Consider the following 114,815-nt stretch of genomic DNA (forward strand, 5'->3'; position numbering starts at 1 on the left):
GCTGATGGTATCACTTGCATCTATAACAAGGCTGGACAATCAGCAGCCCTCCAGGTGCAAATTCCCAACAGTTTCATCTGCATTGGGGTAGTTCAAGAACCCCTAGAGTTCTATACGTTCACCCCTGTCTATACCATGCTTTGTTGGAATCATCCCCTGGTTTCCATCTGAAAAGCTCCCAGAGCAGCTTCTAAAATAATAAACAGTTTCTGAAAATACACAAGGAAGAAAAAAAAACAAAGAAACAGATGGGGCAGGGAAAAGAAAACAAGGTACTTTAGACAGCAGTTCTGAATGTTTCTTCAGTCCTATTAAGAGCCGCTATGTGGTGTCCTTAGAGAGTCCCAGAGGATACCAACATCCCCTACAACTACTGACCTTGTTCTCAACAGTACAAAGACCCAATACTTTCCTAGAAGGAAAGGTCCTAGCAGCAAGTAGCAATGGTGGTCCTGGAATTGCATAGAGTGTTTACATTCCCACCTGCCTAATTACTGACAGGAGCTTCCTTTGGTTTTTGAAGCTCCTTAAAGATCAGCTTAGGAGAAAGCTGACCAGGAGGTGCTGCAATCCATGTTCCTTCAGACTAGAACTTATACCTAACAGGGACCAAACAATTTGTTTTATTGAATTGAGAAGACTGCCTAACTCCCTAACATTTTGGACAGCCTACAACATTAAAAAGAGACTACAGAAACATTTATATTTGTGTTTACAAATGTAAATACTCCACGCAACATTTTCAACATTCCTTGAAAGCCCCTGCTGTGAGAATAAAAAGTTGATTGAGTTCAAAACAAGTTGCTTTTCAATTTTCTAGTAGGCATTTCAAGCTGGAAAGAGGAGCTGTTCTCAGCTCAAAATGTATCTGCAATGGTGGAAGAATTTTTCTGAAGATTTTGCACAATCCTAGAACCTTAGTTGGGTTGATTTTAAACAGGGTTATCTATTCCCATCGCAGCAGGGCTGAATTGGAGAGAGTTTGTGAACCCCTTGTGTAATTAGAGATTCATTAAGTTCTTTGTTAAAATTAATTTGATAAAAACTATCGCTGGCATCCCCAAACTTTCTGACATTGAATAGATTTGATGTTTGGAAACCCTCAGGTCTCTCCACCTAAATGTATGTTCAATCCATCCACCATTGGGCACTTAGGACCTCCAGTCCCAGCAATCTGCTGTTGATATTTCCATCAGGTGGTTCAGCCCGAACGCACTGGCATTTCCATTGTATACTTGCTTATCTTTACAGCATTTTTTTGCCAACAATCTACCAATGTTAATGTGATCGGAGTGTTCCTGCTTGACAAAGGGGCAACATACCCTTCTATTAGAGGCTTTGAGTGCCAGCTCAATATTGCCTGACTTAGTTGACAGCAACAATCCTAAAAGTTTTCATGAAATGTATTTCTCCCAGCTCTACCTGAGACAGGTAAAACCTGGAGTCTTCATGAACATCACTTGGACTTCTAGCCCAGAACCACCAGGTCCAAGCTGCTAGTTAGTAATAAAGAATTTCTTTGCTGCTGTCTATTGATGGTTCAGATGTTTACTACTCAGGTCTGGTAGCTCATACTATAAGTCAGTAGTTTGTTGGACTTAATTTAGCAGGTTTGTATAGCATATTACTATGATTTCTCCCAAGGATTTATGACTTAGGATAGGGTGATGTCAGGGCCGGATTTTCCTATAGGCTAACTAGGCTTCAGCCTAGGGCCTCAAGATCCAGAGGGGCCTACACAGTGGTGGGATTCTGGGGGTTCTAGGGGGTTCGGCCGAACCCTTTGTTAAATTGCTGGCTCGCCCGCCCCTCGCCTCCCACCCGCGCGGCGCCAGCCTACTGTAGCCAGGGGTAGGCAATTGTGGCTCTTTTACAACCTGTGGACTTCAACTTCCAGAATTCCTGTTGCAGTTTGGCTGTCTCAGGAATTCTGGGAGTTGAAGTCCACAGGTTGTAAAAGAGCCACAATTGCCCACCCCTTCCCTAGCCTGAGTTCCGCTGCCTGGGATCCACGTGGGCTGCCGGATGCAAGAGAGCAGGATGGAGAAAGCAGCTTCCACGCCTTCACTCACCCTCACTCTGCTCTGTTGGATCGCCGGCCGTTCGCTTACCCCGCCCACTCCCCATCTATTGCTGCCTCCGATGGCTAGAGGGAAAAAAAAACTGCAAATTCTTGCCGCGGGGCTTCAAAGGGCCGCCCTAGAGCCAGTGGTGCAGCCGAACCGTTTGTTAAATTGCTGGCTTGCCCCGCCCCTCCGCACCACTATTTATTGCCAATAAATAGTGGTGGGCAAGGGGCGGGGGAGCCAGCAATTTAACAAAGGGTTCGGTGTTTTTTTTTTTTGTAATTTTATTGGCCCACGGAGCTTCAGCAGAGGCTAATTGGGCTCCCGGCTCTCAGCTGATTTGTCTCAGCTGTTTTGCTCAGGGCTCGTCTGCTTCCGTGCAAAGTGTTGATTTTTTCCCCCCTAGCTAGGCTGAGAAACAAAACTGAAACTGCTTTGCTGTTGCTGCAAGGTTGGAAAATTAGGCAGGCAGAATTCTTTTCTTTTTCCTCACCAAAAAAGGTAAGTGCAAACAATGGGAAATTTAGGGAAAAAGAGAAGAGTTCAGGATTTTAAAACACAAAAGAAAAAAAGCTCTATTTAACTAGGGAATTGTAATAATTGAGATACTATTAATTGTATATTTCTGAAAGCAGAAATGGTTAAGTTGTGGTTTGGAGGAATATATGGGGGAAATTATTTGGTTTATTATTATTGGTAAATATAATTAATGGATTTGTAAGAAATTGGATTGCATGGAAATAATTGGAATATTCATGTTCATATTGATTAATATACAAAAAAGGTAGTTATATAACTAATTGATTTATATTAAAATGTTGAATTTATATTAAACAACTAATATTACATAATTAACCAATGTGAGGATGGATATAAAAATAAATGACAATGGGAAGGGGTATAATATAGAATAGAAGGGAAAAATTGAATTTGATTAAGATTAGAGATGAGGATGAGGGTAATATTGGTTTTTTACAAAAATAGATGAGGAATAAATATGTCAAAAAGGAAATATAGAAATTGTAAATTTAATTGAAATGACTAAACACTGTTTAAATTTGTGAACCGGCCAAATACTCTGTTCAAAGAAAATACATTGTATGTTTGTATGTGTGTTTCTAATTATTGTTATTTATTCATATTTGTTCTCTTTTATTCTTTAAAGTTTAACAATTCATTCTTTATCTTAATATCTTTATATTTGTTTGGGGTTGGCTTTCTTCCCTTTCATCTTTTTTATTGTACAGCAATCTTTCTCCTCAAACCTACCACCTCTCTTTTCTTTCCTTCTTACTTTCTCTTCCTCCCCCTCTTCTTCTCCTCCCTACTTCCTCTTCCTTTCTCCTTCTCCTCATCTCTTCCTCCCTCTCTCTCCTACTCTAATTTCCCTTCCCTTCCTTCATCCCTCTCTATTGCTGTATCCTTTTATGCATATGGACTACTCAGAGGGCTGAAAAAGTTATTTCTTACTGGTCCTCGCACGTTTGACCAGTCCTCGAACTTATGACTGTCCTCACATTTTACATTTTTGCCCTATCTTGTCACCATGGTAAAGAGAAGCAGTTGTGAAATGAGTGACATGGTTGTTAAGAAAGCTGCACGGGCATAAATGTGAGGATGGTCATAAGTGTGAGGACCGGTCAAAAGTGCGAGGCCCAGTCAGAAATGACTTTTTTCAGCCCTCTGAAAAAAGTCTATGCACATAGCCATGCCCACCCGGTCACATGACGAGCTACCCACGCCTACACAGTCACGTGACCAGCTAGCCACGCCCACCCAGTCACATGATTGCCAAGCCACACCCCCAACTAAGCCACGCCCACAGAACCTGTTGTTAAAAAATTGAATCCCACCACTGGTGAAAGGGCCTCATAAGTGGAATAGCCTAGGGCCTCTTTCAATCTAAATCCGGCCCTGGGTGATGTATAAACCTTATCCCCTGGCCCTTCTATAAACAGTTATCAATCGAATTATTTCATTCATGTTTTAATTCTCAGGTCTAGTTCCTTGAATATTTCAGAAGCTGCCTTTAGATATGCAGTAAGGTTCTACTAGAAGTGTTTCTGATCTCTTTTAAAAATTAAATACTGCTTTTACCTCACTGTGCTTGATAGTCTAAACATGTCTTCCCTTTTTTTTCCTCCTTGGAAATTAATAGGTCTTACATAATTAAGTGCTGCTTTTATGCCAAGACTGAACCTTATGCAAGACTCTGGCATTCTACTGATAAGGATTTGGCACTTAGTGGAAAAGTTATAGCCGGGGCTGCTCTCAAAGAGTGACTAAGCCAGCATCATAGTAAGCTATCATCCTAGAGGAGATAAAGGGAAAGAGAATCACATAGAATAGGGACCAGGGAAATGCTATTTGGAAACAATGCCAGGGGAAGGACCACAGTTCTAATGGGAGCATCTGCATCGTGTGTGAAACATCTAAAATTCAGTTCTTGGGCATCTTCAGTAAAAAAAATCAGGGAGCAGATAATGTAAAAGAATTTTTTCTTCCTTCTCCTGAGATCTAGGACCAGGCAGTAGGGGAACAGCTGGATTGAGTATTTCTTCATGTTCCCTTTGTTAGATCACTCAGGCTGCTAAATATTCTTAGGCTATTTATATTTATTTAGTGGGCGAATCAATAATACAGTTTGTTTGTTATCAGCTTAGTGTTTTGTACAAAAGTCAATCACTGTGATTTGTAAGCCATGCTATATGGCTTAGTGTGTGGGGTATGCTCAGGAAAGGGTATAATCTAGTTTATAATGAAACCGATCAAGTAAAAGCTTTGGATAATAGAAAGTGCTACCCTTGAAATAATAATAATAAACCATGTAAGCCCTGGAAAGGAGGAATACAAGCTGAAAGAGGCAAAATCCCAAGGTTTAGAAGGCAGCAGGTACATCTTTTTTTGGCCACTTCCTTGCAGCAGCCGAACACAGCTGACAGCCAAGATTTTATCAGTGTCGGAGCCAACCTTGTAATAATTGCCTAATCTACCTGTCCCATCTCATTCATGACGGTAAGAAACTGGCATGAAATAGGACTAAATGGTTGCTCTCGTTTTGTTATGAAACCTGATGCTTGAGTATTTACCTTACCGATCAGTCGGTTTAGGGCTGCACGGGATCACTGAATCCCGTGATTTGTGGCGGGCATCACATCATTTCAATGGGTGATTTGACTTGTACGGTGGTGGCATTTCATAGCAGGACTGGTTCGGTTGGGCGACTTCTTTATGTGCTCATGTGACTCTAGTTTCAACTTAACAATCAAACTTAATAGGGGTTTGCAAACCACCCTGTTGATCTGAATGGGGATTATAACGACTCTGAATTTGATGGAAGATAATTTATTTCCTGCGTTAAGGAAGTGAACATAACGTGCTGGGGCAAGTCCATTTTGTAACTGCTCCTGTTTCTGATTTTTACAATCCCTGAGAGATTGTAAATTGACTACTAAGTTAAATTCATTAGCAAATAACCATTGGTAACAATGATGCTTCAGTATAACTGCATCTTAACCTATCTTTCAGTTGAGGAAGTCACAGTATACCGAATCACACCATGCATTATATGTTGTGCAGTCTAAGCCTTAGATGTCAACACTGGAGCTGCATTGAATTCCCATTATTTTAGATTTGTTTAATCGCATGGCACACTTCGGTGGGCATAAATTTTAGGGGCACATTTTTTTTTTATTTGATTTATATGCCGCCCTTCTCTGGAGACTCAGGGCGGCTTACAATGCGTTAAGCAGTTCTAAGTTCACTTATTATTTATCTTTTGCATTTCCTCCACTAATACTCCAATCTCCAGCGATTCCTTCTTTAAATAGTGTTTCCACTGAATCAGCTTTCTAAGGAGTGACACATTGATCTCTTACCTTATGACAAGAGTGTCAAACTCAATTTCATTGAGGGCCGCATCAGGGTTGTGTTTGACCTCAGGCAGGGGGGTGGGGGGGTGGGGGGGTGGGAGGCATGGCCAGCTTGACATCACTCATGGGATGCCTGTGGTGGCCTGTGGTGGCCCAAATGCTCTGTGGTGCAGAGATGCCTGTGGTGGCCCAAGTACTCTGCCAGCGAAAATAGGCTTGTGAGCTCCGTTTTTAGCTGCGATGGCTTCCTGCAACCCTCTGCCAGTGAAAATGGAGGTTGGAAGGGCCGTATGCGATCCTCCTGAGCTCCATTTTCACTGGTAGAGGCACCATGGGCCAGTCCTTTGCTGTTTCCAGGACGGCCCTGTGGACCAGATCTAAGCACCTTGTGGGCCAACCTTGAGTTTGACACCCCTGCCTTATGAGCTTGCTGAATTTCCCTGGATAAACTCCAGCAAATCAACTCTGCAAACTGTAGATTCTTCGATCAGATAAGGAAGAAAGCCTCCAGCTGAATCAGTGGCTTAGCACCATTAGTCCAGAAAAAAATTGAGCCACATGCTCCTTTATTTATTAGGCTGTATTATTATTAGCTAAGGAAAATAGAAACATTTTTTAAACATGTGATTGCAAAGATAATGTAGGTCAGTTGACACCAGCACCTTAACTGACTGGCCGAAAGTCACCCAGTGGGCTTCATGCCTACGGCAAAACTGGAACTCACAGTTTCAAGCCTGATGCTTTCACCACTACACAAAACTGGCTCTTTACCGCAGCATGCAATAGCAAAACCATAGCTGCTTTCTGTTTAGAGCAAACCACAGTTCTATTATTTTTAATTATTTTTGTGCCTTGCGTCAGTGTGGATTTTTGGCGACTGCCTGGACAGGTTTTCTGTAATTTTTCTGGGCAAGATTTCCAATGTTTGGATCAAGATCATCCAACTGGCTTTGTGCCCAAGGTGAGACTAGAACTCACGGTCTCGAGGTTTCTAACCCGATCCTTGAACCACTACACTAAACTGGTTCTCGTATATTATGATTCCTTGCACAGTCAGCCAGATATTTAGCCTGGATAATTGTTACTGTACAGCTTGTTGAGCGTATTAGTTCATGCATGGTCTATGCTATGCTTTAACCATAGATATTTGAATAAACCATGTTTTCCAGGGTTCTAAGGTGTAAACCACAACGAGGGAGCTTTACCACATGCTATCCCACAGCAAAGCAAACAGCATTGAGATTGGGAAGGGTAAAAAAAAAAAAAAAAGGGTCTACTGCCATCCTGTGGCCCGGTGTTGCTCAGTGCCCTCCATATAATCAGCCCATCCTGTCTTGCAGGTTGCTCTAAGGGTACAACACACACCATGTTTGGAAGAAAAGGACAATACAAGTACAAACAGTAGGACAATAGCAAAGAACAGGACGGGGAAACGGAAGAGCCAGGGTAGTGTGTGTATATACACTGCTTCCAATGTCGAACAGGACCGAGGAGGAGACCCAAGTCCAAGTCTCCCTTAGTCACAGAAGCCCCTCCCCCCAACCTCCCTCACCTCAGTAACCTCGCAAGGTGAAGGTTGTGGGTGTAAAACGACCCGTAGGGTAAAAACGGAGCTCCTGAGAGGAAAAAATCAGGGTTAAAAGCAGGACCCCAAAACAGAGAAACGAGAAGATCTGGGTAGAATCGCGCGTGGTTTTCTAGCCCACTCTGGCTGCGATAGGCTCAAAGAAACGAGGCCGGTCTGATTTCTGAGCGTCCATGGACTTCTCCAGGGCGGGCGGGCCGGCGGCTTAGTGACTTCTAGCAGCGCCTCGTCTTCCCACCGGCCGCTTTGAGGGGAGCCCCTAAGCCGGCGGCCGCTTTGAGCTCGGGACTCGCTCTACCAGAAGCGTCGCTGCCTGCCCGTTTGCAGGTTCCGAGGGGGTGGAGTGGGGTGGGGGAAGTTGCTCCCGGGCTTTTCCAGCTGAATGCTTCTGGGCTCAGGGCCAAGGGCTCTCCTGGCGGCAGCCTTGGCGGCGCTTTTTCCTACTTTTCCTCCCGTCCCGCGGCTCCAGAAGAGGGAAGGTGCGAAAGGAAGGGGACGTGCGGGCGCGCTCCCTTTCCCTCTCGCTGTTTGGTGCGTGTGTGTGTGTGAGTGAGTGAGTGAAGAGAGAGAGCGAGAGCAGGAAGCCAAGAACGAGAAGATCCTGGTGGCTCCCGGGCGTGCCGGCGAAAGATTTTTCCAAAAGGAACAGGCACCGACCGGGTCGCAACTTCAATCCAAAAGAGATCGCGCTCGTGCGCTTTGTTACGACTCCCCCCCCCCCCCACGCCCCATGATCCCATTTCGTTGCTATCCTAACAGCGTCGCGTGTGACTCCCGAAGGCTGCGGGCTCCGCTGCGCCCAAAATTCTCAATGAGGACCAGGCACCGGACATGAAGGTAAGCGTGGGTCGCCTTCTTGGGGTGGGGGTGGGGGTGGGGGTGGGGAAGGAGAGATTCCTGCTTTCGGCGGTTCTCCACGGCCGGATTTAGGAAGGTGGGCGCGGAGCTCCGGCACAGAAGGAGCTGGGGTTAAACCTGCTGTAAGAGAAAGAGGTGATAAAAGAACTTTGTAGCCACCCCGATCGTCCAACGCTTCAAAAGTTGGTAGAAGAAAATACCGGATAGGAATTAAAAGGAAAAGGAGTGTTCTCAAAGCAACCGTGGTCGGGTCAGGTCAGATTTTCAGGTCAGATCTCTCATTTATTTATCACAAGATGGATTTCAGACACACCATTCTTCTCTTGAGTTCTTTTCCTCCCCCAATGAATGCTGTGGCAGAATCATACAAGTTAAAAGTTTTGACTGCTCTAAAGTGCAATAGAATACCATATATTTGTGTGTGTGCGTGCGCGCGCATGCGCTTGTATGTATGTATATATGAATATATATGTACATATGTATATGTATATATGTGTGTGTATGTATGTACTGTATATGTATATATGTGTGTGTGTGCATATGTATATGTACTGGTATATATGTATATACTAGTACATAAACATATATATAAAGTGTTTTTCTATCGAGACACCTGGTCTACCCCAGCATGTGGGAAGGAGCATACTGCCTCCCTTTCGTCTTTCAGCTCCAATCCAGGAGCCTTCAAGGAGTCTCATTCACAACAAACACAACATTTTATTCCAGCAAAATATAAATTATATATATATATATATATATATATATATATATATATATATATATATATATATATATACACATACACACACACACCTGTGTGGGCATGTGTGTGTACGTGTGTATGTATGTATATATGTGTGCATATGTATATGTATATATAGCTGTATATATATGTGTGTGTGTGTGTATGTATATATGTAATCCTTGACTTACAACAATACATTTAGTGACCGTTCAAAGTTACAACAGCATTGGAAAAAGGGACTTATGACCATTTTTCACACTTATGACCATTGCAGCATCCCCATGGTCATGTGATTTACATTTGGATGCTTGACAACTGGTTCATGTTTTATGACGGTTGCAGTGTCCCTGGATCATTGTGACCTTCTGACCAGCAGAATCAATGGGGAAGCCAGATTCACTTAACAGCCATGTTACTAATTTAACAGCTGCAGCGATTCACTTAACAAATGTAGCCAGAAAAATCGTAAAATGGGGCAAAACTCACTTAACAAATTTCTCACTTAGCAACATAAATTCCAGGCTCAGTTGTGGTCGTATGCCGAGGACTACCTGTATACGTGTGATAATAACACTGCTCTTTCAAGAAGAATATCCAAGGCAGACAGGATGGGAAAAAGGAATTGTTCCTGTGTTCTTTCTTAGCTATTTTTTCATGTTCCCAAAGGTGGCTTGGACTGGGCACGGAAGGTGGAATGTCGAACTTCCACCCGGTGAGGTTGCAGACTTGTCCCAGTTCTCCACGGGACTCGTGGATCCGATCCCTGAAAGAAACCTCCTCTACGAGCTTTGGAAAAAAATGCACTTGTTCCGCAGCTGCAGCTATCGGATCCAGCTGGAGGGGCAGATGAACAATGCCCCAAGGATCCAGGGCATCCGATGGGTAAGTAAGAATGCTTGCTCGCTGCAGACAATCGGGTCGGTCCTATTTTACATGAGCTATTGGCCAATTTGTCTAGGCTCTGAGGCTAGCACGCTTGGCCCCGGAGAGGAGACCACTTGGAGACTCAAGGATTGTAGTTCAAAGAAAAGTGTGAGGGATATGTCCATGTAGGAGCGTTCTCCTCCCCGTAGGCAGGAATATTAGTGCGGCTGAGACAAATCATTCATTTAATATTATGCCTGTGAGTCAGAGTGACAGCAGAGTGCTGACATGAGCAGGGCGAAGGGAACAGCGTGCTTTTGCTTTCAAGCAGGATGTGAAATCTCTTTACATCACCAGAATCTGAGTGTGCATTTTATTTTAGCATGGGCCTAACAAATAGTCCTTGTGTTTCCTGAGAAAGTTTACATCTTGTCCCTTAGATCTCTTCTGTTGTCAGAAGGGGTCTGTGGTTGATTCCCCTCCCCCCTATTTTCTTTAATATTGCTGTTCTTAACAGAAATGTGTTGGTGATTCTGTTTGTTTCTTTTTGTTTTCTAAGAATGATGCTATTGAATGGCTAAAGTTGTCCCATGCATGGTCTTGTTTATCCTTTATGGTGGAAATTTGCCTGCTCCCGAAGAGTTCAGGGTTACTTGAGTCGATCCTCAGATCATCAGACAGTGTACAGGTAGTCCTCGACTTACGACCACAATTGAGCCCAAAGTTTCTGTCGCTAAGTGAGACATTTGGCAAGGGCCCCGTTTTACGACTTTTCTTGCCGCACTTGTTAAGTGAATCACTGCAGTTGTTATGTTGGTAATGTGGTTGTTAAGTGAATCTGGCTTCCCCATTGACTTTGCTTCCCAAAAGGTTGCAAAAGAGGATCACATGATCCCAGGATACTGTAACCTTCATCAATATGAATCAGTTGCCAAGCATCAGAACTTCGATCATGTGACCACGGGAGTGCTGCAATGATTGCGTGAAAAAATGGTCATAAGTAACTTTCTTCAGTGCTGTTGTAACTTTGAACAGTCATTAAATGAACTGTTGTAAATCGAGAACTACCTATATTGGAAGAAAGAGAATAGTACCGTAAATGCAAAAAGCAAGAACCAATTTAGCAGAATATCCAATTCTAGCCATTGCAGATTGATTTATGGCAGAATTATCTACTCTTAAGGCAGTGGTGAAATTCAGATTTTTTTACTACCGATTCTGTGGGCGTGGCTTGGTGGGTGTGGCACGGCTTGGTGAACATGACTTGGTGGGCATGGCAGGGGAAGGCTACTGCAAAATCCCCATTCCCACCCCACTCCTGGGGAAAGAATATTCCCATCCCACTCTGGGGCCAGCCAGAGGTATTTGCTGGTTCTTTTTAAAGATACAAGTGATTGCTTATTTCATCTTGCAAATATGTACTTTTTACCTATGGGTAAGATACCTTTACATTGCAATTTGCATACAGCATGTGTTAATACATGAATGGCTATGATATTACACTATGGTGAGAACAATTAGCATTTATCTATCTTATATGGTTGTTGTGGGGATTCTCCATGAGCTTGACAGGATAATTTTACAGAATGCATGTTAATAACATTTCAGTGTACTAATCCCCCCAAAACAACAGAATGAGTATGCAAAGACCCTTCCCAAAAAGGATGGCTACAATCCCCATGATCCCCACCCAGCATATAATATTCAAATTCCTGCTCAACTATGAAATTCATTAATCCGGTTCTCGCATATTAAGCCATGCTGTATTTCAGCACGTTTAGTTGAATGCATTTTTTTTTTCATTTGACAGTTAGAGCAGCTTGTGGAAGGCCACATTCCCAAAGCTACTAGTGGGACAAAAAATAAAATTGATTTAATTTACTTTGAAATAAAACCCAACATGGTTAATATAGCTACTTTCCAATTGTGTATTTAATTATCTTTCTCAATATTGCATTAAACATTTAAAGATCAACAACAACTTTTAAAGATCTCTGGGGGTTAAGCTCAAAATTTTCAGGGGTGGGGGGAATATGGAGTGTTGCAGCCCTTAAGACAGGGGTGAAATTCAGCAGGTTCTGATAGGTTCTGGAGAACCGGTAGGGAAATTTTGAGTAGTTCGGAGAATAAGTGCCACTTCGATTTTAGGGCTGTTTCAGCTCTTTCCAAACCTTTCTGATTAAGCCATGATTTTCTTACATAAGCTTCAGAGCTTAACTGGTGATGGGATAATTATATTTCCAGTATAATAATGAGTTGGATCCAGTTGCTTATCCCTTTCACAAGATCAAGAGGTAATTAGGGTGGCTTCTTTCCGCAGTTTTCATGTTACCGTATCTGGCCAGTGAGTAAATACTCTTTTATTTAAATCAACAGTTTGAACTAGGAGTACTCTTTCCTTCCCATTCTTTCTTTATTCAGATGACTGGAAGTATGTGGGAGGATATATATATATATTTACAAATATTCTACTCCAAGATCTGTGGCTTTAGAAGATGTTCAGAGATATGTGTATGACTTGGGGAAGGAACAACATTCTCTGAAGTATCTGTTCACCCTTTTTCTCCCTCCCTCCCCCTCTCTGCACACACACATACCCATCACAGTTGAAGTGGGAAATAATGGATGGGAACATTTTTTGCAGCTTTTTTAAATTTCAAAAAGCTTTATGTTGCATTTTGAAGTTTTCTTGGGGTGGTTTAAATCTTTCATTGAAATCTCCAGGTAAAATTTAAAAGTCACTTTTAGTATATCAAAATGCTCGACGAATAAAAATAATTTTGCTTGGCCATCAGATAAGGAATAAAATAATAGGAGGGGTATTTTTCTAGGATGGACAATCCAGAATTGGGAAAAAAGATCATCTCCTAGTTGGTCATCATCCTGGTCACCTTCAATCTGGGAGGGCACTCTGGCCAAAGTTTCTGAAGAAATATATATAGGACAGGTGTTCCTTCAGAGACTGTGGTTCCTAGCCATGAAGGGCATTATCTAGTAGCTTAGTACTTTGAATTGGGAATGAAAACAAATAGGGATCCCAGTGATGCTGATAATATAATAGTGACTGAATAAATTCAAAATGCTTGGTTCTGATCAGCGTTCTGCAGGAGAAATCTGGCACCTTCCCCAACTCCTGATCACAATGGAAAATATATTTTCCTCATTGGAGACACCTCAGATGATTAGCATCTATGCGCACTTAACACAACGTTTGTTAAGTTTTTTTGCTCCATTTGTGGTTAGGACTACTCTCAGCAATCTTTGATGAACGAGAGGATTCTCACGGTCTGGCTTGCTAGTCTAAGCTCTTGCTTTTGATCTTGTCTGTAGAAATCTATTGGCACTGGCTTCATGATATTCATGGCTGTTACTGGGTTCCCTTTGGTGATTTCAACCAGATGTGGGGGAGATAATCTGGGCCTTGGTTGTCAGAATGAGCTGGAAAGTTTGCAAATGGAATGTGTAAAATGGTATCGCTTATAAGATCCCTAGATTCAGCTTTTGAATTTCCCAACTTCGATCACTAGCTTTATGCTCCATCCTTTGTCAGTGGCTGTACTTTCTTTCAGCTCCCAGGCAGGTGGCAGCAATTAGAGTCAGTCTCACTAACTGAGGTCACACCTTGGGGGGAGCCATTGTGTGGTTTGGTTGGGGTTCACCTGTTGCCTGCATGAAACCAGCCACTGTGGCTCAGTTAGTAACACCCTGATGAAAAATCATGACGTAGCAAATGTATAAATAACATCCCCCTTTATTTTATTGTTTCTTTCTTATCACCACAAAGTTCTTTTTATTACAGATCTTTTCAGGGAAAGTCACCTTAAAACAATGGTGAAATTCTTTTTTTTTTTACTACCAGTTTTGTGGGCGTGGCTTGGTGGGTGTGGTATGGGTTGGTGGGCATGGCTTGGTGGGTGTGGCAGGGGAAGGATACTGCAAAATCTCCATTCCCACCCCACTCCAGGGGAAGGATACTGCAAAATCTCCATTCCCACCCCACTCATGCTCTCGTTATCTCGCGTTTGGATTACTGAAATGCCCTCTACATGGGGCTGCCCTTGTGGTGCACCCGGAGGCTCCAGCTAGTCCAGAATGCGGCCGCATGGGTTGTTACGGGAGCTTCCCACTAGTCCCGTGTTACACCACTCCAGCGCGAGCTGCACTGGTTACCGGTAGTCCTTCGGATCTGCTTCAAGGTGCTGGTACTTACTTATAAAGCCCCTCATGGCATGGGCCCGGGATACTTGCAGGATCACCTCCTACCGGCCTCCCACCACCCAGTGCGTTCACATAGGACTGCCTCCTCCGGGTGTCTTCCGCCAGACAATGTTGGCTGATGGCGCCCAGGATGAGGGCATTCTCTGTGGGCGCACCGACGCTCTAGAATGGGTTACCCACTAAGCTCCGGACGGCCCCCGACCTCTGCTCTTTCCGTGGTGACCTGAAGACATGGCTTTTCCAACAAATTGTCTGATCTGCTGGGAGTCTTAGTTTTAACTTCTTGGGGATTTTAATTGGATTATTTTAGTATTAATTTTATTGTTCCATTGTTTTATCTTTGTGAGCCGTCCCGAGTCCTTCGGGAGAAGGGCGGCATATAAGTATGAATAAACTAAACTAAACTAAACTCTGGGGCCAGCCAGAGGTGATATTTGCCGGTTCTCCGAACTACTCAAAATTTCTGCTACCAGTTCTCCAGAACCTGATGAATTTCACCCCTGCCTTAAAACCTTATAGTGAGGGAAGGAAAAAAAGGGAAGAGCTACCAGTTTGGGGAATGGGACCTCTCCTATTTGAGAATGGCTCGGGGAAGGGATGCATCCTTCCCACTCCTGAAAAAAATATGGTGTAATCCAATATTTGAGGACCCAGTTTGTGGGGGCAATAAGCTGACTTTGTATAAATATACAAAAGTATGAAGGCTATTGCTTAACGCATTGTAAGCCGCCCTGAGTCTCCAGAGAAGGGCGGCATATAAATCAAATTAAATAAAAAAAATATTTCTCAACTTCAGCAACTTTAGGATTTATGGATTTCCACTCCTAGAATCTCAAACTGACTTGAGATTCAATTTAAAGTTGCAAAAGTTGAGAAACGCTGATCTGACCAACTGTTTAGCATTGTGATTAAGTTTAAAGTAGCAGTTTGAGTTCCTTGGTCACCGACAAGTAACCAATAAACAAACCGAAAAAAGCCTGTTCCTTTGCTTCTAAGCAGGATGTGCAAGCACCCACGCCTGCCTGAAAGCTATTTTTTTCCGAAAATAATAGCTTTCTTTTAGAATCCAAGGAGTAAAAAGATAGCCTCGGCTTATTTAGGAGTGCAAAAAAAAAAAAAAAAAAAGCACTTGGTACAAGCTTAGAAAAAGTGGTTTTCTTTCTAATTATTTCCTAAGGTCAGGAAGTGCTCTGGGATTTGAACCTTAGTCTGAACAGGGAGAAAAGAAAAATATTTTGCAGGAGTTAAATGTGATTCAAATTAGGACCAATAGACATAAGCCAGCAAAGAGATCCTTGGGCCTTTGAGTTAGAGGATTTTGTTCAACAGAGAGTCTTCATTTCCCTGACTAAAGAGCTGCACACTCCCTACCACCCCCATTTCAAGGAAGGCAGCTTCCCCAGGGAACTTCTGGCTTTTTTCTTTGGTCTAAGGAAGGGCGATACCAAGGCATAGCCAAACATAGCTAGGAAGAAAAGGACAGGCTCCTGGTTTGGCTTCCTGCCTAATTTGACCGGATTTCTGGCGACAGACGGACTCCCTGGTCTCTTGCAGCCACCAGCCGGAAAAAGCAGGGTGGGGTGGAAGGGGGAGAAAGGGGAGGTGACAGCTCTCTTCGGAAGTGGCTTGGCCTCTGTGAGTTTGAGAGGTTGCCTGGAGCAGTGGCTGTTCCATTGATCACATGTGCAGTGAACTCTGAGAGCAAGGCAGGTGGTCAAGTAGATTCCTCATGAAAAAAAAAATCCTCTGGTGCAGTCAATTTCAAACGGTTTCAGGGATTTATCTGTTCCCCACTTCAAAACCAGAAATGGTAGGAAGGTATAATCACTGTGAAATCAAATCCAGGCACTGCAGAAAGAAGATAAGTTTGACCTACCCGTGGAAGAGTATAATCTTAATTATTCTCTGCTACAGAGTAGTGTTGTAGTGGTAGAGCTGCAGTGGTCTATGTATGCACCCAATTATTGTGCTTGCAGAATTCATGAGTCAGAACCCATCAAGTAGAGACTTTTAAAACTACCATGATGAAGAAAAGCCGTGGCTTGGCATGATCAGTATATGTGCCAGTGGAATCAATGCAACAGAGGATAGAACTGTAGTTGGAAGATTAGGCTGATCGGAGGCTGTGGGGTAGTCTTTGTTTGATGAAGCAGTTCCAAGAACTTCTCCTTAAAAATTTAGCATGATAACATTTAACATTGTGACTTTGGAAGACGGTGAGACAATGTAGAGAGAAGGCTCCACTCACATCTTGTCTGGACACATCCACAGAGGCAAACATTTTAGCAGGCCCTGCAAGATGCTGGGCAGGAGCGCACTTGAAGAGCTGAAGATAGGATGGGCTCGCTCTTTGTTACTTGTCAGTGTTAATCACTATCCTGCTTCTCATCTAACTTGCTTGTAGATCATCATTAGCTGCCTTGGGGCTCCAAATAGTGAATGGTTTGGAATTCCGGGTGTTGCTGTACCAGTGCACCATGGGAGCAGTCCAGTGGGGAAGGTTGATTTACTGTAATGAAGACAAACTTTCTTTTTTTAAAAAAAAAAAATACCCACGTCATTATACGTTCTTATAAATCTTCTCTATGACACATTTCTTATCCTCTCCTCTGAATGATCTCTTAGAATTAAAGAGATGCCCTGCTCTTGGAGAAGAGGCATCTCCGATACCAGTTTCTCAAGAAGAGAACCAAATGAACAACCAATCATACGATCAACTGACCACCCTGGCACACAAGGCATTTATAAGCTAAGGAGAACAGGACAGGAAAATCCTGCTGATGATGTTACCTAGTCTGGTAACGAAAGGTTCAGAAACTAAATTGAAATAAGCTTGGAGAGCAAAACCACTGCCAAAATCTAAAAACTGAGCTACAAGTATTTTCTATTTTACCTATGTCACCAGTTTCTCAAGGTCAAGATTCATGATTTGGGCATTACATCAAAGTGTAAAGAGAGGAAATGGCCCAGCTATTGTGAAACTCCAGGTGGTTATTAGGACAGCATAGGGACCCAGATTCAAAGGGCAAAATGTGGTTTGGAGCATGCAGGGAAACAGTGTCGGCCCTTATCAGGAAGACTTTAAATAGCTGCTTCATTTCCTGAGCTTGTATGGCTGCCTCATACACAATCCCAAGAAAAGCACTCCCAAATCCCATTTTATCCTTGAATCCGGATCTCTGCACTCCTCCAGGTCAGTTGAGCTACCTTTCCTTCGTTGCAACAAATGAGGATGCTGGAAATAGAAGGCTTGTTGTGCTCCTCAACAAAAGGTAGGTTATAAATATAACAAATAATATCCTCCCCATATAGAAATATCTAAATATGGTACCTGCAGGAAACTTAGTATGACAGAGAAAATGCTAGACTAGGATCTATGTAAACTGCAGTCTAATTTTTTTATACGCGGGGAGCTGTTCTTTATGAAAGAGCCCATTGGGTTCCTGCTGACAGTGTGAGGGAGGGTGGGCAGGGCCCTACTCTGTTTCTTATTTTGAGAGGATTTATTTTTGGATGGCAGAGGGGAATAAAAGTGTTGTTTTTCTCAGGACTGCTGTGAAAGCAGAGAAGGCATGAGCTGAGTGACAAGTAACACTTGGAATAGGAAAACCTTATTATTCCGTCTCTTGAGAATTCCAAATGCTTTCTTTCTGATGGGTAGGACAAAAACAGGTAGCAGTGAGGTATGGAACCATGGAGATGATTCCATAGTAAGCTGGCAGGGGAGAGTCAAGAAATTTATTTGAGCCACATTCAAGCAAACCAACGGCAAATCAATTATTCTCTGCCCATATTTTATCTGCAGATTCTTACCTGAATCAGAATATCCTGGACTTTACTAGGGAAAGATGGGCAGGACAAAACACCTGTCCTGCAATCACATCAGATGATTCTGTAGCTGTATTTGCAGGTGTGATTCCACATATTCACCCTGGATTCCCCGTGGTGAGTGAGACGGGCATCTTGTGTAGTAATCTGGGATTCTGCACAGAGTGGAGCCTGAAGAAACAGCTGAGCTGCTCTATAGATCAAGATTACCAACTGTGAATTTGGTTTTTTGGCTCCTGGGGGCAGCCTAATAGGTCATTCTCCAGGAAATAATCAACACTTCTTTGTGGATATAATGCTACCGGCCTTGAAACTGGTGAGTGGTATGTTTTGTTGAAGAAGCCTTCCTTAGATTTGACCTTCTTTTGTCCGGTACCCAACTTTTCCTTTTGAGGAAAGGTTATTAAGAAGTTGCTGGGGAACCATGGAAGATTTTGGAGGAAATAAGTGCAGTATCTGAATCCTTTTCAGTTAGGCTTCTGGTCCAATCATGGGAAAGATTCTCCACTGCTTGCTTTGGTCAATGACTTTGTCAGGGCTTAGATGGGGGGCACCGGGCGGGGGGGAGAGTGTTAGAACTATAAGTGGCATTCAATACTGTATTATTGATCATGGCGTATTCTGGACTCTGTATATGGGTTGGGAGTGACAGTACAATTTTATTCTGCTCCTATCTGAGTTGGCAATCATAGTCAGTGGTGATAGAGGAGAAGGACCCAAGCCCTTGGATCTTTCTTTATAAACTTCTGCAAGACTTGGTACTCTCCTTTATGTTACTTTACATTTTTATGAAACATTTTACAGAAACCACCTGTCATTTAGGGCAGGGCTCTCCAACCTTGGCAACTGTAAGCCTGGCGGACTTCAACTCCGAGAATTCCCCAGCCAGCAAATCTGGCTGGGGAATTCTGGGAGTTGAAGTCCGCCAGGCTTACAGTTGCCAAGGTTGGAGAACCCCGATTTAGGGAGTACTTTTAGAGCAGGGATGTCAAACCCGCGTCGTATCGGGACTTTCCCCCCTTCACTAAACCAGGTGGGGGCGTGGCCAGTGTGTGATACATCCAGCCTGTGGGCTGCGAGTTTGACAGCCCTGTTTTAGAGAATTCACCAATATACCAATAACACTCAGCTTCTGCTGCCTCAGGCTTTATATATGTCAAAGATGCCATGGAAATTTTTGAAGATACCTGGATCTGGATGAAATGAAGCAAAATCCTGCCAAGCCACAATTGTTATTTGCCTGCACAGGGATGGTGTGTTTTTAAAATGCTCCATCCAAAGTCCCTAACAACAGAGTACTTCTATGATATTGCTTTTGAGAGTTACTCTGGACAGGATCACAATCTCTGATTTAGGTTCTCAATTTCCAATGAAGCAGCAGGTAGGAATTCTGGCTAGGGGGCTTGGCCTAGCTTCTGATGGTACCCCAGTTACAATCCCACCAGGACCAGGATGCCCTGGTGATGGGAACTTACTTTTTGATAATCTCACAGCTGAACTGCTGTAATGTGCTATGTACAGAGTTGCCTTTGGAGACAATATACTAGCTGCAATTGGTACAAAACATAACAGCTAGATCAGGGGTGTCAAACTCAAGGCCCACGGGCCGCATCCAGCCTGCACGGTGCTTAGATCTGGCCCACGGGGCCTCCCTGGAAACAGCAAAGGACCGGCCCATGGTGCCTCTGCCAGCAAAAACAGAACTTGTGAGGGCCGCATGCAGCCCTCCTGAGTTCTGTTTTAGCTCGCAGAGGGTTGCAGGAGGCCATCGCAGCCAAAAATGGAGCTTGGGAGCCCATTTTCACTGGCAGAGCACTCGGGCCCCCACAGGCATCCCTGACATGAGTGACATCTAGCTGGCCACGCCCCCCCGACCATGCCCTCTGCCCCCTCCCCCTCGTGGTCAAATACAACCCTGATGTGACCCTCAATGAAATCAAGTTTGACACCCCTGAGCTAGATTGTCGACTGGACAATCCCCTCAGTATAGAATGACAGTCTTTTTTATGTTGCTGCATTGGTTAGCAATAAAGTTTTGGACCCAATTCAAAGGTTGGTTGCTACCTTTAAAATCCCACATAGCATCACACCAGGATATATAGTAATGCCTTGGTAGAATCTCTTTTTGAATCTCTCTGTCCTATCTGAACATTTAGAGAAGGCATGTTTCCCACCTTACATAGTGTGTAAAGAGTAAATGACAGCTATGTACTACGAGTAAATGACATAGTTGTCCCATATTGTTGCCCTCTTTTCACCAGAGATCTTTGTGGCATTAACCCCCCTTGCATTTTGCAAGGAAGATGGTCTAATTTCATTGGGCCTTTACTCTGAGCTGGTTGTGGGCACCACGGTAGGATATCATAAGAAATTGATTGTATATACTGTAATTGTATTGATTATATTCCTAATGCAATGTTTAATCTTCTCTGGTAGTTGATGCCCAGAGTGCATCAGGGTTGGAATGAATTAGCAATCTTATTAAACCATCAATCCACAGAGAATCTCTCTAGGATAATGGCAAGATGTAGAAGAGATAGTTGGGGAAGGGCTGAAGGACCCCTGTTCGAGGGAGCCAGAGGGACCTCCCCACCACAAGAGCTTCAGGCAGTCACAGTGTAGATAGAAATACAAAGTACTTATACAATGTCTTTTGACTGGCACTGTAGAGAACCTTATGCCTGAAAGCATGCTGATAGTAAGAAAAATGGGGATGTGGAGAACTGAGCATATTTGCGTTATATTGCATAGGATTTTCACTATTTTCTTGGTAGCATTTAATATACGGCAGCTTTTAATTGGAATTGTATGTATATTGTCTTCCTATTTTAATATAATTTTTATTGAAGATTTTTACATAGTAAAAGATAAACATAAAAACATATTTAAACAAAAGTTAGAAAAAAGAAAAAAAAGATGAAAGGTATGGGAAAAAATAGAAAAGTACCTGTATATTTTAGAAACCAAAAGTAACTTTTATTTAATTTTTATTCTTTCTGATTTAAGAAAAAAAATAATAAAATATTTTCATGGGCCTTAGGCCCAGGCCTAATGGATAAGTCCATTCTGAGCCCCAAAGTAAACAAGAATACTAGACGTTAAGTAGAAAAATGTTTACAGATAATACATGTATAAATCAAAAGCAGAAACAAACTCAGTTAAACTCCTCAATTATTCATGTGGTTTTGGTCTCGGTTGGCATTTTCATCCTGTATATATTTGATGTGTCCTGAGCCCTAATGGTACAGTGCTTAGAATGTGATATTGCAGGCTAACGCTGCTCACTGCCAGGAGTTCGATATTATGGGGCTCAAGTTTGACTTGGCTTCCAACCTTCTGAGGTCAGTAAAATGAAGACCCAGATTGTTAGGTAAAAAGGTAAAGGTAAAGATTCCCCTCACACATATGTGCTAGTTGTTCCCGACTCTAGGGGGTGGTGCTCATCTCTGTTTCAAAGCCGAAGAGCCAGCGCTGCCCGAAGACGTCTCTGTGATCATGTGGTCGGCATGACTAAACACCAAAGGTGCATGGAATGGTGCTGTTCCCTTCCCACCAAAGGTGGTCCCTATTTTTCTACTTGCATTTTTTACGTGCTTTCAAACTGCTAGGTTGGCAGAAGCTGGGGCAAGTAACGGGAGCTCACCCCGTTTCGCAGCACTAGGGATTTGAACCGCTGAACTGTCGGCAATATGCAAATAATGCTTCTTCATTGTAAACCACCCAGAGAGTGCTATAAATAACTATGGGGAGATATGTAAGCCTAAATGCTTTTGCTATGGCTCCTCTTGTAATGTGAACTGAAGGAGTTATCCCGATGACAGCTGTACCTTTAACAGCAACCTCGTTCTTTGTAGTGCTGTTTTTTTTAAATAGTGCAACCCCAATAGTGCTATATAAGTGATACCGTTTGCTGAAAATTATGTCTCTGGCTTCCATGAGCCTCTGGCTCTTTTTCTGAATATTGGCTGAACTGTGACCCTTTTCCAGCATCTGAGCAGTTCACTTGAAAGGGGGAGCAGATGTGGAAGTTCAGCATAGTGACTTCCCGGATAGGGAGAATCTAGGAGGAAAAATGGAAGCAACAGGAACAAATCATCCATGTATACTGAGAATTCTGGTACAGGTAGTCCTTGACTTACCGCCATAATTGAGCCCAAAATTACTGTTGCCAAATGAGCCATTTGTTAAATAATTTTCCCCAATTTTACGACCTTTCTTGACACAGTTGTTAAGTGAGTCAATGCAGTTGTTAAATTAGTAACACGGTTGTTAAGTGCATCTGGCCTCCCTTTGCTTGTCAGAAGCTTGCCAAAGGTGATCCCATGACCCCAGGATACTGCAATTGTCATAAATGTGAGTCAGTTGCCAAGCATCTGATTTTTTACCATGGGGATGCTGCAATGGTTATAAGTGTGGACAATGGTCATAAGTCACTTTTTTCAATGCTGTTGTAACTTTGATTGATCACTAAATGAACTGTTGTATGTCGAGCACTACCTGTATAACAATATTCAGAAGATATGGTTTCTCCCTGCATTTATAGTATGTCATCTCTTTAGCCCAACTGAGTTAATGTTGTCTCCTTGGACTCCTAGTTTTGTTAGCTGAAACCTTTTAACTAGAGATGCTAATGATTGAATGATTGTCTTTCTGTTGAGTTATAGATTCTCTTTTCAGGGCAAGGTGTGGAGCCAGCCAGGAGGTAAACAGAGAAAGCAGGGAAGTTCTTAGAGGTGAGGTATTATCTGCTGTTGGCAGAACAAATGCCAAGAGGCAAGGACAGCTTGATTCTTGTGTATTTCTGACTTGGTAGCAAGCCAGATTTGGCTACAAGTCTCTGCATAGCGATTCTTACTAATCTGCTTGGCAACAGCCAGTGTATCTCTCTACCTCTTGAGAACAGAGCTGAATCAGTTAATGTTTGGAGTTCAGTTTCCAGCCTCTTCTGCCACAAAACAGGTCAGACTGGTCCCTTTCAAGCCAAGTCCCACCAACCATCCTGGACATCTTTCACCTGTTATCCAAATGAAATGCTCCTTTCGCAACGTGGCAGCAAAAATATAACTCCAGCTTCCAAAGTTTCAGATCCTGCAACTTTTTTAAAAGAAAAAAAAAAAAAAGCCAACATTTGGAGCTGCGATGGGTCAGTCAGAATTTGTTCACTTGCCCGATATTAAGGTAAGGAGAGAAAACGGGGCAGGATCCCTATGCATATTTATTTTTTCATTCGACGTTTATATATGGAACACGTTAAGTTTGATTTCTTCAGGACTAAGTTAGGCTCAACAGCAGTGTTCTCTTTCTGATCGGCTGCTAGAACTTTATTTGAAAGTATCCCATCATCAGGAGGAACTGTTTGACAGATCTCTTCAGTAGCTATTCATTATCCATGTTTATTTGAGCAGTATCTTTTCCTTATTCTCCTTTTTTGTTTGATTGTGGCTCTTCTGGAGTAGGGGAGCCAAGTATCCTTAAGTAATGTCACATCAGACTCCTCGCTCTGCCCAGAAGATTGCAACGATTAAGATGATTCTTCCTAGTGTGATTAAAATCAAACCTCTCCAGTTAAGTGACAGGGGGATTTTTCAAGAATTGAAATGTTGCTTAGCAGTGTACTGTGGTGATTAAGGTGTTGGATGACATTTAGGGAGACTTGGCTTCAGATCTCCTTTCTGTTATGAAATTGTTTAGGTGACCTTGTGCCAGTAATTCTCAATGACATAGCTAGATTGTGGTTCTGTAGCTAAGTTTGGGAGAAGGAAACACGAATTTCCATTTCCAGGAAGAAAAAAAAGTAGGAGATGAAACTACGTAAAATAAGTATATAAGTAGGAAACAAAATAAGAGGGAAGCATTTCTAGATTTAATTTGGCTTCTATAGTCACGGTGTAGGTATGTATATAGATACACACACATATGCACATACACAAAGTGTACCAAAAGTCAATTCCAATATGTTTTATGTATTATTTCTTTTTCTTTTAGAGAAAATGTCTCTTAGTACTGTATTTAGGAATGTTCAAAGGTTACGTCTCAAACAAGTAAGGACTTGTTTCGAAAAAACATCATTTAATGTAATTTTTTATAACAAATTATTTATGGCTCCTGGCTTTTGTTATACCCTTTGTGGATGTGTGTACATCTGCATCTGTGTGTGTGCATGCACCTTTGAGTCAGTTTTTGATTTCTGCCTGGACAAGTCATTGCAGTTTTCATGGCAAGGCTATTTGGAAGTACTTGCCACTGCCTGCCTATTGCCTGCTTTCTAGGGTTGAGACGACTAGCCCATCCAAAGCTGATTTTGTGCCTAAAGTGGGACTAGAAGTCATAGTCTCCTGATTTCTAGCCTGGTGTATGTATTTGGGAATAAAAAAAATCCTTAGTCCACCCCCAACCCCGTGGTGATTGACTGACAGTGGACTCCGCCTTCCCTGAGTGTGACACAGATATAGTTTGAATAAGAGAATGGCTATCTCACGATGAGGGACAGTTCTGTAGAACGGCAATAAGATTTCTGTGGGTTTGGTTTATTTTCCAAATGTGATTGGGTGAAGTGGTTTAATTAACATAGCAGAATTCAATCCTTTTTCTTCTGTTTATTTCTATTTTTCATTTTGAATTGTGAATGCCAATTCTTAAGTACCCCTTTAATCAAAGAGCAGCTAGTTTATATTATAAGTAAACCTAGCTAGATTAGATATCTATATAGTCAATACATTATTGATTCTAAGGATCAGCAGCTGAAAAGGTAAATTTGATGGATTTGGAGGGATTGCTAATCTAAGCCCAGAAAGAGTGTGCTTTTTTGTGATAATAGATTTTGATGTCCAATTTAATGGATCAATAAGAAGTTGTGGTTAAACAGTATCCAGCACATTGTGTTTCTTTTTTCTTTTTTAAAAATTTTATTATATTACATTACAGTACAATGCAAGTAAAATCGGTTAGACAGTGATATTTTCTATACAGATTAGATTCATTCTTTTTGTTATAGTGCCTCCTAATTTATCTTTGTGTTTCATGACTTGGTCATTAAAAATGATATCATTTTGTAATGGCTACAGACAGGTGGAGAGTGACATCAAAATGGAACAAAAACGGTGCCACTAAGAAACAGTAGGGAATCAATGACATGTTTTAAGGGAGTCCAACAATTTACATTAGTAAAAGAATACCCTTTTTTAAAAAAAGAGGACAAAACATACAGAAAATCCAATCCAATATGCTCAGGAATTCCCAAAGATTGAGAGCAGACTGAGAAAGAAGAAGATTGTAGGGAGAGGGAGATTGTATCTTTTTGCTTGAATACTAATTTATAGTCAAATTAACTGTGCTGAGCAAGATGTGTTTAACTGTGATTCATGCAGTGATTTAGAAATCTCAGTGAAAAGGTTCATTCGGTAAACTAAGCCAAAAGTAAATGGATCTCATTATGGTATATTATCTAGGAGAAATGTAATGCTGGTTGGTTGGAATCTCAACCATACAATAACAGCGGCTAGAGTTGTATTTGCACAAAACTGGAAAGTAGATAAAATCCCGTTGGAAGGAGAAAGTATAAAGAAAATTTTAGAATGTGCAGAAATGAATAGATTAACAATGAGAATAAAAGATAAAGAGGAGTCGATGTATTTCAAGACATGGGATAAATTTTATGATTGGTTAGAAAAGAAATATGAATAAGGATATAGAAATAAAATAGAGAATAGATGGGAGAAAACAATTAGAAAAATAAATACCTAGATGATGTCAAGTAAAAGGAGAAAGGGGAGGGGGGGTAAAAGAGAAAAAAGTGAGATACTATAAAAATGTACGCAAATGATGAAATAAAAATAATAATTCAATAAGAAATTGAAATGAGAATAAAGATAATTAGAAAATCGGGGCTGCTCGAATACCACTTTAGATTGAACTGAAAAGGGAAACAACAGGAGAGAGGGGAAGGAGTAGAGAGAGAGGAAGGGAGAATAGAGGAGAGGAGAGAAAAGGAGAAAGAAGAAAGGGAAAAGGAGAGGAAGAAAATGGAGGGGAAAGAGAAGTAGAGGAGAAGGTTAGAAGGGGGGAAGAAGCAAGGAGTGGGGGAAGAGAAGGGGAAGTAGGAAAGAGAAGGAGAGAAAGAACGAAGGAAATAGGAGAAGAGAGAGGAAGGAAGAGAAGGGGAGGAAAAGTAAAGGGTAAAAGAGCAGCCCCGAAAAAGTAAAAATTAAAAATGAAAGTTAAAAGAAAAGATGAATGAAAAATGATGGAAATGACTGTACATGTAAATGTGTTTATGAGAAGTAAAAATAAAAAAAAAATATTAAAATAAAAAAAAGCAAGAATAAGCCAGGCACCCAGTCCAACTTCTAGCAAATCCCCCCTTATTTGTGATAGAAGGAGAATTAGACAGGAGCTGGCTTCTACTGCAGCCCAGATATTTCTCCCTGTGTTTTAAACTCGGCATGCCCATTATACATTTACCTGTCCATAAAGGAGATAATTTACTGGAAATTTAGGACCTTCTGGACCTCAACTGGCACCTGAACTCGCTGGTGTCAAATGGAAAGTCGCTTACATTTTCAATGTTATCTTTGAGTACAGAAGGTGGCACCTGGCCCTTGGTACTTGGTACGAATGCCAGCCAGTCACACCTTCTCAGCTGATGTAATTGCATTGAGAGATTGCAGACCAGGCAACTTTTCTTTCTAAACTAAGGCTTGCAGCAATGATGGGAATGGTTTATCCTTTTCTTTAAACCTAATCCACAGAGTAGATGATAGGATTTAGCCCTCATTTCTATAAGTGGGATTTTCTGCACTCAACCTAGGTCAGAAATCTATCTATATATAAAAGCGAAAATCACTCATGCATTACTCGTGGAATCTCCAGAACCGTAAAGCCTACAAGCTTGAAATTTGCCATGAATGTCCCTCTTGGCTTCTAGGTGCTCACTAAGAAAGGATTTTTCGAAATGACCATCAGAGCATTAGTATTTCCTATATTATTATAACATGCTCTGATGCTAATTAGTTAGACGTTCTACTCCCCCTCTCAACTTGAAAATAACTCTGGAGAGAATGGGATAGCATAGGACAGGCTTCTGTGGGACAAGCCTCATGGAGAGAAGGGGCTAGAAAGCCTGAGGGAGAGAAGGGGATAGGATAGGAGACGTTTCTGTGGGGCAAGGCTGAGGGAGAGAAGGGGAGAGGATAGTGGAGGATTCAAGCTGTAAGTGTCGATTTATCAAGCCCAATCACATAGTTTCATAGCGAAGCACAGGGATCCAGCTAGTAAAAAAGAAAAAGGAATCGGTAGTTTACATGATTAATACAATATTTGATCCATGATTCTAGTTCTTGAGCGATTTCAAAAGAATGAGATCCTTCTCCCTCTTTCCCCCCCACCTCTCTGCTCCCCAGTCTTATGTTACTTAAAAGCATGCTTGCTCTTATGGCATAGTGGAGGGGAGAGATCCCTGGCTACAGGAAGGGGTAAAATGGTGTCCATTTTTTTCTGTCCTTTGCTTTCCTTGCAACTTTCCTAAAGGCTGTAGCACTTGATTATTCAAAGAAATCAGAAGGAGCCAGCTAGCATGTTCTGACTAGCAAATGTTATTAAAAGGCATAAGCTTTGGTGAGCTGCTGCCAGGGTGGATTTGATTTAAATCGAGTTGATTTAAATCACAATTTAAATCATGATTTAAATCACTAGTAAAAAGGCTTGATTTAAATCAATTTGATTTAAATCATAATTTTTAAAGAGCAACTGTCATCTCTGCTACTCCTTTGACCCACTGTTGACTCACCGATAGTCCCAGTGTTGCAGAATATACAGCCTCATGCTACATAACTAAGCTCCATTTCATGCTGAATAAACTAAATTATTTATGTATCTTAAATAGAAAACTATCTTACGATAGATTTTTACCCCAAAAGTTTTTTATTAAAATAAATTCGATAAAAATCAAAAAAATCCGATTTAAATAAAAAAAACCCGATTTAAATTAAAAAAATCTGATTTTTTTTTATTTTTTTAAAAAAATCATTGATTTTTATCCACCCTGGCTGCTGCTCACTTCATCAGTTGCACCTGGTGGAATTGTGGCTCATGAGAACGTCCATCTCTAATACTGTAACATTACCAAACTCCTCATTTTTTCAGCACCATAAACAAACTTGGCTGTTCTCCTCCAATATCTGATCAGTTAAAGGTAAACGAAAAGGCAACAGTGACCAACTTAGTGGGGTTTTTTTTTTTTCCCCTGCATGATTTCTGGGCATAAACATGTCCCATTTTAGCTTATTGGCAAAGGGAAGGAAGACATGAAGAGGCCTGTGCAGAACTGGGGCATGTCAGTTTGGCCTCAGTCAGCAGACGGTTTGCCTGTGAGTTGCCGCTTCTGCTTGGAGCTCAGCCCAGGCTGGAGGCACTGTTGCTCACTCCAGCAGCTGGCCAGCCCTTGTGATGTTTGTCGTGTAAACAGGTTAAGAGGCGGGTGCTGTTTGTGCTCCCCAGCGAGGGAAATGAGCAGCCCTGTCGAGCTGGCAGGACACCTTGGGAGGGAAGGGAGAAAGTGTTCTCCTGGGAGGACATTTCTTCGAATCCGTAAAAAAAACACATTAGTGGTGGCCCTATCGCTTCCTGAAATCTCCACGATCGAGAAAGAAAGGGACAAAGGGGGCCTTTACGTCAAGCCTGGACTGGTACTCTCAGAGCTGAGATCATTTTCGATCTTTGGCTCAGATTGAGAAGCAAGATATAAAAATAAGATAATTTTCCATCACCCTTGAGGAGATAGTAGATGCAAATGGGCTGAATGTGCTTCCTAAATCTGCCTTGGAGTGGCTTGCAGGCTGCTGGCCCATCTTCTGCCCTGTTGCCTTTGCTTGACTCTCTCTCTGTCTTTATCATTAACACAATAATAGAATTGGAAGAGACCTGGAGGTCTTCTAGTCTAACCCCCTGCAACAAAGAGAAAGCCAAATCTTTCTTGCTTCAAGGAGGATTTGGAAAGACAGGCTAGAGTCACTTAATAGTGAGACAGGCAGCATATAAATTTAATAAATAAACAAATGAGGAGCCTGAGTGGCGTAGGAGGCTAATGCCTCCTAAGGCAGCATTTAACATCCAGCTGCCTGCAATTACTACAAGTTCGAATCTCCCCAGGCTCAAGGTCGACTCAGCCTTCCATCCTTTCTAAGGTGGGTAAATTGAGGACCCAGTTTGTGGGGGCAATAAGCTGACTTTGTATAAATATACAAAAGTATGAAGGCTATTGCTTAACGCATTGTAAGCCGCCCTGAGTCTCCGGAGAAGGGCGGCATATAAATCAAATTAAAAAAAAAAATCAATCAAAGTATATTCCTGTCAGCCTTTATAATTCCTCCTCTGTGCTGATTAAATCTTGCTCTTTCAGCCTTCTTTCACTGACGTATGTTACATAACAGTGGTATGGCATCATTTCTTACAGCATAAGAAGAAGGTCTTTCTTAAGCTAGGTTCAGCCTGTGGTTTCCCAAACTCTTTGTTTTTTCTTGCCAATGTTTAGGAAGTGGCTTGCCATGAATTTCTTGCAGGATTTAAAAAAATACTTTTGAAGTTAGCATCCTGCTGATCTTCCCTCCAAATTTACTACAGTATAAGCCAGATGAAACCCCTAATTCTGAAATTAGTCAAAATTGGCCTCATGCTGCCGCCTGCATGATTTTCACCACCATGTTAAAAAAACCCTCAGATGGTATGTCTTGAGTGGATAATAACACAGGAAAGTTCACACATTTTTCCTGAAGTTTATATGAATCAGGTAATTTAGGTGGTTATTATCCAGGAGAAGAGAGAGTTGTCTAAACCTGTGTATGTGGCGTGCCCCCAGGTTTTTTTTTAAAACTTAGTTAAATAGACTTAACAGATTATTTATAAGCATCTTTATTTATTTCATCTATGCGTATTTGCATATTAATTAAATAATGGTTCTGAAGAACGTGCTTATGGATTACATGTGTACACATGACAGCAAGCATCACTTTGAGAAGAATATTTCTATGTGAGTGAAATGGGACAAAGTGGCTTAAAATCCTCCGTAAAAAATGTTGTTTTAAAAGAACTCTAAAACAGGGCAGCGTAAGCAGTAATGAGCAAGTGAACAGGGCGAGCATTACAGGGGTGAAATTCACTTACCTTTCCCTACCGGCTCGGCTCACACACACCTCTTCTACGCATGCGCAGAACCTTCTGCGCATGCGCAGAGGGTAAAAAACAGGTTGTGATGATGTCCGGGCGAGTGGGCGGAGTCTCTCGCTGCCGGTGTTACCGGATTGTGCGATCCGGATAGATCCGGCTGAATTTCATCTAATTGCAAATAACATTGTTTACAAAATGTTTTGTGACAGCATTTTATCAATGGAATTGATCAGGAGGAAGAGACAAGGAAGAAAGAAAAAGCTGTAAATTCTGAGAGCTTGAATGGTCAGCTCCAGGTATGAAAAAGTCATAATAACTGCTGGTTCCAAGGGCTGGATCTTAAGAACTGCGGCTGCTTAATATGAGTGATTGAACAACTCCTCTCTGCTTGTAGTACAGGTAGTCCTCGACTTACGACCACAACCGAGCCCAAAATTTCTTTCGCTAAGTGAAACATTTGTTAAGTGAGTTTGCCCCATTTGATCATCTTTCTTGCCATAGTTGTTAAGTGAATCACTGTAGTTGTTAAATTAGTCAAACCGTTGTTAAGTAAATCTGGCTTCCCCATTGACTTTGCTTCTAAGAAGGTCGCAAAAGGGGATCACGTGACATCGGGACACTGCAATGGTCATAAATATGAGTCAATTGCCAAGCATCTGAATTTTGATCACATGATCATGGGGATGCTACAATGGTCGTAAGTCTGAAAACTGGTCATAAATCAGGTTCGCCTGATTCGCCAATTGCGTCCCTTTCTAGACCGGGACTCATTACGCACAGTCACTCAAGCCCTCGTCATTTCCCGACTTGACTACTGCAATGCTCTCTACATGGGGCTCCCCTTGAAGTGCACCCGGAAGCTCCAACTGGTCCAAAATGCGGCCGCGCGAGTAATTATGGGAGCAACATGGCGCTCACATGTAACACCTTTTCTACGCGAGCTGCACTGGCTTCCGGTGGCCTTCCGAGTGCACTTCAAGGTGTTGGTTCTTACCTTTAAAGTGCTCCATGGCTTAGGACCTGAGAACTTACGAGACCACCTGCTGTAACCGATAACCTCCCACCAACCAATACGCTCTCACAGAGTAGGTCTACTCATAGTACCATCATTAAAACAATGTCGTCTAGTAGTTCCAAGGGAGAGAGCCTTCTCTGTGGGGGCACCTACTCTTTGGAACAAAAAACCCCCTGGAATACGAATAATCCCAGATCTTTGCACTTTCCGATGTGCCCTGAAGACCTTTCTGTTTCAACAAGCAGGGCTAGCATAAACATCTAAATTCTATGCCAAGGTCTTAGCAGATACACCAAGTTGACTCAATTTATTATTTACTGTTTATAAAAAAAATAAAAAAATAAAATTATATGTATATGAAATCTTAATCTGTTCACCGCCCTGAGTCCTTCGGGAGAAGGGCGGTATAGAAATTCAATAAACAAACAAACAAACAAACAAACAAATAAATAAATAAATAAAGTGCCATTGCAACTTTGAATGGTCACTAAACGAACTGTTGTAAGTCGAGGACTGCCTGTATGGAATATAAGATAGCAAATTTCCAGTGAACAAATGATCATTGAGAATGAATAAGAGTTTGTTGGTAGTGTCCCTAACAACCTTTTCCTCTTAATGAGTAGCATGTTTTTGGCGCATTGAGAGTCTGAGAAGGGAGAACATGAAGAAATAAAAATGTTCTGTTAATGGTGTTGAAGAAACAAAAGTGAAGATGAGCAGACAGAAATCTATAGTCCTGACTGAAAATGTTTATGATTAAGAAAAAGTCAGAGAATCGAAACTTGAGTGTGGCCACCCTTCAGCAGATCAGGGCATATGCAGTTTTATCACATCAAAAAGAAAAAAAGAAAAAAGAAGAAAAGAAGTGGTACAAAACAGCTGACAAAGAAAGTAAACAAAGGGACATATTCAGTGGATGAGCAACTAAAAGCAAGAAGCAATTAGAAGAAATTTTGCACCAAAGGAATCGAGAGACAGCTTTGAAATGCTCACCAAAGAAATAGGCTCTGAGCATTTATGGAGGGGAAAAAAAGGAGCGACAATGCTCAATAGGAGACAGAGAACAATTGTGTCAGCTGATGGCCAATGGCCAAGAGGAGCCCAAACAAACATATATTACCTCATGAATTGTGTTGTTTTTCAAGATTAGAGATTGTGGTTTTGAAAATTACTTTTTTCCCCCTGCTGATCCACTTAGGGACAAATAACACTGCAAAGTACAGCTACAGCTACAGCTGTATCATTATGCACTCTGAAGATATAGTAAGGAAGCTCAAAGAAGATGAAATCAGGTAAAGGATATTGTATGTAGAGAGTAATTTAAGGAATGTAGGTGACTTGGAATAAGGGTAATGAGAAATAAAATAAGGGAGATATTGATACAAATATGGGGAGAGATGAGACAGAAGCACTATAGGAAAATTCTGAGATGGCTTTCCACCATGGAGGCTATAATATATCCAAATATACTAGAAATGGGTAAAACGGTCAGATACAATGAATTATTAGATGGGGGAGGGAACCTTAAAACAAGAGAAGAATTGATGGAAGAAGGTATTTCTATAGATTGGTGGCCATATAACCAAATTAAATCTAGATATAAAAAAGATAAGGAGGAATTTGGCATTGAAACGAGCATAAATGGATTTGACAAGATATGGATGGGTACGGACGACAAAATTCTAGCTAAATTGTATAATTATTTATTGGAGTACGATATGGCAGAGGAAGTAGTTAAAGAACCGATGTTAGCATGGGCCAAAAACATAGGACAGAATATAAATCTGAACGAATGGGATTCAATATGGAATAATAATCTTAAAATGACAAAGGCGACGGCTTACAAGGAAAACCAATACAAGCTGTTTTATAGATGGCATATGGCCCCAGCTAGGATAGCGAAGATCTACCCCAATTCGAGCCCTAAATGTTGGAAATGTGACCATCAGCAGGGTACTTTTTACCATTGCTGGTGGACATGTAATCAGGCACAAAAATTCTGGAGGATGATATGGATATGGATTAGAGAAATAATAAAAGAAAATTTTGATTTCGACCCAAAAGCCTTTCTCCTGGGAATTTTGAAAACTGAATATGCAAAAAAGAAAAAGTATTTAATTATACATATTCTGACAGCCGCTAGAATTTCCTTTGCCCAGTATTGGAAAGAAAAACAAATACCACCTCAAGAACATGTTATTGGAAAAATATTGGAGTGCGCCGAAATGAACAAACTGACTTTAGAAATTAATGACAGAGAAGATTCGGAATTTTATAGCGTGTGGGACATGTGGTACGAATGGATGGGGAAAAGAAATAAAGAAGGAAATAAAGGTTAAATATTAACTAATTAACAAAATCTATATGAATAGTATTATATTTAGCCTTAGAGAGTTGAGTACTATTATCTTGAAGTGCTTTGAAATTAAATCTAGCTTTAAGAAACAATATCAAATGAAAGACAAGTAATAATGCATGTAGATGTATATATGTATATAATTGCACCAATGAACCGAAAATGTACCGATTGTATCACTATATGTTATAATAAAAATCAAATTAAAAAAAAAAAAGGAATAAGGGTAATGAAAGAGATGTGGTAAAAATAAACATGTACAGAAGAAAGAAATAGTTTGGCCTTTGAAAGGCTAGAAGTGTGAATCCCTTTGTTTGATTATTTTTCTTTGTCAGCTCTTTTGTAGTATTACCTTTCTCTGATCTGATCAATCATCATATATTTTAATCTGCTGAAGGGTGGACACACATGATTCCTTATTTAATGACCACTTGTTTAACAATTATTTAAACTTACAATGGCACTGATTGATTGGTAGTTATAACTAGACCTTGTACTGACAGCTGGCACAGTGTCCTTTCAATCATGTGACTATGACCCGGGTACATGGTGTCCAGCTTATAGTTATGATATTGCAGCATCCCACGGTCAGGTGATCCCAATTTGAAGCTTTCCTGCTGGTTTTACACAAGCAAAGTCTGCAGGAAACCTGGCAGAAAATTGGAAGTAATGGTCATATGAGGTCCTTGCTCAACGACTCCATGTAGTTCTCACTTAATGATGGCAACCAGGACTGTTGGAACTGCCATCACTAAGCAGTGTGGTCATGTGATTTTTCAATTTATGATGGCATTGCTTGACAATGGAGTTTCCAGTCCCAATTTCTGTTGTTAAGTAAAGACTACAAATAGATAATGTTGGATCTGATGGAGTTCAGTGGAGAGAGAGAGGGGAGAACTGAATCTGATTAGGTTTTTAAAGCATGATGGCTGGTAGTTGAAATTAAGTTGAATTCTAGGAATTGAAGTCCACCAGTCTTAAAGTTGTCAAGGTTGGACACCCCCCTTTCCCCCCGGCTTAAAGAAAAATAAGATATATTGCTGTGCCAAGGTGGAGAGGACGAAACTCTGGATTTCAGAAAGAGCAACAGTGGAGACCGGTGGCTTTTTGTGAGGTGGCTGTGAGGGGCTGAAGAGAGAATGTGCCACTTTATTCTTAGTGATGGGTCCTGGAAATAAGATGCAACCAGGGATTCAACAGGCTCCCAACCTTTTAGCCTTTGAAAGCCGTTGAGACCTGACTTTTTTTTTTACTGAGGCACTGGGATAGGATTGTGTAGGTAGATATAGGTAGTCCTTGACATGTGATCACAATTGGGGCCAGAATTTCCATTCTTAAGTAAGACGAGTTACGGCCAATTTTATGATTTTTTTGCTGGTGGTTAAGCAAATCACTGAAGTTTTTAAGTAAATCATCTGGTTGAATGTGATTATTGGATGCCTAATTAGAATGTACTCTTCGGGTAACAGAGTTTAGTTTTGCTAATGACATCAGACTTCTTGGGACCAGCATGGTATGTCAAGGTGCTTTCTGCTCCAAAGTACCACAATAGCACACCTGCTACTTTGCTTTCCCTACAATGTTTAATAATAGCTTGCTGAAGAAGATGCCGTGTATAAGATGCCTTGTAGCATGATGTGTGAACTCAGCTGCTGCCTGCTGTCTTCAGCGTCAAATCATACAATGCCTTCCTATCGGGGTGGGTTCTACTTACCTTTATTATCAGTTCACATCGTGCCTGCGCGCGCTCTTCTGCGCATGCACAGATCACCTATGATGACATCCGGGTCAGTGGGCAGAGCCTCCTGGCGGTTTTACTACCAGTTCTTGCAAACCGGTCCGAACCGAGGGCAACCCACCACTGCTTCCTATGCATTTTTATTTTGAAATAAGTTACTACACACTGTGTTCAATGGGTTTTTATTCCACGGTTAACCGTGTTTGCCTTATCTCGGATTTCACTTTTGTGTTTTGCCAGATGTTAATCCGAACTTCCACTGTCCTTCCTCTTTCTTGGTTTCTTCTTCTGAGTTGAATATAAACTGGCCGTCTGTGCCAGAAAAATGCTAATCTTTCATGTCCATGTTGCAAGCTGATTAGTATCTAAAGCAGCTACTGAAAAGAATGTGAGGAATACAGTTGTGTTTATTGAAATGTTTTCGTGGGCTCTTGTTATAGCACTCAGCATTCCGGAGCATTCCAGCCAAGCCACTCTGCAGTTTGCTGAAGTGTCAAAGGGAGTAACTCTTGTTGTTTGCTGCCTGCTTGTTATGTCATTTAATTTCTTCTGTTTACGCACAGCTGGCTCAAGAGGGGGCTGAGAGGGGAAAAAAAATCAAAATGCCATTCCTTCCCATTCTGCTGTCCATAAAAAAACACTGCTTGAACTTTCACATCTTTGTAGTAATGATATTTTTCAGCAACGGCAGACTGTACATCCTTGGTATCCACAGGGAAACAGGGATATTGGTATTTTCTTTGTGGTTTTATTTTCTACACACAGATGTAACACCATAACCTCCAGCAAATATACATTATATGATCCTCAATGATCATATAACAATGTTCTTTCCTTCACTCCCTTATCTCCCTGATAAGCATTTGTTGGTGACATCCTGATACCGTCACATTTCCATTACTGTATGTCAGGGTTGGAGAATCTGTATCCTTCCAGATGTTTTCAGAATTGGTCATGCTAGTGGGAGCTGTTGAAATTTGTCATTTGGCAACATATGCTGGGTCATCAAGTCACCATCCCTGGGTTATTGGCAAAGCATGTGAGTTCAAGAAGGGACTACAAAAACACTCCCACAGTTTTTCCAATTTATATAATCAGAAATGAATGTGGTCTGATTTGCCTACCAACATGCCATTTGAAAAGGCTGTTGTAGCAATTGAGTGTCCACCCAGCCATTTATCTCTTACGTTGTGGGTTTTCAAGGAGTACTGTGTGTGAATAACCACAAAGCCTCTACAAGTGCTGGTTAAGCAGGGATGTGCATTTGAGTTTTCTTTGGGATGAAATGGGAGTTCAAATTATCTCTTCAAATGTTTATTTACTTTTTAAAGTTGCTTTTAGTTATAGCTTCTATGCCTGACCTATGACTGTAATATAATACCATTCCTCATCAAATGTTAATTGGACTTTCTCTCAAAATGACTGTAGTCCTCCATAAGCAAAATAATATATGCTCAGCAGCTGCAGAAAGGTCTGAACTGGGGCTCTTCTTCCTTTGCAAGTCACAGAATTGGAAATCAGTGTGAGTCACAATTAGTAGAAGAGGGTGTGGAAGGAAGGGAACAAGAAAAACTGATAAAAATGTTCTGATTTTTTTTTTTTTGAGGGTGGGGGAGTTTACATGTTTAAAAAAATCTATTATATCAAAGCAGCCTATATCAATATTTCCATCTATCTTGGCTAAGGTGATGTTACCCTCTTAGTAATCAACTGTAGTTCTCATGATGCTCACAACCCTGTATTTCATTTATTTTTCAATTGTGGAAAAACATGGAAGAGCAAAATCCTTCCTCTTTTGTTCACTTCATATACATGGCTAGATTAAGCCTATTTCCTATGAGAAAATTGTTTGCATTTATTCATGGTTGTTTTTAATGCGAAGAATCTACACTCCCTTGACTGGGATTATCTGATCTTTTTTAAAACATGACCGCTTGCCTCTTTTCGAACAAATTTTTGTTTTACATTCCCTTCGATTCCATCTGCTTGTAAAGTCAGGCTTGTACATGTATCTAGGTACAGCTATCTATGTATCAAGATAGGTTGATAAATGTTCATTTTCAGCTGCTTTGGCGTGAAAGACACCTGCTTGCTGTGAAAAAGCAGCAAGAATGATATTTCTACAGTAAATGCCAGTGGAATATTCCTTTCTTCCTTTTTTAAAAAAAATGCCATATTTGGTTACAGTATCATTTTATTCACATCAAAGCAGTCAAAGAAGGTGAAAGCTTGCCTTCAAGAAGTTATGGGAGATGTAATAACGAACCGCAGCAAGAATGGTATTTGCACAAAATTGGAAAGCAGAAAAAATCCCTACAAAGGGAGAGGTAATTAAGAAAATATTGGAATGTGCAGAAATGAATAGATTGACATTGGCAATTAAAGGGAAAGAAGAGTCGGAGTATTACAATATATGGGGAAATTTTATCAATGGATAGAAAGCGAGTATAGACAATAAATAATGTAAAAGTAAGAATTTTGGGAAGAATATGTTGTAGTACGTTAAAATTAAATGAAAGAGGAAAGATAAATGTACGCATTAAGAAAACGATGATAAATGTTGAAAATGATCTAGGAGCCTGAGTGGCGCAGCAGACTAATGCTACTGTTAAAAGGTAGTATTTAGCTTCCAGCTGCCTGCAATTACTGCAAATTCAATTCTCACCAGGCTCAAGGTTGACTCAGCCTTCCATCCTTTCTAAGGTAGGTAAAATGAGGACCCGGTTTGTGGGGGCAATAAGCTGACTTTGTATAAAAAAAATATACAAAAGTATGAAGACTATTGCTTAACACCTTGTAAGCTGCCCTGAGTCTCCGGAGAAGGGTGGCATATAAATAAATAAATAAATAAAAAATGATGACACAAAAATGTTGTACCCAGATGATACATGGGTTGATTAATGATGTACAGGAATGATAAAAGAGATGTAATTATAAAGCAAAAAGAATTTGAAATGAAGATGTAGGTAAATAGAACACCGGGGCTGCTCAAATACCATTTTAGATTGAATTGAAAATGGAAACAATAAGGGAGTAGAAAAGGAGAGAGGAGTAGAGAGAGGGAAGGAGGGAGGTAGGGAGGAAAGGAGAGTGAGAGATAGAAGAGAGGGAAAAGGAGAGGAAGAAAAGGGAGGGGAAAGAAGAGTAGGAGAGAGGGTTAGACAGGGAGGAAGAAGAGAGGAGTAGGGGAAAGGAGAGAGGAAGTAGAAAAGAGAAGGAGAGGAGGAATGAGGAAAGTAGAAAGAGATATAAGAAGGAAGAGAAGGGAAGAGGAAGAGGAAAGGTTGTGGTAAAATAAAGGAGAGGAAATGGTAAAAGAGCAGTCCCGAATAACTAACAAATGAAAGTAAATGGATAAGATGAATGATTAATGATGAATAAGAGACTGTACATTTAAATACGTTTATGAAAAATAAAAATAAAAAACTTTTTACACAAAAGAAGTTATGGAGCTTCATCACTGGAAGCTTTCAAGAAGAGACTGGACTGCCATTTGTCCAAAATGGTGTAGGTTCTCCTGCTTGGGTGGAGGATTGGACTAGATGATTTACAAGATCCCTTCCAACTCTGTTAATCTGTTAAAGATTTGTTAAAGTCGAAATATTTTTTTTTAAACCGTTTATGATTCCTGTTTTGTTATTCATTTAAACTGCATATTATTGTAGAAAATAATTGAATTTTCTGGAGCTCCAGAACTAACTGTTTGAAAGTGCTGTAAGATTTTTTTAAAACTGGTGTGTGCTTGTGTTTGTGCACACATGCTGCCATAGGTAGGTAGCTATAATGAAAAATGAATCAGATTCTAAAATAAGACTTGGAACTATACTAACATATACCAGTATAACATAATATAAAAATAAATCTCACACCGGGTCCCTTGGTCATTTCCTTTGAGTGGAGGATACTACAATATTTGTATTGCCCTGGCCTTAACAAATGTAAGAGATAGTTCCTTCCTCACTTTGTAAAATGTCTATGGAAATGTCCTTGATTTTTGTTTGGTTTTTGTTTCCAGACTCCTCTTCCAGAGAGTGAATCAACTCTGGTGCCTGGCCACAACCTAAAGCAGGTAATAAACACGATATGTGCGCAAACAAAAAAGTATCAGCTATAATGTAACAAAGCTCACTCATTCCTTGAGTTCTAGCACCACCATCTCTAAATAGGTTTCCTCTACAAAAGTTGTCCATTCCAGGCAGTCTTGGTAGTTGTAATGCCAACATCTCCAGAAGATTCCAAGTTTTGGAAGATGGACCTCTGTGGTTCATTGTAACACTACACATAGTAAAGCAGCTCAGCCAGCAATGAATTTACTAATGGAAGTCCTTCATTCAGATCTGTATTCTGCTTTGAATTTGCTAATTATCTGTTTGACACATTCTTTCTGCAGTCTGGGCGAGCTGTTCTAATTATTATGATAAGTTGGTGCTTGTAGAATAATGTGATCACATGAAAATACTACCTACTTTATTCATACTATAAGAGCTGGAGACATCTCATGTTCCTTACTGATTCTATTGACCACAAGAATGTAACATTTATATTTAGGAATCCTGGTTGTTAATTCTTGATTGATGTTTTTGTTGTGAACATACAAGATTATGCAAATTCAGGTTGCACATTTTTTGGATTCAAATTCAGAACAGGCATTTCAAAACATGGGAACACCCACATACCATCTGTTTGCATCTCCTGAAAAGCTGCTTAAATTTTACAAATTTAATTTTTTTAAAAAAAAATCAAAGCTCAAATGTATTTGTTTACAACTCTGATTTTAAGTAGCTTTTCAGGAGATGCAAACACATGCATTTGAGGTGAGATCATTTTAAAAAACACAGTTTTATAGGAATTATCTCTTTATGGCAGTCTAGTTTTTAAAATATTTTATCACCCACATGCTCCTAGGCACTTTTAAATGCACCTGTAAGACACAAGGGATCAGACTACAGGTAGTTCTTGACTTAGGACCACAGTTGTGACTGACATTTCTGTCGTATGTTCTTGTAGTCATAAGTTGATTCATACCAAATTTTACAACCATTTTTATGGCAATTATTAAGCAAATCACTGCAGTCGTTAAGTCAATCACATGATCATTAACCAAATCCAGCTTTCCCAATGGGTGTTTTTATGCCACTTTTTCCCAGAAATTGGCAACTAGTCATAAATACAAGCTAGCAGTAGCCAAGCACCCAAATTGTGATCACTGACTGTGGGAGTGTTGCAATGATTGTTAAGTGCCTTGATAGTACAGTGGTTTGGTGCACCCTGTCATTAACACAGCTGCCTGCAATTTCTGCTGGTTCGAATCTCTCCAAGGCTCAAGGTTGACTCAGCCTTCCATCCTTTCTAAGGTAGGTTAAATGAGGACCCAGTTTGTGGGGGCAATAAGCTGACTTTGTATAAATATACAAAAGAATGAAGGCTATTGCTTAACGCATTGTAAGCCGCCCTGAGTCTCCGGAGAAGGGCGGCATATAAATCAAATTTAAAAAAAAAAAGTGTGAGTGTAGGCCATAAGTCACTTTTTCCAAGGCTGTCATAACTTTGAACCGTAATTAAACAAATGGTTGCAAGCCAAGGACCGCCTACCAATGGCTACGAAGCATGATGGTTATGGAACATCCATGTGAATCGGAGGCAGGGTGAATTGTAATACCCTTTATTGGGTGATATGAATGGGAAGATGATATGTAGATAGGCAATCTCCATTCTGGGAGTACAGTTCTAGAGCTTAGGGTTGCTTTTCTCATTTTTTTTAAAAAAAGAAATCATTTTTATTTGTATAAAAAATGCTGTTCTATATATTTGCAAAGTGTTTATCAACATAGTGCAAGTGTTTCTGCTAATGCTTTGGTTAGAGATGACTTCTTAAAGCATGGCTAGCAGCTCTGTCCTCTTGCCCAAATTAGTATTCACTGACATTTGAATAGCCGGAAGATGAGATCAAGTACAGTAGCCCCTCTTACATTTTATTTTGCAGGCTTCCTCCAACAAAATTCGGAGAGCAGGAAGGCTCCTCTGCGCACACTTGATAGTCATGTATCCAGATATAATCCGCGACCATAAGCATCACCTCAGGCTTCACAGGTATGTATACATGTGGGCGGGCCCCTGGAGCAAGAAATTAAAAGCAACTGGCACTTCTGTTCCCCCCCCCCCCTCTCATGGGCTAGGTTGAAAATGAGGTACAGGTAAATGACATTACTGTTTTCGCTAAAGATTTTATGAGTGCCCTCACGAGCAAAATATCCAGGGATATGTTACATGAGAACAATGAGGCTTCTGAGTGTAGATTTGCACAAGTCTGGAACTCTTTCCTTGACAGTATTCAGTTTCCATTGAATTAACTGTTCTAGAAGAAAAACCTTGCAGAATCTTGTACAATAATTGTTTGTTTCAGCAATCATTAAGTAGCCACATGACTGACTGACTGACTGACTATATCTATCTATCTATCTATCTATCTATCTATCTATCTATCTATCTATCTATCTTTCATATTTCCTAACTGCCCATCTTCCTAAGAGAGGGTCTCTGGCCGGTGTATGACTTATGAGGGCATTTATTTGCATTCATTTTTACCTGTACCTATAAATTGGCTTTATTATATGGATAATGAAACAAACACAATGTTAAAAAATTGTGATACTTATGTAGTTATTTACCAAGCACATCTAAATTATATGACAGTAACCAAAATATTTTTACAAGGCATGTCACAAGGCACCCCTATTGTTTGAAAATTGAAAGTTGAAAAATGTGACATGCCCTAAAATTGTATATGCATGTATCCAAAACCATATGAAAGTGGTTTTATACTACATGTTCTCATATAAATGTCAGTTAATGAACCCGGAGTGATTTGAATTCCATTGATTAGAGTTCCCTGATTACAGATGAAACAAAATTAGAATTTTAGGTTTTCAAGATATCTAATGTTGTTTAATCCATGATTAAAGAATGGATTTTATTAAGGAATACAAGACTATTGACATTGGAGGGTCATGATTTACAACTGGGTTGGCATGCCTTTTGATGGTACGGGAAACAAAGGATACATGGATATTTCCAAAGGCATTATGTAAGAAATGGTTTGCTATCAGTGTGGGAGAGAGTGAAAGAAAAACATTATTTGAATATTCCAATGTGGCTTTCTACAATAGAAGCGGTGACATACCCAAATATTGTGAACATGGGGAATATTGTTATAAAGACATTTTGACAGATCGGGGAGAACTGAAACAAAAACAAGAACTAGAGAGTCAAGGGATTGAGATAGATTGGTATACAAGACTGCAAATACAATCAAGATATGAAGCAGATTGTAGGCAATATGGCTTTAACTTGGAGAAATCAGAACTGGATGAAATATTGACAGGAACAGATGAGAAAATGATTAAGAAATTATATAATTATTTATTGCATATTAGACTAGAAGATGAAGAAGTAAAAGAAACAATGATAGCATGGGCAAAGAATTTTGGATACACCATAGAATTGGACAAATGGCAACAACTTTGGGAAAGAAATTATAAATTAACAATGGCAACAGCCTATAAAGAAAACCTGTATAAGATGTTTTATAGATGGCATATGCCACCAGAAAGATTAGCTAAGACGTTTAAAGATAAATCAGCTAAGTGTTGGAAATGTCATCAGTTGCTGGGATCATACTATCATATGTGGTGGTTGTGTAAAGAAGCAAAACAATATTGGGTGAAAATACAAACATGGTTAGAGGGAATATTGCAGCAACATATAGAGTTAAAACCAGAGATATTCTTATTGGGAATTTTACCAGAGAATTATAGCAAAGAAGATACATATTTGATTATTCATATAATAACAGCGGCTAGAATTGTATTTGCACAAAACTGGAAAGCAGATAAAATTCTGTTGGAAGGAGATATTATAAAGAAAATTTTAGAATGTGCAGAAATGAATAGATTAACATTGAGAATAAAAGATAAAGAGGAGTCGATGTATTTCAAGACATGGGATAAATTTTATGATTGGTTAGAAAAGAAATATGAATAAGGACATAGAGATAAAATAGATAGCGAATAGATGGGAGAAAACAATTAGAAAAATAGATACCCAGATGATGCCAAGTAAAAGGAGAAAGGGGGGGGGTAAAAGGGAAAAAAGTGAGATATTATAAAATGTATGCAAATGATGAAATAAAAATAAATAATAATTGAATAAGAAATTGAAATGAGTATAAAGATAATTAGAAAATTGGGGCTGTTCAAATACCACTTTAGATTGAACTGAAAAGGGAAACAACAGGAGAGAGGCGAAGAAGTAGAGAGAGAGGAAGGGAAAAGAGAGGAGAAAGAAGAAAGGGAAAAGGAGAAGAAGAAAAGGGAGGGGAAAGAGGAGTAGAGAAGAAGGTTAGAAGGGGGGAAGAAGCGAGGAGTGGGGGAAGAGAAGGGGAAGTAGGAAAGAGAAGGAGAGGAAGAATGAAGGAAGTAGGAGGAGAAACGGGAAGAGAAGGGGAGGAGAAGAAGAAAGGTTGCAGTAAAGGTAAAGGGTAGAAGAGCAGCCCCGAAAAAGTAAAAATGAAAAATGAAAGTTAAAAGAAAAGATGAATGAAAAATGATGGAAATGACTTTACATGTAAATGTGTTTATGAAAAATAAAAATAAAAAACTTTTTAAAAAAAGATACCTAACTTTGGACTTTTTGGGAGTGTGGAGTAGGGTGCTGCCTGCAGAATTCTGGGAGTTGAAGTCCATTCATCTTAAAGGTCTCAAGGTTGAGAAATCCTGAAATAATGTGACACTCTTATGTTTTTATACTTCCATTCCTGGTAAAGCCAAATCTTTCTAATTTAAGATGTTGATTCCATAGTGGATACTTCTCGGAAAACTATTGCTTGATGCAAGCAGTCTTCAATTGCTTCCCAGCAAGTTACCTCTGATCTGGGAGTCACGAACTACAACTTTTGCCAATTTATGGGAGCAAATTTCTCAGTTGAATGATGTCTGGAATTCTTCTAAGGGACCTAACCAGGAAGCTTCAGTAACATACCTGTTTTCTGTCCTGTCCCAACAATGGATGGAAGGCAGTGATGAAATACAAACTTTTTTACTACCGGTTCTGTGGGCATGGCTTGGTGGACATGGTGTGGCTTGTTGGGCGTGGCAGAGGAAGGATACTGCAAAATCTCCATTCCCACCCCACTCGGGGGCCAGCCAGAGATGGTATTTGCCGGTTCTCCAAACTACTCAAAATTTCCGCTATCGGTTCTCCAGAACCTGTCAGAACCTGCTGGATTTCACCCCTGATGGAAGGGGACAGTAGCATCAATAACAAACCATGATGATCTCTTTTAAAGTGGAGGGGCATGAAGCTGTGCACAAACACAAGTATAATCATTGTTTTACTCAACTCCCATGCTCAGAGAGGAGGGATTTCTTTAATAAGGTGATCCCTGCATTTTCCGAACATTTATTTGGTGGTCCGTGATTGCAGAAAATGTGAGGAACATTAACCTGAAGCTTTATCAGTGAACAATCCTACCTGGAAATTGAAGCATGCCCTCTTAGTTACCTTGATCTCAAAAACCACTTGGAAATCACTGTCGTTTTGTGTTTCTTTCAGGCAGTGTTGTTCTGGGAAGGAACTGGTAGACGCACTTCTTAGTGCAGGGCTTTCGGTGCAGACCCGCAGCCAGGCCCTTGGTCTTTGTCAAGTGTTGATGGATGAAGGAGTACTGGCTCATGGTAAGTGTCACTTTCTGTGTGAGGAAAAAAGCATGGCAGTTTGCAAAATACTCCTATCTGCATTGCTTTTAGCTAAACTCCTATTCTTTGACTCTCTCATTGATTATTTTTTTAAAAAACAACAATCTAATGATATTTATTGGAAATGTAATATTCTCACCCTTCATGCCCAGGGTTTATTTTTAATCACTATTTGAGATCTTTTGAGAATGTTGGTTTATGCTCCTAGTCTCAATACGATTCCTAGTGGGGAATTCTACATTTATTTATTACAGGTAGCCCTTGACTTACGGCTACAATTGAGCCACAGTTTTCTGTTGCTAAGCGAGGCAGGTTGTTGAGTAAATTTTGCCCCATTTTACGACCTTTCTTGCCACAGTTGTTAAGTGAATCACTGCAGTTGTTAATGTTAGTCACAAGGTTGTTAAATGAATCTGGCTTCCCCATTGACTTTGGTTGTCAGAAGGTCACGAAAGGGGATCACGTGACTCCGGGACACTGCAACCGTCATAAATACGAGTCAGTTGCCAAGTGTCTGAATTTTGATCACGTGACCCTGGGAATGCTGCAATGGTGATAAGCATGAAAAACAGGTCATGTCATTTTTTTCAGTGCCGTTGTAACTTTTGAGTGATCACTAAATGAGCTGTTGTAAGTCGAGGACTACCTTATTGTATTTTAAATTAATAAGAAAAAAAATAAAATAATAGTGATAGTGATATCTACATTGTCAAAGAGAAAAAAACACACATAAAAAGTGCTATAACAAACAAGTGGAAAAAATATACAGCCAAAAGTAATATAAGTCTTTTATAACCATCAACAGTTAAAATTTTATATTTTTATTTCACCAACACTGGCATAGTAATATGATGTTAAGAAATAAAAGAATGTTGTCTGCAAATAAAGCCAATTTGTGCTCAAGTGTTATGTACTACTCTGTATATCTCTCTGTGTTAACAGCCCACATCAAGGGTTCCCACGCAGATATTAAAAAGCGTGGGTGAAAGTGGACATTTTTGTCTGGTTTGCCCTGAATAGTAGAAAAGTAGGAGAAAGCATGCCATTAACTTTTAGGTATAAGGAATTCATATAATGTCTTAATCCATTTTAAATCTTCTCCCCTTTTTAAATGTAAATTTTAATTTGTTTTTAAATTATGGGGTATTTTAAATTGGTCTCAACCAAATTATTTAATTCGTTTTCATTCTATTTTAAACTTTTGTATTTACGTGTTTTATTTTGTGGCTGTTCACTGCCCTGAGTCCTTCGGGAGGAGGGCGGTATAGAAATATAAATAAATAAATAAATAAATAAATAAATAAATAAATAAATAAATAAATAAATAAATAAATGATTTCCAAAGGAAATCTAAATCTATCTAGCGCAGCAAACTTATTCTTTTTATGTTTTCTTTCTTTCCTCCTTTGAGAAACTGGTCTATTTTGTTTCTGCTCTTTGTTTTCTTTGTTAGCGAGATGTTAGCAAAATTTTTGTAAAGCAAACAAATAACAAAGTATCCCTGAACATGATCCAAAGAGACACGGATGTACTCATTTTGCTGAAGCTAAACAGATGTAATCCATCAGTTCCTGGGGTGGAAGGCCAGTAGGACAATCCTGGGTCTGGATTTTTGAATTTTGTGGAAGGAAGGCAAGGTGCGAAATGGAATCCAATCTGTAAATGAAAGGAAATGGGGTCTCCAGCAGTGTTTTTCAACCATGGGAACTTAAAAATGTGTGGGCTTCAACTCCCAGAATTCCACAGCCAGCATGCTCTTAATGTTTCCAAGGTTGAAAAACACTTCCTCAGAATCTTGACTTTTGTGAGAAATTATGTGATTGGTTGGTTGCTTGATTGGTTGGTCTGGTAGTGGGATCACAAAGCCAGTTACCTATCTTACTGTGACATCAATCTCTTCCCTACTAAGACTAAGTAAGAGATACATGCTGGCCATCAATCCAGCACTCAGTTTTTTTCTCATCTGCCTCAAGGGAGCTTGCTTTGATCATCTCTTGAGGTAGGCTCTGATTTCTCTACAGTATAGCATTGAAGAGCATTTGAACAGGTATTACTCAGCCCAGTCTTAAATGTTCTTTTGCTCACTGAGCCTTTAACACCCCCCCCCCCGGAGTTAAATTTATAAATGGGGCAGTACTGCCCAAATCTCCAGATCAAACGTGTATTCCTACCTTTGGTTTCCTGGAATCCATAATTTGATTCCCGTTCTCTATCATGACTGTGAATTCCAGAGATAAAACAAAGCTATAAGGCAAAGGGTTGTGCAGTAATTTGCATTTAAAAGAGAAAAGGTACTATGGAATGTATTTGCACCGCTTGGCAATCTATTGAAGAAGCTGTGGTGGTCTCATTCATGAACCCACAACAATGTGCTCTCCCTCATGGAAAAAATATCCATAGAAAGCGCTCTCTCTCTCCCTCCCTCTCTCCCTCTCCCTCTCTCTCTCTCTCTCCCTCCCTTTCCCTCCCCCCACTCTCTCATAAAAATTAATACAAACCAAGCTCAAAAAAAAAAAGGGAAAGTAAAGAAAAAGAAAACAAAGCAAGACAAGAAAGAAAAAAAAAGAAAAAAATATGTAAGGACTTGACTTCCAATCTTATTCACAAGTATAAACAAGTTTGGAAGCTCTTCACTCTGTATAAGTTTGCAAACAGATATATCTTCTTCCCATAAGCCATTACTTATCTATAAGTAAATCCATAAGACATCAACTTTTCAGCTCTGATGTCAGCCAAAAGTCTGTAAAGGGCTGCCAGAACTTTACAAAAAATCTTTTTTTAAAATCTTGATCAAAATCAATTTCATATTGTTTCCTTTTGTTTCTGAAAATCATAATCTTTAGTGCTTTCAAATATTGTTGTGGGATTTTATCTCTTCAATTCTTTTTTGTCCCTTTGCATTGGCTTCTTTGAGGCTTTAAAAAGCCTCTTTTGTAAATCCAATAAAAAGACATTATTCAGGTTTATAAACTTGGTTTATCATTTGCATTTCACTTTTAATTTTTAAAACTTCATTCAGCTTCTTTTGCTATCCAGTAAAGAGTCCTTATTTGGGTCATTCTCTTGTCATTTGTATGTCCACTTTAAACACGTTCTTTATCTTGTTATCTGCATTTTTATCCAATATTTCAGACTCCATTATTTTTATATCAAGCAAGATTTTTTTCACATTCTGTCATTCCTTCATTTATATCCTTTAAAACCTATTGAAGCAGACAACACTACTGATATTGATATTGTGGCTACTAATTTCTGACCCATTCTTCAATCTTCTTTAATATTTCAAATGTTCGTGTTTTATTTTGTAGATCCCAATCTTAATCAAAAACCAAAAGCAGAAAGTTTTTTTTTCCTTTTTGCCTGGAATTTTTAGTCCTGTCTAGCATCCAATTTATTACTTTTTTTATAAAATAATTTTTATTGAGTATTTTACATTTTAAAACCAAACATACAATAGCAAAAGAAATCAAATTTGAATCATAAGATCTCTAAATCTATTATGACTTAACAATAGACAAAATAATTCTGGTTCCCATGAAAATCTCTTTATTTTATATAGCTAGTTCTAAAATTTTATAGTAAAAGTTTTGGTGTTCCAATTTTTTTGGATTCTTAATTTGTTTATGGCTTTCTTGGCTCAAATTCTTATTTAGCTTTTTGCTATTTATTTCATATTCTTTTAAGTTCTTAAACATATGGTTACTTTTTCTTCTGTGGAGAAATGAAGATAAACTCACCAGGTGGCAAGGTATCTACTAGCCTTAAAATAACTAAGTAGGCAATCTCCGTAATTTATTAGAAGCGAGGTTAGTAAACTGAATGTCTTTTAAATGGCTCTGTTGTGGTTGTGAGCTTCATTATTGATCCCTTTGTTTCCTGGCACTCAGACCCATGTTAGACCACTGTCTTGTAATTTCATGAGCAGTTGTCCAGAGCACATGTGGGTGATCTCCCATCCTCTCCTTATCTGAAGAGATTTGGAAAAACTGGTCTAGTCATTCAATCTGTTTTGTGTTAATCTTCTCTAGTCTCCTGGAGACATATTTAGCTCGCCATGCCTCCACTGAAAGTCCCTCCCACAGCCTTCCTTTCATTGTAGTGCTGTAACAAAGCTGGTAGTGTTCCTGCTCTCTCAGAAAGCAACCCAGGTTATTTTTAAATCAGAAATTGGTTTTTTCGTAGCCTGGGGTAGCCTGGGAAAAAACAGTTCTATTTATAGAGATCTCACTGTGTATGATAACTCTGGTTTTTTTTTTTTTTCTTGATTGATTTGGAAAGAGTTCATTTGCATTGCCAGAAAACTCAACAGAAAGGTTTTAATTTGGCCCTATTTGTAGCTTTTTCTATTTCATGCCATGTACAGTCCAGAAATATTGGGACATTGACACAATTCTAACATCTTTGGCTCTATACACCACCACAATGGAGTTGGAATGAAACAAGCACAATGTGCTTTAACTGCAGACTGTCAGCTTTAATTTGAGGGTATGTACATCCAACTCAGGTGAACAGTGTAGGACTTAACAGCAGTTTGCATATGTGCCTCCCACTTGTTAAGGGACCAAAGGTAATGGGACAGAATAATAATCATAAATCAAGTTCACCTGAGTTGGATGTACATACCCTCAAATTAAAGCTGACATTGTGTTTGTTTCATTCCAACTCCATTGTGGTGGTGTATAGAGCCAAAGATGTTAGAATTGTGTCGATGTCCCAATATTTCTGGACCTGACTGTATTTGTTATCTGTGTACTGGACCCACCTTCTGGATCCAAGTCTTGGATCCTGTCTTTTCTGGAGGAGGTATTCCACCTGCTTTGAGGGAAACAATAGTTTGCACCTTCCTAAGAGGCCATCCTTGGATCCAATCATTTTGACAACTTTTGTGAATGCTGCAACCTTCCCTTTTCACGAAAGTCTGGCAGGCCCAGGGTTAAGTGGATTATCTGGAGTCTTCAGTTAGGGTTCAGACTGGGTTATGGTACTGAGATGGCATTGGTCACACTGGCTGATAACTTCTGGAAGCCCAGGATGGGAGTGGTAAATCTCTCCTGGCCCTCCTTTTAATTATCTTGATAGCTTTGATACCATTGACTGTGGTTCCAGTCAGTATTGGTCATGGTGGTGGAGAGGTCTAACCCTAGGCCCTCCCATATTTGTGGTCTCAGAGTTCAAGTTTCTCACTGCTCCTTTTTAATATTGCTAGATGTGGTTATTCAATGGCATAGAGACTTATACTTAGAATGATTTTATTGTCACTTTGAATGTACACTAACTGCATACATTAAAATGAAATTTCATTGCATGTAGCTCTCAAAGGGTCACCACCTCCAATATACACTACATAAACATGACTAAATAAATAAATAAATAAATACAAAATTATGCATATACCCATATGTATTATATGACACAGACAATGCAGTATGCTGGTGATACTCGGATATAGACTTACATTCCATCTGTACAGATGTTGTTTCAGTGCTTGGAGGCTTGGAGGCTGTGACGATATTGGTGGTATGGTGTGGTATGGGGGGAGAATTCAACCCTAGCAAGATGGAATGGCTTTTCACTCTCTTTGATCTGGTGAGGTCTCATTTCTGACTCTCAGTGAAGTAGACTTCCCTACACACAGCTGGTTCACAATTTGTGGGTTCCCCTGGACTTGCAGCTATTGCTTGAGAAGTAGGTGGGGGACCTTTGGACAAATTCATCTTGTGTATCATTTATGCCCTTTCCTGGAATGGGGGCCTCTGCTCCCTATCATACATGCCTTGGTTACTACGGCATATTCTATTGATAAACTGGAAGAGCTTGGACTAGCTACAGCCTATGACATGAAGGTCTGTGGTCTGTGAGATGAAGCCAATGCCCTGTCCTCAGAAATGGATAAATGGAGTTGTTCATGCTAGAATAAGGAGGCTGTGTGGCTGAGTTTTAATACTTTTCCTGGGCACTTTTGTCTACATATACTCCAAATGATTTTTTTTCTTTTGTAGATCCAGATCACTTTCATTACCTTTAGTAAGAGGTAAATGAGATGGTGATTTGGTGGAATATCTTCCTTGCAATCTTAGTGGTGGAATGAAACCATTTCTTGACTTGATCCTCCTTATTTCTTCCTTTATGCCCTGGAATCACCTTCCTTTGTCCATGCAGTACGACAGGAGAGCTACTTTCAGGATCGAGATGCTCAGTTCTTCCGATTTGTGGCCTTGGAACCAAGTGCTGAAGACAGGGATGGAGATGAATTACTGGAGGCGTTGGCATTGCTGACCCAGCTGGGCCCAACTGCATTGCTCACCACCATCCTACGCAAACCGTAAGCATTGATTGCAGGTAGCAGTCAAGAAAAAAAAAAAAAGAGAAAATTTCAAGAAGTTAGTGCATGGATCATAGTTCTATAAAATGGAGTACGATGATTATTGGATTCAGTGTATTTAATTCATACAGAATTAAAGAAGTTTCTATAGCCGTAATGGCGAACCTATGGTGCGTGTGCTGGAAGTGGCACGCAGAGCCATCTCTCTGGGCACGTGAGTCTCTGCCCGTTGCTCTTCTGGGTTCCGGTGCGCCGGCAAGGTGATACGTACGTGGGAGCGCCAGAAACAGGAAGAGTAGCTGCCTGATGCGCATATGCGCTCTGGGAAGATGATCCTCTGGTTTCCAGCATGCGCGTGCATACTGGCCACCTGGTCTTCACATGCGCATGCATGCCAGAAACCAGAAGACCAGGTGGCCGGGGCACATGCGTGCACCAGAAACTAGAAGATCATCTTCCCAGCGTGCACATGTGCACCAAGCGGCTGCTCTTCCGCTTTCCTGTGATGCGCACCAGGTGGCTGTTCTTCCAGTTTCCGGCATGCACGCATGCGCAAACTTCCATTTTGGCACTCAGTGCCGAAGAGGTTCGCCAACACTGTTCTATAGATTCTATTCAAGGGAAAAAAATGACTAAGGACACTGAGGATTGAACTGCAGTCCCTTTGCAGGTGAAGCAAAGACTTTGCCATGGTGATCCCTTATAAAAGTGTGTGATTGTGTATGTATTTTTTGTACATCCATTTAAATCAGCAAAAAACGTCAGAAGAAGCAACAGTTTCATGGAACTGTGCCAGAAACTTAAGAACCTGCTGGACCACAAGAAGATCTGATTTTCTATTCCTTCAAAAGAGTCTTAACAGACAAACTTTCTGTGCCTTAGTACAATGTAGAGTATAAGAATCAGGTCTTGCTTTCTTAAAAAGGAATGTATGGTCCTTGACTATTTCAGAGTTAAGCTTTGCAAGATCTGGGTAATGGACCTAATATTTGTGTTGGAAGCCAGGAATGACTGAGAAAGCTAAAAGGAACTTCCTGTCAAGAAGGAAGCATGCTTATTTTGAATAGATCTTTGTCCTTCCTGAGGAGAGAGAAGGACTATACACAGCTGTGAATGTAATCTAATGGGCTTAAGATGTTTTTGTATGCATAGATCTGAGATCAGCAATGTTGATGTCAACTGATGGGGGAATGTGTGTTTCATTTTGGTCTTTCTCCTCCAGTCCTAACCAACGCACAGATGAGGAACTTGCACTGATCTTTGAGGAGTTACTGCATGTCAAAGCAGTAGCCCATCTCTCCAGTTCGGTGAGTAGCTAACAGATTCTGTCTCATTGGCCTAACTTTAATTTGTTATGAATACGCTGTGAATAACGAATAGGAAGGAATTGGTTCGTTTTTGTCATCCTATCCAACATATAGTTGAAAATGGAAAGGATTCCTTGTTTGCTGGTTCTCTGTTGATTGGATGCCCGTTTGATTTCTCTTTATAGCCCAGCCATCACATCAGTGTATTGCAGTGCCCACACTTTTCCCCCCAGAATGCCATGAAATGGGCCAAGTCTGCAGCCTTCTAGTTTTTAATTTATTTTTTATTATTAAATTGTTTAAATCCCACCTTTCTTACAGATAGTCCTTGATTTATGACTGGTCACTTACCAACCATTAGAAGTTACAAGGCCTTGAAAATGTTATTTCTGGCCCATCCTCAAACTTATGACTGCTGTACCACCCTGCAGTCAGGCGATCACATTTTTGGCACTTGGCAACTGGCTCACATTTGTGACCATAAGACCATGTGGTTTGCTTCACAACTGTAAGCAAGATCCTGAAGATCATAAAAGTATCCATAAACCATAATAATGTAAACCATAATGTCGAGTCCAGTCATGTAGTGACTTGACTTACAACTGCAACAATCTATGACCAAAATTCTGGATTCAATTGAGGTCAAGGACTACATATCCTTCTATAAGTAATTCAAAGAGGCAAACATACATAATGCTGCTTCCTCCTCCTATTTTCTCCACAACAACAATCTTATGAGGTAAATAGGAAAACAAAATGGCAGCTATTCTCCTACTTCTATTGCAATGTAAGTAATAAACATGAATATGTCTAAAGTCTGTAGAGATTCTCAGTCATCCAGGTCATGGTTGTCCCAAAGGTGCTTTTTCAGGAGGCAACTGGACTTTCTTGTTTTTTCTTTGAAGATGTTTCGCTTCTCATCCAAGAAGCTTCTTCAGCTGTGACTGGATGGTGGGGAATGGAAGGATTTATATTCCTTGCACACAGTTGGTCATTTGCATATTGTTTCAGGGTTGTGAATATGTCTAGTTATAAATGAAGTTTTTAGTAGCAAAGCAAATAGGGTAACATATTTTCTGGTACTCTTTCCCCGAATGTACTTTTTTACATGAATTTCCCAGACAGTCTAATACCTATATATCCATGTAATCAACTCTCAGTCACTCCAAATGCATCCAATCCAGCAGTTAGAGCTGGATTCACTTCTACTCTACTTAATGCTCCCTTTAAACCAGTGGTTCTCAACCTTCCTAATGCTGCGACCCTTTAATACAGTTCCTCATGTTGTGGTGACCCCCAACCATAAAATTATTCCTAAAACTATTGAAAATATGTATTTTCCGATGGTCTTAGGTGACCCCTGTGAAAGGGTCGTTCGACCCCCAAAGGGGTCCCAACCCACAGGTTGAGAACCACTGCCTTAAACGATTGGTTTGTTATACATAAAGCATACACACTAGGATAGGGGAGGGTGGGCAGGGTTTCTGTTCAGCTTTGCTCTCCTACAGGTTTTTGCTCTCCTGTCCTGAATGTCTACTGATTAGTCTTATGGAAAAAATGAAATCATGTTAAGTACTGGCACCATGGCATTTTCTTATTTGCTTGTTTGCCATTACCCTATTCAGGTTGCCAAAGTACATTGTGTAATTTACACATTGACTTAAGAAAACAAACCCTTGGTTGATTGCATTGAGATTTCTCAGGTGACGTGCTTCATATTGTAGATGTCTGTGGAGGACAAGACAGGAAGGAACTATGGTATAATGCAGAAGTGCAGCAGTCCATAGCGCCAAACAAACAGGATGTAACTGGCACAACTGAAATATTGCAAAGCTACAGAAAATCTAGTACCAGGCACTTACAATAATCAGTGCTTTGTTGGCACGAATCCCTTTTCTGCTTTCCTTTCCTAAGGGATCTATGGATGCCAACAGTATTTTCCAGCCAAATGTTATATTTCTTACACCAGGAACCAACAATTACTTTCATATTTTTCCTTTCCAGTGAGCTTTGGGGAATTTTGTGTTGTGAATTAATTCAACTTCTCTACCTGATAAGTCTTCATTTGTACCTCTGCCAATGCCCAACATCCCATCTAAAGTTGATTCTTGATATAGATATGAGTTACAGCCCATTTATACACCTATCCTTCCTTCCTTCCTTCCTTCCTTCCTTCCTTCCTTCCTTCCTTCCTTCCTTCCCTCTTTCCCTCTTTCCTTCCTCCTTTCCTCCTTCCCTCCCTTTCCTTCCTCCCTTCCTCCCTCCCTCCCTTCCTCCGTCCCTCTCTTCCCTCCCTCCCTCCCTCCCTCCCTCCCTCCCTCCCTCCCTCCCTCCCTCCCTCCCTCCCTCCCTTCCCCTGAAGAAGATTTTAAAACATAAAAACAGGCATCTATTTTATAAACCTTCAGTTTGTTTGTCTCAGTATGGATTGAGTTTAGAAATGTAAGGATTTACCTTAAATGCTGTCTTATGCCACATGCTGATTTCGGTTACCAACTATTGCTTTCTGAAACATGCGATAGCTCAGTGAAACGTGCTATAGGGCCTACTCACTGGCTGTTTCTCCATTGCAGGTGAGGAGAGAGTTGGCCGCTGTACTGCTTTTTGAGTCCCACGCCAAGGCTGGAACTGTGTGTGAGTTGCACGTTTTTCTTGCCATACTCTTTCTGTCTCTGACAGTGGCCCTCCTGTATCCCATACTGCTACTTTATGCAGCAAATTTAACTGTAGCTGGCTAGGCTGGCAGGTGTAGTAACCATTGTGAGTTGGCATCTTTGAAATGATATGCATCTTTATGCATGCCACTTGCAGTATCACAACAACTTATGCCAACCATTGTAAAAAGGAACAACGATGGCATTCAACAATCCTTTCATTCTGTAAAATCAGGGAGGAAAGCTGTCAGTGTTGCTGTTCATTTTTCTCTCTTTTAAGTCTGTGTATTCCTTTTTAAAAGGCTCCCAGTTAGCTCTTTTGTTCTTAACTCCAGCTCAAGAAATCCTTTTCTTCTTCTGTTCATTTATTTCTAAAAATGTTCATTTTTAACTGCACTACATTTGCCTCTGCCGTAATTTTCCATGTAATTAACATATAGTCCTTTTTCCCCCCCCTCCTCCATAGTGTTCAGCCAAGGGGACAAGGGCACGTCCTGGTACATCATTTGGAAGGGATCAGTCAATGTTGTTACGCATGATAAGGTATGAACTTTTAATCTCTTTAGGCATCAAAAGGCTTGGTTTCAGAATAAGTCCCAAGAATTCTACAGGCGTTCAGATACCAGAAGAGCGTGAACTCTTATTTCTTTCAATGTTTCTAGCCCTTGGATTTATGCTTTAGAGTTGCTTGTATTTGCAACCAATTGATGAATAGCTTTATCTCAAACTTTTACATGGTTACAAATTCTTCCTTTGACATGATCTAACCCTTCCCTTGTTAAATAACAACTCACCTTTCAATAATCCAGGCATTTTCCAGCTGCCTGGGCTCCAACTCCCCAAATTCTCAACAATATTCAGGTTGACTGGGGAAAGTCTGGAGTCAAAATTTACCTTTCTGTAAGGTTCCCATATATACAAGGCTAATTTAAACATCTGTAATTTTCCTAGACATCACCTCACCTACTCCCTAATTCACAAATCCACGAAAGAATATAAAGTGCAATAAAATCCTGTGTGCCAAATTTCCCCACCCTCCCTGGATAATTTTAGTGCTAAAATTTGTCCACATGAATGAATTTGCCCATTGCAAATCAGCTTCCCATCCCCTTATGTTTGCATACAAACATATGTTTCTATATATATATAGAGAGAGAAAGAATAGGGTACAAAGGTAAGGTGGGAAAATGGCTTGGCTTTTTGTCTGCTGTGCTCACTTCCTATGTATGTTTATATTACTTATCATAAAATGGTGTCCTGGAGTACAGTAGCCATATAATAGAAAATAAATATATCTAAGAGGTTAAAATAGGGTGGAACGCCGTGTTGCTGAATAAAAACAGGTTTACCATATCATTTAAGATATTCAGGGGGGGGTGCCTTTGCAAGGCAAAATTAATATAATTGTGTGTGCTTAACCTTCTGTCCTTAAAACAGTTGCCCTTTCTTCCTAGGCTGTGTTTAATCTGGTTTCCTCCTGGTTAAGTTAGAAATAAGATACAAAAGGACAATTTTGTGTTTAGTAGTCAAATGACCTCAGTAGGGCAACTCATATTTGCCAAGGTGGTATCTAGACTTTGTGGCTGAAATAATTGGTTCATTCACTCGTTCTGCAGGGCTTAGTGTGCACCCTACATGAAGGTGATGACTTTGGCCAGCTGGCACTTGTGAACGATGCCCCCCGTGCTGCCACCATCATCCTTCGTGAAGACAGTTGCCACTTCTTGCGAGTGGACAAAAGGGATTTCAACCGGATTCTCAAGGTAGGCATGGAAATCCATCATGCTGGACACTGAAACTGTTGTGTTTGGGGAACAAATTTGCAACATTAAGTGTACTTTGTTTGGTGGGAGGAAGCTTATCTCTTGTACAAGGAAGTTGAGAGCACTGAAGGATGGAGAGGCAGGTATATAAATAAAGTTCATAGTCTACTCCAAATTTAAGCCATGAAGTGCTTAGATATTCTTCTGTCTTCCATTATTTTGGTTTCCTCTTGGTTCCTCGTGGTTGTATCTTTTCCAGAGCCAAATTACCCTTCTCTTTGCTTCAACTTTTCTGCCCTTAATCTATTTTATGTGAATTTATTTATTCCTAGTGGCAATATATGGCTTTCAAAATGATGGTGAATGCAAATTCTCATGTTTGATGACCTCGACGACTGTCTGCATCATTGCCTCTCTTTGTATTGGTCTAACGCAAATTGTACACAACCTCTATTATGCCACTGCTTCTGTTACCTCTGATATATATTAATCAGAATTAGTTGGAATATTCGAACAATGATGCAGAGTCCCAAATGGAGGGGGGATAGGTATTGTAGATTCCCCCCCCCCTATAAATTCCAACACTTGCCAGTCTTGATCACACTGATTAACCAGTCTGCTTATGGTACTTGACTGCATATTGCAGACTTCTTTCAAAGAAAAATGCTAGAGTGATTAAAAATATGTTTCTCTGCTTTGATATTTTAAATTAATCTATTTAGATTTTATGCCTTATGCCAACATTGTGACAAAATCACAGGAGCCTGGTAGTTGGGCAGCCCAAGACTTGCATATGGATGTCAAATCTAGTAAAGAATTCAGAAATGGATTTTCCCCCCTTTTCTTTTCTTGGCTAGTGTGCAATCATGTAAGTAGCATATAATAATTTGTTTTCTTCCTAGGATGTCGAAGCTAACACCCTACGGCTGAAGGAACATGGGAAAGTGGTACTTGTTTTAGAGAAGAATTCACAAGGCAGTAATTCCAGTCACCTTGCTGGGACTCTGGGGAGCAGTAGGTACAGCAATCTGCCCCCTTCATTTCCCTGCTCCTTCCTCTGATGTACCTGCCTCTTCGTTTACCCCCTCCCTTTTCCCTTTGATAGAACAGGGAATCTTCCCTTGCAGGCAGTCTCATATGTTTGATAGGGAAGTCACTAATTCCTCATGAATGTAATGCTGAAATCTCTTTGCTTCAGTAAAGTTTATCGTACAAGTTGCCTCGTTGTAAACTGCATGCTGATTTTGTTTGTGCACTACTTTAGATATATACAAGTGTAGAATCTATACAGGTAGTTCTCGACTTATGACCGCAATCGAGCCCAACATTTTTGTTGCTAAGCGAGACAGTTGTTAAGTGAGTTTTGCCCCATGTTATGTCCTTTCATGCCACAGTTGTTAAGTGAATCACTGCAGTTCTTAGGTTAAGTGAATCTGGCTTCCCCATTGACTTTGCACAAAATGTGATTGCATGATCCTGTAATACTATAACCATTGTAGAATACAATACAATACAATACAATACAATACAATACAATACAGTACAGTACAGTACAGTACAGTACAGTACAGTACAGTACAGTGAAATGGAATGGAATGGAATGGAATGGAATGGAATAGAATAGAATAGAATAGAATAGAATAGAATAGAATAGAATAGAATAGAATAGGAAATAATAGAAATAGAAATAGAAATAGAAATAGAAAGGACCTTGGAGGTCTTCTAGTCCAGCCCCCTGCTCAAGCAGGAGAACCTATACCATCCCTGACAAGTGACTATCTAGACCCGTGATGGCGAACCTATGGCACGCATGCCACAGGTGGCACGCGGAGCCATATCAGTGAGCACACGAGTGTTGTCCTATCTCAGCGCCGGCCAGCTGATATTCGGGCCTTCTGCGCCCACTGGAAGTCGGGAAACAGGCTATTTCCGGCCTCCGGAGGGTCTCCAGGGGGCTGGGGAAGGCTGTTTTCGCCCTCCCCAGCTCCTAGAAAGGCTCTGGAGCCTGGGGAGGGCGAAAAACAGGCCTTCCAGTCCCACCGGAAGTCAGCAAATGGGCCATTTCCAGCCTCCGGGGGGATGGGGAAGGCTGTTTTTGCCCTCTCCAGGCTCCAAGAAAGCATCTGGAGCCTGGGAAGGGCGAAAAACGGGCCTACTGGGCCCACTGTGCCATCGCATGCCAAAAGCGGGGGGAGCGCAGGGGTGTCGCGCACGCATGCATGGGGGGCAGGGCGCACTGAATTATGGGTGTGGGCACGACCCCCCTGCGCTCCCCCCGCTTTTGGCACACGACGGCAAAAAGGTTAGCCATCACTGATCTAGACTCTTCTTAAAAACCTCTAGTGACAGAGCGTCCATGATTTCTGGAGGCAAGCTGTTCCACTGGTTAATTGTCCTCACCGTTAGGAAGTTTCTCCTTAATTCCAGGTTGCTTCTCTCTCTGATTAGTTTCCTACCATTATTTCTTGTCCTGCCCTCTGGTGCTTTGGAGAATAATTTGATCCCCTCTTCTTTGTGGCAGCCCCTCAAATACTGGAATACTGCTATCATGTCCCCCCCTAATTCTTCTTTTCTTTAGACTAGCCAGATTAGGCCTTTGTTCATCTTACTTGCTCTTCTCTGAACTTTTTCCAAAGTCTCAACATCTTTTTTGCAGTATGGTGACCAAAATTGGTTGCAGTATTCCAGGTGTGGTCTTACTAGGGTTTTGTAAAGTGGCACTAATACTTCACGGGATCTTGATTCTATGCTTCTGTTTATACAACCCAGGATTGTATTTTGTATGCAGTTTTTTTGGCTGCTGCTGCACATTGCTGGCTCATATTCCAATGATCATCCACTAGGACTCTAAGGTCCCTCTCACAGTTACTGTTTTCGTAAATATGAACTAGCTGCCAAGCATCTGAATTTTGATCCTGTGACCATGGGATGCTGCAACAGTTGTAAGTGTGAAAATGGTCACAAATCAAATTTTTTGGGTGGCGTTATAACTTCGAACGATCACAAAACGAATAGTTGTAAGTCAAGGACTACCTGTACTTATTTATTTATTACATTTGTTTGCTGCCCATCTCAACACAAGGCGACTTACTGCTTACTTACTGCTTAAAGGCTGGAGTAGATAATTACTGTAATTATATGGGGCTAATATGAGGAAAACCATGATGGCTGCAAATGCAACCAACCTGTGGGGTCCTTAAATGTGTCCAAGAAGGGCTTCCAAAGTTGATGAGTTGTAGCTGTTTGGTAGATGTTAGGTAGGTCTCTTGAGATTGGTTTCCATGATATAATTGCTACTTTGGATCCCAATGTCTTGTTCTTTCCTTCAGATATTCAGTGATGGCTGGAACCCCTGAAAAAATACTTGATTACCTATTGGAAACCATGCGTTCAGATTCTACCCTTTCTGATCCTGTTGGTGAGTATAAAATAGTTTGCATAAAGGAAAAATCTCCAGAACAATTGTTCTATAAGCCAATATAGTGTGAAGTTGAGGATTGCAAGATGCTCATTTGTCCAGAGCAGAACTGAAAATTGTATCCTGGAGATGATTTCATATTAAATTTTCTAAGATGTGTACAACGCATAGTTGCACAAAATCATAAAGCCCCTTCAAATATTGCTATGAATGGTCACTTTCGCTGTATTTCAAAAGGAAGATTCCTGGGGACGATTACCCGTTTATATTACATGTAGTCCTTGATGTATGACCATAATGGAGCCTGGCGATTACAATTGTGACAGTAGTGAAGTGCATCGTCTTTATGACTGATTCAATTTTACGACTTTTTTTATGACAGTCATTAAACAAATCTGGTAGCTGTTAAGCAAACCCACTGTTCGCTATGGGACGTTTTTTCCCAAAACTGGAAGTTATTGCTGGGGTTTGGGCCAAAATATAAATTGTGATCATGTCACCATGGGGTGCTGCAAAGGATCGTAAATGTGGACCAATTGCCAAGTGCCCAAAATGCATTCATGTGACCACAGAGGTGGGGAAGCTGGGATTGTCAGAACTTTGGAACCAGGTTGTAAGTATCTTTTTTTTGGGGTGGGAGGGGGGAGGTCTGTTGTAATTTTGGATAGTCGCTAATTGAACGGTCACACATCAAGGACTTCCTGTACCTGATTTTAATTAATTTTGTGCAATCGATTCACCATTTTGAGTTATTTTAACGAAGACAACATGGGCAAAAATAAATATTTGGTATAACTAAATAATTAACTTAGATAATTTTAATGGTTGCCCTGGCTCCATCCACTTTTCTTCCTCAACCCATCCATAGTTGGAGGTGATCGCTGTCCTTTCCCTTCTCCAGGATGTCACTCAAAGGCCAAGAACAGCACTCCTGTTATTATTATTATTATTATTATTATTATTATTATTATTATTATTATTATTTATTATTATTATTATTTATTGAATTTGTATACCGAACAACTCCCGAAGGACTCAGGGCGGTGAACAGCCAAAAGATAAAATACATATAATACAAATGTTAAAAAACCATTAAAATACAATTAAATAATTTGGCCCAAAAAACAAAATTTAAAACACCCCAAATTTATAAGACAAATTTAAAATTTAAAAAATTTAAAAACAGTTTAAAAAAGAGGTTAGGCCAGGCCGGCCTGCTGGAATAGAAATGTTTTGAGGGCACAGCGGAAAGCGCGCAGATCCGGGATCCTCCGTATCTCCGGGGGGAGCTCGTTCCAGATGGCGGGTGCCCCCACAGAGAAGGCTCTCCCCCTGGGGGCCGCCAGTCGACACTGTTTGACCGACGGCACCCTAAGAAGCCCCTCTCTATGGGAGCGTACTGGTCGGTGAGAGGCTACTGGTGGCAAAAGGCGGTCTCGTAGATACCCCGGTCCTAGGCCACGGGGTGCTCTAAAGGTAATAACCAAAACCTTGAAGCACACCCAGAAGACCACCGGGAGCCACTGCAACTCGTGCAGGAGGGGGGGTCACATGGGAACGCCATGTCGCTCCCATGTTCTAGTTGGGCCAATTCAAAGACACTGTGCAGCTCTGCTATCTTTTTCTTCATGGCCTTTGTGGAAAGAAGCAAGATAAAAAAGATGTAGGAAAGCAACCATGTTATTCATACTCCCAATAAAAATCTTATCTATTTAGGGAATCATACTTTGCCTGGAAGGACCCCCAGCCCTAATCACATAGATAATCTTTAGACAGGAAGAACATCTTTGGGCTTTATTTTAATAGAGGGGGGCTTGCTACTTGCTTATCTCTTTGGTCAAGTGGTCAGTGGTTGTTCTTGTGTTGGAACATGTGTGAGCGTTATGCAGTGGTGGAATTCAGTTTTTTTACTACCGGTTCCGTGGGTGAGGCTTGGTGCGCGTGGTGTGGCTTGTGGGTGTGGCTTGGTGGGCATGGCAGAGGAAGGATATTCCAATATCTCCATTCCCACCCCACTACAGGGGAAGGATACTGCAAAATCCCCATTCCCTCCCCACTCCAGGGGAAGGATAGTGCAAAATCCCCATTCCCTCCCCACTCCTGGGGACAGCCAGAGGTGGTATTTGCTGGTTCCCCGAATTACTCAAAATTTCCACTACCAGTTCTCCAAAACCTGTCAGAACCTGCTGAATTTCACTCCTGGCGTTATGTCAAGGCAGAGGAGACTGCGAATCTTCTATGCTAGCTGGCAGTAGATTAGAACAATATCTTGCCTAAAAGTCACATTTCACAATGGTTTCTCTCTTCTTTTCAGATACATTTCTGGGAGATTTTCTCCTGACGTACTGTGTGTTCATGCCGACTCCACAGCTGTGCCGAACCTTGCTTCAACAATATCCTTTCTGGTTGCCTCTGCCTTGGATCTTAGAGGGAGAAGCCTAGTCAGCAAAAGTCTTTCTTTGGAATGAGACTGCCCTGGGTTGATTTAGCAAAGAGCGTTATAACTCCCCCATGCATCTTAGATTGTTACAGTGGAATGGAGGGAAGGGATAGCACTTCTGGAGGGCCAGGTTTGGCCCCAAAGTCTGTTAAGATCTTACCTTCGCTAGGACAATGTCCCTCAACTAAATGCCTCCCAGATGTATTAAATTACAACCCCCATTGTTCTCAGTCTGTTGGAGTTCTAGAACCCACACTAGGCATGTTATAAGAAAATAGAGGACTGGGTTTTGATTTCAATTCTCTCCAGCAACATCATGTCAATCCTCTTTCATATATTGTTTCTGAGTCCCCAGCAAGTTTGATATGACAGGAAAATTCTTCATATCCCGTGTATAAATACAGATATGTATAGACTTCCAATATATATTTGTCTTTGAAGTGTCCTTTCTCTAACTTTCAATGCTGTAAGCATCGATGGTTATGAGAATATATAACTCTAGGTCACAGAATTTTGCATTAGGATGGGGAGCGGGGATGGGGACATACAACAACTTTAAGATGGCGTCTCAGTCAAGCTTGTCTATCACCAACCTTCTCCAATGCATCTTCTCCCAGGGGTGCTGAATTGCAACCCTCTGTTTTCCATGTGGAAGCAGTAGATAGAGAAGCCTTGCCTACAGTTTATGGAGGGGCTGGTCAGCTTAGGCTGGGACCCAGCAACTCAAAGGCCCACTGTTGACACCTGCCTCCATCTCACTACTGCCACATTTGGAATATATCCAACAACATTTGATGGTTGGCTATATAATATCCCTCAATGTCTTTAATATCATATCACACTGGACATTGTGGGCAAGTTAACATGCCAGCTCCATATGCTTTTGAAAACCTGCTATTCTCAGATACTACTGCCATGTGAAGAAATCAAGTCTCCCCTCCCCACCAACAAACCTCTTCCACCCTCAGAACCTGAATGGGGTCTATTCAGTGGTGAAATGTAAAATTTGTTACTACCGGTTCTGTAGGCATGGCTTGGTGGTGGTGGTGGGGTAATATGGCTGAGTGAGCGTGACCAACTTTTTTTTTAAAAGAAACTTTCAAAACCATTTTTTCTACAACCTCTTCAGCTGAAGAGGTTGTAAAAAAAATGCTTTTAAAGCCTCTGACGATCCCAGCTGACTTGCCTGATTGGCAGAAGCTTTTTTTTTTTAAAAAGGCTCTGACGATCCTAGCTGACTTGCCTGATCGGCAGAGGCTTTTTTTCCCTTTAAAAACATTTTTAACATTCTTTTAAAAGAAAAAAATACTTTTAAAAATAAAAAAAAAAGCCTCTGATGATTGCGCGGCTCAGCTGGGCAATGGGGGTGGGGCAGAGATTTTTGCTACCGGTTCTCCGAACCACCCGCCTCCATCGCTACCGGATCAGGCGATCCGGTCTGAACCGGGAGCATTTCACCCCTGGGTCTATTGCATCATTCTGGGCCTGCGCCTCCTTGACTTTCATTCACCTTCCATTCGGAACCTTCTGAAGGTTCAGAGCAGGACAAAGCTTCTTATATCCTGGGCAAAAGGCAAAAGATCCTGTGGTTGGTCAGTCGGTGGGTGTCCCTGTACGGACGGCTGCTGCAAGCAGAGGCCTGTGCTGTGGCCTTTTTGCAGGTAAGGAGAGGTTGGTGAGGACCCAAGGCAGAACATTGTCTTTGGGAAGCAACACAGGAGGCAGTAGGGCTGGACATCAATGGTAGTATAGAAAGAGACAGTGGCCCTAAAAATTGAGGGAGATGGGAGGTTCAAATTTGTGAAAAATAAATAAATTGGCACGGCTTGGGAGGCCTGTTTTGCCTGGATACAGTACCTGTGAAATAGGCAATTCCCCACCCCCCCTCTGAGGTTCATATGTGGTGGTGATGGATAATATTATGGTTTGTTGCATAGTCACCAGATGTTTAGACTGGATTTGGCACATTTGTCCACCTACCGAGTCTTTCCCGAGGATTTGGGATAGGCAGATGCAGGATGTTTGATGGTATTAAAGATATTGTCACAGGATGTATGCAGTTCCAAGTAGGGCTGCCTTTGGCAATTGATGGATGGTAATTTTGTCAATGTATATATGTGTGCTATGTGAATGCCTGGGTAGGTATGGGTTCTCCCAGCCAACATCCAGAGCTGCTGGAAGAAGGGCAGCATGTAATGATAACAATTGTGAGATTTTTGAATGCAAATTGATAGAATCTTGACACATAACCCACCAAAAGTTGTTTTTGGATGATGATGATTATGGTTGGTTACAGTCAGCCACATGTTTAGACTGGATCTGGCATTTTTATCTCTCTCTCTCTCTCTCTCTCTCTCTCTCTCTCTCTCTCTCTCTCTCTCTCTCTCTCTCTCTCTCTCTCTCTTTCTATCTTTCTATCTATCTAACTATCTAGTTCTTGCCAAGTAATGTAATGCATTGGCATGGTATATGCATGGATCCAAGCAGTGTGGCATTTGCAATTGACAATTGGAAATTTTATCAGTGTGCAGATTTTCTAAATGCCATCCAAGATTTTTCCATAAGGCACCCAATGTGCTGATAATCACTGAGACCACTACAGCTGGGTTATGCCATCAGTATTCAGAGCTTGATATTGTGTGATCTTCTCCAATTCTTTGTCTTCTATTCCATTATCCCTGGTATTGCCCGCACTTTCTTCTTTTCAAACACAGTTAAATCTGGTGGGTTATGTGTCAAGATTCTATCAATTTGCATTCAGAAATCCCACAATTGTTATTATATGCTGCCCTTCTCCCAGCAGCTCTGGGTGTTGACTGGGAGAACCCACACCTACCCAGGCATTCACGTAGCACACATACATACATGCATGTAAAACCTCAGTTTCCCCAGCAATTTTTGCAGCTGAGATTATTGGAAGGCTGAAGTACCTAATCTCTCTCCTAATTTTACTGCTGTTGCCACCACAACTTTATATTATAAAACGGGTTAATGTGTCCCTCATGTATTTATTTTTACATAAGTCACATTGGTTGTCTAGCATTCTTCTCCCTTATTGTGGACTTAGAAATCTGGCTTGCTCCTCTCCAAGATAGCCTGCTTTGCTGCTTGTGCTAATCGGTCTTGGCCAATATCTTGCAGACCATGTCAGAATATGCTACCCAAGATGCTCGTTTGGGCCCCCTGCTTCGAGAACAAATACAGGATCGCCGGAGAAATCGAGTGTGAGTCTCCTATATCATCTCAAACTGTCTAATTGTTTGTGTGCTGTCAGCAAAAGAGCCTAGTCATAAGTAGGATGATCATGGCAAAAAGCCCAATTTTCTGGGAAGTCTGAACACAGGTATGGGCAGACGTCAAGTTAAACAATTGCAGCCAAATGTTTGCATAACAACGCAGACGTGTTGATATATACTTGGAATTAAAAAACTGTAACAGAGAACTGTAGAACAATTGAATGAGTGGTTTTGTTGGGCTACTTGAATCCTTGCAGTTTTAGTTCCGCTGCTGTGTTTTCTCAAAAACAAAGCCTCTGGAGGTCTGAGTAACCATTGTGATTTTATATGGACTTTTCTCCTCTTTGAATAGGATAGAAAATGGCAGCAGCTGTGCATCCCCAAAGCTACAGGTAATTTCTTGCCTCTAACAAGAGGTTCTTCAATTATTTTCTAATCCTTTATCACAGGGGTGTGAAACTCAATGCCCACGGGCCGCATCCGGCCCGTGGGGCCACATTGGAAACAGCGAAGGACCAGCCTGTGGTGTCTCTGCCGGTGAAAACAGAGCTCGGGAGGGCCGCGCGCAGCCAATCTGAGTTCTGTTTTCGGCTGTGATGGCCTCCTGCAACCCTCTGCCAGTGAAAACAGAGCTGAGGAGGGCTGCACACAGCCCTCCCGAGCTTCCTTTTTACTGGCAGAGTGCTGGGGCCGCAACAGGCCCCTGACTTGAGTGACATCGAGCTGGCCATGCCCACCTGGCCACACCCACCTGACCCCCAAGATCAAACACAACCCTGATGCGACCCTCAATGAAATCGAGTTTGACACCCCTGCTTTATCAGCAATTGCAGGTGGCCTTCCCAAGCTTAATTTTGCTTAATTATTTTCACTGACTTTTTGTTTTGGGTGGAAGTAAAGCAGAACTCAAGAAGGGAAGTAGCTCAGAAGATATTTAGATCTGCTACATGTGGTCATGCTTTCCCTTTCATTTTATGGCAGAAAACCCATCTTTTCGTTGTGGCATAATATTCCTACTATTCAGGGTCATGCTTTCTTCCTCTCCCTTCCATCCTCACACCTTAGCGTACCAGGATAGATTCATCCCACTTTCTTTTTAGAGAAAACGAGACATGCAGAAGCAACTCAACATTTTCTCTCCCAACCCTCTTCCCAAGCTGAATTCTGTAAACTGAATTACATTGCTTAATCCTGGTGTAGGAACGTGTATGCTAAATTTCCAAAAATGTATTTTATCTTGCTAATTAAAATGAGAGAATAAAAAACTTGTTCTTAGCCATTGTAAATCCTGTTTTATGGCCCGTCCCTCTAATTTCTATTACTTTCATCCAACAGAATGTATGAATTTGCTAGCCTATGACTAAAAACGTGCATTTCTAGGAAACCTGAATTTCCTTTATATACCTAGATATAGAAAGATTGGGGGAGAAAAAAAGGCATACGGGTAGCCCTTGACTTATAACAGTTCATTTAGTGACTGTTTGAAGTTACAACGGCACTGAAAAAAGTGACATGATCATTTTTCACACTTAACGATTTGTTTTGTAATATTTTTTTATTCAACATTTTTCACCTTTAAAATCACAATTATACTTTTACAGTTTTCCGTTATCGGAATTTTTCTTAATTTCAACTTATCCTTCGGCTTATTATGTACATGTACATTCTTATTTCTTAAGTACTTATTTATATAATATATACAATATATACATATCTACTACACACTATATATATATATATATATATATATATATATATATATATATATATATATATATATATATATATATATATATATAGGCGACGTTTTGACGAAGTCTCATTCGTCATCTTCAGGCTGGTGTTCTCGGCTTCGTGCTTCCAGGAGCAATGGAAGCACGAAGCCGAGAACACCAGCCTGAAGATGACGAATGAGACTTCGTCGAAACGTCGCCAAGACACTTCCAATTTTACGTGGGAGAAGACCCGAATAACCAAAGACCTACATATATATATATATACATATATACATATACATATACATATACATATACATATACATATACATATACATATACATATACATATACATATACATATATATATATATATATATATATATATATATATATATATATATATATTATCATCTCTTAACATTCACTATATGTTGATTTTAGACTTTTTTTCCAGCCAATTATACCACCTATTCCATGTCTCATACTATACATAGTATACACTTAACGGTTCTTGAAGCATCCCCATGATCAAAATTCAGACGCTTGGCAACTGACTCCTATTTACAACAGTTGCAGTGTCTCAGGATCATGTGATCTCCTTTTGCCACCTTCTGATAAGCAAAGTCAGTGTGGAGGTCGGATTCATTTACCAACCGTGTTAACTAACTTAAGCACTGCAATGATTGACTTAACTGTGGCAAGAAAGGTCATAAAAAAATGGGGCAAAACTCACCTAACAAATGTTTTGCTTAGCAACAGAAATGTTGGGCTCAATTGTGGTCGCAAGTCAAGGACTACCTGTATTTTTGGACACCCACATTTGCATTAAGTATCTTTAAGGGACCGGTGTGTGCGATATGGGGAAAGGGCTCTCCTATTAAATTTTAGTGCGCATTAGCTGTAAGCATCCACTCGTATTTTTTTTTTTTTTTAATTTGATTTATATGCCGCCCTTCTCCGAAGACTCAGGGCGGCTTACAATGTGCTCAGCAATAGCCTTCATCCTTTTGTATATTTATACAAAGTCAGCTTATTGCCCCCACAACTGGGTCCTCATTTCACCTACCTTAGAAAGGATGGAAGGCTGAGTCAACCTTGAGCCTTGGCGAGATTCGAACCCTGCAGTAATTGCAGGCAGTTGGTCTTAAGCAGCTTAATAACAGGGTGCCTTAACCCCCTGTACTACCAAGGCTCTTCGTATTGTGCTATGATTCCCTGCACGGTATAAAATCTTTTCTTTTCTGTCTCTTCTCCTTTTTTCACTCCCAGGTCAGGAACGTTGTGAACTGGTTTGCCATCCAAGAAGAACCTTTTCTGAACAGCAATTATACCATCCGAATCAGGGACAAAGGTCATCATGATTTCCCTGCCTAGGATTCAAACTACTCTGCTCTGACATTGATTTTCCATTGCATAATCAGAACAATTATTACTGCGCCAAGATATGGGAGCTTGGCTCAGTGGTGAAATGTAAAATTTGTTACTACGGGTTCTGTGGGCGTGGCTTGGTGGGGGGGAATGAGACTGGGTGGGCGTGGCCAACTTTTTTTTTTTTGGTATACTTTTAAAACCATTTTTTCTATAACCTCTTTAGTCGAAGAGGTTGTAGAAAAATGCTTTTAAAAGCCTCTGACGATCCCAGCTGAGCCGCACGATCATCAGAGGCTTTTTTTTTTACTTTTAAAAGCATTTTTTCGGCCAAAGAGGTGGTAGAAAAAAATGCTTTTAAAAATAATTTAAAAAAGCCTCTGATGATTGCGTGGCTCAACTGGGCATGGGGGAGCCAGGGATTTTTGCTACCGGTTCTCCGAACCACCCCCCGCCATCGCTACTGGATCAGGCAATCCAGTCCGAACCGGGAGCATTTCACCCCTGGCTTGGCTACATGAGATGATGGCAAGGTTTCGATTAGCTTGATGAGTTAGGTTATGTTCTATATTGAAGGAACATCTTCTGTTGCTAACACTCTTTCCTTTCCATCTTCCTCAATAGTTTCATATGACATATACAGGCCCGACTATTCCTGCCTTACCAGACTGTTACAGGTGAATGCCACAGTTAAGGAAATTGTTGCATCGTTAGCAGACTGTCAGGACTGGAACAAAGATTGGATCCTAGTCAAGGTCAATTCAGCAGGAGGTGAGTCCACTGTAATCTTTTAGGTACTGTTTCCCTGGGAAGATAATGAAGCCATGCTAGCTTCGCAGGAGTTACATGGAGATGTCAGTCATGCAAATAGCAATACCCTTAGCACTTACACTTATATACTGCTTCACAGTGCTTTACAACCCTCTCTAAGCAGTTTACAGAGTCAGCCTATTGCCCCCAACAATCTGAGTCCTCATTTTACCGACCTCAGAAGGATGGAAGGCTGAGTCAATCTTGAGCTGGTCAGGATTGAACTGCTGGCAGTCGGCAGAATTAGCTGCAGTACTGCATTCTTAACCACTGCGCCACCACAGCTCTTTTGTAGATCCTTCATCCCAGTGCTACACATGACCCATCTGGCAAAAACCCCTTACGAGGATGCAAACAAAGATAACCATTTTACAGCTTTTGGCTACTTGAAAGTCCTCTAAATGTGCTCAATCCATGCAGGTCTATCATTGGAAATCAACTTTTTCAAGATTTTATCAATAGCATGAGGCAACTTAAGGAAATTTCCCTATTCTGTTGTCCTCTGCTTACTTTACCTTGAGGCAAAGAGGAGTAGCAATAGCCATAGCAGCAGATGGCTTGGTCAGCAGGAGCTGCTGATGGTTTCCACCATAGTGTTATCAAGTCCTTAAGGGAATGAGCTCCCTCACTCTGGCTCCATAGGCATTATTGGAGTTTTTAAATAATGGGTAGGGGTAGCAGTGGCAATGAGTGTACCACTGGAAGACTTGAAAGACAAGGTTGGGATTATCGTGGAGAAAATGTATATACTGTACCTGGGCAGTCAGAGTTGACAATGACTTAATGGCACATAAATGATACAAATTCAGATAAACAGAGTTGAAAGGAACCTTATAGGTCATCTAGTCCAACCCCTGCCCAAGCAGGAGACCCTACACCATTTCTGACAGATGGCAGTCCAGTCCTTTCTTGAAAGCTTCCAGTGATGAAGCTCCACAATGTCTGAAGGCAAGCTGTTCCATTGGTTAATTGTTCTCACTGTCAGAAAATTTCTCCTTATTTCCAGGTTGAATCTCTCCTTGTTCAGTTTCCATCCATTATTCCTTGTCTGGCCTTCAGGTGCTTTGGAAAATAGTTTGATCCCCTCCCCTCTGTGGCAGCCCCTCAAATATTGGAACAATGCTATCATGTTTCTCTTGGTCCTTCCCTTCATTAACTAGCCATATCCAGTTCCTGCAACCGTTCATCATATATTTTAGCCTCCAGTCCCCTAATTATCTTGGTTGCTCTTCTCTGCACTTTTTCTAGAGTCTCAACATCTTTTTAATAGTGTGGTGACCAAAACTGGATGGTGTGGTCTTACTAAGGCTTTACAGAGTGGTATTACTTGATCTTGATTGTATCCCTCTGTTAATGCAATTTAGGATTGCATTGGCTTTTTTGGCTGCCGCCACACACCGTTGGCTCATATTTAATTGGTTGTCCACTAAGACTCCAAGTTCCCTCTCACAGTTACTGCTATTAAGCTTAAATGAAATTGGGGGTAGCAATTTTGGGAGATGGATACTCCTACTTTATATGCAGTGACAAGTGGCTCCACTATAGCAACGCTGTCCTGGAGCAACTGAGAGTCATATCCAAACTGGTGTTAATCATAGATGTATTAAAGTAGAGTCAAAACCATTGCAGAAAGAATTCCTGCATGTTTAAAGCTAAAGAGTTTGAGGCAGGGAAGAAGAGCATGCAAGATGGTTAGTTTCCATGAAATCATTCTGAAACATCCTTTTCACATTTCTAACAAATTTTTATAATCTGAGGTAAATTATTTCTCTGATTTTTAAAATTGTATCGGGAAGGCAATGCTTGAATACAGATTAATGTCAATGCGGCACTTGCTCAAATTAAAAAATGGCAGGGGTCTCACCTGAAGCACTGGGAGAAGAACAGGGGTGACATTAGTAGAGTGTCTGATTCACTAGGGCACACTTCTAATTTTCAAATAATTTAAATCGTGTATCAGTTTAATCATGCTATGCGCCTGATGGAGTTAAAGGCTTCTGGCTTTTAATAAAATGTGTTAGTCTGAAAAGGTGCTCCCAGAATCCTGTCTTTTTTCTGCCATAGCTTATCTCCTCCTACAATGACCTAAGAGAAGTTTACCTACCACTGTTAACTGTGTGCTTTGTAAGTTGTTTATCCACAACATTCATCTATCACATTGAATGTTGGGTCAGCTGTTGTTTGTATCTCTTCTCTCGTGATTCAGATGGCCTGGCTTCCTTCAGAACCCAAGGAAAAGGCCACATGTAGATTTATCTAGGTCTATCAGATAAGGACAAACTGCCCCTCTTGAAGTTCTCCTCGGTTGTCTGCCATGGGGGCCCAGTCTGGTTTTCCCCTCCATCAGTTCCCTCTCTTCACACTTCCTCCGTTTCCATGTTTGTGCCGGGAAGGGCATTGACTCCCTTCTCCTCCCCAGCACAGTCTGGCTCCTGACAGTCTGCCAAACAGCTGTAAGTCAAGCCACGGAGCAAGATGTCTCAATGAGAAAAGCAGCACATCAAGAAAAGTTTCTCCTCCTTTTCTGTTTAAATGGCATTCTGTTCCCTCAGGAGGGGAAGGAAGGGCAGACCAAATCAAATTATCTCGATGCATAGAGAAGGGGTGATTTAACTCTTTTATCCATGCATCTTGTAGTGGGGATGAGAAGAAAGTTGTATGCGGATCAGAGGTGGTATTCAGTCGGTTCATATCGGTTCAGGTGAACTGGCGGCTCTATGCCATCCTATTTAGGCACGTTTTTGAAGCTGGGCCAATGGTGACATTTGTTACTACTGGTTCTGTAGGCATGGCTTGGGGGATTAATGTGACTGAGTGAGCGTGGCTCAATTTTTTTTTTTTACTTTTAAAATCATTTTTTCTACAACCTCTTTGGCCAAAGAGGTTGCAGAAAAAATGATTTTAAAAGCCTCTGATGATCCCAGCTGAGCCGCGCGATCATCAGAGGCTTTTTTTTTTTACTTTTAAAAGCACTTTTTCGGCCGAAGAGGTTGTAGAAAAAATGCTTTTAAAAATAAAATAAAAAAAAGCCTCTGATGATCGCGTGGCTCAGCTGGGTATGGGGGGGGGGGCAGGGATTTTTGCTACCAGTTCTCCGAACCACCTGCTGCCCTCGCTACCAGACCAGGCGATTCGGTCTGAACTGGGAGCATTTCACCCCTGGGCTGGGCACATGTGTGAAAGGTGCGCGAGCAAAGCGCAAGCATGGAAAGCTGGGCGAATGCGCGGAAGGCACGCATGGGTGGCAAACGGGTGGTAAGAATATTGGAAACCCACCACTGAAGTGGATGTACATTTATATGTGCATGCAGATGTTGATCCCCGGCTGTCATTCATTCTCACATGCAGCCCTTGAAGACCCAGCGAAAGTCCATTGCTTAAGGTTTGTTTTTAAATGCAAAACCAAACACCAGTTAATGGAAGGACTAGCTACTACCTGATTCTGGAGGAGAGAAAGATTTATTATCATGAATGTGAAATTTGCCTCTTTGAAGCAGAAAGTAGAGGTAACAGCAAAGTGTGCTAAATTTACTAGCTAGATAAGAGCTAATAAAGTGAGCTGTAGTTCTCAAGAATGGTTGTGGAAGGAAGGCAAGGAGACTTGACCTACAGTTAATATCGATGCTTTGCCCTATGCTGCCTCCTTGTGGCCGGTTGAGAGAGAATTCTATTTCTCAACCTGCTTTCTAACATTTGATTTTGGCAGATAAAGTTGTATTGCCCATGGAAGCTTTTGGTGTGTTTACATCCCTGGGGTTGAACGAGAGACTTTTTGCTGTCAGTGTTCAAGAGCTTCACAACTTGGTGAGTGTTCCTTGTAAATATACACAAGGGGAAATTTTTCACGTCTTTTCCTAATCCTGTTTACCATTCCTCCCACCCTCTCAGCACAATTATCAAAGATGTGAATCTTGGCATATAGAAAATATCTGGAAGAAACTTTACAACACAGAAAGCAGATTTCCCCCCCAGTATAAATGTTATACTGAATTTGAAGGGATGAAATCCCTGAGTTGCATGAAATTCGTTGTATGGGTATACTGTGTATACATGTACAATGACAATAAAGTTGTTGTTGTTGTTGTTATCATCATCATCATCATCATCATCATCATCATCATCATCATCATCATTAAATTGGAGAAGGTGCAATCTATACCAAAACCAAGGAGGGAGTATCTCAAATCAGAATAACAGAAGAACAAATAATAATAATAATAATCAGAATAACAGAATAAAGGGACTCTGAAGGTCTTCTAGTCCAACCTCCTACTCAGGCAGGAAACTCTATAAGGCCTATGATTGTCCAGTCTCTTCTTAAAAGCTTGCAGTGTTTGAGCATTCTCAACGTCTGGAGGCAAGTTGTTCCACTGATTAATTGTTCTGTCAGGAATTTTTTCCTTAGTTCTAAGTTGCTTCTCTTCTTGATTAGTTTCCATCCATTGCTTCTTCTCCTGCCTTCAGGTGCTTTGGAGAATGGGTTGACTGCCTCTTATTTATGGAAGCCCAGACCTTTATCTGCACCTCTTATCTGCCTCACTTTGAAGCAAGATAGTGATAAACAATATTTCCCAACTGAAGCTGTTTAATGATTGAGGTCTTCGGCATATGGTGTTGGAGGTACAGTTTAGCGATAGGAGGACAGAGTTATCTATAACTGAAGATGTTCAGTTCTGTGTCCTAAATGCCAAACAAACATCCAAAGGGGTTGCAGGATAGTTAAGGTTGTAGTACAGTTGTGTGTGATGGGTGTGGTAGGATTAATATATCTTCATTTCTAGTGTGACCTGGGCTTTAGTGTTCAAACATTTCCTGAGGTTCCATTCTAGGACCCAGTATGCACAGTGCATCTATACATAGCGAAAAGTGCCATCCTTTTCTCCTTTTGCTTGCAAAGGCACCTCACCCTGAACAGCTTGGCCCCAGAACTGGTTCCTGGGAAAGTTTGGATTTCATTAGTTCAAAGGACCTGGCTAATCAGTTAACCGAGCATGACTGGAACCTCTTCAAAAGCATCCATCAGGTAAGGAAGTTCTATGGACGCTCTATTTGTTTGTATACAAGGATTGATGCTCCCAACCTTGCCATGAATTATTCACCCATCCTTGTTGGTATTGAACTGAGATTTCTATTGCTTTGTGTGTCAAGTCAAGGCAAGCAGAGATCTTAGCCCATTAGCATGCTCGTTTGAAAGAGAAACTGAGGCAAGGCCTTGTGTCTTACAACTGGAGCTTGGGAGAAATTCCCTGACTGTTGTGTGTTTTTTTAAAGGTGGAGTTGATTTACTACGTGGTTGGGCCACAGAAATTTCCCAGTGCAACCACAGCCAATGTGGAGCGTTTCCTGCGTCGTTTCAATGAGCTGCAGTTCTGGATCACCACTGAGCTCTGCTTTTGTCCTGATGTTATCAAAAGAGCCCAGCTGCTCCGTAAATTCATCAAGCTGGCTGCACAGTAAGAATCTACTAACCATGAAAATATTTGGTTAGAAGTGGGTAGGCTTGCAAGATCTGATTCCTTTTCATGAGTTCCTTGAGGTCTATCAGTCAAGACAAAAATAATTACGCCATCAGATACCTTTAGTATCAGCCCACATATTTGTTCTCCTCCCCAGAGAAGAGTTTATATTCCTTTTCACAGAACATGTTTTGGTTTCTTCATCAGCTTTCCTATTTTCAACTTTCTGATTTAAAAAAAAAACAGTGTAATTCAGGAATCCAGCCAGCCTGACCAAAAGCAAGAGATTGAGTGAGATGTCATTCATAAAAAACAGGTTGTTTTTTTTCCTGCCTTGTGCTATTGCTATTATTCATCATTAGGATGATTCTCTCCCTTAAAGCATTGAAACCTCACCTGGTACATCCTGATTTACTGTTTGGAGACCTCTGAAAATAAAGCAGATATTTCTTTCCATGGGAGAGAACTTGATGCTGTAGGAATGGAGCATCTGCTGGTTTTTCCTGTGGAAAAACTTGCAATTTATAATCAAATTTGTTTCAGTTTTCCCTCCTTATCTGAATGGTGTTTCTGTATTTTTGGTTTCAGCCTAAAAGACCAAAGGAACCTGAATTCCTTCTTTGCCGTGATGTTTGGCCTGAGCCACTCTGCCATCAGCCGCCTTTCTAGGACTTGGGAGGTACATTTCTACTCTCCAGAGAAGGGGAAACAGTTGAATCAACATGCTTGGTCTTGAAACTATTTTCCTACATTAACTTAAACTGTGTTCAGAAGAGCAGTTTGTTGTATCTTCCACTTTCACACTTACCATTTTGAAAGACTCTTTCCCAGACCTTTTATCGTTTTTATGGGGTCCTGATTAAGGAAATGAAGGGATGCAAAAGAAGCAATCACAGTCTGATTGTATGTGTTTATGAGATACAAGGATGATCTGACTATACAACATCTATCTCTCCATTGATTGCTAAGGTTGATTCAGCTGAACTGGCTGGTTAGGTGGATGTCTTAATCTCTCACACTTGCTCTGTGTGTGTATCCCTCTTGAAGCTGTGCTTAGTTCCCAAATTGATGGAGTACAGTGTACTGATCAAGGACATGTGTATTTTGTGTAGCCATAATAATGAGTTTGGGATTGAAGAGGCAGACCTGCAAAGCATTATCATGTGTACAAGATCTTCTGGGAGGGAGGTTCATTAACAGGCCTTAACAATCAGTTACTGGGTAAGAAGTAAAAGATAGTAGCAAAATTAAAACAATTAAATAAAGGAGCATGTTTTCCAGTATCTCAAATAGATAAGGAATGCCCAGAAAGGAGAATCTGGGCTTTTCCCCATTGGCATTTATTTATTTACGTATTTATTTGCCGCCCATCTCTCAGGCAACTCTTTTCGCAAAAAGTTAGATTCTTAGAAACTAGGAAGAGGGTGATGAACTATAGAATTCCAGAAGAGGAAAACATCTGCATATTAAGCGTTTCATATTTGATGCAGTGAATCAACCCAAGTTGACATCATAAAACAATGGATAAATCAAGTATTACTACATGCTTTTAAATCTGTGTCTTACCAAATCCTCTAATATGTCCATTTGTGGTCAAGAGAGAGATGTGGTGTCAAAAATTGTGAAAGGATTACACTGTTGCAGTTATATAATTTATCAGCCCCAACCTGAAGTAAATTTGGCTCAAAATGGGTCCAAATGAGCATTTTAGGGAGATTTGGAAGGCAGATGGCTCTGAATTGGGTTGTTGAAGAAATCCATCATCCTCATGGTGGTAACTCTTGGGAGTCCTGTGGAACAGTATTTATTTGGGGAAGATATCTATTTGTGGCAAAGTTGATACAGAAGAGTGTACTTTGTAATAATTGCAATTAAAACAATGGTTTAAAAGCAGAGGAAACTACAAAAGTTGAGATTTTCATTTAAAAAATAATTTGCAGAGCAAAAATTGGATATGTGTGAACACTGAAATACTGGGAATTGATATGGCTGCCTAACATACATTGTAACCCTGGGTGATTTATACCCCTCTCTGAACCCCTCTCTGAACTAGACAAACAATGATTCAAATGTAAAACCAAACAATCATTAACAGTGAGCTGTCTCACATTCATACCCTTCTCGCAATAGGATGTCTACTCATCGTAGCCCCCAATACCTAGGAAATAGCCAAATTTTGAAATATCGACTGGATGGACCTTACATCAGCCTTAAGAAGGATTATGTCTGCTTGTTTATTTTTGTGGTCCATTCTATGATTTGGCTTTTGTTGAATTTTGTATGCTTTGTAGCATGGATGTAGTATTCTGATCACTAGCAGATCACATAGGCAGGAAATGGGTTATTTGCATGTTCTGCTACAGTACAGGTATTCAGTTTGAGAAGCTACGAATTTTGTCCTTAGAAATTTTATTGAGGCATCCTTGGGTTGCTAAGGCTCACTGACGATTGACATCCTTTTTAGTTCAAAGGAAAAAAATTACTCAGGTTGAGAAATCATATTATTATATGAGCTGATTTTCAGTCATCTCCTTTCTTGACAGGATGTGATTTATGCCAATAAACAAGGCCTTTCTTGGTCAATTTAGGCTGACCTCTTTGACCAGGGTCATATCTTTTAGTAGCTTTTTTTGACAGATTATCTGTTGACAAAGCTTTAACTTTCTTCTGTGCAGGTATGAAAATTTTACTGATGGCTTTGAAGTCCACTCTCTTTTCATGGGTGCAGAGTCCTGTTTGAACAAATATAAGTTGAATAAATTCCCCAACTTTCTGCACTAACTTATTGACCATTTCTGACAATTCTCCCTTTGACTTTTCTTCATATCTCAGAAACTTCCGCACAAGACGAGAAAGCTGTATGGCACTATGGAACGGATGTTGGTGAGTGGAGAGATGTTCCTTTTTGTCTTTGGAAGTGTTGATTTCTTCTCTCATTTTTACATAGTATCCCTATTCTGTTTCCCATTTTACTGATGGGGAACTGGTGCCAAGAGAGTGGCTTGCACCAGTTTTATATTAGGAGTTGCAGCTAGACTTACTGTAAGAGTAGTTGTTTTAATCTTAGTCAGAATATTTACATTTTGACTCTGAGGTGGTCAACAGTTTATTATTATCAGAGAGATAATAATGCCTAGACTGATGGAGCATAATCTACCTAGACCACGTTCTGAAATATTCCGCACCTCCTTCTCTTTCTCTTTATAGACTTTCTCACAAAGATATGAGCTCACTTATTTGTGTTGGTCAAATTTAATCTCTCCCTGAATGGATTCAATGAGAACTCAATTTCTTTAGCTCTTAATTTCAAAGTCTTCTGAGGAATTTTGTCCTGTATTAGATCTATTTGTAGCAATAGATCTGTAGAAATCTATTTCTAGACCTCTGAAAATACGAGGAGATGAGCAATATGGAAGAGAATCCCTTATGTAAGGAAGAGCTCAGCAAACCTGACTGGAGATTGGCTGTCACAGTACAATCTTGCATTAGAGCTTCAACATCACACCCACCTATCAACTCACTATTAAATATTGTCCAAAGTCTCATGATACTGCCATAATGAGACTTAAAACATTTAAATTCCAAGTAGCATTGAATCTCCATTTAAATTATGCAAGATTTTGGCACTGCAGCATGAGGTTTCCTGTGAGAAAGTGATCTAATGAGGCTTAGCTGCTCCTCCCCCCCAAATATATTATGCTCAATATATAATTAGGGACTTTGCATAAGCATGGAAGCTAGCAGTAGACAGCCTAAGACTTTATTTCCCCTTTTTGATCCCTTGGAACCACCTCCTACCAGTTTTCTATAGTATTGCATCATCTGAAGTCTGGGAATGCATGACGATGTTATAAAATAAGCCATAGAATAGATGCACCAGTTAGAAACAAAACTGAGCAACTCCTCCCAAAGCCCAGCTCTGCTGGTATTTTGTAGCCTTCAGCTACACCCTCGAGGGACACGGTGTCAGCTCCTCTGGAACCGCCTGTGCTCCACCAGGCAAACACCACAGACACACAAGAAAGTTCCTCCAAAGCCTGGTTTAATCCCTGTTGACACACGGTGGCTCAGTGGCTAACAGGGTGAGCTCCTATTACTTGTCCCAGCTTCTGCCAACCTAGCAGTTCGAAAGCACGTAAAAAATGCAAGTAGAAAAAAAGGGACCACCTTTGGTGGGAAGGTAACAGCATTCTGTGCGCCTTTGGCATTTAGTCATGCCGGCCACATGACCACGGAGACGTCTTCGGACAGCGCTGGCTCTTCGGCTTTGAAACGGAGATGAGCATCGCCCCCTAGAGTCAGGAATGACTAGCACATATGTGCGAGGGGAACCTTTACACCCTCAAAAGTTAAGTATGGCCATTGGCCTCCAAAAGATTGCCAGTTCCTGCTAATTCTTCAACCTTTACAATCCAGATGAAGTCACACAATTGAAAAATGGTTTGAAGGAGTCAACAGTCTGCCTAAAGCATGTTTGACTACAAACATCCCATCTGATTTATCCTTTTTCTTTCCAGGATCCTTCTTGGAATCACCGTGTTTATAGACTGGCTGTGGCTAAGCTGTCTCCACCCATGATCCCTTTTATGCCCCTCCTTCTTAAAGGTACAACAACAGAATCCTATCAAATATACACAGGTGCAGTTTTAAGTAACTGACAAAGCCTCAAAAACAGCTAGTTCAAAGGTTCTAAAACATGAAGTGTAATGCAGCTGTCATGGTTGAACCACTTTTGAAATGTTTAGGTCTTATCGCTATTCAACTGGCCAACGAACTGTGGGGAGGGAAGGGGAGAAAGAATATAGACGCTTCAGAGACAGACCGTGAGAGCCAATATCACCAAGGGCACCGATGCAGGTGTTTAACAGAAAGATGAACTGTTCTCAAAACAAAAGGACGATTCATAATTGGACAATGTGACCAACCAAGGGTGGGGAGAATGGGAAGCTATTGTTTAACTATATAAGCATTGTGCGGGAAAACCCAGAGTTGGTTTTGATTCTTCAGTACCAAAATAGTGTCTCCAATTAAGTTTTGCTTTTGGGATTTCAAAATTCTTAAGAGTCTGCTTTCCTTGGGTTCGCTAGTCAAGACTGTTGACAGCAACTACATTGAAACCAAAGAAGCTGCTGGCAAATTAATTCTGCATTTTTGCCTATGTACATATTTAAGAACTTACCAAAAGCGAAGCTTGAGGTGGCGCAGTGGTTAGAGTGCAGTACTGCAGGCTACTTCAGCTGACTGCTAGCTGCAGTTCAGCAGATCGAATCTCACCGGCTCAAGATTGACTCAGCCTTCCATCCTTCCGAGGTGGGTAAAATGAGGACCCAGATTGTTGGGGCCAATATGCTGACTCTGTAAACCGCTTAGAGAGGGCTGTAAAAACACTATGAAGGAGTATAGAAGTCTAAGTGCTATTGCTATTGAGGAGCACTTCCTCTTATTCAAAAGATTTCAAGCCTGTCCTAGAATTACAAAGGGCAAAAGGTCTCCATTTCTTTCTTTCTTTTTTTTTTTTTTTTTGTAATGAATGATAAGACACTTGCGTTCACTTTGCAGATATGACCTTCATTCACGAGGGCAACCGTACCTTGGTGGAGAACCTTGTCAACTTTGAGAAGCTGGTGAGTAGAGAGAGTAGACTTTCTGTTGTACTGTTTTGTGAATGAAATAGATCATTCCATTTTGGGAAAAAAAATCACTAGCTGGAAAAAAAATACTCCGGTGTTTCTGAGATTCTGACTGCAGGTTGGGGTACCTTCAGCATGCATGCTGTATTAGTTGTTTTTTCAGTCTACAAATAGCTTGGTTAGAGAAAATAGAGAGAGAACAAGTGAATAATCTAACACAAACCCATATCTATCCTGTATAGCGCATGATGGCCAAAGCTGTTCACCTTGTACATCACTGTCGGAGTCATCCCAACCGTGAGTATAGAAGAGTGCTGGGTTTGGGGGAATTGTGACCAGTGAGGATCAAGGGAAGCAAAGCCTACACGCTGCAGTTTAGAATGGTTGCCGCACAGGACTCTTGCACAAATACAGTGGCCCGATGAAATAGAATGATTCTCTCCACCCCCTTTCATTTTACAAAGCAGTTTTCAACAAGCACGTCAAACTAATTTGCAAGGCTAAGGTTTCATCTATTTTTAATGCCAATTAAAAATTAAAGTTTTAGCTCATCCCATCCCTGAGAAAGTCATTACATTTGACAAGGGAAGATTTACAGGTGATCTGAGTCGGAAGGTTGCATCAAAAGAGAAATAGCTTTCCTGGCTCGATGTTTTAAAAGGATGCTTGCATTATAATAATAGGCACTTCTGTTAGAGCTGGAATGTTCAGGGACATAGAAAAATGTCTTTGTAGATGACACAAAGCAGAAGTTGGCAGGAGCTGGCTACATTCCTCCTCTGTAAACCTCTGACTTCCCATTTTTATTTTTCCTTTTCTCCCTTTCTCCAGTTCCCCTCTCTCCCTTGCGCAGTCGTCCCCAGTACCTCTTGGAAGAAGCTCGGGCAATACGTGCCTCAACCTGTAAGCAAGTGAATTGGGGAAGGGCGTCTGTGTGTCTCGTGTACATTGTTAACTGTTGACTTTTTCTTTGGAACCGTCAAATCATTGCATGATTTATATTGCTCTCCTTTTCAAAAGGGCGTATTGGTATTTTCTCCCTACCCTACACAATGCAATGTAACAGCAGCTGCTCCAGAAGGACTATGTCCTAACAGAGGTTTTCGTGAAAACTCCTTGGAAATAACTATAGTTCCATGACAGAGTTCTGAGTCTGTATGCAAAAGGACCTGGATTCAGCCCAGTGGTGCCAGTTCTGTCTGGTTCGTGTGAACTGGTAGCGCTGACGGCGCGTGGTTTGCTGAACCGGTAGCGGCGGCAACGCAAGGCTCCGCCCACCTGCCCGGATGAAGTAACCCATTTTTGACCCTCTGCGCATGCACAGAAGGCTTTGCCCATGCACAAAGGGTCAAAAATCAGACTGGTGGCTCAGCAGACTGATAGCATTGTGATTAACACCAGCTGTCTGCAATTACTGTAAGTTCGAATCTCCCCAGGCTCAAGGTTGACTCAGCCTTCCATCCTTTCTAAGGTAGGTAAATTGAGGACCCAGTTTGTGGGGGCAATAAGCTGACTTTGTATAAATATACAAAAGTATGAAGGCTATTGCTTAACGCATTGTAAGCTGCCCTGAGTCTCCGGAGAAGGGCGGCCTATAAATCAAATTAAAAAAAAACAAACATGACGATGGTGCGCGCACTTCCAAACCGCTTGGGAAGGTAAGTAGATTTCACCCCTTATTCAGCCCCTGGAATCTACAAGGAGAGGGGTGAATCTCCTAAATCTTGAAGAATAGCTGTTGTTTAGACTGGAGCAGAGATAAGCAACCTTCTGTCTATGGGCCACATAAATACCCCACCTCCACTCTAACCACACGTGACTTCTGCCAAAAGTTGATGGCAAACATTTAGCAGCTTATGTATTTGAGGTGGGGGTGGGGGTGGAGTATTGGAGCATTGGAAAAAGTAAAATAGGTGGGTTGAGCAATTATGGGTCAAGTGTTTTGCTCTAAAATAATCATTGTCTCCTACACCCACCCCCCAGAAGGCCAACACAGTTGGTCTCAGTTCTTCAGGAGACTTTGTTACATCACTGGCCACACCTGTCTTAGAAGCCCAAAAAAGAAAAGAAAAGATTCTGTCCATTTAATTACTTTCTTGCTCAATATAGCTAGGAAACTTTGTCAAATGTTATTTAGTGGTGTTCTATTTTCTCTGCCTCTTTCAAACTATTGCAGATGATAGATTTCCTTAATCCTGGTTTCTTTCCTTTCAGGCTCAGAACAATCCCTCAGCACTCGAAGTCCGGCTGCAACCTGGGCCCATATCCAGCCCTTGAGAGTGATTGACAGACAGAAGGAACTTTTGCGGCTCTCACGAGACCTTGAATCTTGATGCTAGAAGATTGCCCAAGCAAGGACAGAAATCGTGCCAAGGACTGTTTGGGAAGGCACTTTCTGGTGGGTTAGGCCAATGCCCTTCGCATTTGGCCAGAGGAAGATCTCAAGCAGATGAGAAAACTCCTCATATTCTTGGTGGCACATTTGATCTGTCCTGATCATTGAAAAATGGGTGCCATCTCTCCAGTGCCTAAGGAACGATGTGTCACCTTGCCTCAGGTTTTACAAACTGCAAAATTTCTGGTGTGAAAAAAGACTGATTCATGGAAAGCTTTAAGCTGCCTTACCGGGAATGGAGCAAAACTCCCACTTATCAGTTACCAGTGTTCAACAGAAATATGTGGGTTATTTTTTTAAAAAAAGAAAGAAAAATGGGAAGATTTGCTTTGGTGTGTGTGATGAATTGTTATTTTCTGAACTAGGAGTTCCCTCTCTTCTGCCAGGTTTAAAGAAGATTCTTTAAAACATTTGAATGGAGCTATTTGCTTCCCTCCAGTTGAATTGATTGGACGAATCAGCAGAACATACTGATGTATTTATTTATTCATTAAATTTATATCTTGCTTTCCTCCTGGAGCTCAAGCAGAGTATACAGCATTTCCCACTCCAATTTTTTCTTCACTGATGAAGTAAGCTGGACTGGTGTGGAGATAGTGCCTGGCCTAGCAGCTTCTATGACATATGATAGACTCAGAACTGGATATTTTTGCTCCTAGTCTATAGAGCCTTCACTTCAATGAGATAACACATCTCTTGTATGTAACATCAAGTAGGCAATTTGCTAGAAATGGGATGCACTAGAACAGGGGTGTCAAAATCACGGCGTTACGGTGGTGTCACGTGATGTATTGGGACTTTCCCCCCTTCATTAAACTGGGCATGGGCATGGCCAGTGTGTGACGCATCCGGCCCATGGGCTGGGACTTTGACAGCCCTGCACTAGAAGGTTGTAGGAGATACCGGAATGCTTCTTAAGAGTGCATACAAGCTGCCTTTCATGCTAATAGCAGCTTTGCCGATAAAAAATTTGCAAAGTTGCAAGCATCTTCTGTTGCAGCAACAGGTAGGTGTGCAGGAATTACCTGATCCAAGCATTCACGTGCCTTCCTTCCTTATATTCTCATGGAGGCAATAGCGAGGCTGGTTGAAGTGGGTTGCCAAATTTGGAGTTCCCACCCCCAGATGGGGAGCTTCTAAGCAGATGGCACGCTGAAGTAGATTAGAGGTGAGTGAAGGTACAAGCATCAAGAAGTGGTGGCTGCCCACTTCTGTTTCTCCATCCACAGAGTGAGTGCTTCAGTTTGCCTGAGACGAGGACAAGGTGCGTGGAAGGCAAGTCCACCCCTAGGGTAATGTGACTTTCTGTCCATCAATGAGCTCAAGAGGTTTTCAGGTGGGGCAGCCTACCCCTTGAATCATTGGACTCCAGGTTAACCTAAGAGACTTTCAGGGTACCAGATCTTCTCATAGGGCTGTGCAACTCTAGATTAACCAAATGTAGACTGCATCTCTGAGCATTGGACATGATTGGGCAGGAGAAAAGAAAAAGACTAAGGGAAGGGATTTTTGATTGGGCAATTCTACATTTTAGCACATGCAATTCCTTATTTGGGCAGGCAGGGGGTGCTGGTCATGGTGCTGGTGGCAATTGGGGATGTGTGGCAGACCAGCTCCATGTGAACCAATGGACACTGGGCCCACAATCTTTCTCCTAACAAGGGTTTCATTGCCTGGTGATTTTTGTAAACAATATGTTTTCTATATTATCTTTTATTTTTTTATTCTGATTTTGTAATTATTCAATTTCGAATATACAACTTTAAACATACCGTCCTCAACTTTGTCCCTATTGTTAGGGCTTTATATGTCAGCAATGAAAAACCAACCCTACTTTTTTAGGGGGTTCGAAACATGCTCTTTCTAATGAGAATGATTTAACAGAGTTTCCAGAAGGTCTTTTTTGTAAAAGTGGGCTGAAAATATCCTATTTTTGGTATTTTTACAAAAAACGTCAACCTTACACTCAGTTTGTAAACTATTGGAAAGCACTAAGAGAATGAATTTTTTTATTCGAAAACCTTGTGTTACTAAGTTATTACGCACAAAGTTTCACATTTATTATACCTTTCTTTCCAGAGATATAAAAAGCCAAACTTTAATCTTTTTTCGAGCCGCACTACTTTCGGCCAACTTTGCTCCAAATTATCTAGATGGAGATAGCTCATGAGAATGTTTTTATTATTTTATTTAATAGAGCACAAAAAGTTGTACAAGATGGCTAAGTTTTGCTTCTCTCAACAAAATATACTGCTCAAAAAAATAAAGGGAACACAAGCAGAAGACATTCGAGATCTGAATGAATGAAATAGCCTTATTAAATACTTTGTTCGTTAGATACAGTAGTTTATACACTGCTCAAACAACTAAAGGGAACACAAAACTACTGTATGTAACGAACAAAGTATTTAATAAGGCTATTTCATTCATTCATATCTCGGATGTCTTCTGCTTGTGTTCCCTTTATTTTTTTGAGCAGTGTATATACAGTATGAGAGATATTATGTCTCAAAGTTGCTGGAACCTCAGAGTCATACCGTAGAAGGCTGTGGTATGGGGGTCACACAAATGCCTTTATCTCCACAATTATTGCATCAGCACACATAACACTTTACCAATGCTCATTGGGCACATGTATGTATGTTTACATCGAAATTTGTGATGGTCGAGCAGGGCACTTTTCTGAAATCAGACCACTTGACATGGAATGACCCAAAAGCAAGAAGAAATAGTTTAGGTTCTTCCTAATCTTCAATATTTTAATTTAAATCTTTTTATATTAAAAAGAAGTATAGAGAGAGTCAAAGACCAGCCTGTGGCAGCAGTGATTGCTTTCTTTTCAATTTCAGTGGGAAATGCAAGCTGAATTTGCAAGTCCTTAACTTACAACCAAACCAACTTGCAGGACCTTAACTGGCAACCAAAATAGAAAAGAGCTTCAATTTATTTTTTCATTCTCTCTATTTTGTATTGTAGTTCTCTAACCAAAATGTGCTTAGAGAAACATGCACTTTAGGGAAATGGACATACCTGATTTGCAAAAAGGGCAGCTTAGAGAAAACATGATAAAGATGTGTGCATTAGGGGAAATAAATCACACGCACATAAAATATACTAGGAACTAGGGTTTACTTCCTCACCCCAGAAAGTGTGTGTCCATTGTTTTGTGTCCTGTCATCTCCAAAAGTAATTTATGTACAGCACCACCTTGGAATTATTCAGTCTTCCAAATAAAGATGGTAGAGCACTAACAGTTAGGCAGCTACATGGGTCTATTACAATTCGCCATGGCCAATTTGCTACGGTCAACTCACCACGGCTAACTCGCTACAGCCAAATTGCCATGGCCAACTCACTGCAGAACAACTTGCCACAGTCATTTCACCACAGGACAACTCACTGGGGGGCAAGAGTTACACTAATACCAAAGAAGTGGAATAGAATCATCAACAAAAGGATGCAAAAGGAGGGGTAGAATCGGGTGAAATGCTCCCGGTTCGGACCGGATTGCCCTATCTGGTAGTGATGGCGGTGGGTGGTTCGGAGAACTGGTAGCAAAAATCCCTGTGGCCCCCCCCCCCCCATGCCCAGCTGAGCCACATGATCATCAGAGGCTTTTTTTTTACTTTTAAAAGCATGTTTTCATCGGAAGAAGTTATAGAAAAAATGCTTTTAAAAGTAAAAAAAAAAAAGCCTCTGATGATTGCGTGGCTCAGCTGGGATTCTCAGAGGCTTTTCAAAGCATTTTTTTCTGCAAACTCTTGGCCAAAGAGTTAGTTAAAAAAATGCTTTGAAAAGTCTCTGACGATCCCAGCTGAGTTGCCTGATCGGCAGAGGCTTTTCAAAGTATTAGAAAAAATGCTTTGAAAAGTTAAAGTTGGCCACACCCACCCAGTCACATTACCCCCCCCCCCATGCCACGCCCACAGAACCGGTAGTAACAAATTTTACATTTCACCTCTGGGTAGAATGAAATGTGAATGGCAAAAATTAAAATATTTTTTATTTATTTTAAATAATTAAATAGAACTGTTAAATTGTCCCGCAGCGAGTTGGCCATGATGAGTGGACTGCAGCGAGTTGGCTGTGGCAAGTTGTCCCATTTCCCAGCTATTCAACAACTTATAATGATGTGCTCTTCATTTCACAGTGCCCTCAAAAAGATGTTGACATGTTTAGCAAAGGTAAACCCGACTGATTCCTTCACGGTCTTCCACAGTGATTCTCTCATGTTGTTCTGCAGCTGTTTATTCACTAAATCTCCCCACAGGTTTCGCAGTTGCATCATCTTAAAGGTAGTTGAGGGTCAGCTTACTTTAATTAGAGCAGCCAAGGTCCAGTTTTAGCTTAAAAGCCACCTCTTGGGCAAATACATTCTATTGAGGAATGAGATGCTTCACAAATTCACCATCCAGATTGAGAAAGGAACAGAATTGTTGCAGACCATAATTTGTGGGTGGGACTGGAAGAGAAGAAGTCCTATGGATTTCTCTTGGTTCTAACATGGAAACAAGTTTCTTGGACTTAGCTTGTATGCTGTCGAAATGCTGTCATGCATCATTGGTGATATAGATTGATTTTATAATTTAAATAATTAGTACTTGATTTATAACCACAATTGGGACTGGAACCCCTGTTGTTAAGCGATGCAATCGTTAAGTGAATCACATCCAATGTTATGACCATTTTGCCACATTCATTAAGTGAATCTAGTTACCTCCACTGAGTTTGCTTATCAGAAGCCAGCTGGAAAGGTCCCAAATGGTGATCACATGATCCCAGGATGCTGCAACTGTTAACTGCAAATACAGGCCTGAATTTGGCTCTTAGGACTGCAAGGATGATGCGATGGTCATAAGTATAAGGACCAGTTTGTAAGGCACTTTTTTCACCACCATAATTTTGAGCAGCCATTCAATAGCTGGTTATAAATTGAGGACTGCCTCTATTACATTTGCTGTATGGAAACTGGCCATTGGAGCAGATTCACCGTCGGCAGTTGCACAGAAGAAAGGTGTGATTACTTCCATTCTTCAGCATAATTACAAGTTAATAAATGAGGCAGATGAGGTAAGACTTCCAACAAAACAACCAACATATATGCGGGAAATGGTTTGTATTTATAATTTACACATACAGTAGATGCCAAGTTGGGCCACTTTGCATCTAGGAAATCCTTGCAGTACCATGGCTCGAAGCCATAGCTGATGTGATGACCTGGGGCAAGGCATGGAGGCAACACAGCCAGCTGATAGTTCAAATTCCCCTTTATTGCTCCAACTTTCCCCCAAACGCTCCCACATTTATGGCAAGTCCTGGAGCAAAGCGGTCACACACACACACACACACACACACACACCACACACAGCAGCCTCAGGCTGCGAGTAGCCCAGCAAAATGCTGTTAGCACAACGGCTTCAAGGCAAGAAGTCCAACAAAGCAAAGGAACAAGGCAATGATAAGGCAAGAAGTCCAGCGAACTCCAGATGTCGGCAATGGCACACAAAACTCCATGGATTCAACTCTAGAAAAGAGGAGGGAAAGGCTACTTGTATTGCATTAGGAAAATGTGGACTTTCATAACTGAAATAATTTGCTGGGAACTTCAAGACCCTCCTCAAGATAGGTTGGTCTTCTGCGAATGTGGGAAAGAGAAGCTGATGGGAGTTTCCAGTAGGGAGAAAAGTATGACAGCTTTTCTCTCTTATTGTTTGCAGAGCACTGCTACAGTAAGACAACACTGGAACCAGAAACTGCAGCACACTTTTTATTAACCTGGTAACTATGCCCTCCAAAGTAATGCTACTTGTTGCTAAATTAATCCAGTAGTTATTCTAATCTTGACTTCCAACTCTTACTTCGCTTCCTGCCTGTGTTTCAGGTTTTTTCTGCTGGCGAGAGGAAATAATAATAATGTGCATTACAATATCTGCAGGAAACACCATTTGCCAGTGAGATGAGATAATAGACAAAAAGAAAATGAAGAAGCTAAAGCACTCTGGGATTTTAGAATTCAAACAGACTGGTACCTTCTACATAACACCCTGGACTTAACTATTGTTGATAAGAAAGACAAAAATATTTGAATACTGGACTTTGCAGGACCTGGAGGCAGGAGACCAGGAGAGGAGAGGAGGGGAGGAGCCAGGGCCAGATTTAGATGAAAAGAGGCCCTAGGCTATTCCACTTATGAGGCCCTTTCACCTATAGTGAAAGTGTAATTTTAATTTTGCTAACAATTTGAATGTAGGCCCCTCTTGATCTTGAGGCCCTAGGCTGAAGCCTAGTTAGCCTATAGGAAGATCCGGCCCTGGGAGGAGTGGAGACGAGAGGAGAGGAGAGAAGAGAAAATAATAATAAGATTGGCAAATAGAAGTAGAACAGATGAACAAAATTGGCAAAAGAAAGCAAAAGTAGTATCAATAATAAGAGGCACCTTACGTGCAATTCCAGAACAATTGAAGCACCACTTGGATACCATGGGCACTGACAAAATCACCACTTGCATCAATTGCAAAAGGCAGCTTTACTTGGAACAGCTTACATCTTGCGACAATTTCCTTAACACCGCCAAACAACATCTGCCTATCCCAGGTCCTTGGGGAGAACTTGATAGGTGGATAAAAATGCCAAATCCAGTTTAAACATCTGGCTGGCTATGTGACCAATCCCAAATAATAATCTAATTTATATGCCACCCAATTCTGAGCAACTCTGCGAGGTCATGGCAGACATCCTTTTAATTAAAAAGAAAAGACATGTTTCCAGAAAATGTGATTTTCCAAGCATGCTATGACTATTTGTTCATTCAGTGCTTAAATTTACTGTTAGAGTTATTAGAGATAGCACTTAGATCCTAAAAAATTATCATGTATGTACTCGAATTTGCAAGCTAAATGTTGGAGATGAGAATGTGATGATGCAACCTATTATCATATATGGTGGACCTGCAAGAAAATCAAGGCATTTTGGATAAAAATTTGGTGGGTGATGCAGAACATTCTGAAAAAAAGGTTGAAATTTACTCCTCAATTGTTTTTACTGGGTATAACGATGGGTTGTACAGTATTAGAGACTAAATTGATTTTGAACTTAATATCAGCAGCAAGGCTGTTGGTAGCGCAATACTGGAAGAAGGACTTTTTGCCTACTATTGAAGAGTGGATACTGAAAGTAACGAACTTAGCAGAAATGGCGGAAATCTCAGCGTATTTGAAGGACTATACACAAGAAAGATACGTATCGGAATGGAGAAGATGGATTGATTATATTCAAAATAAGTATCAGACAAGAAAATATCAAATAGCTTATGAATGAACGTTAAGTATTAGAAGTATTATGTTATCTATAGTGGAGTTAAGGTTTCAGGGGGGGATTTAGTAGTCTGAGGATAGATAGGTTAATTTAGCTTATGATTGTTAATTGAAATACCCTGTATTTTGCTCTGGGAAGTCTGGGGGGGAGGGGAGGGAAAGGGTGGGGGGAATATTGGGGGGGGGAATTCTTTTTTTTTTTGTAAAACTTTTCAATAAAAAAAAATTACTGTTAGATTTAACGATAAATGGATACCACATCTATCTGGGTTTTTCCTGCTGGAAAAATATTTGCCTGGGATTTTCTTGGGGGTATCTCATGTTGGAAATATTCGATGCAGCTCTCAATAGAGTGTATTTCTCAGTAACTCTCAGGGTTTGGGCTGTTCTGAAATCTCCTGGGAAGGCCCTGCCCTGAAGAAAATTAGCTGTTTTGTCTGCATAGTAACAATAATAGGTCACATTATTTTAATGAAATTTAGTACCTTTGTTCCTGTCGCTCTCCTGCCTCCCTCCCCCCACCCCCAAATCATCAATAACCATGCACAATTCTAATTCCCCAGACCTTTTTTGGAGGAGACTTCAGATCACACAAATTTCTGCAGAAATCTGAGAAACCCAGCCCTGTTTGCCTTGCACCCCCGAAACTTATTTACCTCGTTTGGGAAATCACGTAAAGTAGTGATTTTGACTTTTGGCTGACGTCCTGTTTCTCTGGCTTTCCTTTCTATCGCCTTGCAAAAGAAATTTTGGTTTCTGTGTGCTTGTCTTGGTCTGGAATGAAAAGCGTCAACAAGAGAAAGAAACGGGGTGGAAGGGTTCCAAGGAGGAAATTCTTACCCAAAACTTCCTCCCTGCTGTAACCACTCCCTCGTATGCTGACAGTTCTTTGGAAATGAGACTGCTGTCCATCTCCGGGTGGATTTTAATGGTCTTTTAAGCAGGCATGGCCTTCTCGGTGGACGACCCCGTGGAGAGGCTTCAGGATGAGGTATCTTGTTCCATCTGCCTGGAGTATCTTAGGGACCCAGTGACCATCGACTGTGGCCACAATTTCTGCCAGGCGTGCATCTCAGACTATTGTGAGCGAGGAGCTGGTTCCACAACCGGGGCAGCTCTCTGTCCCCAGTGCCGGGTGGGGTTTTTGCTAAGCAGCTCCCGCCCCAATAAGCAGCTGGCCAATATTGTGGAGGGCATTGAGCGGCTGGCTCGGAGGCCCAGCCAAAGACTTGCTGAGGCCTTGTGCGAGAAGCATGGCAAAAAGCTGAGGCTTTTCTGCCAGGATGATGGGGAGTCTATTTGCTTGGTGTGTGACAAATCTCGGGAGCATCGGATGCACTCGGTCCTGACCATTGAGGAGGCAGCTCATGATTACAAGGTAAGGAGGAAGCTGGGTTTGGATTCCAAACAGAGTTATGAGTGAGGACAGGCTGGGCTTCTTTGCATGTCCAAATCCTCAGTGGCTCAGTAGGGAAGCTTTGGGCCAGTTATACACACTCAGTCCAGCTTACTTGATAGGGTTGCTGTTTTGGAAGGGAGACCTCCTTTGCTGTTGGAGAGAAAGTGGGGTATATTAAGGTGACCAATCGTCCTCCTTTAGGGAGGACAGTCCTTCTTTTGTAAGTTCTGTCCTCTCTCAAAAAGTGTCCTCCTACATGTCCTCCTTTTTGATATTTGAAGACTAATCTGTAAATCTCCGTAATCAATCGATGCCAATCCAATCTCTTGCGTGTGATGTGATGTATTTGTATTTGACATGACGATTCGTCAAGGCTCGGTACAGTATGGCGAGACATGATTATGAGACACATGCACTCCGCACAGGAGACTTGTTTTGAGAGAGTTTGCCGTGCGCAAGTGGCTTTGTTTACTTCTTACCAAAACATGACAGGGCACACAGGCACACATTAGACTCACTTCTTTCTCAGTGAATATTCAATCCTACACAGGTGAGCACAATAATTCATGTTTTATTAATTCATTATCTATTTAATAATTTCCAAATATGTATAATTTTATTTACAAGTTTATTTGCTTATGTTTACAAGTTTACAAGTTTTTTTTTAGTTTATTTGTGTCCTCCTCATTGTAAAAAAGTTGGTCACCTTAGGTATATAGATGAAGCATAAATACAGAAAACTCTTAGTATTCTTAGATTCAAATTGTCCAGGCAGTATTCAACTGTTCTTCCTTGATCCTTGGGCTTCTGCTGGAAGGGTAGTGTTGTTGCATGCAAATGATACTCAGTGTCAAAATTTGCATAAATTACATAATGATATTCTCATGCGGGGGACCTCCTTGTGGCTTCTAACAATTGTGTGGGCCTACATGTTCTCGTTTTTGTTTTTTTAAAAAGCCCTCCATGACCCTCAACTTTATATTGGTGGGAAAAAAAGTACATAAAAAATGAAGTGGCTCTCTCAAACCCCTTGGCCTTGAAGGACTATGAAACTGTGCCAAGAACATCAGTTAGGCTTTTTGAACATAATACAAGGTTAATTTTGGTATTCTCAAAACCCTTACTGCATATTGCTTGGGAAAATTAATCTTCACCCTTGCTCTGTGGATCTGCAGAACAATTCTAGGAGGTTTGGTGAACATTAAAAGGAGGGGAAATGTTGCCTTCCATCTCTCTGCTTTATAGGATTCTTGAAGTAGTACATATGGGCCTCCTTGTGTAAGGTGACCAGATTTTAACATTGGTAAAGAGGGACATTGTGGGCGTGGCTTATTTTGTGGGCATGGCTAGCTGGTCATGTGACTGGGTGGGCGTGGCTAGCTGGTCATGTGACCGGGTGGCCATGGCTATGTGTATAGGGTAAGGTGAACAGATTTTAACATTGGTAAGAGGGACACTATTGTGGGCGTGGCTTATTGTGTGGGCGTGGCTTGGAGGCCATGTGACTGGGTGGGCGTGGCTAGCTGGTCATGTGACCGGGTGGCCATGGCTATGTGTATAGGGACTACTCAGAGGGCTGGAAAGTCATTTCTGACAGGTCCTCACACTTTTGACTGGTCCTCACACTTATGACCATCCTCACATTTATGCCCGTGCAGCATTCTTAACAACCATGTCACTCATTTCACAACTGCTTCTCTTCACCATGGTGACAAGATAGGGCAAAAACGTAAAATGTGAGGACAGTCATAAGTTCGAGGACTGGTCAAAAATGCGAGGACCAGTCAAAAATAACTTTTTCAGCCCTCTGAGTAGTCCATATGCACAAAAGGACTAACCAGAGGGCTGAAAAAAGTCATTTCTGACAGGTCCTCACACTTTTGACTGGTCCTCACACTTATGACCATCCTCACATTTATGCCCGTGCAGCATTCTTTACAACCATGTCACTCATTTCACAACTGCTTCTCTTCACCATGATGACAAGATAGGGCAAAAATGTAAAATGTGAGGACAGTCGTAAGTTCGAGGACTGGTCAAAAGTGCGAGGACCAGTCAAAAATAACTTTTTCAGCCCTCTGAGTAGTCCATATGCACAAAAGGACTAACCAGAGGGCTGAAAAAAGTCATTTCTGACAGGTCCTCGCACTTTTGACTGGTCCTCACACTTATGACCATCCTCACATTTATGCCCGTGCAGCATTCTTAACAACCATGTCACTCATTTCACAACTGCTTCTCTTCACCATGATGACAAGATAGGGCAAAAATGTAAAATGTGAGGACAGTCCTAAGTTCGAGGACTGGTCAAAAGTGCGAGGACCAGTCAAAAATAACTTTTTCAGCCCTCTGAGTAGTCCATATGCATAAAAGGATACAGTAATAGAGAGGGATGAAGGAAGGGAAGGGAAATTAGAGTAGGAGTGACGGTTAAGAGAGGGAGGAAGAGAGGAGGAGAAGGAGAAAGGAAGAGGAAATAGGGAGGAGAAGAAGAGGGTGGGGGGAAGAAAGTAAGAAGGAAAGAAAAGAGAGGTGGTAGGTTTGAGGAGAAAGATTGCTGTACAATAAAAAAGATGAAAGGGAAGAAAGCCAACCCCAAACAAATATAAAGATATTAAGATAAAGAATGAATTGTTAAAGTTTAAAGAATAAAAGAGAACAAATATGAATAAATAGCAATAATTAGAAACACACATACAAACATACAATGTATTTTCTTTGAACAGAATATTTGGCTGGTTCACAAATTTAAACAGTGTTTAGTCATTTCAATTAAATTTACAATTTCTATATTTCCTTTTTGCCATATTTATTCCTCATCTATTTTTAAAAAAAAAACAATATTACCCTTCATCCTCATCTCTAATCTTAATCAAATTCAATTTTTCCCTTCTATTCTATATTATACCCCTTCCCATTGTCATCTATTTTTATATCCATCCTCACATTGGTTAATTATGTAATTATGTAATACAGTTGTTTAATACAAATTCAACATTTTAATATAAATCAATTAGTTATATAACTATCTTTTTTGTATATTAATCAATATGAACATGAATATTCCAATTATTTCCATGCAATCCAATTTCTTACAAATCAATTAATTATACTTACCAATAATAATAAACCAAATAATTTCCCCCATATATTCCTCCAAACCACAACTTAACCATTTCTGCTTTCAACACAGTATACAATTAATAGTATCTCAATTATTACAATTCCCTAGTTAAAAAGAGCTTTTTTTTCTTTTGTGTTTTAAAATCTTGAACTCTCCTCTTTTGCCCTAAATAATTTTCCATTGTTTGCACTTACCTTTTTTGGTGAGGAAAAGGAAAATAAGTCTGCTGCCTAATTTTCCCGCAAAGCCAACAGCCTGTTTTACTTTCTGTTTTGTTTTGAGCTTGGTTTGCACAAAGAGAAAAAAAAAAAACTGAGCAATTTAACAAGAGCAGAGCCCTGCGCAAATCAGCTGAGAGGGGGAAGCCGAGCTAATCAACGTAGGGCGGCCCTTTGAAGCCCCGCGGCAAGAGTTTAAACAGTTTTTTTCCCTCTAGCCATCAGCGGGGATTCAGGAGGCAGAATGAAAAATCGGGACTTTTTTAAAACGCTGCGGGACACGGGACAAATTGCTCAAAAGCGGGACTGTCCCACCAAAAGCGGGACGTCTGGTCACCTTATCCTTGTGGCCTCCCATCCAGGCGCTTTTAGTTTCCAGGCACTTACAGCAACAGCTGCTCTGAGATCTCTCTCTGAATCACATCATGCTGTTTTGATTAGCTTGAAAGTCTCAGATTCTTGCAGATATTGTAAAGCCAATATTTCCTCATATTCCCATCCCTTGCCTTTCTTTAAATGCTGCCTATAATCCAGAGAGAGGGAGAGGGGCAAAAGAGAAATTTCCTCTCAACTGAGAAATTTCTAAACAAAGCCTTGCAGGAATCATTTTCATGGTTTTGTTTTTTTTTTTTTTTTAATTTGATTTATATGCCGCCCTTCTCTGGAGACTCAGGGCGGCTTACAATGTGCTCAGCAATAGCCTTCATCCTTTTGTATATTTATTCAAAGTCAGCTTATTGCCCCCACAAACTGGGTCCTCATTTCACCTACCTTTGAAAGGATGGAAGGCTGAGTCAACCTTGAGCCTTGGCGAGATTCGAACCCTGCAGTAATTGCAGGCAGCTGGTCTTAATAACCAGCTTAATAACAGGGTGCCTTAGACCACTGTACTACCAAGGCTCTTCACATGGTTGATGTCGATTGCTCTTCACACTTTCTTCATGCAACAATTATAGACTCTCCAAGATCTCCTGTATTCACCATTACAAGTTTACATACGTGCTAGTCGTTCCCAACTCTAGGGGGTGGTGCTCATCTCAGTTTCAAAGCCGAAGAGCCAGCGCTGTCTGAAGACGTCTCTGGTCATGTGGCCGGCATGACTAAATGTCAAAGGCACACGGAACGCTGTTGCCTTCCCACCAAAGGTGGTCCCTATTTTTCTACTTGCATTTTGTACGTGCTTTCGAACTGCTAAATTGGCAGAAGCTGGGACAAGTAATGGGAGCTCACCCTGTTACGTGGCACTAGGGATTCGAACCGCTGAACTGCCAACCTTTTGATCGACAAGCTCAGCATCTTAGGCACTGAGCCACCACATCTATTAAAAGCAATAACAATGAAGCCATTGCAAAATGTTAAGAGAGATAAGTGTCTCACTGTAATATGAGAATTGTAAAAAGCTATTCATCAGCCTGTTTCATTTTAACCAAATTATGCATCTCTGCTTCTTACAACAGCTATAGCTTCTAAAAAGAGCTGCATCTTAGAACCAAAGGTTATGCATTCTTTTTCTCTTTTTATTCCCAAAGGCTATATTGAGCATGAGTATCTGTATGGGGAACTATCCATAGGAATCTACTGAGCAGGATTATGTTACAAAGTGGATAGCATCTCACTATGAAGATGGATAGCTTATGCATTTTCCAGGAATGTTAGTTTTTGAAAGGGTATTCTTGTTTGTTTGTTTGTTTTGGAAGCATATATTAGTAATTAGAATACAGCTTTCCTGTATATCCATCCACAAAATTGTGCGAAATTTTGCCACTCATTTTTGTATGATCTAAGCATATCATCCAAGAAAATCCTTTCTTTTTTCTGGAACAATTTCTCCTTCCTGCTCCTTTCTTTCTAAATCCATGACTGTCTAGCTAGAAGAGATGTTTTTATAAGACGAAAACTTGCTAATTGCTTTAATTTTAAATTGTTCCCAAATTAAATTTATACACTTCCCGGGTTAAATTTACTATAGGCATTGTCCATCAAAACTAATAATCTGAAAGAAAAAGTAAGTATTTTTTAACAAATGTATATATTGAAAAATAAACAAACAGCTAGAAACACCTCTGTTATGACATTTGTAGATGGCAGTGATTTTTTACAACAGATGTTGAGCAATTTTTCCTAATCCTTGTGCTTCTAAGGAATTAAGATTGTTAGCTTTTTTCCCCCTCCTTGCATTTTTTTCCACATTCGTTCAGTTTTTACAACTTGGGCAGAATTAAGCCAAATGAGCTTTCCTGAGCAGACAGATAAAATGGATTTTTAAAAAGTCAACTCCCCCCCCCATTTCTATATAGCAGCTGCTACAGACAGAACACAACTGGAAAATAAACAGAAATTCTGACGTTATTCAGAATTTAAAATGTGAGTACATCCCCCCCCTTTTTTCTCTTATTCATACTAGTATGGCAAAAATTATTCCTCCTGCAGCAGCAGTGAGCTCACATTATTGCTGCCAATTTTTGATTCTCTTTTCCTGCCTTTTTAAAAATAAGTGGAAAAGTGGAAGTGAAAGCATTTGCAGACAATGCTTATCTCCATATTTCACAACCTTTAAATATTTCAAAACCTACTTTCCTCAGGAAGTAGGGAGAACCAAGTCATGCTGTTTTTCCTCCAAATGAAAAGCCCTTGCGAAAATGTAAAGCATTTCCTCCACTGAAATTTTGTTTGGTCAACACTTTGCTGATCGTTCCCTGTTATCATACAATTAATGAGTGCCTGTGCTTTAAATCTCAAGTTGAGAGATAAATGTTTTTTAAACCTTATCTCTAAGTTCAGTGATTTCTCCAATAATTACTTTCTCCAGTTGGTAATCTTCTCCTATCAACCATAAATGACACATCTAAACAGAGATGGGTTAACAGTAGAAGCCTCCTTGGAGTTTTTGCTCTAGGTAGATCCATGGATGAATGTTATTGTGGACATGGGTAAACATAGGTAAGCATTAACCAAGAGTGTTAGGCATGAACATCATCTTGTGGGCCAGAGACCCCTGTCTTGACATGGTACTCCTATTGCTAGAAGCTCAAACTGCCCAAGGAGCTGCTGATACAGTTTTACAGAGAAACTATTGAGCCTGTCATCTGCACCTCTATAACTGTCTGGTTCGGTTCTGCAACCCAACAAGACAGACACAGACTTCAGAGGATAATTAGAACTGCAGAAAAAACAATTGCTACCAACCTGCCTTCCATTGAGGACCTGTATGCTGCACGAGTTAAAAAGAGGGCTGTGAAAATATTTACAGACCCCTCACACCCTGGACATAAACTGTTTCAACTCCTACCCTCAAAACGACACCCTAGAGCACTGCACACCAAGACAACTAGACACAAGAACAGTTTTTTCCCGAATGCCATCACTCTGCTAAACAATTAATTCCCTAAAACTGTCGAACTATTCACTAAGTCTGCATTACTATTACTATTAATCTTCTCATTGTTCCCACCACCCATCTCCTTCCGCTTATGACTGCATGACTGTAACTTTGTTGCTTGTATCCTTATGATTTATATTGTTTCCTATTATGATTTGATTGCTTATTTGTACCCTATGACTATCATTAAGTGTTGTACCTTATGATTCTTGATGAATGTATCTTGTCTTTTTATGTACACTGAGAGCATATGCACCAAGACAAATTCCTTGTATCCAATCATACTTGGCCATAAAGAATTCTATCTATCTATCTATCTATCTATCTATCTATCTATCTATCTATCTATCTATCATCTATCTATCTATCTATCTATCTATCTATCTATCTATCTATCTATCTATCCATCTATCCATCTATCCATCTATCCATCTATCTATCCTGTGGTTCTCCAAAAGTATAGTATGTTAGTTTGAAGGTGTATTCATACATCTATATCTAGGCCTCATATGCATTTTCTTTCTTAGACGAAGCTCCAGGAAGCTGTGGACATTCTCAGAAAAACACTGGCAGAAGCAACAAAGCTGGAAGTCCAAGAGAAGGAGAAAACAGACCAATGGAAGGCAAGCTCCTAATCATGTCCTCCTGACTCTGACTAGCTCTTTTTTACCCTGAGTCCCAACTAATAGGGTCATATGCAGAATCGTCAGTGGGGTGTTTTTAAATGCCTTGCTAGCTTTGTTGTGGGGGAGGTGCATAGGCAGCTACAGCCTCTTAGAAGTTCAACAGGAGAGTATGCAAAGTGAGGGTGGAGTTTCGTTCCTTGAGCTTGTGAACTGATTCCTGAACGTTTCGTTACTAGGCTAGTAATACCTTCAGTAACCTTCACTTGACACACCCACACCTGACTCTGACCTGATGTGACCCTGACCTGACCTGACCTCACATCACAAGATCTGCTGACCACATGAAGCCCTGATAAACAGAAGAATATTGACACTGACATCCGCTAAATTCCGCTGAAGATGTTACCTAGCCTGGTAACATAATGTTCGGAAACCAACTCGGAGAACGAACTTCCACCCTCATCCTACACCCGAGCTACAGATATTCGCCACTATTGTATACAAAGTTTTTGAACAGCTCCAAATAAGCACTGCAGATCCCAAAGAAGAGATTCAAGCAACCCTACTAATCACAAAGGAGTAGAAATATTAAGGGAATTTCTAAGCAGGTACATTAAAATGTTATATTGCACTCCATGAATCAATGGAAAAGCACCCTCACTGATAATCCCTGTGCTCTATCCTTTAGGAGCAAAGCCACAAGTGGTGCTGTTTTTTAGCATTTTAATGAAGGATAGCAATAGCACTTAGACAGCACTTTACAGCCCTCTCTAAGTGGTTTACAGAGTCAGCTTCTTGCCCCCAACAATCTGGGTCCTCATTTTACCCAATTCAGAAGGACGGAAGGCTGAGTCAACCTTGAGCCTGGTGATATTTGAACTGCCAAATTGCAGTCAGCCGCAGTCAGCAGAAGTAGCCTGCAGTACTGCACTCTAACCACTGTGCCACCATGGCTCATGTGGATAAGTGAAGAAAGCAATATTTTATATCTCTTCCCACAAAGCTTCTCTGCAAAGAACAAGCAACAGCTTCTGTCCTTAATAAATGGTGGATGAGAATGGACAAATATATGTAAAGGCTCAAAATGGCTAGCTTGGCCACTTTCCACGTTGCTCATCAGCTTGCAGGTATGGAGATGTTCTGTGCCTGTTACCTGTGCAATTTGGGCTATATCTCTGCAAAGCTGTAGCATTCTTCTGAAATAAATTATATCAGCATCTAAAACCTATCCGGGTGGATCTCACAATGTCAAGAAGAGGATGAAGCCGAAAAGAATGATCAGCAATGAGTATTCCAAGAGCATGGCATTATTGAGAGCTGGTGCCTGAGGCTGTAACACCTGGAAGTAACTCATGGAGTAGATAAAATAGCATTGTTTTCCCCCCTTAAATTAATAGAAACAGTAAGAATTAGAACCATATGATATCCTTTGTCAGCAGAAGCAAAGGAAATGTAATAATGGACTCACTGGTAACAGAATCAGGAATACGGTACATAGCTGGCAGAACTGGTCCAAGAGAGCATTATGCTTATTTTTTAAAAACACCAGTCTAGTACTTTTTCAAAAGTGCTAAACGCAAATTTATAAGGAGTTGTGAAAGGTCTGACTAGCTCTTAAGACAGCTTTGGTCAGTATTATAAAGCAGGTGCCCCTGTATAACTTGGGTATCTCTCAGCCAAGCCAAAGTGGTCAAGGAAGGACAGTTTCCAGAGGTTGGGGGGGGGGGAAGAGGGGTATCCACCAAGCCTAAAATGACTTAAAAGCAGCTTGTCTAGACCAGGGGTGGGTTCTACTTACCTTTACTACTGGTTCGCATCGTGCCTGCGCATGCTCTTCTGCGCGTGTGCAGATCAACTTTGATGACGTCCGGGTGAGTGGGCGGAGCCTCCCTTTGTTTTACTACCGGTTCTCACGAACCGGTCTGAACTGGGGGCAACCCACTAATGGACTAGACCCCTAATTCGGACTGCATCAGCAACCACGTGAAATTTATCATAGAATAAAAACACTATCTTAATACTGAAATAGGCATAAATGACTTTATGCTGCCTCGACAGGTGGACTGAACATGAGATAAAGGCAACAGAAGTCCACGGCAGAAAATAAAACAGTTATGGAGGCCTATTTGTATAGTAGTTGGAGGAAGTGAAGAACAGCCCCATACGAGGAATAGAAGCAAGGCAAAAGGTGCCAAAGAAGTGATGGATTTATGTGGCAGGTTCCTCATTCTCAGTGAGGCAAGAAGTATTAGCACGTACTTACTGCACGTGTATTTACCTCGGGTGAGTTTGCTTTCTTTCCCGCAAGCTCTCTTACATCCCAGAAGTGAGTCAGCAGTTAGCTATTTGGCTCAGATGTTGGGAAAGATCCACAGTTGCTCAAATTGTTGACGTATCAAGGCGGCTTTAAGCTCTTCAGGTTCAAAGATAAAAAAGCATCATTGAACCTGGAGAGCTTAAAAGCCCCCTTGATAACCTTCTGATCCCACGAGTGTGAGGAGCTGGTTCTGAAGACCTGACCTCTGTTTGTGTGTAAGGTATTTCACTCTTTCTCAGAGACTCTTGACCCTTGTCTGGGGGTTTGGGAGCATTATGTGTGAAAGAACCGCAGTTCATTGTTTTGCTTTTTCGATTATAAGGAATGTGGCTAAACTTCAACAGGCAGGAAGAAAGACACATTGGCCAGAGACTCTTTACAATCAAACTATGGAGCTGCTCTGGCTGAAAAGATTACAGAAAGGAAATCCCCTTCCCACAAAAACGATTCACAAAACCCTGGGCTTGCATAGACCAGTTTAGGGTTTCTGGGCAACTCCCTAAAGCTGTACTTTAAAAAGCAATTGGATTTCTGGGCACTAGCAAACTTATTTTTCCCAGAGCAAACGGAACCACAAAAAGCAATTTGATTTTCAGGCACTAGCTAACATTTTCCCCAGATCAAACCACAATCGACTTGCATCTCCGACTTGTCTTTGAGCACTGATTTAAAATTTACTAAGTAGCCTAGAGATATGGATCTCCACGCACCAATTATCAACTAAAATACCCAGAGCAACTCAAAACTCAGCAGGAAAAAGAATTCTGAAGAGATAAACGTATTGCTGTATTTTCTTACAGTTACAAAGTTTGTTTTGTAACACTTTAAAGGCAAACCACAAATCCTGCAATAAAAAACTGCACTTTGGCAGTTGTCAGTATAAATATATACAAAACATGGTGTTGGGAAATAGAAAATAGAGTTACAGGAAAACCAGGAACTACAGATGGTGACAATGATTTAAGCATTGCTGAAAACAAAACCGTGTAACTTGTCCCTCCGTTCTGGTTCAGAAAGTTGGAAGATAGCCAATGTAAGACCAATTGTAAAAAGAACCAAGAAAAGATTGGGGATGGGCTGGTCGGCTTAAGGAGGATCCCAGGTAAATTCACTGAAGTGGCAATGAAAGACCAAAAAAATAAAAAATAAAGTACATAGAGACAAATTATGCAAATCAACACATTTCACATCACGGCAGTAGATCATTTGCATAAGGACCCAAGTACTAACAATCTTTATTATTTTTTCTCCCAAAGCTACATTCCTTTTATATTACCTTCTACAAACTTGGTTAGTTTGAATGAATTTTTTTAAGGGGCAAATGCAGGACAATACAGGACTCCATTTGTTGTTGCCATCTGGATGTGGGGGAATTAGCTTTGAGCTAAAATGGATCTGTAATGGGTTTATGAACTATCCATTGCTCCTTTGTCATACGTTGCTGGATGTTAATTTGATCCTGATTGCAATTATATATGCTCCCTAAATAGGGACATGGTGGCTCAGTGGCTAAAATGCTGAGCTAGTTGATCGAAAGGTCAGCAGTTCAGTGGTTCGAATCCCTAGTGCCGCGTAATGGGGTGAGCTCCCGTTACTTGTCCCAGCTTCTGCCAACCTAGCAGTTCGAAAGCACATAAAAAATGCAAGTAGAAAAATAGAGACCACCTTTGGTGGGAAGATAACAGTGTTCCATGCGCCTTTGGCGTTTAGTCATGCCGGCCACATGACCACGGAGACGTCTTCAGACAGCTCTGGCTCTTCAGCTTTGAAACGGAGATGAGCACCGCCCCCTAGAGTCAGGAACAACTAGCACATATATGCGAGGGGAACCTTTACCTTCATCTTTATGCTCCCTAATGGATTATTTTCATTCTAGAAAGGGCAGAAGTGCTTCCGTGTTACCTTCCGAACGGGGGTTAGTATTATTAAGGAAAATAATATAATATTATTTTAATATTAACCATATTTTAATAATTACTAATAAATATTTAATATTTCTTAAAATATTTCTTAAATATGAAAGAAATGCTTTAATACATTTCTCTCATATGAAATAAATATTTTAATATATTCCTTTAATATTAGTTTGAGTCATCCAATGTCCAGCATTGCTTTCTCTCGATCCCCCTGCTAGAACAAAGTCAAGAAACACAGAGCACTCATCGTATCAGGGTTTGAAAAACGCCGCCAGGTATTGGCCGAAGAGGAGAAGCTGCTTTTGAAGCATCTTCAGGAGGAAGAGCTGGCAACACTGAAGAAGCTGGAGAGGAATTCAGACTTCCTTCTTGAACAGTGTGCTGGACTGCAAAACCTCATCGTAGAGATGGAACATAAAATCCAAAAACCTGCGGCCATTTTGCTCAAGGTGAGGTCCTTCAGAATAAGCCAGATGAAAGGAGCAAGAGAAAGCAATGGCTACATGCAGCACATTTGCCATGGCCTCTTGCTACAGAGGGCAGTGCGAGGGCTCAGTGGTTAAGATGTTGGGCTTATTGGCTGGAACAGCCCGGGTTTGAGACCCAAGCATTGCGCAACGGGGTGAGCACCTAGCTCCTGCCCACCTAGCAGTTTGAAAGCATGTAAATGCGAATAAATATATGTAAAGGTGAATAGATAAATAGATACCACTTTGGTGGGGAGGAAACCAGTGGTGGGTTGCTACCGGTTCACCCTGAATTGGGCGAACTGGTAGCAGCAGTAGCGGGAGGCTCTGCCCACAAGCAAACCGGTAGCAACAGGATTTGAAACCCACTACTGGAGGAAACAGAACTACGATAAACAGCACAACAGTAAAATTGGCAGGGACTCCTTGCGAAAGAGCTCAATAATTTCTTGTAACTCTCTTTTCATGTTGTTTTTCTACGTTTCTTGTATAATTAATCATGAAATTGTTCCAGAACTGGTGCTGCAAAAGGATAGAATATAAAATTAACAGAAGGCAATGTTGGTTCATTGCCATTTCTAGAATTTTACAGTTCCAACAGTTAGAAGCTTGCATTATTACATTTGTAATGGGACTGGATTCTGGGGAAGCTTTTTCAATTTTGTGGTTGCTATCACATCATATGTTTTTTCTGAGCAATGCGACTTTGGAATTTAGGTAGCATACAAAGTGATTGATAAGCTATGAACTGCATATATCCTAGATTCTAGGATATATCCTAGATCAGTGATGGCGAACCTTTTTGGCTTTGCGTGCCAAAAATCTGAGCTGGCGAGCGCTGTTGCGCTCCCGCGTGCCGGAATCCATAATGCAATGCACGCTCCCATTTACGCATGCGTGCACAACACCCCCCCATGCTCCCTCTACACATGCGCCCACACTGAGCATGCGTGCCCCCCCCATGCGCCCCCCCACTTTTTCCAAGTGGGCCGGCATAACTCTTACCAGAGGACAACTAGGTACCGGCCCCGTTCCCTGGTGAGACAGCTGTTCCCCACCTAGCACATGGCACTGCCAAGATGGCTGGGCCGAGACTGCCGCCCCCCCGGAAGCTTCAAACGCAAGGGTTGCCTGGGCTCCTTCCCACTGGGAGCTGCAGGTCAAGCAGGTGGTGGACGGGGGACAGGCTACACCTATTGCCACCTAAGTGGAAAGCCCAAAGATGCATATGCTGCCCTCAGCGCTTCCCCGACACCTACCCCGACACCTACCTGCGCCTTGCCTGTTTCCCCAGCTCCTCTTCTCTAAATGAGCACTCGACAGCTGGGAAAAACAGGAGCCGCCACATTCACTCTGCCCCACAATTCTGCTCAGCTCAAGTTCATGGAAATCATGTGGTGGCCCTTGAAACTTTAGGAGGGAACTGGCTCCGAGATTGGGAGGCAGCCTTTGGCGGAGCCAGCCTGATGGGAAACTCAAAACAGAGGGGCTTTTCCCTTCTTCCGCCTCGCTCATGGGCTGTGGGGTTTGGGATGGCTCTAGAGCCGAAATTCTGATGAGCTTGGCTGATGATCGGGCAACACCAGAGCTTCCTGGTACACGTGTTCATTCTCTTGCCTGTCTTCTTTCCCTGTTTAAAAGAGCCGCACATGTAGGGGGGAGAGATCTGACTAAAGAGCTGTGCTTTAGCTGTGCTAAAGAGCTGCCTCCTGCCTTCCACGATCTCCAAAGTTCCTCCCCATCAAATCCTACTTTTCTCCTGCCTTCCACGATCTCCAAAGTTCCTCCCCCATCGAATCCTACTTTTCTTCTGCCTTCCACGATCTCCAAAGTTCCTCCCCCATCGAATCCTACTTTTCTCCTGCCTTCCACGATCTCCAAAGTTCCTCCCCCGTCAAATCCTACTTTTCTCCTGCCTTCCACGATCTCCAAAGTTCCTCCCCCATCGAATCCTACTTTTCTTCTGCCTTCCACGATCTCCAAAGTACCTCCCCCGTCAAATCCTACTTTTCTCCTGCCTTCCAGGATAGAACCTGCAGAGATCGGGGAACGCTCTGCCTCCGTGCATGCGCGGCAGAGAACGGAAGACCAGCTGGCTGATGGGAGGTGCGCGCATGTGCGGTGGACCTGGGCTGGGGCGACGGCTGGCGTGCCGGCAGAAAGGGCTCTGCATGCCACCTGTGGCACGCGTGCCATAGGTTCGCCATCACGGGCCTAGAATATCCAAGTCCTATGCTAAACCCTATGTTATCTGAGGGATAACTTCTGATGTTTTAGAAGATCTGAGGGATGCTTTGCTGTTTTAAGAAAACAGCAAAGCTGCTGAAAGCATCATTCCTCCCTCCCCCAACATTTTAACTGGACTTTGTTCCTTAGAACCTTGAGGACTAGAAACAAAATATCTATCTTCCCCCCCCCAAAAATAACAATAGATCTTATAACAGGGGTGTCAAACTCAAGGCCCGGGGTCTGGATCCAGCCCACAGGGTGCTTAGATCTGGCTCACGGGGCCGCCATGGAAGTTCTATAGAACTGGTAGAAAAACTGTCGGGAGGCTCCGCCTACCGACCCTGACATCATCAGAATGCTTTTGCGTATGCGCAGAAGAGAGCACATGTGGCCCTATTGCGAACCGGTAGTAAAGGTAAGTAGAACCCACCCCTGGGCCGCAGGTAGCCCTCTTGAGTTCCATTTTCACTGGCAAAGGGTTGCAGGAAGCCGTCGCAGCTGAAAACGGAGCTCGGGAGCCTATTTTCACTGGCAGAGAGCTCAGGCCACCACAGGTGCCCCCAACATGAGTGATGTTGAGCTGGCCATGCCCATCCTGGCCCCCCGAAGTCAAACACAACCCTGATGTGGCTTTCAATGAAATCGAGTTTGACACCCCTGTCGTATAACGTTTGATAGAGCAGCATTAACAATAGGATTCTTTATAAGTTCTTTCAGCAACATTAAAAAAAAAATTACTAAAGCATTTACCATATTTTTTGTTTTTTTCTCTTAGGATGTGAAAAGGACCTTGACGAGGTTAGTATACTAAATTTGGACAATTATTTGCAGGTTTAGTTTTGTAATAAATCCTGATTGAAGTTTGCTTCCAGAGAAAGGCTTGTGTTTATAGGTAGCCTTCAACCTAGGACTACAATTGGCCCAAAGTTTCTGTTGCTAAGCAAGGCAGTTGTTTAGGTGAGTTGTGACCAATTTTACAACCTTTTTTTGTGACGGTGAAGTGAATCACTGCAGTTGTTAAGTGAATCATGAGGTCGTTAAGCGAATCTGACTTTGCTTGTTGGAAGCCAGCTGGGAAGGAAGGTCACAAATGGCAAACCCATGCATCCTGCAACTGTATAAATACAGGTTAGTTGCCAAGAGCCTGAATTTTTGATCACAGGAACCGTGGGAATGCTCCAATCGTCATATTGTTGTTTGTTTCAGGGCTTGTTTCAGGGCTACTGTAAGTTTGAACAGTCGCTGAACAAATTCTTGTATATCAAGAACTACCTGCTTTTAATTCCTGTGGGATAATTGAGAAATCAGATTGTATGTTTGTTTGTTTGTTTGTTTGTCTGTCTATCTATCTATCTATCTATCTATCTATCTATCTATCTATCTATCTATCTATCTATCTATCTATCAGTTCGATTTACATGCCGCCCTTTTCCAGAGACTCAGGGTGGCTTACAATGCATTAAGCAATAGCCTTCATACTTTTGTATATACTTGCTTAGTAGGGCTTTCGGCCTCCCCTAAGCGGTGTTCTTTTTTATACAAAGTCAGCTTATTGCCCCCACAATCTGGGTCCTCATTTTACCTACCTCGGAAGGATGGAAGGCTGAGTCAACCTTGAGCCTGGTGAGATTTGAACTTGCAGTAATTGCAGGCAGCTGACAGCTAAGTACTACTTTAACAGCACTTAGTCCACTGCGCCACCAAGGCTCTTGTTGAGGGCGATATGCCGACTTTGTAAACCGCTTAGAGAGAGCTGTAAAACACTGTGAAGTGGTCTATAAGTCTTAAGCGCTATTGCTATTTCTCCCCAGGACTGAAGGACTATCCCTGAAAGAACCACAGCCTATTTCGATGGAATTGCAAGACGCCTATGATGTTCCTGGCTTGATGGAGTCATTGCAAAGATACAATGGTAATTGAGAGGTGCTTATGTCATAGTGGGCTTAATGCAGGGGTGTCAAACTCAAGGCCCAGGGGCCGGATCCGGCCCATGGGATGCTTAGATCTGGCCCGTGGAGCTGCGCTGGAAACAGTGAAGGACCGGCTCACAGTGCCTCTGCCAGCGAAAACAGAGCTTGGGATCCTGTTTGCGCTGGCAGAGTGCTTGGGCTGCCACAGGTGTCCCTGACATGAGCAATGTCGAGCTGGCCATGCCCACTCTGGCCACACCCACCCCACAAGGTCACTAGGGCTGTGGGTGGCACCCCCAAGTTGTTTTCACTGGCAGACGGTTGCAGGAGGCTGTCACAGCTGAAAACAGAGCTCAGGATTCCGTTTTTGCTGACAGAGTGCTTGGGCTGTCACAGGCCTCCCTGACACGAGCAATGTCAAGCGATGTCTGGCCATGCCCACCCCACAAGGTCAAACACCACTCTGATGCGGCCCTCAATGAAATCGAGTTTGACACCCTTGGCTTAATGTACTGGATTAGGTTATGTGTTCAAGTTCTCACTTGACCCTGGATCTCAGGGATTTGGACAGGTTTCCCTCCTAGCATCACAAGATCATCCGGGACTGGGAGGGGCAAATTAAAAGTCTGGCCCAAAACCTGACAATGGTATACCTTCCTTTCTTATGGCTGGAAAAACAAGACCAGTCCTGATGGTCTCTATTTCTGCTTTCAGCATCGGTGACCTTTGATCCGGATACAGCTAATCCTTACCTGCTCTTATCCAAGGACCTCCTCAGCGTTCAAGTGGTGGATCAAAGGCAAGATCTGCCCAAGAGCTCGTCTCGCTTTGAAACGTGCACTTGTTTAATGGGCCGTGAGCAGTTCACCTTTGGAAGACATTACTGGATGGTGAGCGTGGAAGGCAAGTCCAGCTGGACACTAGGAGTGTGCAAAGAATCAGTGAGCCGCCAAGGTATCTTCACCCCTTCGCCGGCAAATGGCTTCTGGACAATATGGCTGAGGAATGGGGATGAGTATGCAGCACTTACCTCTCCACTCACAGAACTAGTGTTCAGAGCAAAGCCAAAGCTGATTGGTATCTTCCTGGACTACGACGCAGGAGAGGTTTCTTTCTATAATAGCGATACCGGTTCCCACATATTTACCTTCTTGGATTCCTTCTCTGAGACCCTTCGACCTTACTTCTATCCTGGAATCCGAGCTGGGGGTCTCAATGATGCTCCCCTCATTATCCAACCAGCCAAAGATCAGTCAAGTCTTTCTCTTCTGGCCATTGAGACCTTTTCACACCTCTAGGGCCGGTTCCACACAAAGCATTTAATCTGGAATGGGACAACCAGGTGATGCTATTCCTTACTTATGTCTATGGAGATTCTCAGTCATCCAGGTCATGGTTGTCCCAAAGGTGCTTTTTCAAGAGGCAACTGGATTTTTTGGTTTTTCTTTGAAGACATTTCATTTCTCATCCAAGAAACTTCTTCAGCTCTGAAGAAGCTTCTTGGATGGGAAGCAAAACATCTTCAAAAAATTCTTTACTTATGCTATTCTCTTCTCTTTAACACATTTTCACCCTCTGAGACATCATCATTCCTGCATCAGAAAAATGTTCCCAAATGGATCTTTGGATATGGAATAGACATGGCTTATTCCTGTAATTTCATGCGATGTTGCCTTTCTACAATTTTTCTATCATAAAGCTCCTTATCTCTAAATGAGTCCCCTCCTCTTTTTTTCATCCAAAAGGGAATCTGAAAAACAATTCTTGGGGATTGAGGAGGTGATGGAGTAGGTACCGAGGACGTATGTTAGCATTAGTCATTATTATTATTGTTGTTGATGTTGGACTTTTAAGGATATTTATTTCAGTTAATATTATTCCCATACCTTTTGTAAATTGCTTGGATACATCTGTTGGAAATGACATAAAAGTACCTGAAATAAAGAAATAATAGTGGCTATAATATCCAAAATCATTGAATTTAATTTACCAGAGGAACAAACATGCAGAAGTTCAAAACAGCAAGAAACTGAATTGACATAAAAGAGTTATCTGTGGGGAAAAGTATTTATATCATCTGAGGGAAGTCTGGTTTAAACTTAGATGCTTAATTTCTTTTGGGACTTTTTCTTCAGATCCTGTAGTTTGTATGTGTGGTTTTTAAAAATCCCTCACTGTTTCTTCTTCCTCTGACTTTCTCCTGTCCTTCCCCTTCTACACCTCTCCTTTTCCTTAATTCTTTGTTCAAATTACTTTTTTTTCTTCTTCTTTCTCCTCCAATCTGTTTCTCTGTCTGTCTCTCTCTCTCTGTGTGTGTCTCTCTCTCTCTCTGTGTGTGTGTCTCTCTCTCTGTGTGTCTCTGTCTGTCTCTGTCTCTGTTTCTCTCTCACTCTCTCTCTCTCTGCCTAACTATGCCCCCCTCCCCTTCTCTCTTGCTCTGTCTCTTTCTCTATCTCCATCTCTATCTAATTGGGAAATTCTGAGTGTCGAAGTCCACATATATTCAGGTTGAGAAACATTGAATTAAACCAACGACACAGTCCAACTGTGCTATGCATGTTTGCAAGTATTATAACACCCCCGTGCTGATATATGTTTTTGCAGGACAAATCCAATAGTTGTCACAGAATATTTTTTCTTGTGGAGGCAGGGGATGTTTTAAATAATTTGTCTTGAATATACCTATACATACATTAACAATTATTGGCGAATGATCCAATAGTTACCTGTAGTCTGGACTAAATATTGGCATGTGGGTGCCAAAATGTCTCACTCTGGACAGAACTTTTTAAAAGACACATTAGAGACAAGCCAGCATGGCTACAGGGCTGGAGCCACTAAAACTAAGTGTGGTTATGCTCTAGGGCAGTGGTGGGCTTCAATTTTTTTTTTACTACCGGTTCTGTGGGCATGGCTTGGTGGGCATGGCAGGAGAAGGATACTGTAAAACCTCCATTCCCATCCCACTCCAGGGGAGGGTTACTGCAAAATCCCCATTTCTTCCCAACCAGCTGGGACTCAGGAGGCAGAGAATAGATGGGGGTGGGGCCAGTCAGAAGTGGTATTTTCGGGTTCTCCGAACTACTCAAAATTTCCGCTGCCGGTTCTCCAGAACTGGTCAGAACCTGCTGAAACCCACCTCTGCTCTAGGACATAGCTATTCACTCCTTTGTGTGTTGACGGTACCAGAATCAAGATTAGGTGGCTTCTATTTAGTTTGCTCATTATCTATTGACTGCTTTGTTTATTGGTATACTTAATGTTTTAGCATTATCACTTTTTTCATGTCTGTCATTTACTGAGAATGTGTTTAAAATTTAGTTGCAGGATACTCTTTCACCGCTAGAGGTCCCCCTATCCTTCTGCCAATTGTCAGGCAGAAGTCAAGAGTCTTCCCCCCCCCCCCCCCCGAGTTATTACAGTTCTACTTGATTGTGCACAAGCTGGTTTTGATGCAGAAGAATCCACAAGAAGGATCCAATGCTTTTGTTCAAATGCCGAAAGCAATGTAATGCTGTCACAATGCTGCATTATTACCCTTGTACAAATAGTTGACCACCTACTGCTATTATCTTCTTGCTTTCAGAGTGGATCTGTTTTCAGAGAGAAGAGACAAGTTTATGATTTTTGAGCCTGATTATGCATCTCGGTGGAAACTTCATCTATATCTTTACTAGATGCAAAGCTCTAGTCAGCAAGTGACTCAGAGTAGCTTCCATATACCTTGCAGTAATTAGCTTAAAGAAACAGTCATAAAAACAATAAAATCCAGAATAACAATTACCATATTTTTCAGAGCATAAGACGCACCTTTTTCCATCCTAAAAGGAGGTGAAAATTTAGGTGCATCTTATACACCGAATGTAGCCCCGTTCACCCACTGGCCCCCTCCCTTTGGCCTCTGCTTCCCAGCAGTTACCTCCTTGTAGCAAGCATTAAGAGGTAACAGCTCCTTTCAGCTTCAGCACAGCCTAATTAGCACAAGTTGATTGGATCGGCCTCCCAACTCTCAGCTGTTTTGTTCTCAGCTGTTTTGCACCGGCCTCTGCTGCTTGCTGCAAGGAGGTAAATTGCTGGGAGCAGATTTTTTTTCTTGTGCTAATCAAGCTATGCTGAAAACGAAAATGAAAGTAAAGCAGGCTGTTTGCTATTTGCTGCAATGAGGCAAAATTGCTGGGAGGCAGAGCAGGGGTGGGTTCTAAATTTTTTTACTACCGGTTCTGTGGGCGTGGCTTATTTTGTGGGCATGGCTTGATGGTCATGTGACAATTCTTTAGGATTTAGCAGAGGTACTGGTCTACCAGGCTTTTAACTGCTTGCAGAGCTGTACCGGTCTACTCATTTGTTTTTGCAGGCATCAGTCTACTCATTTGTCTTTGGAGGCACCGGTCTACCACCACACTGCCTTTTAACACTGATCAGCTGTAGGGCGGTCCTTTGAAGCCCCGCAGCAAGAGTTTAAACAGTTTTTTTCCTTCTAGCCGATCAGCTGGGACTCAAGAGGCAGCAATAGATTGGGGGTGGGGCCAAATAAAAGGTAAGAATAATGCGTGGGGGGCGGAGGGCAGAACCGGTTCAGTGACGTCATATTGTCACTGCTACTGGCTCAGCAGAACCGGGAGGAACCAGGAGGAACCCACCACTGAACTCTTTCCCCTCCCCCCACCCCCCCGTTCTGATCCTTTCACTATCTTCTTTCAATGTCAGCAGTTATTAATCTCATTATGCCATCTGTATGCATGGCACTTTACTTATGTAAAGTGGCCCACGCCCAGATGGCATCATGTGCACAAATCTATTTTGCATATGTGGCTTTCTTCCAGATGCGGATGGATCTAGGCCTCCCACGCCTTACATCCCAGGCCTCGCCTTTTCCTGCAGCTGCTTATTTTAGTATCCTAATTCTTCTCTTGCTACATCATAATGGGTGTAATGACAATCACTGGATCCTTGCACACATCCCTGGAGATGCCTAACTTTGGATTCTGTGATTGTCTTACCTAATGATGGGAGCAATCATCCTCATCTTCTCAAACAGCTCGAATTACAGTGACACCCAAGGATACGCAAATGAACTTCCTAAAGGTGGGAAGAATGATCACTTGGGATAATTGTAGGGAAGTTCAGCAATCTCTCCGGGATGTCTTAATTGTTCTTTGCTCCACCGAGTTTCTCTTGGCTGAATGTAATTTTAAGCAGCCTAAGAAACTGGGTCTTATTCAGAGTTGAAGAAGTTTTTTGGGGGTGGGGGGGGACACACAGTTAGAAATAGGGAAAGCTGCTTACAACACAGAGTCCACAGTGTTGACTCAGATCTTCAGCAGCAGCTCACACATTTATTTTTGAATTTGTAAGCTGTTTTAGTTAAAGTGTCTCTGATGGCAATAATGACAACCACAATAATAAAAGAACCACAATATATAATTACTGTTTTCATTTATTAACAAAGCATTACTGGCATCGAGAGCTCTTCAGCACTCAAGTCCCAAAGACCTCCAAGAGACAGTTTTTAAAGAGCTCTTGGTAAGACCACAAAGGTTGAAACCCCCCTTGCATAATGGTCAAGATATTTCAAGGGGGAATGGTTGCCACAGAGAATGCCTATCTTTGGGACCTTTCTAGGGGTGGGTTCTACTTACCTTTACTACTGGTTCACATCATGCATGTGCAGATCACTTCTGATGACATCTGAGTCAGTGGATGGAGCCTCCTGCCAGTTTTACTACCAGTTTTTGCGAACCAGTCTGAACCAGGGGCAACCTACCACTGGACCTTTCCCATTATACTTCTCAATAGGTGAGGATCTTCAGTAGGCTTTTTCTGTGTCCATCTTACAAGGTAATGAAGAAAAGAAGCAAGCCCAGATGAATTAATTCTAATTTATTGTAAGGTTATGTCAACAAAATTTTGCAAGTGCCAGGGTTCCGATCGATGCCCTAATGAATCAAGCAAAGTTTCAAGAAAAATCCAGTTGTTTATTAAGAGCACCATGTCAACATGGACCAAGTGAAGCCAGGTCTGACTTCACTCGGTTGCCTCTGATCCTGTTTCCCCCTCTCCCCCAAGGTGTGTCTTCAGTCACATTTCCCAATGAAGCAATTTTGCGGGTCATAGAAGTCACTCTCTCCGACCGTTGCAGGTTTCTGTGGAGATGACCCTGACTTTGGCTGGCTAGGATGTGTTTTGTTTTGACTGAGGTGCAAATTCTCCGATGCAGCTGTGAGGTTCCCCCTGCCTATGGCAACCCAAGAGAAGGTCAGGAAAGCTTCGCAAGTTGACAGCAAGTTTGAAACTCCCCCAGAAATGATGTTATATAATAATAGTGTTCCGTAACTCTATGGCCT

At 41.3% G+C, this 114,815-nt stretch overlaps 2 protein-coding genes and 2 long non-coding RNA genes across 5 annotated transcripts; 2 read left to right on the plus strand and 2 right to left on the minus strand.

Moving 5' to 3' along the window:
* The first annotated feature begins 7,481 nt into the window (after positions 1 to 7,481).
* RAPGEF3 (Rap guanine nucleotide exchange factor 3) lies at positions 7,482 to 84,106 on the plus strand. 2 transcript variants are annotated; one of them, XM_034419308.3, is made up of 29 exons: positions 7,482 to 8,360; positions 9,793 to 10,008; positions 10,550 to 10,678; positions 39,320 to 39,373; positions 41,288 to 41,394; positions 44,914 to 45,035; positions 51,216 to 51,378; positions 52,601 to 52,685; positions 55,259 to 55,319; positions 55,806 to 55,882; positions 56,956 to 57,102; positions 58,005 to 58,120; positions 60,432 to 60,520; positions 62,835 to 62,913; positions 64,471 to 64,621; positions 66,102 to 66,184; positions 66,549 to 66,588; positions 69,184 to 69,265; positions 69,907 to 70,053; positions 73,799 to 73,896; positions 74,990 to 75,115; positions 75,364 to 75,545; positions 76,137 to 76,227; positions 78,381 to 78,431; positions 80,066 to 80,153; positions 81,108 to 81,172; positions 81,421 to 81,475; positions 82,010 to 82,081; positions 83,393 to 84,106. In XM_034419308.3, exons 1-29 carry the CDS (start codon positions 8,355 to 8,357, stop codon positions 83,509 to 83,511), a joined length of 2,901 nt encoding a protein of 966 aa, XP_034275199.2. In that variant the 5' UTR covers positions 7,482 to 8,354; the 3' UTR covers positions 83,512 to 84,106. The 2 variants fall into 2 exon arrangements, with proteins under 2 accessions (XP_034275199.2, XP_087742792.1); XM_087886666.1 differs by lacking the exons at positions 7,482 to 8,360; positions 10,550 to 10,678 and adding an exon at positions 8,495 to 8,649.
* Positions 44,710 to 51,284, minus strand: LOC117666561 (uncharacterized). Its single transcript, XR_015732379.1, has 2 exons — positions 51,076 to 51,284; positions 44,710 to 45,049 (listed from the first exon to the last, which is right to left on the minus strand). It is a non-coding gene; the product is annotated as an uncharacterized LOC117666561 (long non-coding RNA).
* Positions 84,107 to 88,674: 4,568 nt separating the features above from the next.
* Positions 88,675 to 91,710, minus strand: LOC132711038 (uncharacterized). The gene is made up of 2 exons (XR_009621809.2): positions 91,543 to 91,710; positions 88,675 to 89,097 (listed from the first exon to the last, which is right to left on the minus strand). It is a non-coding gene; the product is annotated as an uncharacterized LOC132711038 (long non-coding RNA).
* LOC117666558 (E3 ubiquitin-protein ligase TRIM58-like) lies at positions 91,679 to 110,434 on the plus strand. The gene is made up of 6 exons (XM_034419305.3): positions 91,679 to 92,264; positions 99,534 to 99,629; positions 104,084 to 104,314; positions 107,337 to 107,359; positions 108,373 to 108,473; positions 109,186 to 110,434. The coding sequence occupies exons 1-6, from the start codon at positions 91,833 to 91,835 to the stop codon at positions 109,767 to 109,769; spliced, it is 1,467 nt and encodes a 488-aa protein (XP_034275196.2). The 5' UTR covers positions 91,679 to 91,832; the 3' UTR covers positions 109,770 to 110,434.
* Positions 110,435 to 114,815: the final 4,381 nt, after the last annotated feature.

This window comes from Pantherophis guttatus, chromosome 2 (assembly GCF_059756535.1).
Source record: "Pantherophis guttatus breed Tessera chromosome 2, ASM5975653v1, whole genome shotgun sequence".
NCBI classification, from domain to species: domain Eukaryota; kingdom Metazoa; phylum Chordata; class Lepidosauria; order Squamata; family Colubridae; genus Pantherophis; species Pantherophis guttatus.

What these genes read in the sequence shown, in the direction of transcription:
- LOC117666558 (XM_034419305.3), top strand. Translation starts at nt 91,833, where the DNA reads ATGGCCTTCTCGGTGGACGACCCCGTGGAGAGGCTTCAGGATGAGGTA. An exon ending in CTGCGGCCATTTTGCTCAAG is followed by an intron (nt 104,315 to 107,336) that starts GTGAGGTCCTTC and finishes TTTTTCTCTTAG; the next exon opens with GATGTGAAAAGGACCTTGAC. An exon ending in GTCATTGCAAAGATACAATG is followed by an intron (nt 108,474 to 109,185) that starts GTAATTGAGAGG and finishes TTCTGCTTTCAG; the next exon opens with CATCGGTGACCTTTGATCCG.
- RAPGEF3 (XM_034419308.3), top strand. An exon ending in CTGGCCACAACCTAAAGCAG is followed by an intron (nt 39,374 to 41,287) that starts GTAATAAACACG and finishes TTTATTTTGCAG; the next exon opens with GCTTCCTCCAACAAAATTCG. An exon ending in GTGCTGTGGCCTTTTTGCAG is followed by an intron (nt 64,622 to 66,101) that starts GTAAGGAGAGGT and finishes AATATCTTGCAG; the next exon opens with ACCATGTCAGAATATGCTAC.